Here is a 122,529-nt window from a genome sequence, read left to right as displayed (position 1 = left end):
TTATGAATTTGTTCTCCCAAAATAAAGGAAACGCTTGAGTAAATGAGGGATACAAAGTATATTGAAAGCAGGCGCTTCCACACAGGTGTGGTGCCTGGGTAATTAACATCTGGTCGTTTATAAATAAATAAAAAAGCTGGGTAGGCCATTGTTTTGGCTACGCCCCCATAGGATGACAATGAGGCAGTGGTTTGATGAAAATGTAAACCATATGCCATGGCTGTCTCAGTCACCAGATCTCAACCCAATTGAACAGTTATGGGAGATTCTGGATCGGTGCCTGAGACGGTGTTTTGTTGATGGTGGTGGAAAACGCTAAATTGGGGAAAAATGGTGCCCTTCAATAGAGTTCCAGACACTTGTAGAATCTATGCCGAGGTGCATTGAAGCTGTTCTGGCTCGTGCCGTATTAAGCCGTCGTTGGTTTTTCAGCAGTTACTTGTTTATAGCTGTGGCTATAAATCAAATAGCATTTTATTGGTCACATACACATGGTTAGCAGATGTTAATGCGAGTGTAGCGAAATGCTTGTGCTTCTAGTTCTAACCATGCAGTAATATCTAACAAGTAATCTAACAATTTCACAACTACCTTATACACACACACACGTGTAAAGAAATGAATAAGAATATGTACATATAAATATATGGGTGAGAGATGGCTGAACAGTAGAGTACAGTATATACATATGAGATGCGTAATGTAGGGTATGTAAACATTATATAAAGTGGCATTGTTTAAAGTGACTAGTGATACATTTATTACATCCAATTATTAATTATTAAAGTGGCTAGAGATTTGAGTCAGTATGTTGGCAGCAGCCACTCAATGTTAGTGATGGCTGTTTAACAGTCTGGTGGCCTTGAGATAGAAGCTGTTTTTCAGTCTCTCGGTCCCTGCTTTGATGCACCTGTACTGACCTCGCCTTCTGGATGTAAGCGGGGTGAACAGGCAGTGGTTCGGGTGGTTGTTGTCGAAGACCTTTTTGGCCTTCCTGTGACATCGGGTGGTGTAGGTGTCCTGGAGGCCAGGTAGTTTGCCCCCGGTGATGCGTTGTGCAGCATAGAGGGTATTGCGGAAAATTTTTATTTTTATGTAACCTTTATTTAACTAGGCAAATCAGTTAAGAACAAATTCTTATTTACAATGACGACCTACCCCAGCCAAACCCAGGCGACGCTGGGCCAATTGGGCGCCGCCCTATGGGACTCCCAATCATAGCCGGATGTGATGCAGCCTGGATTGTTGATGCTATGAAGAGTATAATAATGTAATGTATACAGCGTGTGTAATAATGCTACTGATAATGCTACTGCTTGTTTAATAGCGGTGGTGTTGTGGAGGGTAAACACAACTTCATTATTTTGCGATCGGGTTCAGCTGAAAAAATGGGAGCTTGACTTTATTCACTGCGAACGGTGATCAGAGTTTACTAAAAACATTTTAATCACTACATCACTGTAATAGTGAGTGTGGAGTACAAGATCACATTCCCACACTGCAATGTCCTCCTCCTCACCCAAGATTCAAAAGCCATTCTAAAATTCTAAAAGCAATTTGTCATGGACTACCCAGGAAGGGCAGATCTTCACAGCTCGTCTTGCTTGTTAAAATTTTCCAGCGTAGTCCATTCCCAAAGAAAGACGACGACGGAGCATGGACATCACGGTCTCGTTTGACAAAAGCAGGAAGAGGATGACACAATTCCCAACGAAGTGGTCAGACTGGCTTAGGATGTACAAGTCCATCTGGGCCAAGTCTGGCTTGAAGCTCACCACCTTCACCTGGGCACGGACAGAAACAACGATACACTGAATATAGCAGTATGCAAACAAAGCATGTTTACCAGCAGCGCAACACCTGTGTAAAATGGATGTACTGGGTATTTGTATTTATTTTTACTGACAAAGAACATCCAATCGATCACTCCAAGCTCACCTTATTGGAAGAACTTTTGGATCTCAGCGAGGTGGGACTGTGGCGATGTAAATAACGTGTAGAGCTTCTCTTGACCCAGAGCTTGAGGGCCGGGCGGATCTCAGCGAGGTGGGACTGTGGTGATGTAAACAGAACGGGTAGAGGTTCTCTTGACCCAGAGCTTGAGGGCCGGGCGGATCTCAGCGAGGTGGGACTGTGGTGATGTAAACAGAACGGGTAGAGGTTCTCTTGACCCAGAGCTTGAGGGCCGGGCGGATCTCAGCGAGGTGGGACTGTGGTGATGTAAACAGAATGGGTAGAGGTTCTCTTGACCCAGAGCTTGAGGTCCCGGCAGATCTCAACCAGATCCGGGAAGCACATGGTCATGGTGTTATAACCCATGGTCATGCTTTACCGACTGAGCCACACGGACCAAGTGTGTGTATTTGTGTGTTCCCAGCTCATCCAACCAGAGCCAATCCTCAGCTGTACGCCCACATATGGCCTGGGTAGCGATGTGGTTCCTCTTCCTGTCCCGCTCTCCTACACTACATACTGCTGCAGACCCAAATACTCCTGTATCACAGGGAACTGAGCTGGGGCACCAGGACAGAGCCAGGACAGGGCACCAGGACAGGGCCAGGACAGGGCGCTCTGATGGAGGGAACCTGCACATGGAGGACATGAAAAGGGGAAGCAAATTGGGACTGCAGTTAAAAATTAGCCAGCTGGCTAAAACGGGCACTTCTATAGTCATATTGAATAATGGGCACTATCCTTGTAAAAATACATTTCAATTAATACATTTCTTATGGTATTTATTATGTTATACCACCAGTAAGTTAAGCCTAAATCATGCTCATGTTTCACTAATAGGACAGCTATTTACTGTGTATCCAGTGAGGTAGGTGGTAGGAACTGAAGGACAAGCCACCAAACAAGACAGACCTGTCAGACTCCAATCCTACATGGTCACAAAATAGAAAGGATGTCCCATCCTGATAAATACAGACAGTGACGTTTCAGAAACCACCATGAGGGAGGCTTTACAAGACATTTATACCAGATCCAACTGTTTTCATCATGTGGTAAACATAAATATACTGAAATAGAAAACGCAACATGCAACAATTCTAATATTTTACTGAGTTACAGTTCATATAAAAAGGCAATCAATCAACTGAAATAAATTATTTTAGGTCCTAATCTATGGATTTCACATGACTGGGAATACAGATATGCATCAGTTGGACACAAATACCTTGAAAAGGGTTAGGGACGTGGATCATTAAACCAGTCAGTATCTGGTGTGACCACCATTTTCCTCATGCAGCGTGACATTACCTTCGCATTGAATTGATCAGACTGTTGATTGTGGCCTGTGAAATGTTGTCCTAATACTCTTCAATGGCTGTGTGAAGTTGCTGGATATTGGCGGGAACTGGAACACGCTGTCGTACATGTTTGGGATGCTCTGAATCAACATGCTCAAACGGTGACATGTCTGGTGAGTACGCAGGCCATGGAAGAACTGGGACATTTTCAGCATCCAGGAATTGTGTACAGATCCTTGCGACATGGGGCTGTGCAATATCATGGTGAAACATGAGGTGATGGCGGGCGAATGAATGGCACAACAATGGAACTCAGGATCTCATCAGAGTATCTCGGGACATTCAAATTGCCATAGATATAATGTAATTGTGTTCATTGTCCGTAGCTAAAACCTGTCCATACCTTAAACCTCACCGCCACCATGGGTCACTCTGTTCACAACGCTGACATCAGCAAACGACACCCTACACGTGGTCTGTGGTTGGGAGGCCGGTTGGACGTACTGCCAAACACCAGTCTCAACGTCAACAGTGAAGAGGCGACTCCGGCATGCTGGCCTTCTAGGCAGAGTTGCAAAGAAAAAGCCATATCTCAGATTGGCCAATGAAAAGAAAAGATTAACACAGAAGAACACAGACACTGGACAGAGGAACTCTGCCTAGAAGGCCAGCGCCCCGGAGTCGCCTCTTCACTGTTGATGTTGAGACAGGTGTTTTGCGGGTGCTATTTAATGAAGCTGCCAGTTGAGGACTTGTGAGGCGTCTGTTTCTCAAACTAGACTCTAATGTACTTGTCCTATTGCTCAGTTGTGCACCGGGGCCTCCCACTCCTCTTTCTATTCTGGTTAGAAACAGTTTGCGCTGTTCTGTGAAGGGAGTAGTACACAGCGCTGTACGAGATCTTCAGTTTCTTGGCAATTTCTCGCACGGAATAGCCTTCATTTCTCAGAACAAGAATAGACTGATGAGTTTCAGAAGAAAGGTATTTGTTTCTGGTTATTTTGAGCCTATAATTGAACCCACAAATGCTGATGCTCCAGATACTCAACTAGTCTAAAGGCCAGTTGTATTGCTTCTTTAAAATCATAACAGTTTTCAGCTGTGCTAGCACAATTGCAAAAGGGTTTTCTAATGATCAATTATCCTTTTCAAATGATAAACTTGGATTAGCTAACACAACGTGCCATTGGAACACAGGAGTGATGGTTGCTGATAATGGTTCTCTGTACACCTATGTAGATATTCCATTTATTTTTTTATCTGCCGTTTCCAGCTACAATAGTTATTTACAACATTAATGTCTAAACAAGGACATCTCCCCAAACTTTTGAACGGTAGTGTATGTAAACTAATTTGTGCACAAAATTTGAGAAATTTGTTTTTTTCTGCTTATGGAACATGTCTGGTATCTTTTATTTCAGCTCATGAAACATGGGACCAACACTTCCCATGTTCCAATGATATTTTTGTTAAGTATAGACGGCATGGGAGAGATGTGTAGGTAAATACAGTTATAGTAACAGTCCACCAGGGGGCCGTGTTTTACTGTGCCATGGCATTCTTTTCATTGGCATGAACAACACCAAAGCAATTAATTAGTTACAAGAAAGGAATTTAATTGATATAAAAAGACAGACTCTGTTCCATGGCCTAGCTTTCAAACAATCTCTGACCAGTTTCAAAGTATATTTCTTTGGTAACTAGGCTCAATACCTAAACAACAGTCCTCAGTAATCATCTCTGACACTACACATCAATCACAACACTCACCTTCATGGGGCAGGACTTCTTGTCTACACTCCTCTGGGCAGCTGAATCAGTAGGCTGCCCTTAGGCCAGAGTGTTGGGGCAAGCTGCTTCGAAGTTCTCTAGGCTTCCCACGCGGTGGTAGTGTGTCAGGGCCTCCAGCTGGAAGAACTCACTGTAGGGGACATGTACCTGTTAAAAGGGGGACACAGCTGTGAGCTTGAATCCTTCCTGCGTCTCATTTCTCCCAAAGTGTGCACTTGTTCACATCACTTCATGGATTTAAAAGGAAAGGACTGGTGAGATCAACATCAGGAAACGTGATTTCGAAACGTACATTTGAGTATGGAGACGCGTGGTGGCGGTACACCGCCATTGTGCAACTCAGCATTTTTGCGAAAGCCAAAGACCCCAGAAAGTAGTCGGCTTGGTTTACAAATCGACCTGAGGAACCAAATTGGTATTGGCAATTAATTATTTGAATTGGCTAGGCTATAGTTACTCCAAATTCAACTATGAAGTTAGCTGGTTTAATCACCATTTTTATTTGTAAAATAAAAAGCTAGATAGCAATAAATACATTAACCTGCATGAATAAATACAAGTTAAATAAACTTGACGGGGTAGGCCGTCACTGTAAATAACAATTTGTTCTTAATTAACTGACTTGCCTAGTTAAATAAATACAACCATAGCCTTCACATCACCAGATCATTATTCAAAACACACCGGAGTAGTTAATGTTTACAAGGAAAGTTGATACAATTATTACCCATGCAAGGCAAATAGAAAATGTAGTCACACGTTAACTCTGTAGCAAACGTTAGACTCATTTGTAGCAATATTGCTGTAAGGAAATAACAGACCACAAAAAAGTTGCAGATGATTCAGTTTCGCCGCCATTGTGTTTCATTCTACATCCCAGAATGCATTGGATACTGAAAAAAGTTTAACCCCCGAGGTGCTGATGTCCTTGTTCAGCTGCATCACTGAAACTTAAATTGATGTGGAATTGGACATTCATATGATCTTGGATGGTATATGGAATCTTTAGACACATGTGTGAAAGAGAGAGGGGGCTACAGACTTTGGTAAAGAGATTATCACAGGATTTGTATGTGTAAGGTAAAACCAACACTTACCCTTAGACTAGTAACACTTTGTTTGGGTGTGGCCTCAAACCACATTACGTAAACTCTTAGAAAAAACGGTTCCAAAAGGATTCTTCAGCTGTCCCAATAGAAGAACCCTTTTTGGTTATACGTAGAATCTTTTAAGGGTTTCACCTGGAACCAAAAAGGGTTCTTCAAAGGGTTCTCCTATGGGGACAGCTGAATAACCCTTTCAGATAGTACTTTTTCTAGGAGTGTAGTGCTGTGTGTGTGTGTTTAAGAGTTTCAGAGAGAAAGGGTCTGCCTGAATATTTGTGCATTGTATGGGGCATTAAAAGCCCTCCCTGTCAACACTGCTGTCAATGAAGACATATGGTCTAATTGGGTGGAAATCTAATCTTGTTTTATAATTATTGTAATTTAGAAGACAGCATAAGTTAATGAGGTGTCTTTTGCTTTAAATGTTATACTGAACAAAAATATAAACGCAACAATTTCAACTATTTTACTGAGTTACAGTTCATATAAGGAGATCAGTCAACTGAAATTAAGAAATTAGGCCCTAATCTATGGATTTCATATGATTGGGCAGGGGTGCAGCCATGGGTGGGCCTGGGAGGGCATAGGCCCACCCACAGCCAATCAAAATGAGTTTTTCCCCACAAAAGGGCTTTATTACAGACTGAAATACTCCTGTTTCATCAGCTGTCCGGGTGGTTGGTCACAGATGATCCTGCAGGTGAAGAAGACAGATGTGGAGGTCCTGGGCTGGCGTGGTTACACGTGATCTGTGGTTGTGAGGCCGGTTGGACCTACTGCCAAATTCTCTAAAACGATGTTGGACACTGCTTATGGTAGAGAAATGAACATTCAATGCTCTGGCAACAGCTCTGGTAGACATTCCTGCAGTCAGAATGCCAATTGCACACTCCCTCAACTTGAGACATCTGTGGCATTGTGTTATGTGACAAAACTGCACATTTTAGAGTGGCATTTTATTGTCCCCAGCACAAGGTGCACCTGTGCACTGATCATGATGTTTAATCAGCTTCTTGATATGCCACACCTGTCAGGTGGATGGATTATCTTGGCGAAGGAGAAATGCTCACTAACAGGTACTGTATGTAAACAAATTTCTGCACAAAATTTGAGAGAAATAAGCTTTTTGTGCATATGGAACATTTCAGGGATCTTTTATTTCAGCTCATGAAACATGGGACCAACACTTTACATGTTGTGTTTATATTTTTGTTCAGTATAATAGACAGACTAACCGTGAGCAGTTGATATGTTCATGGGTGAAATCTCCCATCCCCCTTCTTCCGCAACCATGTGCAGATATGCGTACTCATGCAGACCAATTACACACAGACATATGCAGATACAGACTTTTCCTCAAAATCCTTCTGCTGTTCTATATGTATGTGAACCTTTCTTACTCTGAATGTAGTTCACTCATAGAGGTCCATGACATGTATGTGACCGTGCAGAATACCAAATGAAATATGTGCTGTAATGAGCTCTGGTCAATTGCTACCAGGTTGTGGAACTTGATGGATTGACTGTTTGTCCCATAACTTGAGAGGAAACTGCTCAAAGCCCACTCTTACAGGTTCAAATTCAGTCATTGCAATTCAAGGTATTTTCTCAGTCTCTCTTTCATGTGTTTTCCTCTGTCTCTTCGCGGGCCTTTTTCCCTGTCTTTCTCTGCTCCACCCCCATCTCCTGAACACACACTGTTTTTCATTGTTAGAGATGACAGTGATGATACGAATGCAGAGAGACACAACTCCCCACCCTGGGACCTCCTTCAGATGGATAACTGAAATAGATTAACAGACGACGGGCGGTGTATGATTGTTATTTATATTTATGTCTCTGTCTCTTTTAGCCTCACTATTTCTCTCTTTTAGCTTCATAATGAGAGATGTACAAATGCTAGGCATGGGAACTTTAAGGCACAGTAAAGGTTGCAGAGCACCGATAAGACATATCCATAATCTGCAAACCTCTGTGTATCTATTTGCATAAACAACTACATTTTATGTGGATGTCTTTCCATCTGTTTCTATGCTTACTATTATCTTATCTACCCATCCCCCCCTCTCTCTACCTTGTCTCTATGAAGCCCCCTCTCTCTACCTTGTCTCTATGAAGGTCCCCTCTCTCTACCTTGTCTCTATGAAGCCCCCTCTCTCTACCTTGTCTCTATGAAGCCCCCTCTCTCTACCTTGTCTCTATGAAGCCCCCTCTCTCTACCTTGTCTCTATGAAGCCCCCTCTCTCTACCTTGTCTCTATGAAGCCCCCTCTCTCTACCTTGTCTCTATGAAGCCCCCTCTCTCTACCTTGTCTCTATGAAGCCCCCTCTCTCTACCTTGTCTCTATGAAGTCCCCCTCTCTCTACCTTGTCTCTATGAAGCCCCCTCTCTCTACCTTGTCTCTATGAAGCCCCCTCTCCCTACATTGTCTCTATGAAGCCCCTTCTCTCTACCTTGTCTCTATGAAGCCCCCTCTCTCTACCTTGTCTCTATGAAGCCCCCTCTCTCTACCTTGTCTCTATGAAGCCCCCTCTCTCTACCTTGTCTCTATGAAGCCCCCTATCTACCTTGTCTCTATGAAGCCCCTCTCTCTACCTTGTCTCTATGAAGCCCCCTCTCTCTACCTTGTCTCTATGAAGCCCCCTCTCTCTACCTTGTCTCTATGAAGCCCCCTCTCTCTACCTTGTCTCTATGAAGGTCCCCTCTCTCTACCTTGTCTCTATGAAGGTCCCCTCTCTCTACCTTGTCTCTATGAAGCCCCCTCTCTCTACCTTGTCTCTATGAAGCCCCCTCTCTCTACCTTGTCTCTATGAAGCCCCCTATCTACCTTGTCTCTATGAAGCCCCCTCTCTCTACCTTGTCTCTATGAAGCCCCCTATCTACCTTGTCTCTATGAAGCCCCTCTCTCTACCTTGTCTCTATGAAGCCCCCTATCTACCTTGTCTCTATGAAGCCCCCTATCTACCTTGTCTCTATGAAGCCCCCTATCTACCTTGTCTCTATGAAGCCCCCTATCTACCTTGTCTCTATGAAGCCCCCTATCTACCTTGTCTCTATGAAGCCCCTCTCTCTACCTTGTCTCTATGAAGCCCCCTATCTACCTTGTCTCTATGAAGCCCCCTATCTACCTTGTCTCTATGAAGCCCCCTATCTACCTTGTCTCTATGAAGCCCCCTCTCTCTACCTTGTCTCTATGAAGCCCCCTCTCTCTACCTTGTCTCTATGAAGCCCCCTCTCTCTATCTTGTCTTTATGAAGGTCCGCTCTCTCTACCTTGTCTCTATGAAGGTCCCCTCTCTCTACCTTGTCTCTATGAAGCCCCCTCTCTCTACCTTGTCTCTATGAAGTCCCCCTCTCTCTACCTTGTCTCTATGAAGCCCCCTCTCTCTACCTTGTCTCTATGAAGCCCCCTCTCTCTCCAACAGAGTCTTATGTCCTCCTGCCTATATGGAAGAGGTGGTTGACCTTTGACCTTTCCTCCTGTCGACTAGCAGTGATGTCACACCGTCCTTGCTTTACTAGTGCCTGTTGGTGTACACTCCCAGTGGACCAAAAATGACAGCGTATAGACTGAATACATTTTTAAAGCTATACTTGTGCTCAACACACAACACACTAGATTCCTAGCATGGAAAGTGACTGAGCGATAAGGAAACCGGGTAGATAAAAGGTATTTAAGAGAATCTTATTTCAGTGTTGTACTTTACTGACGTCAGCATTGGTTTCCCCTCTGGCAGCATGACAAGGTTATGATGTATTTCTGGTTTGACGGGCAAGACTGGGTCCACCCTTCTGCCTTATCAACCTACTGCAGACTGCTGGTGTAGACTGTCTCTTGATGATACCACACCTCATCAAAAGTACTCAGTCACTACTAACCTCTCTCACGATACCTCCCTACCTAGGTCATTACCAAGCCAACTCAACAAATGTAAGGGTATGTTTTCATTGTGAGTAACTATTACTTGTTACCATACTACCACTACGTTATTACATATTTATTCTGCGTTGTAATATAAAGTGTACACTTCCATATAAAGTAACATTCATTCAATCTAACATCAAAACAAGGTCTCAAACCCTGTTTAACAGTCACTCCTACAACAAGGTCTCAAACCCTGTTTAACAGTCACTCCTAAAACAAGGTCTCAACCCCTGTTTAACAGTCACTCCTAACACAAGGTCTCAAACCCTGTTTAACAGTCACTCCTACAACAAGGTCTCAAACCCTGTTTAACAGTCACTCCTAACACAAGGTCTCAAACCCTGTTTAACAGTCACTCCTAACACAAGGTCTCAAACCCTGTTTAACAGTCACTCCTAACACAAGGTCTCAAACCCTGTTTAACAGTCACTCCTACAACAAGGTCTCAACCCTGTTTAACAGTCACTCCTAACACAAGGTCTCAACCCTGTTTAAAAGTCACTTCTAAGGGGATTTAGTAAGTTATTTCGCCACCTCTACTGACTGTAACCAAATATGTTTTGTGAAGAGACCTGCAGCTGAACTGCTATAATTTCATTTGTGTCTCCGGTAGTGGTTTACAAAGTTTGTGGCGCTGTTGTATTGGTTGGTGTTACTCAAAAGGGCTTGTGTGTGTGTGTGTGTGTGTGTGTGTGTGTGTGTGTGTGTGTGTGTTTGAAGTCTGAATCCATACACAAGTAAAGTTGCTAGTGTTCCACTGCTGCTAATTTCAGCTTTAGCCTAACATGTGTGTCTGTTGAATATTGTTAACACTGAATTAAAGTGATTTTTTGGGGGGGGGACTGACACGTTCCCTATATAATCACAGCCAAGTGAGCCAACATGCTACTGTCCTGTCACTGGAAAACCATTGTCTAAACACAATTCTGGGAACCAGATACAGGTGATTGAGGGAGGGTTGGGAGAAAAGGGTGAGGGGAAAGAAATTGCATCATAATCTGTTTATTTTGCTCTTTCTGAAAGTGTAACACAATGTCTTCATTCTTACTGTACATGACGTAGTGTACATTATCTTACTGTACATGACGTAGTGTACATTATCTCACTGTACATGACGTAGTGTACATTATCTCACTGTACATGACGTAGTGTACATTATCTTACCGTACATGACCACAACCATGATTACCGAGCAATAAGAATTCTACGAAAACATAGCAATAAAACACATATGAATATGAGCTGAGGAAATACATTTCTCACATCCATTGAAGCATAAGCCGGGCTGGGAACACATTTACACAATATGTGAGATAGAACGACCAGGTTCAAATGACAGATCCTTCTTGCATTATACATGGACAGAGATTGAAACACTTTCCCTTCTCACAGTATCCTAACATCTCTGGCGGCTGGCAGGCTGCGATGGCTCTTTTGGTGGTTATAAGCGTCTAAGCTGTTTATCGCCGGTAACATAAACCACCCGTCTGTTTTAACACCAAACACATTTTAAAAAACGATATACTAATTTCCCACCAATCGGGCCACTCTGTGCCTAGACGAAGGGATGGCTGGGTATTCCACTGGTGAGGAAATACCCTCCAGATGGGTCCAGATCGTCCTTGTATTCATTGATGCCGCTTTGCCTGTTTTTCTGGCTTTTTATTCTGAGATGGCAAGGGGGCCTGGGAAGGGAAGTTTGGGATGTGGGTGATGTTAAGAAGGAAGCTCAAAGTAGAATGCGAGGAAGAGGTCAATTGGGATAACACTAGAAACAGTTTGGGATTAGACTACTACATGGCTTCTGATCCTTACAGTGTGGGATTAGACTACTGCATGGCTACTGATCCTTACAGTTTGGGATTAGACTACTGCATGGCTACTGATCCTTACAGTGTGGGATTAGACTACTGCATGGTTTATGAGCCTTATAGTTTGGGATTAGACTACTGCATGGCTTCTTATCCTTACAGTGTGGGATTAGACTACTGCATGGCTTCTTATCCTTACAGTGTGGGATTAGACTACTGCATGGCTTATTATCCTTACAGTGTGGGATTAGACTACTGCATGGCTTCTGAGCCTTATAGTTTGGGATTAGACTACTGCATGGCTTCTTATCCTTACAATGTGGGATTAGACTACTGCATGGTTTCTGAGCTTTATAGTGTGGGATTAGACTACTGCATGGCTTCTGATCCTTACAGTGTGGGATTAGACTACTGCATGGCTACTGATCCTTACAGTTTGGGATTAGACTACTGCATGGCTACTGATCCTTACAGTGTGGGATTAGACTACTGCATGGTTTATGAGCCTTATAGTTTGGGATTAGACTACTGCATGGCTTCTTCTCCTTACAGTGTGGGATTAGACCACTGCATGGCTACTGATCCTTACAGTGTGGGATTAGACTACTGCATGGTTTATGAGCCTTATAGTTTGGGATTAGACTACTGCATGGCTTCTTATCCTTACAGTGTGGGATTAGACTACTGCATGGCTTCTTATCCTTACAGTGTGGGATTAGACTACTGCATGGCTTCTGAGCCTTATAGTTTGGGATTAGACTACTGCATGGCTTCTTATCCTTACAATGTGGGATTAGACTACTGCATGGTTTCTGAGCTTTATAGTGTGGGATTAGACTACTGCATAGCTTCTGATCCTTACAGTGTGGGATTAGACTACTGCATGGCTACTGATCCTTACAGTGTGGGATTAGACTACTGCATGGTTTCTGAGCTTTATAGTGTGGGATTAGACTACTGCATGGCTACTGATCCTTACAGTGTGGGATTAGACTACTGCATGGCTACTGATCCTTACAGTGTGGGATTAGACTACTGCATGGCTTCTTATCCTTACAGTGTGGGATTAGACTACTGCATGGCTACTGATCCATAAACAGATCCATATGTTCTCGATGCCCCACAACTCTATTAGGTTTATGTAGGCAGGTCCCTTTCTTGTATCTTGTCATCATTGCATCTGAAAGCCCAAAATGCTGGCGTCCCAGACCCAAAATTGTATCAGAGTTAATTAGGTGTGTGGTATAGGCTGGGCTGAGACTGGGCTGAGACTGGGGAGTGCCTGCCCTGCTTTGAAACTCACTCTGCTCTTGTTGTTCATAGTGGTTTGTATGAGCAGTTTTGGGATGGAGAGAGTAGGGAAGAAGAGGAGCTAGCTACCACGGCAGGCACTATGTGGCGTTTCATAGGGTAATTTAAAATCGATCTACAACTCTAAATGACAGACCACCACTCAACAGCAATCAACCTGAATGTGGCCCAACCACACAGTAAGAAATAACCAGTCACATAATGAAAGCAGACAAGTTATGCTGGGAAATCGTTTCTCTCTTCCTCCTCTCTCCCCACACTCTCTCTCATGTATTCTTATAGGCTACACTTTCTATTTGGTATTTAGAGTCTTAAAGGGGAAAGTAGTACAAACATTACACAAGTAATGTGGGAACCTTTATGTAAAACAGCAGCAGCAGCGGATAAATTAGATAGATACACAAACAGAATTGTTTCTGTCTACACGCTTAGATATAAAAGAGTGCTATGTGGCACCACTTGTCCCTCTAGGAAGACCCCTGAACCCTTTTCGGGTCAGATAGAACCTGAGGTTCCAAATAGAACCTGAGGTTCTAGAACCTTTCCAGAGGATTTCCCTACATGGACAAGTGTTTTTTTCTTTATTTTCTGAGAGTGTAATGTGTGTGTGATACTTACTCCTCAACCTATCACCCACGTCCGTCTCTCAAAATCTTCCTGTCAAAAGTTGTGAAGCGGGATAGATTTATTATTGTCCTCTTCTTTAACTACAAGTATCAGAACATATTAACTGTTGAATCACTTTACTGGGATATTAATATCCTATATTCACATGTTTAAGTTACTGTAACATATGTTTAGCATAAAGTCATTTGTTTGTCACTATGGAATTTCTTATATTTATTTGAGAAGTTTAATTGTTTGAATTAGAAGAGTTTTGGAATCTAAAACCTCTCTTGGTGTGATTTAAAAAAAGATATACCCTTCCATGACTTTTTAAGGTTTAAAAGGCTGAAGGTAGGTTGTGAATTTCTTCATCCACACTGTAATCTCACTAGAAACTCCTCCATAATATAATATCATGTTGAAGTTGGTCAACTCCATTTTAAACATTGTATAAGAATAATTAATAGCCTATAGGTGTTTGATTACAAAATAAAATCCAAATTGATAATAAAGGGACCTCTCCAAATAAATTAAATATCAATACATAACTGAAATTAAACGGATTTTATTTGAGTTAAGTTATTATCAAAGTTATTATTTCATTATGATTTGTTGAATAAATTCAGTGAATGACAGGGAATCATAAATAGTTCCTGTATGGTACATCCCATGATTCCACGTTCCTGAAAACATTTAACTACAAAATTGTATCCAAACAGATTAACCTAGATTCAAACATTTTAGAGGTTAAGAATCCCAATATTTAATGGGAAACATGAACATCAGAGATATATATATCATATTAGTCCTGCAACGACTTTAATCACAGAGAAATAGATTCCACACCACAGTACTTCTGTCTTAAATCTTACCTTTAAAGAAAATCCTCAGCTCATTTGAAAACAAATGTTTTTTCTAACAGGTAACTTTGTACAAGACATACAGGAACAAATGACTGTAAAAACGTCATTTCTATAAAGCCATGAGAAGGTCTGAAGATCGTGTTGAACAATTCACATTCTACTTGTTGAAAGTATTATTTTGAAATGGTTATTAGTTGGGTTTGAGTTGGAAATAAGTATGAGCTATTTGTTGCAATTTTTTTTTTCTATCGATAACTTCAAAAATACATGTATATTTGCATAAATTATGAATTCGTTTAGGCTACAGTAGACCATTCATAATGCTGTGTATTTATCCAGATCTTCCACTAGTGTGGTTCATGACTACAAACTATACATTTTAGTTTTCAAAAGCTCATAAATACGCAAAAGTTAGTTAAAGGGATTTAAAGTTGTTTGACATAGTTCTTCCCGAACATTTCTACCAATTACAAGACATATCAACACCACCCTTTCAACACAAGCCTATTGCTCACAACAACGCCCGACTATTTGGTGTCCAACCGCCAGATGTTTCTATCAGTCCAAATTATGAATCGCTGTCTTGATACTTTTACTTTGCCTTTGGACAAAACATTGCAATGTATTATCTTATTATCCATATTAGTGAACACTGTTGCAACAGGTAGGCTAATATGGTTAGGAGGTATTTCCTTGGCTACCAACAAAAAAATGTGTTTTCCCCCACTCCATTGAACCAAAGGCTTATTGAAGACTTGCTCCCCCACCCCCTACTCTCTCTTATACACAAACACATCCATCCGCGGGTTGGAAGCGTATGGGGAGGGGGTTGGGGTGATGAGGAAACGGGTTGATATGCCCTGGAAGTAATTCTTTCGCCCCAAAACACAAGGTGAAATGGGACCACCAGAGCATCGCACGTGGGACCCGCGCTACACATTCCAGAGCTGATGGCATTTGAGTGAAGAGCTGAACTCCTCGCACTTCTCTGTGTGTGACCTCTGTGTGTGGTGTTATTTTTGTAGCAGTGAATTTAAGTCCCCTAAAATATGAAAAGTTGCTGGAGAAGAATAGATGTTTTGATGTGTTCATATGTTAAAAATATATATATATATCATAATTTAGCTACTCAATTTAGTATAATGTTTGACGGTGTGCATGCACAGTTAATTAATGAGTTACTTATGAAATGACATGAGACGAGATTTCATACCAGTTTAAACATTTTAATAAACTTCTTTTACAATTTTAAAACATCTATAGGCCACTTTAAATTATATTTCGAAGAGTTACTTATGAAATTACATGAATTATGAATAATTCCACAAACTTTAAACTCTATATATATATTTCGAAATGATTCGTTCAGTATTATAAAACTTAAACATAAACGAATAAACAGACCTAATATGAATAAAGCAATGAGTGAGATGACTTGCAAAGCACAGAAGTAGACTATTAGTTAGTCAAACATAGGCTACCTATAGGCCTGTAAACTTTCCTCTGAATATAATCAATGTGTAATGGTTGATTAAGCAATATTGTCCAAAATATTTCAGATTGGTGTTTTGACATAAAACATGTCTTTATTCAATACATATGTCTCACTTATCATATTCACCACAAACAATGCCAAATCAATAGGCTATAATAACGTTTAAATCGAAAATAACATTAATATTCTTCAAATATATAGGCCTGGTGATCAGAATAATATATAGACTATAATTATGATAAATGTGAAATTGTAATATAACTGCTTATTTATCTTGCTTTGTTTACACATTTATTTATTATCATTTTAAGTCTGTCTAAAGTTTAAATATCTCTGTTAGTTATGTACGCTGATAGGGTAGACTGCAGTTGAATCAATTATATATTGCCATAACAGTTATTGAAGAAAACCCAGTCAATTCAGCGACAAAAAGAGTCATCTGCATGTCCCTAGTAAAAAAGTTTGCGAAAGTGGCCTGACGTCACACTCCCACAATGCTCGCGCCCCTTAACTCTGCTGCAGCCTCAGAGCGAGACAGACATAGTCAGGCCCAGAATATATGAAAAATGATTGAAAAATTTTGAAAAAATAATAAAACAACAGATCGAGGGGAGAAAGACCGTGAAAGGTGGCGTGGGGTCTCCCACGGTAGGTTTGCGAAAAGTCGGTGATGGAATGTTACCGGGGTTCCATGAGAAATTGACTAATGCGGCGCTGGAAACTTTTTGGTGGGTAACTGCTCGTTTTTTTTGTAAGATCTCATAATGTAGCTGCACGTTCTGATGTGTGCATGTTTTGTTTAATAAGATTTAAGATTATTACAGCAACTTTCTTCAATGATAATCGATAGATTGATGTTCACGACATTTTAATTAACACGGATCTGTTGTAGATGTTCTGCAATCGGACATGTTTTAATTTAGCTTATTTTGTGGAAGTATGTAAGCGTCGGGGTATTTAATTTTTAATTACCCGATCGTCTCTTCGCTCGAAGCTGTGTCGATAAATGTGTTACAAATGAAAATCATTGAAGTTGTAAACATTATGCATTGTGTCAATGATGGCTTTGGCAATGATGATTGATGTTCGGTGCAAGTTTTCTGCGAATTGCAGAATTTTAAACAATTTCCGAATATTTATGATGGTGAGCACGCTACTGCAGAAGAGCGAGTGAGATAGAAGAGGGGACGTCCCTGTTGTATTTGAAAGAGTAAACAACTCTGGGGGGAAAAAAGTACCTACACATGTCACGTTCGATGTATCCTTATTCATGGTAGTTGTTGCTTGATTTCTAGGCGCTCAAAAGGCGTCACATTAAAGAAGTGAAGAACTATTTGAGTGTTTTCCTTCGACTGTTCGTCCATGCTGTAATGGCTTGTGTCATTTGTTTTGTCGCTGATCGGATGTTTCTGGCGGATTGAGGGGCTATGTGACTTTTGTGTGTCTCTTGCCTTGTATGTTCCTTGTAAGGGCAAAATAATAGCCCTTTGGAGGGGGGGCCAGGGTCATGTTATGGATGCAGGGGCTCAGCTCATTTCATTTCATATGCACACTAATACACTTGTGATTGTTTTGTTGTTCTGTTGTTGAACTTTTCTATTTCGTTTCAAACTGTTTTGTCAATCAACATTAGGCTCTAAGAAAAGACATTCTGAGAAGCAACATGAGGTTACTGTATGTTGTCTGCAGTGGATGATCTAATTGATTCGTTTGAATATTTTAGACATTAGGCCTAATTTTGTATTTGGAAGTGTTTTAGATGACTTTCGTGTTTTGATGTAGCCTACATTATACACGCAAACATAAGACTTCCTGTGATTTATTATGTCAAGGATCAACATATTAGTCTAATATTACGTGCGTTACATTGTAACAACAGAGAACGTTGTGTGCTGATAGATTCGCTGTATGATTCATTGTCATCAATTGGACCAACCCACGTTGCAATAACAGAATGGAGCCTGAAACATTGAGCAACATGTCCTCCTGTGACTTAGTGCCTGTTGGAGGCTCCAGTTTACTTTTAGTAGTTCCAGTAATTTGACGTTACTAAACTAGTCTACTTTATTATTAGGCTGCTAACTGCTTTTGGAATGTTCGACGACCGATACAAGCTATGCGTTCCGTGTGAAAGTAAGACTAACTTACTTGCTTTAAAGTAAGCCTTTCGATACAATGTTACTCCTTCTGGCAAGTCATTTGGCAACAGTGTTGCTTCATTTGGCAACATTGTATGCTAAATAAAAAAACATGCGTCCTTGAAAAATTAAACAGCCTACTGTAGGCAACATTTATGGTTAGTTAGCCCAATGTCTAGCCCAGGCTTCCTAATAATCACCACCAAGTCTTGGAGGCAACAAACAGCCTCCTCGCCGTCATGGCAGCTCTGACACGAGCATGCTCCCTCCATCAAGGCCTCACTTCCACTGCCTCGAGACACATAATAAGGAAATGGAAGTGAGAACGTCACGAGACAATGCTTTTGTTATTGACAATAACAGTACAAGTGCAAGTTGAGACGCATATGTAGTTTGTTGTTTTTTTACAACGTTATTTCTGTGTGAGTATACCCTCAAACAAAAGACCCGAATTCTTGACAGCAAGACTTAGATCAAACTAAAGTAACACAACAACGTGTTACCATGATGCACGTGTAGGCTACAAAGTCATATGGAATAAAAACATATATTGTGGGTATAGTCTACTTCTGCAAAAGTCTATTTGTAACTCCACAACAGATTAACCATGCCCCCCCCCCCCTCTCCCTAATAGTCAGCAGAACTGCTCAAAACAAACCATTGTGACAAGGACAATTTTAACAGAAATGTTTATGTAAACATTTCAAAGTTAACAGCTTTTAGAACCATATGTTCTCTGTGGTAAATACAGTTTATGACTTACAAATAACTTGGTAATATCATATTACACTTGACTTAATATATTGTTTTTTTCCTCACCCTTGTTTATGTAGATGAAGATAAGTACGTTTTCTTTAGCAGTAGGGACGTTTTCATGGATAAACATTTTGAAACACTATAGTCAAACATCTTCTTCTGATTACCTTACGCATGAATTTAGCCCGTGTGGTCGGAAGGCAACAATCTACATGTTTGCCTTGGTGATCGAGAAATGTGTTTGTGTGTGGTGGAGGGAGGGAGGTCTCCTCTCTTCCTCTGGAAATGTCCCACAATCCCCTTCACCTCTGTGGGTATGAGGCTGATTTCCATGAGAAAAGAGCATCATTTGGGTTAATGGGAAGGACAGCCCTCGGAGAGGACACATGGTAGTAACCAGAGAAGAACAGGAACAGCTCTGATACTATTCTTTGTATTTCTTCACCTTCTGGGGAGCACGGAGGAGTGGCGAGGCCGGAGGAGTGGCGAGGCCGGAGGAGTGGCGAGGCCGGAGGAGTGGCGAGGCCGGTGGGGACACTGGGTTCATGTGAGAATGGATGTTAGCACCAGGGCGGCAACAAGATTGTTCTATTTGTTCTTTTCTCAGCATGAGAAAAACAGTCAGATTGGGAGCCTGAGAACTGCTGTGGATCATGAGCATCAGTGGCAGTCTGTCTCTCAAAGTGTGCGCGCGTACGTTGTCAACCGAGAAGGGAAAGATGATTTATTTGTGTTATGCAACGTTTCACACACAGTAGCCGGGCTGACTGTTGAACCCTGTGGTTGTTTTGGTCACTCCAACTCAGCCCATGAAACTGGAAAAGGATGAGGAGGGTGAGGGAGATAACATCAAAGCCGTGTTCACAGGGCTAATATCACTCCCCAACAGATCCCCAGTGAGAGCTGCTGAACAGTCCACCACCATAGAGATAGATACCCATCTGTTTGGATCAAAACAGATAGCGATGGGCAACGTGATTCATCACACAAACAATTCTGTTGTGTTTATTTCATCAACGTAGTTATGGAATTTAATCTATTTCTAAGATTCAGTTAAGATGTGACATGTTTTCAATGTTTGGATATCATAGTTTTATTTTCCTAAAGCGTTTGTCACTCCCCTGATTTGTATGTCAGCTTTGTTTCTGATTCCAAGCTGTTCAATACCTGTTATTGTATCCTTTTAGTTATGGGTAAGCTATTGCCTGTTATTTAATTTTGGCGAAGACAAGAGTTGGTGAAACATGAGAACGTTCTCAGAATGAATGCTGTTGCTGCCCTCAGGACATGATCCAGACAGTTTTCCTTCAATTCTCAAAGAGGTTGTAGAACATTCTTTCATGGCATTGCTATGGCAGAGAGAAGAGTGAGGCTGTCTGTCTGGATTAAAGACTGACAGGAAGCAGAACTCCTGTATGCATATGAGAACACACGTGTATACAGGCGCCACGCTCACATGCTAGCACACACACACTCATATGCACGGACACGCGCCACGCAAGGACACACACACACACACACACTCATATGCACGGACACGCGCCACGCAAGTACACACACACACTCATATGCACGGACACACACACACGCACACTCATATGCACGGACACGTGCCCCGCAAGGACACACACACACACACTCATATGCACGGACACGCGCCACGCAAGGACACACACTCACACTCATATGTAAGCATGTGTGCTTACATACAGATCAGATCTGAATTTGAGCAAGTTTGCTACAGAAGGAAAATAATCCTGCAGCAACAGGATATAAGAATTATTATGTGAATTATAGTTAATGGACATTCTTGTAAGGGTTGATACATTTTTCGTCAGGGCAAATCAAGACTAACATTTTAAAGTGGAAATGACAAACTTTAGAAGTCTTTTTTAACCTGGAATACACTATAAGTTTGCATTTCCTGCTGTGCAGTAAAATTCTCAGCAACAAAAGAGTGATCAAATTAGGATCCTACATCTGTACACTCGTAAAAATATGACACACTCGGCCACACACACATTTACTCACATACAGTACATGCAGAGTGGTAGACGTTTCTTTGGGCCGTTGCACATTCTGATGGCCCTTGCAGTGTGCATGTCTGAAATAGTGAGAGGACGCTACATGCTTGAACCACATACTGCCACTTTTCCTTGTGGAACTTTTTCTGGGAAGAGCGGGGCAGCTGTGGCTTTTCAGGGCCTAGTTCCATCCATCATAAAGCACCCATGGTTTACACACACTTACACCCCTCCTTTCCCTCTGTCTCTCTCCCTCTCCATCCTCCTCCATCCATCTCACCCAAAGACTGGGGTTACACCCCTCCTTTCCCTCTGTCTCTCTCCCTCTCTCCGTCCTCCTCCATCCATCTCACCCAAAGACTGGGGTTACACCCCTCCTTTCCCTCTGTCTCTCTCCCTCTCTCCGTCCTCCTCCATCCATCTCACCCAAAGACTGGGGCTTACACCCCTCCTTTCCCTCTGTCTCTCTCCCTCTCTCCGTCCTCCTCCATCCATCTCATCCAAAGACTGGGGCTTACACCTCTCCTTTCCCTCTGTCTCTCTCCCTCTCTCCGTCCTCCTCCATCCATCTCACCCAAAGACTGGGGTTACACCCCTCCTTTCCCTCTGTCTCTCTCCCTCTCTCCGTCCTCCTCCATCCATCTCACCCAAAGACTGGGGTTACACCCCTCCTTTCCCTCTGTCTCTCTCCCTCTCTCCGTCCTCCTCCATCCATCTCATCCAAAGACTGGGGCTTACACCTCTCCTTTCCCTCTGTCTCTCTCCCTCTCTCCGTCCTCCTCCATCCATCTCATACAAAGACTGGGGCTTACACCCCTCCTTTCCCTCTGTCTCTCTCCCTCTCTCCGTCCTCCTCCATCTATCTCATCCAAAGACTGGGGCTTACACCCCTCCTTTCCCTCTGTCTCTCTCCCTCTCTCCGTCCTCCTCCATCTCATACAAAGACTGGGGCTTACACCTCTCCTTTCCCTCTGTCTCTCCCTCTCTCCGTCCATCTCATCCAAAGACTGGGGCTTACACCTCTCCTTTCCCTCTGTCTCTCTCCCTCTCTCCGTCTCTCCATCTCCGTCCTCCTCCATCCATCTCATACAAAGACTGGGGTTACACCCCTCCTTTCCCTCTGTCTCTCTCCCTCTCTCCGTCCTCCTCCATCCATCTCACCCAAAGACTGGGGTTACACCCCTCATTTCCCTCTGTCTCTCTCCCTCTCCGTCCTCCTCCATCCATCTCATCCAAAGACTGGGGCTTACACCCCTCCTTTCCCTCTGTCTCTCTCCCTCTCCGTCGTCCTCCATCCATCTCATCCAAAGACTGGGGCTTACACCTCTCAGGGCCACTTCCTCCATGGTGTCTACTCCAGATTTATTGCCTTTCTTTTCTCTCTGCAGTAAACACATTGTTGGTTTTAGGGGCTTCGCTGTAAGTCCATTGTTTGAATAAGAGTTTAAACCTCAAAACACACTGGAACGTCTCAAGGTTCTTTCCAAACATAATGATGATGAGATCAATTCATTTACAACTGGTATCTGAGGTTCCAAGTTGGTAATTGATTAAGCTGATGTACAGGAGAAACAAAGACTGGATGAATATATATATATTTATATATATATTGAATATATATATTTATATTATACAGTTCTAGTCAAAAGTTTGGACACACCTGCTCATTCAAGGGTTTTTCTTTATTTTTACTATTTTCTACATTGTAGAATAATAGTGAAGACACCAAAACTATGAAATAACATATATGGAATCCTGTAATAACCAAAAAAGTGTTATACAAATCAAAATATATTTGATATTCTTCAAAGTAGCCACCCTTTGTCTTGATGACAGCTTTGCACACTCTTGACATTCTCTCAACCAGCTTCACTTGGAATGCTTTTCCAACAGTCTTGAAGGAGTTCCCACATATGCTGAGCACTTGTGGTTAAGTATGGCTTGACAGTGTCACCAGCAAAGCACCATCACACCTCCATGCTTCATGGTGGGAACCATCCGTTCAACAACTCTGCGTCTCACAAGGACACGGCGGTTGGAACCAAAGATCTCAAATTTGGACTCATCAGACCAAAGGACAGATTTCCGCCGGTCTAATGTCCATTGCTCATGTTTCTCGGCCCAAGCAAGTCTCTTCTTCATATTGGTGTCCTTTAGTAGTCATTTCTTTGCAGCAATTTGACCACGAAGGCCTGATTCACACAGTCTCCTCTGAACAGTTGATGTTGAGATGTGTCTGTTACTTGAACTCTGTGAAGCATTTATTTGGGCTGCAATCTGAAGTGCAGTTAATTTGAGCTAACTTATCCTCTGCAGCAGAGGTAACTCTGGGTCTTCCTTTCCTGTGGCGGTCCTCATGAGAGCCAGTTTCATCATAGCGCTTGATGGTTTTTGCGACTGCAATTTTCCGTCTTGACTGACCTTCATGTCTTAAAGTAATGATGGACTGTCATTTCTCTTTCCTTATTTGAGCTGTTCTTGCCATAATATGGACTTGGTCTTATACCAAATAGGGCTATCTTCTGTATACCTCTCCTACCTTGTCACAACACAACAGATTGACTCAAACACATTAAGATGGAAAGAACTTCCACAAATTGACTTTTTACAAGGCACACCTGTTAATTGAAATGCGTTCCAGCATTCAAGCTGGCTGAGAGAAGGCCAAGAGTGTGCAAAGCTGTCATCAAGGCAAAGGGTGGCTATTTTGAAAAATCTCATATAAAATATATTTAGATTTGTTTAACACTTTTTTGGTTACTACATGATTCCATATGTGTTATTTCATAGTTTTGATGTCTTCACTATTATTCTACAATGAGGCCTGTCTCAGTGGACTAATCCATTGTAGAGTAATGTCTCAGTGGACTAAACCACTGCGGAGGCATGTCTCAGTGGACTAATCCACTGCGGAGGCCTGTCTCAGTGGCCTAATCCATTGCGGAGGCCTGTCTCAGTTGTCTATTCCATTGCGGAGGCATGTCTCAGTGGACTAATCCACTGCGGAGGCCTGTCTCAGTGGACTAATCCATTGCGGAGGCCTGTCTCAGTGGACTATTCCATTGCGGAGGCATGTCTCAGTGGACTATTCCATTGCGGAGGTCTGTCTCAGTGGACTATTCCATTGCGGAGGCCTGTCTCAGTGGACTAATCCATTGCGGAGGCCTGTCTCAGTGGACTATTCCATTGCGGAGGCCTGTCTCAGTGGACTATTCCATTGCGGAGGTCTGTCTCAGAGGACTATTCCATTGCGGAGGCCTGTCTCAGTGGACTATTCCATTGCGGAGGCCTGTCTCAGTGGACTAATCCATTGCGGAGGCCTGTCTCAGTGGACTAATCCATTGCGGAGTTCTGTCTCAGTGGACTAATCCATTGCGGAGGCCTGTCTCGGTGGACTATTCCATTGCGGAGGCCTGTCTCGGTGGACTATTCCATTGCGGAGGTCTGTCTCAGTGGACTATTCCATTGCGGAGGTCTGTCTCAGTGGACTAATCCATTGCGGAGGCCTGTCTCAGTGGACTATTCCATTGTGGAGGTCTGTCTCAGTGGACTAATCCATTGCGGAGGCCTGTCTCGGTGGACTATTCCATTGCGGAGGCCTGTCTGAGTGGACTATTCCATTGCGGAGGCCTGTCTCAGTGGACTATTCCATTGCGGAGGCCTGTCTCAGTGGACTATTCCATTGTGGAGGTCTGTCTCAGTGGACTAATCCATTGCGGAGGCCTGTCTCGGTGGACTATTCCATTGCGGAGGCCTGTCTCAGTGGACTATTCCATTGCGGAGGCCTGTCTCAGTGGACTATTCCGTTGCGGAGGCCTGTCTGAGTGGACTAATCCATTGCGGAGGCCTGTCTCAGTGGACTATTCCATTGGGGAGGTCGCGGGGATGGCACACCAGTATCACTAGTTGTACATTTAGTGTTAATTCCCATAATTCCTTTATCTACAATGTCTGTTTGGTTACTGTAAATACTGTTAATGCTTTCGATATGTTATTATTCCAGTCTTTTACAGTTCACATCGTAAGAGTGGACACGTTGTTTGTAAAGCGTACAACCTATTCTACACTTGTGAGAAACAAGTTTTGGTTTATTTCATTCCGTTTACGGCGTTGTCAATTTATTCATTGTGCTTTGTTTGGAGGGCTCCAAATGCTACCTGGCCTGCACACAAATGTAGGCTTATAAATGTGCCCAACTGATAGTATTTTCCTGTGGAAAAGTCATAAAATAGGCCTACCTGAGTACTTCTTATCCCTTGCGCAAATGGACTATAGCTGTGTCTGTCTGAAGCTCACTGGGGCAGGAAACTGAGGGTCTAAAATATTTTATACAATGTTGCAAGTGTAACCTTTATTTAACTAGGCAAGTCAGTTAAGAACAAATTCTTATTTACAATGACGGCATACACCGGTCATACTCGGACGACGCTGGGCCAATTGTACGCCGCCCTATGGGACCCAATCACGGCTGGTTGTGATACAGCCTGGATTCAAACCAGAGTGTCTGTAGTGACGCTTCTAATGCTGAGATGCAGTGCCTTAGACCCCTGCGCCACTCGGGAGCCCAAACGTGTGCTGGACCAAGTTGGTAGTTGATACAATGTTTCAAGTTCTTTGCAGACAGGCCATAGCCAAAGTTATTTATTTTTATCAGGATATTTTCTACCTGCAGGCTGCAATGTTTTTATATGTTGGCTTTATGTAGGCTATTCTTACAATGGCAATAGAAGTTACTTTTAGATTTGTATAATTTTCATTTAGATAGAATTTTGAATCACATGACAATGATTTAGAGATGGGAAGAATGTATTATAACTCTGTTCCATGAAATGGTACATATGAAAATCATTACCGGCACGCAGATCGGTAGAAATGGTAAGATAAATTGGCACTCCGAACGGAAAAGGTTGCCGACCCCTGGGGTAGCCTGTCACCGGTAACTACGGGGGCGTAACGGCAGAATCTGAGAACGCCAGCAGCAGTTCGGGAATTAGGATATCTGGATCTCTGGCTCCCGCTTGAGTCATTTGTGCGTCTTAATGATTTAATCACAGTGTATTTAAAGTATCAGATAAGCTCCGTACATATAGTTGATTTGATTAAAACACATAGGGCGTGTCTATATATGGAAAAATAAACGTTTAAAAATGTCGACCAGTCAATTGGTCGAAAGAACAGACGACTCTTGGTCGACCAAGATTTTTTTTAGTCGAGGACAGCCCTAATAGACACGTGTCAGAAACGTTTTTGCCCTGAAGTTAAATGTATTGATTCTGTTGTTTAGTACTGCTGTGATTTCCATGGCAACCACTCAGACAATAACCAAGTCAGAGGTAAGAGCCTAAGAACCAGGTTCAATTGCACACGCCAATGTTTATGCAATATCTTTGTTTTTTACGAACTACTGCCTGTGGACACGCTCACACTCTGAAAACGGATACCTGTGAGGTGAACCTACCTGGCAGTTGTATAATGTTTTACAGCACACAAAGGGATTCAGTGATTTAATATGACCGCGGGGAATAGATTTAGTGTGTAAGACCTACAAAGCAGGTTCAATTGTATTGAGCCCTAACCAGGACCCTCGCTCTGGAGGGTAGTTCAGACAGACGGGATCCTGAGCTTCACTATGCCAAACATACTATTCTCTATGATCCTTTCTTAAGATGCTACGTTTAGCTAAGTGGCAGGAGAACATGTAGCTTTGGATTAAAGGGGTTTTGAAATAATAAAACGTTAGTCAAATGCCTGACTAAGGAGGGAGTTATTTGTCTTAGCCTTGTAATACGTTAAATATGCTGCAGTTCAGTTACTCTATCTGATGAGTCGGTGAATCAGAGGAAACCTGAAGGGAGGAGCCAACGAGTAGAGCGGCAGTAGTGAGAGTAACTCCTGCTTCACACTCAGAGCAGAGTACTGTCAGACATCGGGTCTGGTGACACCTTCCTCTCAAGTCATTTTTAATAACCCCTCTACAACCCCGCCCTGCTCAACAATCCCAAATGCAAAAAAAATAAAATTATGCCAAATGAAAACATCCAACTCCTTTCTTAGACAAAAGACCAGAAAACGTCTCTCCCTAATTAGAAAGGTTTAGAAAAACATAGAGTTTTGGAGAAGTTTAGACCGTGTGAAATTAGGCCTTATTATTTGGTCACTTTCAAAGCTCACAACATTTGACCGTAAAGTCTGAGGAAGCGGAATGACGAAGGAAAGGATGCATACATTAAGATGAGGGATTATGAACATTGTCTGAACGTTGGATTAATAAATATGGAGAGAACTTCATCGAGACATCAGAGTTTATGAGAAGGGATAGTCCCATCAGGTTCCCGCAGCTTTGCTCTGTGTTTAGGTGAACATGTGCTCTGTTCATTCAAGCTCACGTTTGAGTACATTCAGTTTTTGATCTAAGTCTGTCTGAACATGTCTTAATTCTGAACTGCTATAAATGAACTTACTGAATGAGCCTACATTAATGAGTGGTTCATATTTACAACAGTTGTTCTATACCTGAGAGGGAAAGAGAAGAGGTGCTGCGTGCAGCGAAGCCACTAACAGCCTACCTCTCTTTTGGACTAGGCTTCCTAATTGGCTGCTCTCATCCTTTTTATTCTCTTCTCTATTCATCTCTCCTTTGTCAACTTCCTCTGATCTCATCCCACCATTCTCACCCTCTCTCTCCTACCAGTAGTGTTGCTCCTCCTATCGCAGCGCTAGCTGTGCCACTAGAGATTCTGGGTTCAAGTCCAGGCTCTGTCGCAGCCGGCCGCGACCGGGAGACCCATGGGGCGGTGCATAATTGGCCCAGCGTCGTTTGGGTTAGGGGAGGGTTTGGCCTGCAGGGATGTCCTTGTCCCATCCGGCAATAGCGACTCCTGTGGCGGGCTGTGCGCAGTGCACGCTGACACGGTCGCCATGATTGGTGCGGCTGGCTTCCGGGTTAAGTGGGCATTGTTTCAAGACGCAGTGTGGCTTGGTTGGGTTGTGTTTCGGAGGACGCATGGCTCTCGACCTTCGCCTCTCCCGAGTCCGTACTGGAGTTGCAGCGATGAGACAAGACTGTAACTACCAATTGGATACCACGAGATTGGGGAGAAAAAGGGGTAAAAGTAACAATGAAATAGTTGCTCATCCTCCTCCTCATCTATCCTCTCTCTCCTACCAGTGTTGCTCCTCCTCTCCTCTCCACCTGTCCTCTCTCTCTTTCTGTTCTCTCTCTCCACCTGTCCTCTCCTCATCCACCTGTCCTCTCCTCTCCACCTGTCCTCTCTCTCTTCCTGTCCTCTCTCTCCTCCTCTCCTCTCTTCCTGTCTTTGCTCTCTTCCTGTCCTCTCTCTCTTCCTGTCCTCTCTCTCCTCCTCTCCTCTCCACCTGTCCTCTCTCTCTTCTTGTCCTCTCTCTCCTCCTCTCCTCTCTTCCTGTCTTCGCTCTCTTCCTGTCCTCTCTCTCCTCCTCTCCTCTCCACCTGTCCTCTCTCTCTTCCTGTCCTCTCTCTCCTCCTCTCCTCTCTTCCTGTCCTCTCTCTCTTCCTGTCCTCTCTCTCCTCCTCTCCTCTCTTCCTGTCCTCTCTCTCCTCCTCTCCTCTCTTCCTGTCTTCGCTCTCTTCCTGTCCTCTCTCTCTTCCTCTCCTCTCTCTCCTCTCCTCTCCACCTGTCCTCTCCCTCTTCCTGTCCTCCCTCTCCACCTGTCCTCTCTCTCTTCCTGTCCTTTCTCTCCTCCTCTCCTCTGTCTGTTCATCCCATCTTGACGTCCTGCTGGTACATCCTTTTTCATCCCTCCTTCTCCTGACCATTTTCTTCTTTCCTTCTCTTCCCCCTCTCTCCTCAATTCTTCTTTCCTTCTCTTCCTCCTCTCCTCAATTATTCTTTCCTTCTCTTCTCCTCCCTCTTCAAGTGCTTCTCTTCCTCCTCTCTCCTCAATTTCGGATTCCCTCCCTGTCTCTTAATACTGCAATACTACCCCATTGACATACGTACCGTACACTTCATAAACACACACGTGGTTGACTGCATGTTGTACCGCCCAGATGCACATACCTCCCCTCTCTCTCTCTCCCTCTCACATTTCTTTATCTCTCACTCTCTCTCCATCTCACATTTCTTTATCTCTCTCTCTCTCTCCCTCTCACATTTCTTTATCTCTCACTCTCTCTCCATCTCACAGTTCTTTATCTCTCTCTCTCTCTCCCTCTCACATTTCTTTCTCTTTCTCTCTCGCTCTCCCTCAGATTTCTTTCTCTCTCTCTCTCTGTCAGTCTCAGATTTCTTTCTCTCTCTCTCTCTCTCCCGCTCAGATTTCTTTCTCTTTCTCTCCCTCTCACATTTCTTTCTCTCTCTCCCTCTCAGATTTCTTTCTCTTTCTCCCTCTCACATTTCTTTCTCTCTCTCCCTCTCAGATTTCTTTTTCTCTCTCTCTCCCTCTCAGATTTCTTTCTCTCTCTCTCTCCCTCTCAGATTTCTTTCTCTCTCTCTCTCTCCCTCTCAGATTTCTTTCTCTCTCTCTCTCTCTCCCTCTCAGATTTCTTTCTCTCTCTCTCTCTCCCTCTCAGATTTCTTTCTCTCTCTCTCTCCCTCTCAGATTTCTTTCTCTCTCTCTCTCTCTCTCTCCCTCTCACATTTCTTTCTCTCTCTCTCTCTCCCTCTTAGATTTCTTTCTCTCTCTCTCTCCCTCTCAGATTTCTTTCTCTCTCGCTCTCTCCCTCTCAGATTTCTTTCTCTCTCTCTCCCCCTCTCAGATTTCTTTCTCTCTCTCTCTGTCCCTCTCAGATTTCTTTCTCTCTCTCTCTGTCCCTCTCAGATTTCTTTCTCTCTCTCTCTCCCTCTCACATTTCTTTCTCTCTCTCTCTGTCCCTCTCACATTTCTTTCTCTCTCTCTGTCCCTCTCAAATTTCTTTCTCTTTCGCTCTATCCCTCTCAGATTTCTTTCTCTCTCTCTGTCCCTCTCAGATTTATTTTTCTCTCTCTCTCCCTCTCAGATTTCTTTCTCTCTGTCCCTCTCAGATTTCTTTCTCTCTCTCTCTCCCTCTCACATTTCTTTCTCTCTCTCTCTCTCTCTCCCTCTCACATTTCTTTCTCTCTCTCTCTGTCCCTCTCACATTTCTTTCTCTCTCTCTGTCCCTCTCACATTTCTTTCTCTTTCTCTCTATCCCTCTCAGATTTCTTTCTCTCTCTCTGTCCCCCTCAGATTTCTTTTTCTCTCTCTCTCCCTCTCAGATTTCTTTCTCTCTGTCCCTCTCAGATTTCTTTCTCTCTCTCTCTCCCTCTTCTCAAAGTCTTGGACAACAACAACATAATGTAAGTGGAGTGACGACTGTGAGTCCTTTTCTGTATCCCCTCCAGGGTCAGTGTGAAGTTTTCAGGACAACTGTGAGTCCTTTTCTGTGTCCCCTCCAGGGTCAGTGTGAAGTTTTCAGGACAACTGTGAGTCCTTTTCTGTGTCCCCTCCAGGGTCAGAGTGAAGTTTTCAGGACAACTGTGAGTCCTTTTCTGTGTCCCTTCCAGGGTCAGAGTGAAGTTTTCAGGACAACTGTGAGTCCTTTTCTGTGTCCCCTCCAGGGTCAGTGTGAAGTTTTCAGGACAACTGTGAGTCCTTTTCTGTGTCCCCTCCAGGGTCAGTGTGAAGTTTTCAGTTTGATTGAAGGTCCCTTTTCTCTGGTGTCTGGTGTGAAAGCTGTCCTAATTGAATGATAAAGTGCCCTGAGATGGAGTCCGGTGAATAGACAACAATGCCCAGCCTGTGTGTGGTAGAGGGATTTTGGTTCACATCCAGCCTTTGCCTCTCTACTCCGAGAGAGGGTCTATTATACAGCTCTCTGCTGGACTAGGTCACGTGACTGCCTCTCTACTCCGAGAGAGGGTCTATTATACAGCTCTCTGCTGGACTAGGTCACGTGACTGCCTCTCTACTCCGAGAGAGGGTCTATTATACAGCTCTCTGCTGGACTAGGTCACGTGACTGCCTCTCTCTCCCCTCCCCCTCCGTACTGTGCCCTCCCTTCCCCAGTGTGGGCTGACCAATCACGGGCCAGTGTGTCCTCTTCACACTGGCCATGTTGGTTGAATGGCCTCATTTTGCCAGCGAGTGACTTTCTGCACATATCTCTGTGCTCACTGCCTCAGCTGCCTGCTGGACGCCACAATGACAGGGGGGGAACAGATCTGTATCCAGGCATATTCAGCTCATAGAGATACAACCGCCAGAGAGTTTCTGCAAAACTCACCAGCTACAAATACCCTAAATTCACATCATACAGTTTTGTCTTTATCTACATTATTATCACAACAAAAAAAGGTGCTATCTAGAACCTAAAAGGGTTCTTCAGCTGTCCCCATAGGAGAACCCTTTGAGGAAACATTTTTGGTTCCAGGGAGAACCTCATTGGGTTCCATGTAGAACCCTTTCCCCAGAGGGTTCTACATGGAACCCAAAAGAGGGTTCTACCTGGAAACAAATAGGGATCTCCTATGGGGACATCTGAAGAACCCGTTTGGAACCCTTTTTTCTGAGTGTATAGTAGAATGTTCTACAGTGTAAATGGGGGAGGGGGGGGGGGGAAGACAGTTGAAATATTGTGTGTATCTAACGTTCATACGTTTATGCTTTATTTGAGTTGTGTTTTCTGGCTGCATCCCCTTAGCTACGGCTGGTTGTGTCCATTCTGTTTTGGTCTGTAAGCTGTTTTATGTACCAACAGAATTAGATTTGTTGTAGCTGTTTATTTTTATTATTATTTTTTTTGGTTTGTTGACATATTCACAAATCCAGGTGATACTTGAAGATAAATAGATGAAATAGACTTTGATCTTGTCTTAACACCATACTGAGACCAGAGCGAGTTGTTTATTTAGTGGGCTTCTATTTAGCACCTCTGTCCAACTATTGAAGTACAGTACTTGCCAGTTTAGTTTTTGTGCTAAGGAGATAGGTGGCCTGTTGATATCCCATAAGCCTCAGCTAGATGTTAGCACACTCACCACTGTGGTGGCGGAAGATTTCAAATAAATCATTGCTTCATTTTTTATTTGATATTTGGAAAGTGAAGTTTTCACTAATACCCTTTTCTAAATGTAATGAATAGTATGGAATGGGGATAAACAATGATTTATATGTGTCCAGTGTTTCCCCTACGATCTTTTTCAGTAGCGGTGGCAAAGTTACAAAAATGTTGTTTTTTTAAAGCTAATTTCCTACAATTCTACACATTATGCCATGGGGCTGATAGAACGTGTTACAGTTTCAAAGCAATTTCCTGCAATTCTACACATTTCTCCATGGGGCTGATAGAAAATCTGCAGTTTTAAAGCAAATTTCTTGCAATTATACACATTTCTCCATGGCTTATGCCTTGTTCTTATGCTATTTGAGTGACTCAAACATTATAACAAAATCAATGGGGGTCCCATTGATTTGGGGAATTTTCTATTCTCCCTGACTGTCTAGTTTTTATTTTGCCGATTGTTAGAAATTATAATTGCAGTGGTGGCCACAATTTAGCAGCGATAGTGCGCCACTGCTAAATACATATAGGAGAAACACTGTGTGTATAGGATGATATTTTCCTGGCATTTACTATGTGACGTTTTATGGTAATTACTGAAAAACATATATCTATGTTTAGGGGTCAGTGACGAAGAGATGTACTGTAGACAGAAGCTCATTTGGCATTGAGCAGGACCTCTGGTTAACTATTTTACCCCTCATCTGAAACCTAAACCTCCCTTTCCCTGAGCAGTGCAGGGCTCCAAGCATTCCCTCCATTCACGCACACACGCACACGCACACGCACGCACGCACGCACGCACGCACGCACGCACGCACACACACACACACACACACACACACACACACACACACACACACACACACACACACACACAACAGCAGTTGTACTTGCAGTGTGCTGGAGGCAGTGCGGTAGAAGGCCAGTTATTGTAATGAGAGTGTGTGTTTATCTCTGAGAAGATAGGAGGAGGAAAGTGTTACAATGTGTTAATGAAAATCTCCTGATCTGGGAGTCCCCCGGCCCTAATTCTCTCACTCTTTCTCTTTTTTCTTTCCCACACATGTTGCATTTCTCCCTCTTGCCAACTCTCTCATACATGCCGATCCTCTCATGACACTGAAGAGAAATGCACCTTTAGAGTTCGTCCCTTTGCCATCACTTGATCATGCAGGGGGATAGCCTGCCTCTGGTATTCCTTATGGAAGAATGGCTACTGCTCTGTAGAGTTGAGTTATCACCCTTCCTTCTCCCATATGTCTACAATCCTGAGCAGCTCACTTCTGATCTCCCCATGTCTACAACATGTGATCTGTTATCCAATGAGTGTAGCTCTGTGTCCTGTGACTGACCAGTGAGCCATATATATATATATACAAAATATGGCTATATATTATTTTGAATTTTATTAAATTTTATGTTATTAATATTACTAAAAACAACAGATTAAACTAATTTTGGCCAAGGTATCCGCGGAATAAGTTTAGAGGGTGTAATGCAATACAATGCAAAAAAATATAAATGCAACATTTTACAATATTTTACTGAGTTAAATTAATTATTTCTAATATTTTACTGAGTTTGAGTTAATTTAAGGAAATCAGTCAATTTAAATAAATTCATTAGGCTCTAGTCTATGGATTTCACATGACTGGGAATACAGATATGCATCTGTTGGTCACAGATACCTTAAAAAATAAAAAATAAAGTAGGGGCATGGATCAGAAAACCAGTCAGTATCTGGTGTAACCACCATTTGCCTCGCGCAGCGCAACACATCTCCTCCGCATAGAGCTGATCAGGCTGTTGATTGTGGCCTGTGGAATGTTCTCACGCTCCTCTTCAATAGCTGTTAGAAATGTCTGGATATTGGCGAGAACTGGATGATGCAATTGTACACGTCGATCCAGAGCATTCCAAACATGCTTAATGTGTGACACGTCTGCTATGTATGCAGGCCATGGAAGAACTGGGACATTTTCAGTTTCCAGGAATTGTGTACAGATCCTTGCAACATGGGGCTGTGCAATATTATGGTGGAACATGAGGTGATGGCGGCAGATGATGGGCCTCAGGATCATGTCACGGTATCTCTGTGCATTGAAATTGCCATCGATAAAATGCAACTGTGTTCGTTGTCCTTACCTTATGCCTGCCCATACCATAACCCCACGACCACCGTGGGTCACTCAGTAAGCCGCTCGCCCACATGACGCCATACACACTGTCTGCCATCTGCCTGGTACAGTTAAAACCCGGGATTCATCCGTGAAGAGCACACTTCTCTAGCATGCCAGTGGGGATCGAAGGTGTGCATTTGCCCACTGAAGTCGGTTACAACGCCAAACTGCAGTCAGGTCAAACCCTGGTGAGGGCGACGAGCATGCAGATGAGCTTCCCTGAGACGATTTCTGACAGTTTGTGCAAATATTCTTCGGTTGTACAAACCCGCAGTTTCAACAGCTGTCCAGGTGGCTGTTCCCAGACGATACCGCTGATGAAGAAGCCAGATGTGGAGGTCCTGGGCTGGCGTGGTTACACGTGGCCTATGGTTGTAAGACCTGTTGGACGTACTGCCAAATTCTGTAAAACAACATTGGAGGCGGCTTATGGTAGAGAAATTAACATTAAATTCTCTGGCAACAGCTCTGGCGGACATTCCTGCAGTTAGAATTCCAAAAAAATTCCATCAAAACTTGAGACATCTGTGGCATTGTGTTGTGTGACAAAACTGTACATTTTAGAGTGGACCTTTCTTATCCCCAGCACAAGGTGCACCTGTGAAATGATCCGCTTCTTGATATGGCACACCTGTCAGGTGGATGGATTACTTTGGCAATTAGAAAAATCTAACCGGGATGTAAACAAATTTGTGCACAGAATATGGAGAGAAATAAGCTTTTTGTGCGTATGGAACATTTCTGGGATCTTTTATTTCAGCTCATTGGAGAGAACTTTACACTGTTGCGTTTATATTTTTGTTCAGTATAATATTATGAATCTATGATTTATGTTCTTAACCCTGGGCAACCTGGGAGGCTCATTATCAGGGCACAAGGCGAGACCCAGATGCAGACACAGGAGGCAGATGGTTGGACTCTTAGATGTTTATTGATCCATAAAGGTGTAGGCAAGAGAATGGTCGTGGACAGGCAAACGGTCAAAACCAGTTCAGAACCCAGGAGGTACAGAGTGGCAGACAGGCTCGAGGTCAAGGCAGGTAGACTGGTCAGGCAGGTGGATACAGAGTCCAGAAACAGGCAAGGGTCAAAACCGGGTGGACTAGAAAAAGAGAATAGAGAAGGCAGGAGCACGGGGAAAACACACTGGTTGACTTGGACATGCAAGACAAACTGGCACAGAGTGACAGGAAACACAGGGATAAATACACTCGAATAGGGAGACAGGAAACACAGAGATAAATACACTGGTAGAGTGAGACAGGAAACACAGGGATAAATACACTGGCACAGAGAGACAGGAAACACAGGGATAAATACACTGGCACAGAGAGACAGGAAACACAGGGATAAATACACTGGCACAGAGAGACAGGAAACACAGGGATAAATACACTGGCACAGAGAGACAGGAAACACAGGGATAAATACACTGGCACAGAGAGACAGGAAACACAGGGATAAATACACTGGCACAGAGAGACAGGAAACACAGGGATAAATACACTGGCACAGAGAGACAGGAAACACAGGGATAAATACACTGGCACAGAGAGACAGGAAACACAGGGATAAATACACTGGCACAGAGAGACAGGAAACACAGGGATAAATACACTGGCACAGAGAGACAGGAAACACAGGGATAAATACACTGGGGAAAACAAGCGACACTTGGAGGGGGTGGAGACAATAACGAGGACAGGTGAAACAGATCAGGGTGTGACACTCATAGTGATATTGATATCCACAGTACTCCAACAATGATACATTCTTCAACTCAATAATTCTTGTATTCCCCAAAAAGGATAAAAAAAACATAAATGCACTGTAATTTAAGCTATGAAATTGCAACGTTTTCTCTCAGCCTCATGGCAAAATGTGTAGAATTGTAAGAAATGCACTTGAAAACTGCAAAAGGTATTTTCTCCGATGCCAAGAGATAGACCTTTTAAAATGTTCTTTCCCAGGGCCTGAGAGTTGGTTTGTTGGGCCATGCACTGCCAAAGTCATAGTACAACTCCTTGTATGCTATTTTTATTGCATCATTTCTGATATATCACATGCCTTTTGTTGTTCCTCTACTGCCATTAATTCCAATTACACTAGTTTGAATTTCTCCCTGACCAATATGTCTGCCATTTTCACCCTATTCTGGAACTTTGAGGGTTTATGACATAGCCACTCTAGTAATTTAATAGGAACTCCATTTCTCTGGTCTCTCTGGTCTCTCTGGTCTCTCTGGTCTCTCTGGTCTCTCTGGTCTCTCTGGTCTCTCTGGTCTCTCTCTCTCTCTCTCTCTCTCTCTCTCTCTCTCTCTCTCTCTCTCTCTCTCTCTCTCTCTCTCTCTCTCTCTCTCTCGCGCGCTCTCTCGCTCTCTCGCTCTCTCTCTCTTACCCAAATCAAAAACCGTGGATTGATAGCACCTTTTCGGGAAACCGAAGGAGAGATATGCTGCTTATAAACACTGCAAGGTGACCAGAGACAATTGTATGATTAAACAGTACAGATACGATCTATGCAGATCGATCAAGATGGCGAGACACAAGTATAGAGACGAAGTGGAGGAACATATTCAGCGGGTCGGACATGAGGCGTATGGAGACTTCTAATGATCAGGGATTACAAAAAGAAAGCCAGTCACGTCGTGGACACCTTTTTCTTATGCTTTGAGCGTAACGACTTTGAACTGTCGAGGAGAGCCCCTGAGGACAATGAGGGTTACATGCTTATGGGCTCCACGGAGGACTATGTAAGTCATTCAAGCGTGTTAACCCTTGCAAGGCTGCTGGCTCAGATGGCATCCCAAGCCGCGCCCTCAGAGCATGTGCAGATCAGCTAACTGTTGTGTTTTCCGACATTTTCAATCTCTCTCTAGCTCAGGCCGTTATCCCCACCTGTTTCAAGATGTCCACTATCAGCCGGCAGCCTTGCAATAACATGTTCTGTTATAATCTACACCCGGCACAGCCAGAAGAGGACTGGCCACCCCCCATAGCCTGGTTCCTCTCTAGGTTTCTTCCTAGGTTCCGGCCTTTCTAGGGAGTTTTTCCTAGCCACCGTGCTTCTACACCTGCATTGCTTGCTGTTTGGGGTTTTAGGCTGGGTTTCTGTACAGCACTTTGAGACGTCAGCTGATGTAAGAAGGGCTTTATAAATAAATTTGATTTATTGATTGATCACCGTGCCCAAGAAAGGGAATGTAACTGAACTGAATGACTACCGACCCGTAGAACTCACTTCCGTCATCATGAAGTGCTTCGAAAGGCTAGTCAAAGACGATACACTTGACCATCTCCCATTCGCATACCGTCCTGACAGATGCAGTCAGACTATGCAGTCGCCATGGCACTGCACACTGCTTTCACCCAGCTAGACTAAAGGAATGTGAGGATACCGTTCATCGACTACAGCTCAGTCTTCAATACTATAGTGCCCTCTAAGCTCACCATAAAACCCACGGCCCTGGGACTCAACTCTTTCCTCTGCAACTGGATCCTAGACTTCCTGACGGGAGGTCCCCAGGTGGTGAAGGTAGGCAGCGTTACCTCATCCACACTGATCCTCAACATGGGGGTCCCACAAGGGTGCGTCTTCAGTCCCCTCCTGTACTCCCTGTATACCCACAACTGCGTGGCCACTGACGACACGACAGTAGTAGGCCTGATAACCAACAATGACGAGACAGCTTACAGAGATATAGGCACTCTGACGTCGTGGTGACAGGTAAACAACCTCTCCTTCAACGTCAGCAAAACAAAGGAGCTGGTTGTGGACTTCAGGAGGAACCAGGCTGGGCACGCCCCCATCCTCATCAACGGGGGTGCTGTGGAGACAGTCAAAAACCTCACAGGAGCTGAAATGGTCAAACCACACGGACAGCGTGGATGTTGTGGAAGTAGGCACGACAGCGGCTCTTCTAGTTCAGGAGGCTGACAAAAATGATCGAGGGCATACTGTTGGGCGTTATCACAGCCTGGTACGGCAACTCAAAGTGTTCTATAGGACTGCCATCGAGGGCATACTGTCGGGCTGCATCACAGCCTGGTACGGCAACTCCACCGCCACTAACCGCAAGGCTAAGCAGAAGGTGGTACGCTCAGCCGAACACACCATTGGGTGAACACTGCCTGTCCTCCAGGACACCTACAACACCAGGTGTCACAGGAAGGCCAAGAAAATCATCATGGATCTCAGCCACCCGAGCCATGGCCTGTTCTACCTATAGTCTGGGTAGAAGCTATTGGCCAGTCTTCCAGTTTTTGCCATGATGCTCCTGTACTGCCCCCGTCTGAGTGATGGAAGTGGGGAGAATAGGCCGTGGCTCGGGTGGTTGAGGTTGTTGATGATCTTCTCGGCCTTCCTGCGACACCTGGTGTTCTATAGACACCACTAGGTAGCTACCTGCCCCCCCCTGTCAAGCTCCTGCCCCCCTGGACCTCCTCTCTGTCATATCTCTGGCTGAGCCTGCAGCCTCTGGTTCAAAAAATTCTAAGAATGCAAGCTGCCCAGTGCCCATTTTCAAGGTCCTGTTTATACAAGAATCCCCCCCCCCCCTGCACATCCTTTAAAAGCAGAAGGAAACCATGGGAGTGTATTTTCAAACAGCTAACGAAAAATGAGGGAAATTAGAATTTGATTGACAGGAGCAAGGAAAAAGCTCTCCATTGAAACCTGTAGATTTCTGTAAACAAAACCTGGTGAACAATGCCTGTTGTTTTTAAGCTCAGCTGACGTTGCCAAACTTAGAGATTGTTTGTTGCTGACCCCGTATGAAAAAGAGAGTGCGAGTGGCGGGGAAACAAAAGTGTGAAAGTCCCTGCGCCCGGCGGCCTGTTGCCGTGGTTGTGGATATGTTAGCTCTCAGACAAAAACACACAATCCTGTTTCCTGTGGGATAGTTTCCTCATCATTCACTGCACACATTCACAATTCATTGTTTCAAATGAAGAAATGTGTGTGTTTGTTAGTAATACCATTTATGTATAGATTGTAAGTAACCTAATGAATTAGCTTTGGACTACCAGTGGCACCAACTTTTTTTTCTTCCAGAGAGTTACATTTCCCCAGAACAGGTTGGTGGCACCTTAATTGTGGAGGACAGGCTTGTGGTAATGGCTGGAGCGGAATAAGCAGAATGGTATCACATACATCAAACACATAGTTTCCATGGTTTCCATTTGTTTGATGCCATTCCATTTGCTCCATTCCAGCCATTATAATGAGCCGTCCTCCCCTCAGCAGCCTCCACTGCCCCAGAACAATAGAGATGATCATTAGAAATCACAACATCATCATCGGGTTGCTTGGATTGACCAATCAGCACACCCGCCAGAAAAAGATAGACTGCTATTGTCTTAGGAAAGCGGCTGAATAAACACTGCCTTTATTATTGTCTGTGATCAGAGGCTTTATGCCCCTGTCCAAGTACATCCTATCATCTTAAAAAAGAGTCTATTGTATATGCCGACCAAAACCATTTGTTGATTTGTACCTTTCATCCTTTGAATCCTTTAAAATGTGAAATTTAAATGGTAATCTAGTACCTGGACAAGCAATAAAACAATGTCAATGATAATAAAATAAAGTAATAATTTAAACGGTTTGCAGTTTATAGATAATGTATGAGTATTCATAAACCCAATATGGACCGATTATTAATCCCTACTGACCACTCATTTTATAAACTGATACAAATGGTCAATTTCTAAACCTGAAAAATGTAGAGATAATATGTTCTTGACCTACAGTAATGTGTAGATCTACCGTTCTGAGATGCCTGTCAGTTAGAACAACAGTAATCGGCAGGTCTACCTGAGATGAATCTCTGAATTTCTGAGGGGATTTGTGTTTGTAAATAATATTTCAGCATACTCCATGTGTTAAGGGAACACACCAGTGTGGAGGAAAGGAGAGAGAACAGGGGGGAGAGAGAGAGAGGGCGGGGGACCGCTGGCGTGGCGCCCGCTGGCAGTATGCCCACTGCTTCGGCTGGAGCGCTATGTCACGGCCAGGCCTCCCTGCCAAAAGGGGTTTCCCCAGACTCACGTCCACACACACACACGTGCGGATGCACACACACCCAAATACACATGCACGGGAAGAACATACATGCACACGTACGCAAACACTTTTCCCATCTCAGCATTTCGATAGTTCCTCAAAACCTATAGTCAACTTCTTGCAAATAGGGGATTCTTATTGCGTGCCAATAAACACAATTTGATGAAGTGTCGCTTACTGACACATCATCCGGGTCAAGCAAAGAATATTCAATAATAACAAAAAATGTGTCCATCTTCATGAGAGTAAGATTGCGATACAGGCAGCTATACACCCCCCAAACAACAGTCTACTCCTATCAAACACTTTCCTGTTGGTGTGACTGAAAGCGCTGAGGTTGGTAGAGAGATACTGAGCAGAGGAAGACACCCCCTCTCCCTCCCTCCCTCGTCCTTCACTATTGTTCCCCACAGATGAGTGTTAGTGCAGGAAGAAGGGGGCTGGGAGGGAGGGACGGAGGGAGAGAGGAGGAGGGAGGGAGGGAGGGGAGTCCTGTTTAATTCGTCTTTGTTTGTGGAGCCTGTTAATTTTCTAATTAGTGCTGTTTCATCCCGTGCCATCGTTAAGAGGACGCCTTGTGTCGTCCAGATGTCTCTACCCAGTGTGTTCTCAGTAGACTACAGTACATTGAGAGTTCTCAGTAGAATATACAGCACATTGAGAGTTCTCAGCAGACTATACAGCACATTGAGAGTTCTCAGTAGACTATACAGCACATTATACAGCACATTGAGAGTTCTCAGTAGACTATACAGCACATTGAGAGTTCTCAGTAGACTACAGCACATTGAGAGTTCTCAGCAGACTATACAGCACATTGAGAGTTCTCAGCAGACTATACAGCACATTGAGAGTTCTCAGTAGACTATACAGCACATTGAGAGTTCTCAGTAGAATATACAGTACATTGAGAGTTCTCGGTAGAATATACAGTGTATTGAGAGTTCTCAGTAGACTACAGCACATTAAAAGTTCTCAGTAGACTATACAGCACATTGAGAGTTCTCAGTAGACTACAGCACATTAAAAGTTCTCAGTAGACTATACAGCACATTGAGAGTTCTCAGTAGACTATACAGTGTATTGAGAGTTCTCAGTAGACTACAGCACATTAAAAGTTCTCAGTAGAATATACAGCACATTAAAAGTTCTCAGTAGACTATACAGCACATTGAGAGTTCTCAGTAGACTATACTGTACATTGAGAGTTCTCAGCAGACTATACAGCACATTGAGAGTTCTCAGTAGACTACAGCACATTGAGAGTTCTCAGTAGACTATACAGCACATTGAGAGTTCTCAGTAGACTATACAGCACATTGAGAGTTCTCAGTAGACTACAGCACATTGAGAGTTCTCAGCAGACTACAGCACATTGAGAGTTCTCAGTAGACTATACAGCACATTGAGAGTTCTCAGCAGACTACAGCACATTGAGAGTTCTCAGTAGACTATACAGCACATTGAGAGTTCTCAGTAGACTATACAGCACATTGAGAGTTCTCAGTAGACTACAGCACATTGAGAGTTCTCAGCAGACTACAGCACATTGAGAGTTCTCAGTAGACTATACAGCACATTGAGAGTTCTCAGCAGACTACACAGCACATTGAGAGTTCTCAGTAGACTACAGCACATTGAGAGTTCTCAGTAGACTATACAGCACATTGAGAGTTCTCAGTAGACTATACAGCACATTGAGAGTTCTCAGTAGAATATACAGTACATTGAGAGTTCTCAGTAGACTACAGCACATTGAGAGTTCTCAGTAGACTACAGCACATTGAGAGTTCTCAGTAGACTACAGCACATTGAGAGTTCTCAGTAGACTATACAGCACATTGAGAGTTCTCAGTAGACTATACAGCACATTGAGAGTTCTCAGTAGACTATACAGCACATTGAGAGTTCTCAGTAGACTACAGCACATTGAGAGTTCTCAGTAGAATATACAGTACATTGAGAGTTCTCAGTAGACTATACAGCACATTGAGAGTTCTCAGCAGACTATACAGCACATTGAGAGTTCTCAGTAGAATATACAGCACATTGAGAGTTCTCAGTAGACTATACAGCACATTGAGAGTTCTCAGTAGACTATACAGCACATTGAGAGTTCTCAGTAGACTATACAGCACATTGAGAGTTCTCAGTAGACTATACAGCACATTGAGAGTTCTCAGTAGACTACAGCACATTGAGAGTTCTCAGTAGAATATACAGCACATTGAGAGTTCTCAGTAGAATATACAGTACATTGAGAGTTCTCAGTAGAATATACAGTACATTGAGAGTTCTCGGTAGGCTATACTGTACATTGAGAGTTCTCAGTAGACTATACAGCACATTGAGAGTTCTCAGTAGACTATACAGCACATTGAGAGTTCTCAGTAGACTACAGCACATTGAGAGTTCTCAGCAGACTACAGCACATTGAGAGTTCTCAGCAGACTATACAGCACATTGAGAGTTCTCAGTAGACTATACAGCACATTGAGAGTTCTCAGTAGACTACAGCACATTGAGAGTTCTCAGTAGACTACAGCACATTGAGAGTTCTCAGTAGACTATACAGCACATTGAGAGTTCTCAGTAGACTACAGCACATTGAGAGTTCTCAGTAGACTATACAGCACATTGAGAGTTCTCAGTAGACTACAGCACATTGAGAGTTCTCAGTAGACTACAGCACATTGAGAGTTCTCAGTAGACTACAGCACATTGAGAGTTCTCAGTAGACTACAGCACATTGAGAGTTCTCAGTAGACTACAGCACATTGAGAGTTCTCAGTAGACTACAGCACATTGAGAGTTCTCAGTAGACTATACAGCACATTGAGAGTTCTCAGTAGACTACAGCACATTGAGAGTTCTCAGTAGACTACAGCACATTGAGAGTTCTCAGTAGACTACAGCACATTGAGAGTTCTCAGTAGACTACAGTACATTGAGAGTTCTCAGTAGACTATACAGTACATTGAGAGTTCTCAGCAGACTACAGCACATTGAGAGTTCTCAGTAGACTACAGTACATTGAGAGTTCTCAGCAGACTACAGCACATTGAGAGTTCTCAGTAGACTATAGTACAGTGAGAGTTCTCAGTAGACTACAGCACATTGAGAGTTCTCAGTAGAATATACAGCACATTGAGAGTTCTGAGTAGACTACAGTACAGTGAGAGTTCTCAGTAGACTATACAGCACATTGAGAGTTCTCAGTAGACTATACAGCACATTGAGAGTTCTCAGTAGACTATACAGTACAGTGAGAGTTCTCAGTAGACTATACAGCACATTGAGAGTTCTCAGTAGACTATACAGCACATTGAGAGTTCTCAGTAGACTATACAGTACAGTGAGAGTTCTCAGTAGAATATACAGTACATTGAGAGTTCTCGGTAGGCTATACTGTACATTGAGAGTTATCAGTAGAATATACAGTACATTGAGAGTTCTTTGTAGGCTATACAGTACATTGAGAGTTCTCTGTAGGCTATACAGTACATTGAGAGTTCTGAGTAGACTACAGTACATTGAGAGTTCTCTGTAGACTACACAGTACATCAAGAGTTCTCAGTAGATTATACTGTACATTGAGAGTTCTGAGTAGACCTTAAGGTACATTGAGAGTTCTCGGTAGACTATACAGTACATTGATAGTTCTGAGTCGACTACAGAACATTGAGAGTTCTGAGTCAACTATACAGTACATTGAGAGTTCTGAGTAGTGTCATGACTCTCCATGAGAATCCAAATAGGTCAGATCAGGTTTGCAATGAAAAACTTCAATCAGACCCCCTCTCACCCGTAGAGGGGGAAGGAAAGATCTAGTGGGGATTAACAACTCACGTCCTGTTATAAATCAACGGAGAAGATCCAGGCGTGCACTCTCAAATTTTACCAAAGGAATGTGGATTTTCTCAACAGACCTTTTCCCTCTGAAACTCTTAACACGTTCAAAAGCTGAATACTAGAACAATATTTCTAATGTAGAATGTGGGGAATGGTCAGAGGCAATCATTTTGTTTGTTGTTTTGTGATGTCATTAAAATGTTATAAAGGAAATACTGTAACTTGGAAAGTATGCCCACTACATGGATGAAGTTTCCATACTATGGGTTATGCATGTAATATGGAAAATGATGAAAGTGTTTTGTTAAGAAAGGGATGTGATTTTGAGAGATAATTGTTTTACATAACTTTGCACAGTGAGTAATCACTGTCCCGGAGTGAGGTCAGGGAGCATGCCAGCCTGCCGGAACCACCCCTTTCGAGCAAAAAATATAAATGATGGGTTAAGAAAAAAAACACATTGAACCTGAAAAAGCGTGAAGCGGCAGCTACATGTTTAAAATGGTTTGAACTTTGAATCTCAACACGAGGTGGAGACGATAAACTCACCTCCCAGACAACCCCTGGTATGGATGATTAGCTGTGCTAAGTAAAGTATCTTCGAAAGCGAATTTAAGTAGGACCATCCTGCTCAAACCACCGTATTAAGCTACTCTCATCACCCCACTGGGGAACCATCGATACGGCTGGCTAGCCCATCTTCAAATAAGCATCTTCAAGAGCGAATGGAAGGAAAATCAACTCTGTAGTTCTGTTCAGGACAACACGACAAGTCACCGGATAACGGACATCTACGAAGAAGGACAACAGTAGAAGAGTTGTTGGAACCATTTTGGACAATCAGAGCCTTACAAGCGTCCCGTGAAAAGGCCCAACACCCTTTCCAAGGCTGCCCCGTTCACCAAGAGAACCCAGGCATTTCCCATAAATACATTCATGATTCCTTGCTTAACAAGCATCCATGTTGTTGTCATTCCGCTAGGGACCTGTTTTAAGCGTATTACATCTCCAGTCAATAACCAGTGCAGAGTGTCTATGTTTATTCCTGTGTTCCCATTTAATACAGTACATTGAGAGTTCTCAGTAGGCTATACAGTACATTGACAGTACAGTTTAATAAAAGACAGAATCGTTTTTAGATGTCTTTAGGGTATACAGTTGAAGTCGGAAATTTACATACACCTTAGCCAAATACATTTAAACTCAGTTTTTTAAATTCCTGACATTTAATTCTAGTAAAAATTTCCTGTCTTAGGTCAGTTAGGATCACCACTTTATTTAAAGAATGTGAAATGTCAGAATAATAGTAGAGAGAATTATTTATTTTAGCTTTATTTCTTTCATCACATTCCCAGTGGGTCAGGAGGTTTGTAGGTCTCCTTGCTCGCACACGCTTTTTCAGTTCTGCCCACACATTTTCTATGGGATTGAGGTCAGGGCTTTGTGATGACCACTCCAATACCTTGACTTTGTTGTCCTTAAGCCATTTTGCCACAACTTTGGAAGTATGCTTGGGGTCATTGTTCATTTGGAAGACCCATTTGCGACCAAGCTTTAACTTCCTGACTGATGTCTTGAGATGTTGCTTCAATATATCTACATAATTTTCCTGACTCATGATGCCATCGATCTTGTGAAGTGAACCAGTCCCTGCTGCAGCAAAGCACCCCCACAACATGATGCTGCCACCCCCGTGCTTCACGGTTGGGATGGTGTTCTTCGTCTTGCAAGCATCCCCCTTTTCCCTCCAAACATAACGATGGTCATTATGGCCAAACAGTTCCATTTTTGTTTCATCAGACCAGATGACATTTCTCAAAAAAGTATGATCTTTGACTGTAGTCTATCTTTTTTATGGCGGTTTTGGAGCAGTGGCTTATTCCTTGCTGAGCAGCCTTTCAGGTTATGTCGATATAGGACTTGTTTTATTGTGGATATAGATACTTTTGTACCTGTTTCCTCCAGCATCTTCACAAGGTCCTTTGCTGTTGTTCTGGGATTGATTTGCACTTTTCGCACCAAAGTACATTCATCTCTAGGAGACAGAACGTGTCTCCTTCCTGAGCGGAATGACGGCTGCGTGGTCCCATGGTGTTTATACTTGCGTACTATTGTTTGTACAGATGAACGTGGTACCGTCAGGCGTTTGGAAATTGCTCCCAAGGATGAACCAGACTTGTGGAGGTCTACAATGTTTTTTTCTGAGGTCTTGGCTGATTTCTTTTGATTTCCCCATGATGTCAAGCAATGATGCACTGAGTTTGAAGGTAGGCCTTGAAATACATCGACAGGTACACCTCCAATTGACTCAAATGATGTCAATTAGCCTATCAGAAGCTTCTAAAGCCATGACATCATTTTCTGGAATGTAAACTTCTGACCGACTGGATTTGTGATACAGTGAATGATAAGTGAAATAATCTGTCTGTAAACAATTGTTGGAAAAATTACCTGTGCCATGCACGAAGTAGATGTCCTAACCGACTTGCCAAAACTATAGTTTGTTAACAAAACATTTGTGGAGTGGTTGAAAAATGAGTTTTAATGACTCCAACCTAAGTGTATGTAAACTTCCGACATCAACTGTATCTCTGATGGATAGGTCAATGATAAACCAATGCCAATCAGAGCGTGAACACAGAATAGGGTGACCACAACAGTGCCCCTAAAACACATCCAGCCCAATCACAACAGATGACGGGACAGAGAATAAACAGGGAGTGTTCTTAATGAGCCCACACTGATTTGTGGCTTTTTGGGTTGTCATGGTGATAGTAGTAGGAGAAGAGGGGCAGGGTGGGGTCTCTATTCCTCTCCCTTAATGAGAGGCTGGCTGGCTGTGTAGCTGGCTGGGTGGGTGGGTAGCTGGCTGTGTGGCTGGGTGGTGGGATGGGTAGATGGCTGGGTGGCCAGGTAGCTGGCTGGGTAGATGGCTGGGTGGCTAGGTAGCTGGCTGGGTAGATGGCTGGATGGCTAGGTAGCTGGCTGGGTAGATGGCTGGATGGCTAGGTAGCTGGCTGGGTGGGTGGCTGGGTGGGTGGGTGGCTGGGTGGGTGGCTGGCTAGCTGAGTGGCTGGCTGGGCGGGTGGGTAGCTGGCTGGGTGGCCAGGTTGCTGGCTGGGTAGATGGCTGGGTGGCTAGGTAGCTGGCTGGGAAGATGGCTGGATGGCTAGGTAGCTGGCTGGGTAGATGGCTGGCTGGCTAGGTAGCTGGCTGGGTAGATGGCTGGGTGGCTAGGTAGCTGGCTGGGTGGCTTGCTGAGTGGCTGACTGAGTAGCTGGATGGCTGGCTGGCTGAGTGGTTGGATGGCTGTCTAGCTGAGTAGCTGGATGGATGGCTGGGTGGCTGAGTGACTGACTGACTGGCTGGCTGAGTGAGTGACTGGGTGGCTGGCTGAGTGAGTGACTGGGTGGCTGGCTGGCTGACTGACTGACTGGATGGCTGAGTGGCTTGGCGGCTGGGTGTCTGTCTGTATGGTTGTCTGGCTGGCTGGCTGGGTATCTGGTTGTCTGGCTGGCTGGTTGGCTGGCTGGCTGGTTGGCTGGTTGGCTGGGTGGGAATAAAATGCAGCTCCAAATGAAAAAACATCTAAAAGCCAGAAAAGCCAAGTCTCAAGACCAAACTACTATTTATACACTGTAAACTCTCAGTATGGCACCTCTTTGACTTACTCCATTCTCAAGCCTTCCGTGATAAAATAGAGTTGGTGTGTGTTCTCTGTACGTGTGTGTGTGTGTGTGTTAGAGAAAAGCACATGACCACCTCAGCGAGTCTCTGTGGTCTGAGACACATTCTCAGTGTGAAGGAAGCAGCCTGGACTCAGACTAACCCCAACAGCCCAGGTGACCTCCCTCTATCATCACTGTTGCAGGATGTACACAGACACACACAGTAGTAAATACAACACAGAGAGTAATCAGAGGCAGAGAGTATACCCATTGCAAATCTTTTTGGTTACTTCAGATTTGTCAATGAGAGTTATTGTTATTGAAAAGGTTAATTACTGTTTAGTGTGAAAATAAATATGTCTATGCTGGATTAACAAGAGTCTAGACAAAAATGGTTAAAGATCACTTGGGAGATCACCATTGAGCAGTGAAAAGTGAACTGAGAGAGAGAGCACTCATGGAGGTGTTCCTCTGTAACTGTCAGATGAGCCCCCACAACCACAGGGGCTATCTTTAGCCCAGGCAGAGCACAGAGTTGTTTGGTCACATCCCGACCCCGCTGCCTGGCCATGCCCACTGACTTTAACTGCCGGGAAGGTGAGGGTTTGGCACAGAGTTGTCTTCAGGGTGTGTGTGTGTGTGTGTGTGTGTGTGTGTGTGTGTGTGTGTGTGTGTGTGTGTGTGTGTGTGTGTGTGTGACACTTTCAGAACTTGTTGTTCACTGCATGGGTCATTGTTGCTGGTCACTGCATGGGTCATTGTTGCTGGTCACTGCTGTTAGTCACTGCTGTTGGTCATTGTTGTTGGTCACTGCATGGGTCATTGTTGCTGGTCACTGCTGTTAGTCACTGCTGTTAGTCACTGCTGTTGGTCATTGTTGTTGGTCACTGCATGGGTCATTGTTGCTGGTCACTGCTGTTAGTCACTGCTGTTAGTCACTGCTGTTGGTCATTGTTGTTGGTCACTGCATGGGTCATTGTTGCTGGTCACTGCTGTTAGTCACTGCTGTTGGTCATTGTTGCTGGTCACTGCATGGGTCATTGTTGCTGGTCACTGCTGTTAGTCACTGCTGTTGGTCATTGTTGTTGGTCACTGCATGGGTCATTGTTGCTGGTCACTGCTGTTAGTCACTGCTGTTAGTCACTGCTGTTGGTCATTGTTGTTGGTCACTGCATGGGTCATTGTTGCTGGTCACTGCTGTTAGTCACTGCTGTTAGTCACTGCTGTTGGTCATTGTTGTTGGTCACTGCATGGGTCATTGTTGCTGGTCACTGCTGTTAGTCACTGCTGTTAGTCACTGCTGTTGGTCATTGTTGTTGGTCACTGCATGGGTCATTGTTGCTGGTCACTGCTGTTAGTCACTGCTGATGGTCATTGTTGTTGGTCACTGCATGGGTCATTGTTGTTGGTCACCATACTTTCTCTTTACAGTTGGCTATGTGAGGAGCTCTGCTATTCCATGGAACACCTCCCCTTTCTACTCTCCTATTTGGACCTGCCTGTAGGAGTGTCTCCCCTTCCTCCCCTGTCACTCCTGGTCAATGTGGTTAGTAAAGCATGACTTGCCAATCTCCACTTTGGAGTCACTTGACTATCGCTAAGGGCGAGTTCCACTAATGCAAGTGACTCCCTCCCTCCCTCCCTGACCCCCCCGCCAGCCTGCCTCCCTCCCCGCCCCCCCCCCCCCCGCGAGAGGCGTCACTACAGTTCCCGGTTCGATTCCAGGCTGTATCACATCTGGCCGTGATTGATAGTCCCATAGGGCAGCACACAATTGGCCCAGCATCGTCCAGGCTTGGCCGGGGTAGGCCGTCATTGTAAATAATAATTTATTCTTAAATAAAGGTTACATTTAAAAAAAATACCCGGGGCAGGTTGGTGGGGCAGGTGGGGTATTTTTTTAAATGTAACCTTTATTTAAGAATAAATTAAGAATCAATTATTACTCACTCACTCTTACGCTATCTATCTGTCTAATTTCCTCTGAAACCTCCCACTGTGACACTCCCTCTTGTACTTTCCATCTAGTCAGACATGCCATACTGGCGTGAACTTTCATAATATTCTCTGATGATGCAAAAGGAAGTTACAATTTGAAAAGGTGAATAAATACTAATGGCTAAATATTCACACAAAGTGACACTGATATAACTAGCAAGAAATATGAGGGTTTGTTTGTGTATTTATGTATCTGTCACAATATTTGTGTAATCAGTGTTTTGGCAACCCCTCCTCCTCTCTCTTGGCGAGCGAGGCTCAGGACGCTGAACTCCGTTTCTATATTCTATATTTATCTCAGTGGTTTAGTTGAACAGGTTCTATAGCCTCAGGCCCTCTGCTCTCTCTGCTCTCAGGCCTAGTGTTGCCGAGCGCCCCACATTTCACCGGCGGTAGCAACTCTCGTGACTGTACTCTGGGGTGGAGGTGGGGGAGTGAGAGGGTTAAAATCACTCCACACACAGGAGACACAAGCAGTGTACAAGATGACCCCTGACCCCGCAGGAAGGGAATGTGGAAGCGCGTTCACCTCAGGTGGACAGTTGGAAAGTGGAAGATCATTTCTGTTCTAGGTTTAGATTAGAGAGTTACAACGTGAAATTGTTTACTCAGAGTCTTGTTAAATGACATGCTGCCATCCATGTAGTAATCTGTCAGGGGGTTTTGGGCACATATACGATGACCTGTTATGTACTAGACTCACCATGCACATTTGCAATCTCAGTAGATTCGATTTTTTTGTCTGCACTGTAAACACTCAGCACTGACAATTGTCAGCATGGACTGTAGTTTACTGTGCCCCTGGGTAGGCTATGCTACCACATGATGAAATCATTATCCATGGGCTTATTATTTCTAGACGTTCCCAGTGATTATACAGTACCATTTCGGAAATGGTTACCATGTCCATTCTCTGGGACGTAAAGCATTGAGTGCGGCGTCTCACTCTGCTTTGCTATGGCTATGTTGACTACTATACTGTCTACTATACTGACTACTATACTGACTACTATACTGTCTACTATGTTGACGACTATACTGACTACTATACTGACTACTATGTTGACTACTATACTGACTACTATGTTGACTACTATGTTGACTACTATACTGACTACTATGTTGACTACTATACTGACTACTATACTGACTACTATACTGACTACTATGTTGACTACTATACTGACTACTATGTTGACTACTATACTGACTACTATACTGACTACTATACTGACTACTATACTGACTACTATACTGACTACTATACTGTCTACTATGTTGACTACTATGTTGACTACTATGTTGACTACTATACTGACTACTATGTTGACTACTATACTGACTACTATACTGACTACTATGTTGACTACTATGTTGACTACTATGTTGACTACTATACTGACTACTATGTTGACTACTATACTGACTACTATACTGACTACTATGTTGACTACTATGTTGACTACTATACTGACTACTATACTGACTACTATGTTGACTACTATGTTGACTACTATACTGACTACAATGTTGACTACTATACTGACTACTATGTTGACTACTATACTGACTACTATGTTGACTACTATACTGACTACTATACTAACTACTATACTGACTACTATGTTGACTACTGTACTGTCTACTATGTTGACTACTATACTGTCTACTATACTGACTACTATACTGACTACTATACTGACTACTATACTGACTACTATACTAACTACTATACTGTCTACTATGTTGACTACTGTACTGTCTACTATGTTGACTACTATACTGACTACTATACTAACTACTATACTAACTACTATACTGTCTACTATACTGACTACTATACTGACTACTATACTAACTACTATACTGACTACTATGTTGACTACTGTACTGTCTACTATGTTGACTACTATACTGACTACTATACTGACTACTATACTAACTACTATACTGACTACTATACTAACTACTATACTGTCTACTATGTTGACTACTATGTTGACTACTATACTGACTACTATACTGACTACTATACTGACTACTATGCTGACTACTGTACTGTCTACTATGTTGACTACTATACTGTCTACTATACTGACTACTATACTGACTACTATACTGACTACTATACTGACTACTACACTGACTACTATGTTGACTACTATGTTGACTACTATACTGACTACTAAGTTGACTACTATACTGACTACTATGTTGACTACTATACTGACTACTATACTGACTACTATGTTGACTACTATGTTGACTACTATACTGACTACTATACTGACTACTATGTTGACTACTATACTGACTACTATACTGACTACTATACTGACTACTATACTGACTACTATGTTGACTACTATGTTGACTACTATACTGACTACTATACTGACTACTATACTGACTACTATACTGACTACTATGTTGACTACTATGTTGACTACTATACTGACTACTATGTTGACTACTATGTTGACTACTATACTGACTACTATACTGACTACTATGTTGACTACTATGTTGACTACTATACTGACTACTATACTGACTACTATACTGACTACTATGTTGACTACTATGTTGACTACTATGTTGACTACTATACTGACTACTATACTAACTACTATACTGACTACTATGTTGACTACTGTACTGTCTACTATGTTGACTACTATACTGTCTACTATACTGACTACTATACTGACTACTATACTGACTACTATACTGACTACTATACTAACTACTATACTGTCTACTATGTTGACTACTGTACTGTCTACTATGTTGACTACTATACTGACTACTATACTGACTACTATACTAACTACTATACTGACTACTATGTTGACTACTGTACTGTCTACTATGTTGACTACTATACTGTCTACTATACTGACTACTATACTAACTACTATACTGACTACTATACTAACTACTATACTGTCTACTATGTTGACTACTATGTTGACTACTATACTGACTACTATACTGACTACTATACTGACTACTATGCTGACTACTGTACTGTCTACTATGTTGACTACTATACTGTCTACTATACTGACTACTATACTGACTACTATACTGACTACTATACTGACTACTATACTGACTACTATGTTGACTACTATGTTGACTACTAAGTTGACTACTATACTGACTACTATGTTGACTACTATACTAACTACTATACTGACTACTATACTGACTACTATACTAACTACTATACTGACTACTATGTTGACTACTGTACTGTCTACTATGTTGACTACTATACTGTCTACTATACTGACTACTATACTAACTACTATACTGACTACTATACTAACTACTATACTGTCTACTATGTTGACTACTATGTTGACTACTATACTGACTACTATACTGACTACTATACTGACTACTATGCTGACTACTGTACTGTCTACTATGTTGACTACTATACTGTCTACTATACTGACTACTATACTGACTACTATACTGACTACTATACTGACTACTATACTGACTACTATGTTGACTACTATGTTGACTACTATACTGACTACTAAGTTGACTACTATACTGACTACTATGTTTACATTTACATTTACATTTAAGTCATTTAGCAGACGCTCTTATCCAGAGCGACTTACAAGTACATACATTCATACTTTTTCTTTTTTTTTTTTTTTTTTGTACTGGCCCCCCGTGGGAATCGAACCCACAACCCTGGCGTTGCAAGCGCCATGCTCTACCAACTGAGCCACACGGGGCCCCCCGTGTGGGGGTGAAGACCACCCTCCCACTCTGTCTGCCAAATTCTTTCTCTTTGCTCTTGTTTTCCTTAATAGGATGTCCGTGGGAGCCGGGAGGGTTGTCAGCGAAATGGGACACACCTGGGCTCGGGTGTGTCCCGGGATAAATATACCCCTTCCCCATTCATTGAGACTCCCTCCATGCAGACACACTGTTAGAGTTTGGTTATGGCAGTTTTATTTGGCACCTTTCAACAACCCTCATTATCACATTTATGCGTGCAATCACTCAATCACTTACACACAATTGTTAATTGTATTTAGTTTACGTCAGTTAATAAATATCTCCATGTTGTCTCCCTTTTTGTTACGAACTTTGAGCCGGTTTGTGACATTGATGAATCGACACCATTTAAAATAATTGTGTATATGACTGAGTTTCCTTCGCCTTGTACTCACCACTTGAGTAAGCCTCTGAGCGACTGGGTCATAGGACTGTGGTTGATCTGCTGCCACAGGTCTCTGGACATCAGAACCAGGAGCATTAGACTGTTCTCTTCTCAGCAGAGCTGCTACCTGCTGGTAGGACTGATAAGAAGAGTCTCTTATCTTTGCTCTATGTTGACTACTATACTGACTACTATACTGACTACTATGTTGACTACTATGTTGACTACTATACTGACTACTATACTGACTACTATGTTGACTACTATACTGACTACTATACTGACTACTATACTGACTACTATACTGACTACTATGTTGACTACTATGTTGACTACTATACTGACTACTATACTGACTACTATACTGACTACTATACTGACTACTATGTTGACTACTATGTTGACTACTATACTGACTACTATGTTGACTACTATGTTGACTACTATACTGACTACTATACTGACTACTATGTTGACTACTATGTTGACTACTATACTGACTACTATACTGACTACTATACTGACTACTATGTTGACTACTATGTTGACTACTATGTTGACTACTATGTTGACTACTATGTTGACTACTATACTGACTACTATGTTGACTACTATGTTGACTACTATACTGACAACTATGTTGACTACTATGTTGACTACTATACTGACTACTATACTGACTACAATGTTGTCTACTATACTGACTACTATACTGACTACTATGTTGACTACTATACTGACTACTATACTGACTACTATGTTGACTACTATACTGACTACTAAGTTGACTACTATGTTGACTACTATACTGACTACTAAGTTGACTACTAAGTTGACTACTATGTTGACTACTATACTGACTACTATGTTGACTACTATACTGACTACTATACTGACTACTATACTGACTACTATACTGACTACTATACTGACTACTATACTGTCTACTATGTTGACTACTATGTTGACTACTATACTGACTACTATACTGACTACTATACTGACTACTATACTGACTACTATACTGACTACTATGTTGACTACTATGTTGACTACTTGGAAGGTTAAGTGGTTGAGAGACCGGAGCCATTTTGATGCTTGGAGTGCTTGAACATGAATATTCCATCCAGGGGGCATCTGGTGTCCATACCCTTGTCCCTGGTCCCTGCCGGGGCGGGCGAGGCACTGAGCATGATGGGGAATGGAGAATGGGGGAATGGGGGGACAAAGACAAAGAACAAAGACCAAGAAAGGACATTAAAGCTGGACTCTGTAGTTGGTGAAACTGCCACGTCCATTTGGAACATTACAATAACAAAGAAGAAGCATCATAAAGGCATCAGAGGAATATAGCGTGTGTAGCCCAAACACAATACACGTCGCAAAGGCCAGTAGGCCACACAGTATAAAGCTATTAGTTGATAAATGACGGAAAACAATCTGTATGGTTTTACTGCAAATACTCTGCTACTGTGTGGGCAGGTTTTTAGAATGGGGAAATGTATATCAATGTAAGGAAATGGAATGAAGGGGTGGAGCTAGTCACGGCAGAGATGGAGAGAATGGTACTGTAGAGAATGGTACTGTAGAGAATGGTACTGTAGAGAATGGTACTGTAGAGAACGGTACTGTAGAGAACGGTACTGTAGAGAACGGTACTGTAGAGAACGGTACTGTAGAGAATGGTACTGTAGAGAATGGTACTGTAGAGAATGGTACTGTAGAGAATGGTACTGTAGAGAACGGTACTGTTCATGGTGCTGATATTGGAGCTAGTCACGGCAGAGATGGAGAGAGTATGGGGATGCTGAGTAGAAAGATGATCTGCTGGGTTTCAGGAGGTTATCATAGATGGCGGTTAGTTTCAGGAGGTTATCATGTTAGATGGTGGGGTGGTTAGTTTCAGGAGGTTATCATGTTAGATGGTGGTTAGTTTCAGGAGGTTATCATGTTAGATGGTGGTTAGTTTCAGGAGGTTATCATGTTAGATGGTGGTTAGTTTCAGGAGGTTATCATGTTAGATGGTGGTTAGTTTCAGGAGGTTATCATGTTAAATGTTGGTTCGTTTCAGGAGGTTATCATGTTAGATGGTGGTTAGTTTCAGGAGGTTACTATGTTAGATGGTGGGGTGGTTAGTTTCAGGAGGTTATCATGTTAGATGGTGGGGTGGTTAGTTTCAGGAGGTTATCATGTTAGATGGTGGTTAGTTTCAGGAGGTTATCATGTTAGATGGTGGTTAGTTTCAGGAGGTTATCATGTTAGATGGTGGTTAGTTTCAGGAGGTTATCATGTTAGATGGTGGTTAGTTTCAGGAGGTTATCATGTTAAATGTTGGTTCGTTTCAGGAGGTTATCATGTTAAATGGTGGTTAGTTTCAGGAGGTTACTATGTTAGATGGTGGGGTGGTTAGTTTCAGGAGGTTATCATGTTAGATGGTGGTTAGTTTCAGGAGGTTACTATGTTAGATGGTGGGGTGGTTAGTTTCAGGAGGTTATCATGTCAGATGGTGGGGTGGTTCTAAGTCGGGATTGATGGAAGTGTTGGTTACTGCTACACAGTTTTTGGGCCGATGAAGAGGTCCCATGTGAAGCTCAGTTGTGTGTTGACGGTGGTGCCTTATTAGTCTTGAAAGGTTTCTAATGTAACGGCACAGCAGAAGCTAGTCTTGTTGTTGAGTATTGAGGGGGGGGGGGCTGGTCCTGGTGTAGGTGTGTGATGTAGGAGGCGTTAGTTATTGGATGCTAGGCATGTAATGCCTCAGACCGGCGGGGCGAGGGGTCATGGTGTGAGTGTAGTGTACGGCGTGTGATGTAGTTATTGGATGCTAGGCATGTAATGCCTCAGACCGGCGGGGCGAGGGGTCATGGTGTGAGTGTAGTGTACGGCGTGTGATGTAGTTATTGGATGCTAGGCATGTAATGCCTCAGACCGGCGGGGCGAGGGGTCATGGTGTGAGTGTAGTGTACGGCGTGTGATGTAGTTATTGGATGCTAGGCATGTAATGCCTCAGACCGGCGGGGCGAGGGGTCATGGTGTGAGTGTAGTGTACGGCGTGTGATGCCGGCCAGGAATGTGCCTTGTGGTGCAGCTACACAATAGACCAGGACTCCCTGGGGCTGGTCAGTGGGAGGAGTCACCCCCCTGCACCCATCCTGCTGTGTGATGAGCTGTCAGCTCCTCTTAACCACATCTATACACACAATGGCTCACACACACTCTCTCTCTCTGTTTGTCTCTCTCTCTCTCTCTCCTGTCTTTTCTCTCTCTCTCTGTCTCTCTCTCTCTCTCTCTCTCTCTCTCTCTCTCTCTCTCTCTCTCTCTCTCTCTCTCTCTCACAAACCTCCACACACCATTCAGACCTGTATTTTCCTAATAACTAATTTACCCTCTCAGTCTATCACAGAAAAGCACAGTGCACCTATCAACAGAGCGGAAGCAGTGGGAACTGTGTTAGTGTGTGTGTATGTCGTCTGTGAGTGTATGCACACACACTCGTGTGTGTGTTTGTTGTTGCGCACATGTCTGTGTGAGTGTGTGTACATTCTTAGGTCATGCGACTAAAGCACAGCCAGGTGACAGTGTGGTTAGTAGGATCCAGGGTGACCTTGGACTTGACCATGTGACTTAGCTGTGTGGGAGGAGAGGGGTCATAAAGGCCGAAGAGGTGACTGAAAGACATGGTGCAACAGTGCTACTTCTGTGGTGTGAGAAATGTATGCTTGACTTGACTGTAAGTTGCTTAGGATAAAAGCTTCTGCTTAATGGCATTTATTATGATTAATGTTATTATCATTATGTTATTATTATTATTATTGTTATTATTATTATTACCATTGTTGTTATTATTGTCATTATTATTATTGTTATTATTATTGTTAATTATTGTTATTATCATTATTATTATTGTTGTTATTGTCATTATTGTCATTATTGTTATTTTTGTTATTGTTATTATTATTGTTAATTAGTATTATTGTTATTATCATTATTATTGTTGTTATTATCATTGTTGTTATTATTGTTAGTATTATTGTTATTATTATTATTGTTGTTATTATTGTCATTATTGTCATTATTATTATTGTTAATTATTATTATTGTTATCATTATTATTGTTGTTATTGTTGTTATTATCATTGTTGGTATTATTGTTAGTATTATTGTTATTATTATTATTGTTGTTATTATTGTTATTGTTATCATTGTTATTATTATCGTCATTATTGTTATTATTATTATTATTATTGTTGTTATTGTTGTTATTGTTATCATTGTTATTATTATTGTTATTATTATTATTTATTATCGTAATTATTGTTATTATTATTGTTATTATTGGTATTATTATTATTGTTATTATTATTATTGTTGTTATTGTTGTTATTATTATTGTTATTATTATCGTCATTATTATTATTATTAATAATAATAATAATGCATAGTCACTTCGCCCCCACCTACATGTACAGATTACCTCAACTAGCCTGTACCCCCGCACACTGACTCGGTACCGGTGCCCCCTGTATATATCCTCGTTATTCTTATTGTGTTACTTTTTACCATCACTTTTTATTTGAGTCTACTTGGTAAATATTTTCTTCTTCTTGACCTGCACTGTTGGTTAAGGGCTCATAAGTAAGCATTTCACGGTAAAGTCTACACTTGTTGTATTCGGTGCATGTGACAAATACACTTTGATTATTATTATTATTATTATTGTTATATAGCACTCAAACTTCATCCAGAAATATAACTACAGTAGTTTAATATCCCCCACAAACAGATTTCCATTTTAAACTGAACAAATTAGACCAGTGTTGTTCTCATCTAAAGTCAGGACTTTTACAGTAGTTTGAGGACTCTGTTGAATTATGCAGCTGCCAGGTACCGAAGCAGCAGGTTTTAGGAAGCGCTCGTTAATGACGTAAACACCTTGAGGGCTTTAGTGTGAATCACTGTTTTCTGTAGGATTATGTGAGCCTTTTATCCTGTTTCATAACATGTACATGCATGTACACACACACACGCACGCACGCACACACACACACACACACACACACACACAATGCCTGCTTTGTACACCCTACATTTATTTTTTTGGTTTAAGCCACCCAACATGATAAGGACATGTAAAGTATATTATATAGATGATGATGTGGCAAATGCTCAGTGGATAAGACATACATAGATGAATACTGTGACGAGTGGGATGACTGAATGACTCAACTACTGGAAATGAACAGTATTTTAACAGACATTCCTATTAGTCACTTTGCAGTTGTGTACCACTATGTCACATTGTCCTTTACTGCCCCCTAGTGTCCAACTGGTGTTTGTGTTTGTACTGGAACTCTGTAACCATCAAAAAGTCACAAGTCAAGTTTTCATAGCAGAAAACCGATATCAGTCAATAGGCTCAGATTTGGGCCTGGATTCAATCCGTATCACAAAAGTATTGCGGAAGATTTGTGTTATAGCTAGAATGAAATTAAAATGAAATGTTCCCGTGTTCACGGAGACTGCATTCAGGGTAAAGGCTGAATATGTCGGCTCAATTGGACATTTATTTGTTTACTCTAATCTTCTGCGATATTTCCACGATAATTCTGCGATACGGATTGAATCCAGTCTCTGGTCAGGAATATTCTTTATTGGCTCATTAGCTAAAATGTGTGTATTTGTGGCAAAATTCATGAATACAATAAGAAAAACAGGATTTACTAATGTCTCACTTTTATTTTCTTTACAGGGGAATAAAGATGCAGAGAAGCATTTCCTACTCACCTCCAACCATAGCCGTTGGGACTGGGTGAGAGAAAGAGAGAGAGGGAGAGAGAAAGAGCGAGAGAGCGGGATAGGGAGAGAGAGAGAGAGAAAGAGAGAGAGAGGGATAGGGAGAGAGAAAGAGAGATAGAGAGAGAGAGAGAGAGAGAGAGGGAGAAAAAGAAAGGGAGAGAGAAAGAGAGAGAGGGATAGGGAGAGAGAAAGAGAGAAAGAGAGAGAGAGAGAAAGAGAGGGAGAGAGAGAGAGAGAGAGAGAGAGGGAGAAATAGGGAGAGAGTGAAAAAAGGAGCTCCACAGACAGAAGGACCAGTTCTCACATAGTAATAAACAAGTACACAAATACTTGTGTTTTTCAGCAGACATTGACAACAACAGCACTATCTAGACCGTAGCCCCCCCCCCCCCCCCCCCCCCCCCCACGGCCTACCCGGCCCCGCCTGGAGCCACGCCCTTCACTGCACCCCACCACTGCCGACGTAGAGCCTGGAAGGCAGGGGAGCCACGGCCGGGATTTCATGGCAACAGCACCCTAGGGCTGCCATGGCAGCTGCTGCCGCCGATGCCCCACGCCATATTACCGCACTGACGCCGGAGGACGAGGAAGGAAGAGCCGCTGCCAAGCTGTACGGAGGCACTACCCTGCCACGGACAGAGAGAGAGAGAGAAGGAGAGAGGGAAGAGCGAGCCAGTGGGACTTTGTTTGGTTCCCAGGATAAACTTCGGCTTCACGCTTTCTGTCACACGGGAGAGAAACCCTTCCACTGCTCCCAGCCACACTGCACGAAGGCCTTCAGCTCCAAATATAAACTGTTCAGGTAAAACATCACCAAAAGTTTTTAAACTTTTAATGTTTCCTCTAAAACACTTTCACAGACTAACTTGTATCTCTCTCTCTCTCTCTCTCTCGCTCTCTTTCTTTTTCTCTCTCTCTCTCTCTCTCTCTCTCTCGCTTTCTTTCTTTTTCTCTCTCTCTTTCTCGCTCTCTCGCTCTTTCTCTTTCTCTTTCTCTCGCTCTTTCTCTTTCTCTCTCTCTCTCTCTCTCTCTCTCTTTCTCTCTCTCTCTCTCTCTCTCTCTCTTTCTCTTTCTCTCTCTTTCTCTCTCTTTCTCTCTCTCTCTCTTTCTCTCTCTTTTTCTCTCTCTTTCTTTCTGTCTCTCTCTCTCTCTCTTTCTCTTCGTTATCCAGGCATATGGCCACACACTCTCCGCAGAAAACTCACCAGTGCTCGTTCTGCGAGAAAATGTTTCACCGCAAAGATCACCTGAAGAACCACCTGCAGACCCATGACCCCAACAAAGAGGCCTTCAAGTGTGAGGAATGTGGCAAGCACTACAACACCAAGCTGGGCTACAAGCGTCATGTGGCCATGCATTCAGCCACGGCTGGGGACCTCACCTGTAAGGTGTGCCTGCAGAGCTACGAGACTACCCCTGCACTGCTGGAGCATCTCAAGAGCCACTCGGGCAAGTCCTCCGGAGGTGCCAAGGAGAAGAAGCACCCGTGTGACCACTGTGACCGCCGCTTCTACACACGGAAGGACGTGCGTCGCCACATGGTGGTCCACACCGGCAGAAAGGACTTCCTGTGTCAGTACTGCGCCCAGCGCTTCGGCAGGAAGGACCACCTGACGCGGCATGTGAAGAAGAGCCACTCTCAGGAGCTGCTGAAGATAAAGACGGAGCCTCCGGACATGCTAGGCATGCTGGGCTCTGGCTCCTCCCCCTGCACTGTCAAAGAGGAGCTCAGCCCCATGATGTGCAGCATGGGTTCCAACAAAGACCCCACGCTGGCCAAGCCGTTCCCCAGCGGCACCTCCTTCCCCATGGGCATGTACAACCCCCACCACCTCCAGGCCATGTCCAACCCTGGGGTGGGCCACCACCACTCTCTGATGCCTGGCTCCTTGTCCACTGCCATGGGGATGGGCTGCCACATGGAGCCCCCCCTCCACCACCCCCATCACCCGCACCACCACCACCACCACCACTACCATCACCACCACATCCAACACTCTCCCCCGCTGCCCCACCTGCAGCAGCCCCAACAGCACCAGCAGCAACAGCACGCCCAGCCGCCGCCCAAGTACCAGCTGGGATCTACCTCATACCTGCTGGACAAGCCTCTCAAAGTGGAGATGGAGAGCTTTCTCATGGATCTGCAGAGTGGGCTGCCGGGCCACCACTCAGGCGATCATCATCATGCTGCTTCCTCGCCCCCCAAGGAGGGACTAGAGCACCCCTCAGGCCTGACAGACGAGCTGTGTGGGGACCCCCTCCTGTCCAAGAACCCTGCTGTCATCGCTGAGGCTCTGTGCGCTGCTAACATGGACTTCTCTCACCTGCTGGGCTTCCTGCCCCTCAACCTGCCCCCCAACCTGCCCCCATACAACGCCCCCATGAGCACAGCAGGGCTTGTCATGAGCTACACCTCGTCTACCCCTGCCTCCTCCTCTTCCTCCTCTTCGTCATCCTCATCCTTGCATGCTGCCGAGCCCCACACCGTTGCCACAGCTGCAGCCGCACCTCTTACCTCTTTGCAACCTCAACCTCCGGAGCAGCAGGGTTCCAGCGGGTGCCTGGGTCTAGGGCCCCTGCACACTCTCCCGCCAGTGTTTAGCTCCAGCCTCAGCACGACCACCCTGCCTCGCTTTCACCAGGCCTTCCAATGAGGGGCCACCAGGCCTGGCCCGGTCCCTACCCCTTCATCCTCAGCTCACTGCCTGGGCGCCCAAGGTCCATGGGCCTGCTGGCCGCAAGGACGGTGATAAAAACACATGAACACTTAGAAGCCTTAATTGAATCACACAAAAGCTTTTGATTAGAGAAAACAGAACCCTTTATTGAAACAAAAGGGAAAAGATGAGACATTTTAAAACAAAACTTTCTTTCTATCTTTTAGTTATAACCTCTCCCACCAACCTATCTCCCTGATCCATGATCCCCTCTCCCACCAACCTATCTCCCTGATCCATGATCCCCTCTCCCACCAACCTATCTCCCTGATCCATGATCCCCTCTCCCACCAACCTATCTCCCTGATCCATGATCCCCTCTCCCACCAACCTATCTCCCTGATCCATGATCCCCTCTCCCACCAACCTATCTCCCTGATCCATGATCCCCTCTCCCACCAACCTATCTCCCTGATCCATGATCCCCTCTCCCACCAACCTATCTCCCTGATCCATGATCCCCTCTCCCACCAACCTATCTCCCTGATCCATGATCCCCTCTCCCATCAACATATCTCCCTGATCCATGATCCCCTCTCCCTTTATTATGTAACTAGTAGGCAGCATCAGTAGGCCTGAAGGCATGGTACTGCTACTTTATAAAGTAATAATATTAGGAAAAAAATCAAAGATTAATTTTAGAGAAGATGTTTTGAAGTGGATGAAATATAATTTTCTTGCTTTTCCAAATGTGACTGAACTTGCTAGATTATCTCACCTATGAGTGTAAAGGTCTGAACCACCTGCCCAGAAACACACCCTGTCTGTCATCATCACCGTCAGGGGGAAAATATACCCTGTCTGTCATCATCACCGTCAGGGGGAAAACACACCCTGTCTGTCATCATCACCGTCAGGGGGAAAACACACCCTGTCTGTCATCATCACCGTCAGGGGGAAAATATACCCTGTCTGTCATCATCACCGTCAGGGGGAAAACACACCCTGTCTGTCATCATCACCGTCAGGGGGAAAATATACCCTGTCTGTCATCATCACCGTCAGGGGGAAAACACACCCTGTCTGTCATCATCACCGTCAGGGGGAAAATATACCCTGTCTGTCATCATCACCGTCAGGGGGAAAACACACCCTGTCTGTCATCATCACCGTCAGGGTGAAAACATACCCTGTCTGTCATCATCACCGTCAGGGGGAAAACACACCCTGTCTGTCATCATCACCGTCAGGGGGAAAACACACCCTGTCTGTCATCATCACCGTCAGGGGGAAAATATACCCTGTCTGTCATCATCACCGTCAGGGGGAAAACACACCCTGTCTGTCATCATCACCGTCAGGGGGAAAATACACCCTGTCTGTCATCATCACCGTCAGGGGGAAAATATACCCTGTCTGTCATCATCACCGTCAGGGGGAAAACACACCCTGTCTGTCATCATCACCGTCAGTGGGAAAATACACCCTGTCTGTCATCATCACCGTCAGGGGGAAAACACACCCTGTCTGTCATCATCACCGTCAGGGGGAAAACACACCCTGTCTGTCATCATCACCGTCAGGGGGAAAACACACCCTGTCTGTCATCATCCCCGTCAGGGGAAAGATTAATGAAGGAATGAAGTGATAATTCCCCGCCAACATTGCCCTATAGGCCAGCATTGCCCTCCTCCAATAGGCCAGCATTGCCCTCCTCCAATAGGCCAGCATTGCCCTCCTCCAATAGGCCAGCATTGCCCTCCTCCAATAGGCCAACATTGCCCTCCTCCAATAGGCCAGCATTGCCCTCCTCCAATAGGCCAGCATTGCCCTCCTCCAATAGGCCAGCATTGCCCTCCTCCAATAGGCCAGCATTGCCCTCCTCCAATAGGCCAGCATTGCCCTCCTCCAATAGGCCAACATTGCCCTCCTCCAATAGGCCAACATTGCCCTCCTCCAATAGGCCAACATTGCCCTCCTCCAATAGGCCAACATTGCCCTCCTCCAATAGGCTACAACCACACTAAAAATATCTCAGAGAAAGACTCGAACAACTGATTAATGTTATGACTCATAGAGGCAGATCAGTTGTCCAGAAAGTATAAAACAGAGTTGATTAACATTGATAACCAACGCTGCCAAACACAGCGACCAGTGGCGCCCACATATTTAATGACAAAGATATGTGAAAACATCTGAGTCGTTAGAAAACATGCCAAGTCATGCTGGTTTTATCTTGTTTTTCTAGAGAAGCATTTTTTTTTTTTGCAGAAGGCTCTTCACCTTTCAGAATCTCTTTGGCTAACCCTCAGTGATGATGACCCTGTTTGGTTAAAAAACAAACTGTAAAAGCTGCTCTTGAAAACAGGTCATTACCAGTATTTGACTCATGATGATTTTCCTTCCTTAAACTGTCTTCCTTCCAGTATTTGTTTTAAGAAGTCTCCATGGTAACAATATGCCACACATTACTGATATGTATTTTTCGGGGGGAAGAAAACAAATATATTTTCTCTCTGTTAGAGATGCATGGTAATAACCACCCTGACATATGTGAATAGCAAACAAAGATGACAACGATGACATTGAGGAAAACGTCTAAAAGAATGTTATTGCAGTGTACAACATATCTCATCAAAAATGAATATTATAATTGCTTTTATCTCAGTAAGGTGTATTTAGGAAGACATGTTAAAACAAAGTGATGATGTTTTTTTAATGTCTGGCAGGTTTATTGTATCTGGCATTTTATTGCTCAAAAAAGGATGAAGTATTAGCTTTGCTCTTTAGCTTTTCTCCGCTGTATTCATTCTTCAACCTTTACCTTTATCTCTATCTTTATCTTTATCTCTACCTTTACCTTTATCCTTATCTTTACCTTTATCTTTACCTTTATCTCTACCTTTACCTTTATCTTTACCTTTATCCTTATCTTTACCTTTACCTTTATCTCTACCTTTATCTTTATCTTTATCTCTACCTTTATCTTTACATTTATCTCTACCTTTACCTTTATCTCTGCCTTTATCTGTATCCTTATCTCTACCTTTATCTTTATCCTTACCTTTATCTTTACCTTTATCTCTACCTTTATCTTTATCCTTACTTTTATCTCTATCTTTACCTTTATCTTTACCTTTATCTTTACCTTTACCTTTGTCTTTATCTTTATCTTTATCTTTACCTTTATCTCTACCTTTATCTTTATCCTTACCTTTATCTCTATCTTTACCTTTATCTTTACCTTTATCTTTACCTTTACCTTTGTCTTTATCTTTATCTTTATCTTTACCTTTATCTTTACCTTTACCTTTGTCTTTACCTTTATCTTTATCTACTTGAGTTAGTAGCAGAAAGTTGGATTGTGGATTTGATGTTTTATTAGGCTGTTAGTGGAATAGTAATGAATTAGCAGTCGACATAGATAACATTAATAGACTCTCCAGTTTCATTCTCTACTTTCTCAGTATGAAACCCAACCCGACCCTAAGTAAACGAAGCGATACCATTTTACATGCCTTTTTCTTCATATTCACCAGCTTTTTGAAAACTTAAGCCCAAAGTTCTAAAACTATAACAGGTGCTCTTATGTGTGTCCCGTGAGTTATGTTTGTAGGATGGACAACGTTAAAAGATAGATAGATTCTGCCTGGAGAGTACAAGGACTAAACATTATGGTATGAATATCATCCTCTTGGTTTGCAACTTGTCTCAAACCTCTTGACTTTGTCTGTTTGAGTACTGAGCCCAGTCCACAGGCATCTATTAGTGAATACGTAGTTTCAAGTATAAGTCAAGTAGACATTTTTTTTAAAGAAATACAAACGTAAGGAAAATAAAACACACGGCTGCTTTTAGCTATGGTTGCCCAGCGACTGTAAGGCACAAGAACATTTCAGTAGTTCCGTTTTGAAGTGTTTCCCTTCCTCTCCTCTACTCATCCTCACTCAGCTGCTTCCTAGATTCAAGAGAAAAGAGTCTATCTAAAAAAGAAAAAGGAGAATATCCAGAACAGACAAGTCACCAGCCTGCTCTTTGACATTCAAAGCATGGGACGCCTGACTGGGATATTTCTTAATCGTTTTTGTTGTTGTTGTCATATGCTATATTACTTTCTGTTTGTTATAACAGGACCTCGAAACAACACAACACATCACCTCATTTTGTTATTTTGTTTTTCTTACCAAAACCCGGAGAGAGGAAACTAAATCTTGCACAATTGCTCATTAAAATCCATGTTGTATTATTATTTGGATTTAAGTTCATGTTTGTTTGGCTGTTACAAATAGTGCCACTGCCAACCAATGCTTGTGAGGTAATAAGTGCAGGTATGTTCAAGTTGACACCTACCAGTCTATCCCTGGAAAATCATCCTCTAGGCTGATACATTGTCTAAACTATGAACATTTAATGATTGATCATGATACATGCGATTCTTACATTTTAAAGAGTTTGACTGTTTCTTACAGAGGAAATTGGATATAAATATTGACATAAAATGTTTAAAAAAAAGGAAAGGTTCTGCCTAAAACATAGCCTTTTTCTATCAAGTATACATTTTAAAAGAGCATGGCTATGTTCAATTCCAGACCAAATTGTAGGATTCAATTGTAGCATTTATCTTTTTATTAATTTATTGATAAAACAAATTAAAAGTAATTAGCATTGACTTTGTCCTCTCTGGGTTTCTGTGAGCTAATCTGAATTCTAGCACTTTCAACCTTTTAAAAAAAAATAGTTTTTATTTTCTTTTAACATTTCATCTTATACGTTGATATGTTTCTTTCATTTGTATTTGATCCTGTATATGTATGTGCCATTAGTTTGATGTGTAGATTTGATCAACCTTTGTGTATTTTTCTCCAAAAGAATAACAGTATTTTTTGATAAGACTTTTCACTAATACCTTCTTTCATGTGTCCCCACTCCCTTCCTCAGCCCGTTGGGTAACCAGCGTGGCCTTCTCTAGTGAAATTGTATCTAACCCAACCACAAATATATTCTACAACTGAGTATCTGTAACAGAGAGCATGGTGAACGGTATACATCGTTGTCCCTAGGACATCGCATTCATCATCTGGAGCAGAAGGACTACCAGATCCACCTCTTCTTCAAGGTAAAACAAGAGCAGGTCCTGTTCTCCGACAGATGTGACATAGTTCCATTTAACAGCACATTATCTGGGGAACCCAGTTTTAAAGCACTTTTTTATTTAGCACGCATGTTCATAACAACTGACTGACGCGTGACTGAAAAGGGTTGTACTACTGCCTAGTAGCTAGAAAACACTTGTCGCTTCTAGACAGATTCAGGCAGTCTTGAAATTAATATTGTACAACACTCTGTATTGATCATGCTGTGCCAAGACAGGGCTTGCTATAGAGAAGGCACGTAAGTCTCCATCTGCCCCAGTTTACAGTAGACTTCACCCCACACATAACAGTTTACAGTAGACTTCACCTCACACATAACAGTTTACAGTAGACTTCACCCCACACATAACAGTTTACAGTAGACTTCACCCCACACATAACAGTTTACAGTAGACTTCACCCCACACATAACAGTTTACAGTAGACTTCACCCCACACATAACAGTTTACAGTAGACTTCACCCCACACGTAACAGTTTACAGTAGACCTCACCCCACACATAACAGTTTACAGTAGACTTCACCCCACACATAACAGTTTACAGTAGACTTCACCCCACACATAACAGTTTACAGTAGACCTCACCCCACACGTACCAGTTTACAGTAGACTTCACCTCACACATAACAGTTTACAGTAGACTTCACCTCACACATAACAGTTTACAGTAGACCTCACCCACACATAACAGTTTACAGTAGACTTCACCCCACACATAACAGTTTACAGTAGACCTCACCCCACACGTAACAGTTTACAGTAGACTTCACCCCACACATAACAGTTTACAGTAGACTTCACCCCACACGTAACAGTTTACAGTAGACTTCACCCCACACGTAACAGTTTACAGTAGACTTCACCCCACACGTAACAGTTTACAGTAGACCTCACCCCACACGTAACAGTTTACAGTAGACTTCACCCCACACGTAACAGTTTACAGTAGACTTCACCCCACACATAACAGTTTACAGTAGACTTCACCCCACACGTAACAGTTTACAGTAGACTTCACCCCACACGTAACAGTTTACAGTAGACTTCACCCCACACGTAACAGTTTACAGTAGACTTCACCCCACACGTAACAGTTTACAGTAGAGGTGATAGAAATGCTAATAATTCATTGGTGGAAGAAAACTAAAGTACTTGTTGGAGGCAGCAGTAAATGCTACATTTTGCAGAGCTAACCTTGGGAAGTGGCCTTTTCAGGAGTATTTTAGCAGTACCTCAGTATCCTTAGGATGACCTAATCATGAGTCCATCCCACTCGTTTTTGGAGAGATACCTCTGCTCTACCCCTGAGAGGGCCTACCTCTGACAGTGGTGTTATGATTCAACGCATCAGGTCATTGGTTAATGAACGGCTGTGGAAGTAATGTCTGGCCTTCAGTTTTGACAGAGTGCGGAGCGGATGGTTTCGCTACAGCGCCTCGTTGGTTCATTGCCTAGCCTGTTCATTGCCTCGTTGGTTCATTGCCTCGCCTGTTCATTTCCTCGCCTGTTCATTGCCTCGCCTGCACCTACCAGAGATGCACTTGTCCTCACCGTTCCTCTGTTAGTAGGTGAACAACACAGAATTTAAGGGAATTATTTGATACATTTTAAGTCAGAAAACCAATTGGATTTCATGAATGCTTTTTTTTTCTAGTGAGAAACTGGGTACTGTCTGGTGAAGACAAAATCCACATGTAGTTTTATATATATTTTAGCTTAATGTAAGTCTTGCATTCTAAGCTTTTTGTGTATCTGTTTAGTGACATAGACATTTATTTTTTAGTACTTGCTTATTACAACCAACTCTGGAAAAAAAGGTGAACAAAACAAAAATGGAATATTTGCATTCATCCTTACACTATTTTATATAGCATGGAGTTTATCAACTACAGGGGGAATTGTATACAAATATTCTTCAGAGAAAAACGTAGCTTTTTTTTTGTTTGTTACATATCTCACATGCAATCAGTTGCTGCAATGTAAAGTGATAGATTTGTCTATTGTCTGATCCAAAGAGACGACATAACAGCAAACCTCTTTACTTATTGTACAGTACATTGTACCTTTGACTTGTCATGTGTTATGTTGAAATTATTAAAAGACAAATTCACGGTTTCATGCGTTTTTTTACTCCTTTGTCTTTTGAAAGGAGGATGGTTAGAACACAGAACAGTTGGAGGACGGTTAGAACACAGAACAGTTGGAGGACGGTTAGAACACAGAACAGTTGGAGGACGGTTAGAACACAGAACAGTTGGAGGACGGTTAGAACACAGAACAGTTGGAGGATGGTTAGAACACAGAACAGTTGGAGGATGGTTAGAACACAGAACAGTTGGAGGATGGTTAGAACACAGAACAGTTGGAGGATGGTTAGAACACAGAACAGTTGGAGGATGGTTAGAACACAGAACAGTTGGAGGATGGTTAGAACACAGAACAGTTGGAGGATGGTTAGAACACAGAACAGTTGGAGGATGGTTAGAACACAGGTTGGACTAAACAGACTCATGCTGAAAAAGGCAGTGTCACAGTGCCTTCAGAATGTATTCAGACCCCTGGACTTTTTCCACGTTGTTGCGTTACAACCTGAATTTAAAATAGACGTTATGTGACTGATCTACACATAATAACCCCATAATGTCAAAGTGGAATTATACACTGCTGAAAAAAATAAAGGGAACACTTAAACAACACAATGTAACTCCAAGTCAATCACACTTCTGTGAAATCAAACTGTCCACTTAGGAAGCAACACTGATTGACAATAAATTTCACATGCTGTTGTGCAAATGGAATAGACAAAAGGTGGAAATTATAGGCAATTAGTAAGACACCCCCAATTAAGGAATGGTTCTGCAGGTGGTGACCACAGACCACTTTTCAGTTCCTATGCTTCCTGGCTGATGTTTTGGTCACTTTTGAATGCTGGCGGTGCTTTCACTCTAGTGGTAGCATGAGACGGAGTCTACAACCCACACAAGTGGCTCAGGTAGTGCAGTTCATCCAGGATGGCACATCAATGCGAGCTGTGGCAAAAAGGTTTGCTGTGTCTGTCAGCGTAGTGTCCAGAGCATGGAGGCGCTACCAGGACACAGGCCAGTACATCAGGAGACGTGGAGGAGGCCGTAGGAGGGCAACAACCCAGCAGCAGGACCGTTACCTCCGCCTTTGTGCAAGGAGGAGCACTGCCCGAGCCCTGCAAAATGACCTCCAGCACATGTAACAACACCTGCACAGGATCGGTACTTCCGAACATCACACCTGCGGGACAGGTACAGGATGGCAACAACAAATGCCCGAGTTACACCAGGAACGCACAATCCCTCCATCAGTACTCAGACTGTCTGCAATAGGCTGAGAGAGGCTGGACTGAGGGCTTGTAGGCCTGTGTAAGGCAGGTCCTCACCAAACATCACCGGCAACAATGTCGCCTATGGGCACAAACCCATCATCGCTGGACCAGACAGGACTTGCAAAAAGTGCTCTCACTGACGAGTCGCGGTTTCGTCTCACCGGGGGTGATGGTCGGATTCACGTTTATCGTTGAAGGAATGAACGTTACACCGAGGCCTGTACTGCGGAGCGGGATCGAATTGGAGGTGGAGGGTCCGTCATGGTCTGGAGCGGTGTGTCACAGCATCATCAGACTGAGCTTGTTGTCATTGCAGGCAATCTCAACGCTGTGCGTTACAGGGAAGACAACCTCCTCCCACATGTGGTACCCTTCCTGCAGGCTCATCCTGACATGACAATGCCACCAGCCATACTGCTCGTTCCGTGTGTGATTTCCTGCTAGACAGGAATGTCAGTGTTCTGCCATGGCCAGCGAAGACCCCGGATCTCAATCCCATTGAGCATGTCTGGGACCTGTTGGATCAGAGGGTGAGGGCTAGGGCCATTCCCCCAAGAAATGTCAGGGAACTTGCAGGTGCCTTGGTGGAAGAGTGGGGTAACATCTCACAGCAAGAACTGACAAATCTGGTGCAGTCCATGAGGAGGAGATGCACTACAGTACTTAATGCAGCTGGTGGCCACACCAGATACTGACTGTTACTTTTGATTTTGACCCCCCCTTGGTTCAGGGACACATTATTCCATTTCTGGAAGTGACATGTCTGTGGAACTTGTTCAGTTTATGTCTCAGTGGTTGAATCTTATGTTCATACAAATATTTACACGTGTTAAGTTTGCTGAAAATAAACCGCAGTCGACAGTGAGACGTTTCTTTTTTGTTGTTGCAGAGTTTATGTATACCTACACTAAGAGAAACACTCTCTATTACATTTACAGGATACAGACTGTGCTATAGATACAAAAAATAGAAATGAAACTCCAAAATGGTTTTGATACACAATGTGTAATCTGATACCAACCCTCAAGACACACAGCATAGACAACACCACAATGGCACTTCAGCTTTACTCTGGCTTTATCTAGTGAATGTAAAATGAACACGCACAAAATCCCAGCAGACAACCATTCATGGCATAAATGAATACATAAAAAGGAGACTTATTCAAATTCCAACGAATCAGCACTTTAATTGTTTCATACATTATATAACTGGACATTCTGTAAAGAAAACAGGAGGAAATAAGTTTCTTAAAAACCATAGTTTTGGCTAAAACAATGACATGATCTTTATACATACAGTCAAGAGCCACACAACAGGGGGAAAAAAAACCAATACGTGTTGCATTTACATACATAGTAGACAGTCATTCACACACATTCACAGCTCATGTCAATCAAAAGCACATCTGTAGAAAATCTCTCCTGGAATTTTGTTTGTTGGGCCCAGGTTAAGAAGTCTGTCTGTGGATCAGGAACACTTTCAGACACTAGCAGAGGGGAGGAAAAGGCTGCTAATGTGGAGGTGAATGTGAGAGAGATGCAGAGAGAACCTGTTCAAGGGAGAGTAGAGACAGGGTCAGAGAGAATTCATTCAGTGGTTCACTGTATTATCATTCACCCAGAACGGAGTAATTCCCTCTCAGCACCGGTTCCCTCGCCGTTCTCTTCCAGTGCAGTTCTATCCCAAAAACCCTCTGCTGTGCGAGATCGCACCTCTACCAGACTGTCTGTTTCTATGCTCTTTAATCAACAACAAAAACTGGTGATAATCTAGTGGGGTAGTAATGTTGACCTGAAGGTTATGTTCTTGAAAGCTCAGCTCTCAAATTTATTTAAACATTTTCCTGGACTTATAAAGGTCCATGGATCATCATTTTTGGTGCAGGACTAGGCTTAATCTGGGCCTGGGAAACTGGCACTTAGAATGACGTTTTATAGCCTTCGTTTACACAGGCTTTACACAATTCGGACATTTTTCTCTCTCACTTTCTCGTTTGACCAACCAGATCTTAGATAAAAATAAAATAAAAATTGGGCTGCTGGTGTAATCAGATCCATAGAGTAAAATATGTCCAAGATAGAAAGGTCTTTAATGTTTTTAGTCCCCAACACCCTAATGGAACATTCTATCTGTTGTGTCGGGCCAGTGTTTCAACATGCAGGATCTTCAGCATCAGTCTCAACCTTCAGAGGAACTGCAGCTACAAGAGGGTGTGAACCCTCGGTGAGAAAGTCCAACTCTGGGTAATAGAGCCGGTGTTTACACAGGCAGGCCAATTCAGCTCTTTTGCCAATAATCGGCATTTTGACCAATCAGATGAGCTCTTTTGCCAATAATTGTGGAAAATATCAGAAGTGGGCTCCGTGTGTAAAGACAGCCAGATAGAGTAAACCCAGTGAAGGACCAGCTGATTCCTATCCACTGAATCTAAAACACATTGGCAATCTTGTACAGCACTGATTGGGCCTGTTGTTTATGGGAAACACAACAGTCCTTCATTTAGAGGATGTTTATGGGAAACAACTGTACTCCATTTTAGAGGTTGTTTATGGGAAACTGTACTCCATTCAGACGCTCATTGACAGAACCCTGTGTTGCCAAGGCGATCCTAGTAGAGACATTGATGCTCAGGGATCACCGACACCGATAGATAACATCTGTTAGAATAGCAGGTGCGTCTCACTGAACTAGGTGTTAAAATCAAAACAAAAGATCGTTATGAAACCAAAGATCAATCTCATCCTTTTCCCCCCAAAAACAACTGCATAGTTCAGTGAGACCATGTAGCTGTTTACATTGACTCGTAATGTAATGGTGTCCAACCATTTTAAAACAAGTCGTTTTTCCCCAGGCTAAAGCTCATAAACTAGAAAGGTGATTTGAAGATGAGAAATACTACTTTTCCATCAACATTTACTTTTGTTCCATAACATGTAATATTTCAACCACCTTAAGCCAACTCGACTTCCCTAGCACAGCAGATTAATTGATCATGGAAGTAGTATTTGCAGAGGAGAATTTCATTTTACACTTCTACACAATCGCTTACCTCAATGTGAGAGATTTTTTCTCTCCAGGAAAAAACCATTTTGATTCTGATTTTAGTTGTGGTTGAAATGGTCACGTCAGGACACAGAAACCACAAGGGGAAGAAACTGAATATTGTAATATCCTTGTTCCAATGTTAGATTTCCATTTCCCAGCTAAACAAAATTATTCTTAGTGCCATTACCACCGGGTGACCTCCCAACCATCTGCAATAAAGATTATAAACTCAAATAAACTAACCTTACTAACTAACACACTGAGACAGAGAAACACACAGAGAGCGACAGACACAGAAAGACAGAAAGAGCGAGAAAGAGAAACAGAGACAAAGGTCAGACTAAAACATCTTACAGAGAAACTGATTTTAAAACAAAGTGAAGTTCTGAACCAATGCACTTCGTTGATTGTCGAACTCCAACAGCAGACACTAAAACATACAGACACTTTCAATTGACATGCTTTGGCCCATGTGTCCAGGGTGAAACACAGAAAAACATGGACTGTCCCAGAGGAACTCTGTCTCTGTGGACACCAATAACGGAGGGAGAGGGGAGCGTTGAGCTAGCAGGCAGCGTCATCTTGCTGTTCTCTCCCTATGCCTGTGGGTGGCACTGTTCCACAAAACCCACCTCATGCTTCCTTCCTTCCATACACAGAAGTCAGTGTTTGCTGGACATGAAGAATACAAAAATTAAAAAACGGAACAAGAAAATGTGGCAACAAAAAAAAACAGCAGCAGAAACAAAGTCAGTCGATTTTGACGGCAGCGTAGATCTTCCGTATGAACATGTATGCTGCGTAAAAGCCGATTGTCCCCGTGAGGAGCCAGAAGGACAGGACCATGAGAGCCGTGTAGCCAAAGTACAACAGGGAAGGAATAAACTCCACAATGTCCAGCTGGAAGAGAGAAACACACAACGTCAACTTGTTGTTAAGACAGCGACCAGCCAATCTAAGCACTCAAAACTTCATCTCAATACGTCTTCCACGGTTACCTTGTTGACAAAGTAGAAGATGGCGTAAACAAGGACGTAGAAGGCTGAGCCCCCTGATACCAGGAAGGTCCTCCACCACCACCGGTAGTCCTGCAGGAGACAGACAAGACAGTTGGTAACTCTGTGACGTCACAACTAGTGGAGCGACCCACTCATCATACTACTATACCACCTGCCTTCCCTATCCAGTTCCGCTGAGAACTGAATGTCTCTGAACTTCTCTACACACACACACACGCACACACAATGCTTTTACTGTGCAAAAGCCCCATCTATACACCCACACAGCAGCCACACAGCAGGGCCCCGTCTCACCTCTGCACAGAGCTGGAAGTAGACCATGACGATACTAATCTGGGAGCAGGACACCACCAGGATGATGAACACCAGGAAGAGGAAACCAAACAAGTAGTAGAACTGGTTCTCCCAGATGGCCTGCAGAGGGAGAACAGCTTACAGTCAGACAAACACCTTGTAGACCAGGGCCACATACAGCAGACAACATGGGTTAGACCAGGACCACGTACAGCAGAAACAACATGGGTTAGACCAGGACCACGTACAGCAGAGACAACATGGGTTAGACCAGGACCACGTACAGCGGATCAAACCCACGTACCATATGCAAACGTAGAAATACCATGTATAGATCTGATTTGTTATGCTTCTGCTGCGGCCCATCAATGTGGATGGCGGTGTTTCCTGTGGTCCACGATCCAACGCCTTGGTTTTTCTTGCCTAAAGGAGAGGTTGTTGTCCTGGCACCACACTGCCAAGTCTCCAACCTCCCCCCTGTAGAATGTCTCATCACCGTTGGTGATCAGCTCTACCACTGCAGTGTCGTCAGCAAACTTGGGAGTTGTAGTGGTGCTTGGCCACACAGGGAGGAGGGGGCTAAGCACAAACCGCTGAAGGGCCCCCGTGTTGAGGGTCAGCGTGGCGGAAGTGTTGTTGCCTACTTTCACCACCTGGGGTCGGCCCATGACGAAGTCCAGGATCCAGTTGTAGAGGGAGGTGTTCAGTCCCAGAGTCCTGAGCTTAGTGATGAACTTGAGAAGGCACTATGGTGTTGAACGCTGAGCTGTAGTCAATGAACAGCATTCTCACATAGGTGTTCCTCTTGTCCAGGTAGTAGAGCGCAGTGGAGGGCAATTGAGATGGCATCATCTGTTGGGTCTAGGGTGCCATAACCAGCCTCTCAAAGCACTTCATGATTACAGAGGAGTGCTACAGGGCGCTAGTCATTGTGGCAGGAAGCCTTTGAGTTCTTGGGGACAGGAATGATGGTGGTCAACTTGTGGGGAATCAGACTGGAACAAGGAGAGGTTGAAAATGACTGAAGATGCCTGCCAGCTGGTCTGAGCATGCTCTGAGAACGCACCCTGGAATACCATCCGGTCCCGTGGTCTTGAGAGTGTTGACCAGATACATTTTTTTAAAATAAGAATTTAGCAGACAATGTCATCCAGAGGGATTTACAGCAGCAATTAGGGTTAAGTGCCTTGCTCAAGGGCACAGACAGATTTTTCACCTAGTTGGCTCAGAGATTCGACCCAGCAATCTTTCGGTTACTGGCCCAATGCTCTTAACCGCTAGGCTACCTACCGAGTCATGATCTGATTTGCAGAAGGGGGAACGAGGGAGGCCCTTGGATGCCTGTTTGCGGGTTGAGTAACAGTGGGCTAGGACTTTATAGCCCTTACTGGTGAAAGAGACGTGTTGATACAGTGCCTTCGGAAAGTATTCAGACCCCTGGACTTTTCCCACGTTTTGTTACGTTACAGCCTTATTCTAAAATATATCAAATAAAAATATCCTCAATCTACACACAATACCCCATATTGACAAAGAGAAAACGGGTTTTTAGACATTTTTGCTAAAAAATAATAAAAAAAATACCTTATATACATAACTATTCAATGCAACTCGAAATTGAGCTAAGGTGCATCCTGTTTCCATTAATCATCCTTGGGATGTTTCTACAACTTGATTGGAGTTCACCTGTGGTAAATTCTATTGATTGGACATGATTTGGAAAGGCACACACCTGTCTATATAAGGTCCCACAGTTGACCGTGCATGTCAGAGTAAAAACCAAGTCATGAGGTGGAAGGACTTGTCCGTAGAGCTCCGAGACAGGATTGTGTCGAGGCACAGATCTGGGGAAGGTACCAAAACATTTCTGCAGCATTGAAGGTTCCAGCGGCCTCCATCATTCTTAAATGGAATACGTTTGGAACCACCAAGATTCTTCCTGGAGCTGGCCGCCCGGCCAAATTGAGCAATTGGGGGAGAAGGGCCTTGGTCAGAGATGTGACCAAGAACCCGATGGTCACTCTGACAGAGCTCCAGAGTTCCTCTGTGGAGATGGGAGAACCTTCCAGAAGGACAACCATCTCTGCAGCACTCCACCAATCAGGCCTTTATGGTAGAGTGGCCAGACAGAAGCCACTCCTCAGTGAAAGGCACACGACAGCCCCTTGGAGTTTGCCAAAAGGCACCTAAAGTACTCTCAGACCATGAGAAACAAGATTCTCTAGTCTGATGAAACCAAGATTGAACTCTTTGGTCTGAATGCCAAGCGTCATTTCTTGAGGAAACCTGGCACTATCCCCACGGTGAAGCAGGGTGGTGGCAGCATCATGCTGTGTGGATGTTTTTAAGCGACAGGGACTGGGAGACTAGTCAGGATCGAGGGAAAGCTGAACGGAGCGAAGTACAGAGAGATCCTTGATGAAAACCAGCTCCAGAGTGCTCAGGACCTCAGACTGGGGGGGGGGGGGCGAAGGTTGAACCCGATCGAACATCTCTGGAGAGGCGTGAAAATAGCAGTGACTCTCCCCATCCATCCTGACAGAGCTTGAGAGGATTTGCAGAGAAGAATGGGAGAAACTCCCCAAATACAGGTGTGCCAAGCTTGTAGCGTCACACCCAAGAAGACTCGAGGCTATAATCGCTGCCAAAGGTGCTTCAACAAAGTACTGAAAAGGATCTGAATACTTATTTAAATGTGATTTCAGTTTTTGCTTTGTCATTATGGGGTATTGTGATGTCATTACGGGGTATTGTGTGTACCGGTACATTTTTTTCCCCTCAATCTATTTAAACAATTTTAGAATAAGGCTTTAATGTAACAAAACATGGAAAAAGTCAAGGGGTCTGAATACTTTCCGAATGCACTGTAGAAGTTGGGCATGAAGTGTTTTAGTGAGGTGGAATTAAAATCACTGGCACAGAGAAAAAAGCAGCCTCCGGGCACATGCTTTCCTGCTTGTTTATAGCATCGTACAGTTTGTTAAGTGGCAGCTTGTTGTTGTTGTCCTGAGGTGTAATACATACAGCTGTCACGATAACAGATTAAAACTCTCTCGGGAGGTAGAAGGGTCGGCAATACATACAGCAGTCACGATAACAGATGAAAACTCTCTCGGGAGGTAGAAGGGTCGGCATTTGACAATCAGATAGGTTGAGACTTCCACTGCACACAAATCAAATCTTAAACGTCACATGCTTCACAAACAGGTGTAGACTAACAGTGAAATGCTTACTTGTTTTTGAAAGAAAAGCACATTTTTTTTGTCCAGTAAAATAACATCAAATTGATCCGAAATACAGTGTAGACATTGTTAATGTTGTAAATGACTTTTGTAGCTGGAAACGGCTGATTTTTTTAATGGAATATCTACATAGGCTTACAGAGGCTCATTATCAGCAACCATCACTCCTGTGTTCCAATGGCACGTTGTGTTAGCTAATCCAAGTTTATCATTTTAAAAGACTAATTGATCATTAGAAAACACTTTTTGCAATTATGCTAGCACAGCTGAAAACTTGTCCTGATTAAGGAAGCAATAAAACTGGCCTTCTTTAGACTAGTTGAGCATCTGGAGCATCAGCATTTACCTTTCTTCTGAAACTCGTCAGTCTATTCTTGTTCTGAGAAATGAAGGCGAGAAATTGCCAAGAAACTGAAGATGTCGTACAACGCTGTGTACTACTCCCTTCACAGAACAGAGCAAACTGTCTTTATCCAGAATAGAAAGAGGAGTGGGAGGCCCCGGTGCACAACTGAGCAATAGGACAAGTACATTCGAGTGTCTAGTTTGAGAAACAGACGCCTCACAAGTCCTCAACTGGCAGCTTCATTAAATAGTTCCCGCTAAACACCAGTCTCAACGTCAACAGAGAAGATGCGACTCCGGGATGCAGAGTTCCTCTGTCCAGTGTCTGTGTTCTTTTGCCCATCTTAATCTTTTCTTTTTATTGGCCAGTTTGAGATATGGCTTTTTCTCTGCAACTCTGCCTAGAAGGCCAGTCTGACAATTTTTAGGGCCTTCCTCGTACACCGCCTGGTACAGAGGTCCTGGATGGCAGGGAACCCAGCCCCAGTGATGTACTGCGCCGTACGCACTACCCTCTGTAGCGCCTTGCAGACAGACGCCAAGCAGTTGCCGTACCAAGCGGTGATGCAGCCAGTCAAGATGCTGTCAATGGTGCAGCTGTAGAACACACCATTTGTTGTTGAAGAGACTTCCTCTCTGGATTTCCCGGAATCCAATCTCCTGTCTTGGATCTCGACTTGGATACCCCCCCCCCCCCCCCCATGACCATCTTCAGAAAAACATATTGCTGTTATGGGAGTCCTGTTGTTAGCAAATCCACGATCAGAGGTCGTCCATTTTATTATCAAGTGACTGAACACAGCGGTGGCCTGTTTGCCTTCGCCTCAACAGGACACCGCTCTCCTGCCTTTTCCCCACCCATTTCTCCTCTTGGGTGGCCCAAAGATTGGGCCAGCGGTACACAAAGAACCCAGGGCGGATGAATCAAAGTCGAAGCCGGAATTGAAGTTAGTAACTCCCGCCGTGATGTTCAAAAGTTCTTGTCGGTCTTAAGAAATGATAGCAGATACATTTTGTTTCTACAGCTAAACGGCTCGGAGCCCATTCACCATCTTCACCATCTTTATATAATAACATGATAAACCGGATTGATTTCTGATCGACTCTCTCGTTTGTTCACCTGGAAATTCCTATTCCAACAGGCTAATAGGAGAGGACTTCTACTCACACTGAAAATGAAGAAGAGTTCAATGAACATGGCACCAAACGGTAGAATCCCAGCCATCAGAATTCTTCGGGAAGGGAAGAGAGAAAATGTGTTAGAAAACCCCCCACCGTTCATCCAAACGACTGTGTTTAATGAACTTCTACGACTGAATACGAGAGGACGTTCGACACGAAAAGACGAATATACATGGAATGCTACAGATCAAGTAGGCATGCTTGACGGGACACTCACCCCACAAACTTGTTCATGTACCAGCGCTGCTCGGGCACCTGGCGAGGGATCTGATTGGTGCGGACGGGGTTATCGTACGGCTGCTTGCGGAAGCCAAAATAGTAGCCCAAGTAGACCAGCGGCATGGAGATCCCGAACCACATGCAGAGCAGAGCCAGCATGGTGGTGAAGGGGACCTGAGGAGGGAAGAAGACGCCACAGGTTGATATAGTCCAACACCAACAACCCGTCCTTGTTCTGAGGGAGATACACTGAATGTGTTGCTGTACAGTGGGCCTATAGACAGTGAATGTGTTGCTGTACAGTGGTCCTATAGACAGTGAATGTGTTGCTGTACAGTGGTCCTATAGACAGTGAATGTGTTGATAGACAGTGGTCCTATAGACAGTGAATGTGTTGCTGTACAGTGGGCCTATAGACAGTGAATGTGTTGATAGACAGTGGTCCTATAGACAGTGAATGTGTTGATAGACAGTGGTCCTATAGACAGTGAATGTGTTGATAGACAGTGGTCCTATAGACAGTGAATGTGTTGCTGTACAGTGGGCCTATAGACAGTGAATGTGTTGCTGTACAGTGGTCCTATAGACAGTGAATGTGTTGCTGTACAGTGGGCCTATAGACAGTGAATGTGTTGCTGTACAGTGGGCCTATAGACAGTGAATGTGTTGCTGTACAGTGGTCCTATAGACAGTGAATGTGTTGCTGTACAGTGGGCCTATAGACAGTGGTCCTATAGACAGTGAATGTGTTGATAGACAGTGGGCCTATAGACAGTGAATGTGTTGCTGTACAGTGGGCCTATAGACAGTGAATGTGTTGCTGTACAGTGGTCCTATAGACAGTGAATGTGTTGATAGACAGTGGTCCTATAGACAGTGAATGTGTTGCTGTACAGTGGTCCTATAGACAGTGAATGTGTTGCTGTACAGTGGGCCTATAGACAGTGAATGTGTTGCTGTACAGTGGGCCTATAGACAGTGAATGTGTTGCTGTACAGTGGGCCTATAGACAGTGAATGTGTTGCTGTACAGTGGGCCTATAGACAGTGAATGTGTTGCTGTACAGTGGGCCTATAGACAGTGAATGTGTTGCTGTACAGTGGTCCTATAGACAGTGAATGTGTTGATAGACAGTGGTCCTATAGACAGTGAATGTGTTGCTGTACAGTGGTCCTATAGACAGTGAATGTGTTGCTGTACAGTGGGCCTATAGACAGTGAATGTGTTGCTGTACAGTGGGCCTATAGACAGTGAATGTGTTGCTGTACAGTGGGCCTATAGACAGTGAATGTGTTGCTGTACAGTGGGCCTATAGACAGTGAATGTGTTGCTGTACAGTGGTCCTATAGACAGTCAATGTGTTGCTGTACAGTGGGCCTATAGACAGTGAATGTGTTGCTGTACAGTGGTCCTATAGACAGTGAATGTGTTGATAGACAGTGGTCCTATAGACAGTGAATGTGTTGCTGTACAGTGGTCCTATAGACAGTGAATGTGTTGCTGTACAGTGGGCCTATAGACAGTGAAAGTGTTGCTGTACAGTGGGCCTATAGACAGTGAATGTGTTAATAGACAGTGGTCCTATAGACAGTGAATGTGTTGATAGACAGTGGTCCTATAGACAGTGAATGTGTTGCTGTACAGTGGTCCTATAGACAGTGAATGTGTTGCTGTACAGTGGTCCTATAGACAGTGAATGTGTTGATAGACAGTGGTCCTATAGACAGTGAATGTGTTGATAGACAGTGGTCCTATAGACAGTGAATGTGTTGCTGTACAGTGGTCCTATAGACAGTGAATGTGTTGATAGACAGTGGTCCTATAGACAGTGAATGTGTTGCTGTACAGTGGTCCTATAGACAGTGAATATGTTGATAGACAGTGGTCCTATAGACAGTGAATGTGTTGCTGTACAGTGGGCCTATAGACAGTGAATGTGTTGATAGACAGTGGTCCTATAGACAGTGAATATGTTGATAGACAGTGGTCCTATAGACAGTGAATGTGTTGATAGACAGTGGTCCTATAGACAGTGAATGTGTTGATAGACAGTGGTCCTATAGACAGTGAATGTGTTGATAGACAGTGGTCCTATAGACAGTGAATGTGTTGATAGACAGTGGTCCTATAGACAGTGAATGTGTTGATAGACAGTGGTCCTATAGACAGTGAATGTGTTGCTGTACAGTGGTCCTATAGACAGTGAATATGTTGATAGACAGTGGTCCTATAGACAGTGAATGTGTTGCTGTACAGTGGGCCTATAGACAGTGAATGTGCTGATAGACAGTGGTCCTATAGACAGTGAATGTGTTGATAGACAGTGGTCCTATAGACAGTGAATGTGTTGATAGACAGTGGTCCTATAGACAGTGAATGTGTTGATAGACAGTGGTCCTATAGACAGTGAATGTGTTGATAGACAGTGGTCCTATAGACAGTGAATGTGTTGATAGACAGTGGTCCTATAGACAGTGAATGTGTTGCTGTACAGTGGTCCTATAGACAGTGAATGTGTTGCTGTACAGTGGTCCTATAGACAGTGAATGTGTTGATAGACAGTGGTCCTATAGACAGTGAATGTGTTGATAGACAGTGGTCCTATAGACAGTGAATGTGTTGCTGTACAGTGGTCCTATAGACAGTGAATGTGTTGCTGTACAGTGGTCCTATAGACAGTGAATGTGTTGCTGTACAGTGGTCCTATAGACAGTGAATGTGTTGATAGACAGTGGGCCTATAGACAGTGAATGTGTTGATAGACAGTGGGCCTATAGACAGTGAATGTGTTGATAGACAGTGGTCCTATAGACAGTGAATGTGTTGATAGACAGTGGTCCTATAGACAGTGAATGTGTTGCTGTACAGTGGTCCTATAGACAGTGAATGTGTTGCTGTACAGTGGTCCTATAGACAGTGAATGTGTTGCTGTACAGTGGGCCTATAGACAGTGGGCCTATAGACAGTGGGCCTATAGACAGTGAATGTGTTGCTGTACAGTGGTCCTATAGACAGTGAATGTGTTGCTGTACAGTGGTCCTATAGACAGTAAATGTGTTGATAGACAGTGGGCCTATAGACAGTGAATGTGTTGATAGACAGTGGTCCTATAGACAGTGAATGTGTTGCTGTACAGTGGTCCTATAGACAGTGAATGTGTTGCTGTACAGTGGTCCTATCGACAGTGAATGTGTTGCTGTACAGTGGTCCTATAGACAGTGAATGTGTTGCTGTACAGTGGGCCTATAGACAGTGAATGTGTTGCTGTACAGTGGTCCTATAGACAGTGAATGTGTTGCTGTACAGTGGTCCTATAGACAGTGAATGTGTTGCTGTACAGTGGGCCTATAGACAGTGGGCCTATAGACAGTGGGCCTATAGACAGTGAATGTGTTGCTGTACAGTGGTCCTATAGACAGTGAATGTGTTGCTGTACAGTGGTCCTATAGACAGTGGGCCTATAGACAGGGAATGTGTTGCTGTACAGTGGTCCTATAGACAGTGAATGTGTTGATAGACAGTAGTCCTATAGACAGTGAATGTGTTGATAGACAGTGGTCCTATAGACAGTGAATGTGTTGCTGTACAGTGGTCCTATAGACAGTGAATGTGTTGCTGTACAGTGGTCCTATAGACAGTGGGCCTATAGACAGTGAATGTGTTGCTGTACAGTGGTCCTATAGACAGTGAATGTGTTGATAGACAGTGGTCCTATAGACAGTGAATGTGTTGCTGTACAGTGGTCCTATAGACAGTGAATATGTTGATAGACAGTGGTCCTATAGACAGTGAATGTGTTGATAGACAGTGGTCCTATAGACAGTGAATGTGTTGATAGACAGTGGTCCTATAGACAGTGAATGTGTTGCTGTACAGTGGTCCTATAGACAGTGAATATGTTGATAGACAGTGGTCCTATAGACAGTGAATGTGTTGCTGTACAGTGGGCCTATAGACAGTGAATGTGCTGATAGACAGTGGTCCTATAGACAGTGAATGTGTTGATAGACAGTGGTCCTATAGACAGTGAATGTGTTGATAGACAGTGGTCCTATAGACAGTGAATGTGTTGCTGTACAGTGGTCCTATAGACAGTGAATATGTTGATAGACAGTGGTCCTATAGACAGTGAATGTGTTGCTGTACAGTGGGCCTATAGACAGTGAATGTGCTGATAGACAGTGGTCCTATAGACAGTGAATGTGTTGATAGACAGTGGTCCTATAGACAGTGAATGTGTTGATAGACAGTGGTCCTATAGACAGTGAATGTGTTGCTGTACAGTGGTCCTATAGACAGTGAATGTGTTGATAGACAGTGGTCCTATAGACAGTGAATGTGTTGATAGACAGTGGTCCTATAGACAGTGAATGTGTTGATAGACAGTGGTCCTATAGACAGTGAATGTGTTGATAGACAGTGGTCCTATAGACAGTGAATGTGTTGATAGACAGTGGTCCTATAGACAGTGAATGTGTTGCTGTACAGTGGTCCTATAGACAGTGAATGTGTTGCTGTACAGTGGTCCTATAGACAGTGAATGTGTTGATAGACAGTGGTCCTATAGACAGTGAATGTGTTGATAGACAGTGGTCCTATAGACAGTGAATGTGTTGCTGTACAGTGGTCCTATAGACAGTGAATGTGTTGCTGTACAGTGGTCCTATAGACAGTGAATGTGTTGCTGTACAGTGGTCCTATAGACAGTGAATGTGTTGCTGTACAGTGGGCCTATAGACAGTGGGCCTATAGACAGTGGGCCTATAGACAGTGAATGTGTTGCTGTACAGTGGTCCTATAGACAGTGAATGTGTTGCTGTACAGTGGTCCTATAGACAGTGAATGTGTTGATAGACAGTGGGCCTATAGACAGTGAATGTGTTGATAGACAGTGGTCCTATAGACAGTGAATGTGTTGCTGTACAGTGGTCCTATAGACAGTGAATGTGTTGCTGTACAGTGGTCCTATAGACAGTGAATGTGTTGCTGTACAGTGGTCCTATAGACAGTGAATGTGTTGCTGTACAGTGGGCCTATAGACAGTGGGCCTATAGACAGTGGGCCTATAGACAGTGAATGTGTTGCTGTACAGTGGTCCTATAGACAGTGAATGTGTTGCTGTACAGTGGTCCTATAGACAGTGGGCCTATAGACAGTGAATGTGTTGCTGTACAGTGGTCCTATAGACAGTGAATGTGTTGATAGACAGTGGTCCTATAGACAGTGAATGTGTTGCTGTACAGTGGTCCTATAGACAGTGAATGTGTTGCTGTACAGTGGTCCTATAGACAGTGGGCCTATAGACAGTGAATGTGTTGCTGTACAGTGGTCCTATAGACAGTGAATGTGTTGATAGACAGTGGTCCTATAGACAGTGAATGTGTTGCTGTACAGTGGTCCTATAGACAGTGAATGTGTCGATAGACAGTGGTCCTATAGACAGTGAATGTGTCGATAGACAGTGGTCCTATAGACAGTGAATGTGTTGATAGACAGTGGTCCTATAGACAGTGAATGTGTTGATAGACAGTGGTCCTATAGACAGTGAATGTGTTGCTGTACAGTGGTCCTATAGACAGTGAATGTGTTGATAGACAGTGGTCCTATAGACAGTGAATGTGTTGATAGACAGTGGTCCTATAGACAGTGAATGTGTTGCTGTACAGTGGTCCTATAGACAGTGAATGTGTTGATAGACAGTGGTCCTATAGACAGTGAATGTGTCGATAGACAGTGGTCCTATAGACAGTGAATGTGTTGATAGACAGTGGTCCTATAGACAGTGAATGTGTTGATAGACAGTGGTCCTATAGACAGTGAATGTGTTGCTGTACAGTGGTCCTATAGACAGTGAATGTGTTGATAGACAGTGGTCCTATAGACAGTGAATGTGTTGATAGACAGTGGTCCTATAGACAGTGAATGTGTTGCTGTACAGTGGTCCTATAGACAGTGAATGTGTTGCTGTACAGTGGTCCTATAGACAGTGAATGTGTTGCTGTACAGTGGTCCTATAGACAGTGAATGTGTTGCTGTACAGTGGGCCTATAGACAGTGGGCCTATAGACAGTGGGCCTATAGACAGTGGGCCTATAGACAGTGAATGTGTTGATAGACAGTGGTCCTATAGACAGTGAATGTGTTGCTGTACAGTGGTCCTATAGACAGTGAATGTGTTGATAGACAGTGGTCCTATAGACAGTGAATGTGTTGCTGTACAGTGGTCCTATAGACAGTGAATGTGTTGATAGACAGTAGTCCTATAGACAGTGAATGTGTTGATAGACAGTGGTCCTATAGACAGTGAATGTGTTGCTGTACAGTGGTCCTATAGACAGTGAATGTGTTGATAGACAGTGGTCCTATAGACAGTGAATGTGTTGATAGACAGTGGTCCTATAGACAGTGAATGTGTTGATAGACAGTGGTCCTATAGACAGTGAATGTGTTGATAGACAGTGGTCCTATAGACAGTGAATGTGTTGCTGTACAGTGGTCCTATAGACAGTGAATGTGTTGCTGTACAGTGGTCCTATATACAGTGAATGTGTTGCTGTACAGTGGTCCTATAGACAGTGAATGTGTTGCTGTACAGTGGTCCTATAGACAGTGAATGTGTTGCTGTACAGTGGGCCTATAGACAGTGGGCCTATAGACAGTGGGCCTATAGACAGTGAATGTGTTGCTGTACAGTGGTCCTATAGACAGTGAATGTGTTGCTGTACAGTGGTCCTATAGACAGTGAATGTGTTGATAGACAGTAGTCCTATAGACAGTGAATGTGTTGATAGACAGTGGTCCTATAGACAGTGAATGTGTTGCTGTACAGTGGTCCTATAGACAGTGAATGTGTTGATAGACAGTGGTCCTATAGACAGTGAATGTGTCGATAGACAGTGGTCCTATAGACAGTGAATGTGTTGATAGACAGTGGTCCTATAGACAGTGAATGTGTTGATAGACAGTGGTCCTATAGACAGTGAATGTGTTGCTGTACAGTGGTCCTATAGACAGTGAATGTGTTGATAGACAGTGGTCCTATAGACAGTGAATGTGTTGATAGACAGTGGTATTATAGACAGTGAATGTGTTGCTGTACAGTGGTCCTATAGACAGTGAATGTGTTGATAGACAGTGGTCCTATAGACAGTGAATGTGTCGATAGACAGTGGTCCTATAGACAGTGAATGTGTTGATAGACAGTGGTCCTATAGACAGTGAATGTGTTGATAGACAGTGGTCCTATAGACAGTGAATGTGTTGCTGTACAGTGGTCCTATAGACAGTGAATGTGTTGATAGACAGTGGTCCTATAGACAGTGAATGTGTTGCTGTACAGTGGTCCTATAGACAGTGAATGTGTTGCTGTACAGTGGTCCTATAGACAGTGAATGTGTTGCTGTACAGTGGTCCTATAGACAGTGAATGTGTTGCTGTACAGTGGTCCTATAGACAGTGAATGTGTTGCTGTACAGTGGTCCTATAGACAGTGAATGTGTTGATAGACAGTGGTCCTATAGACAGTGAATGTGTTGCTGTACAGTGGTCCTATAGACAGTGAATGTGTTGATAGACAGTGAATGTGTTGATAGACAGTGGTCCTATAGACAGTGAATGTGTTGATAGACAGTGGTCCTATAGACAGTGAATGTGTTGATAGACAGTGGTCCTATAGACAGTGAATGTGTTGATAGACAGTGGTCCTATAGACAGTGAATGTGTTGATAGACAGTGGTCCTATAGACAGTGAATGTGTTGCTGTACAGTGGTCCTATAGACAGTGAATGTGTTGATAGACAGTGAATGTGTTGATAGACAGTGGTCCTATTGACAGTGAATGTGTTGATAGACAGTGGTCCTATAGACAGTGAATGTGTTGCTGTACAGTGGTCCTATAGACAGTGAATGTGTTGCTGTACAGTGGGCCTATAGACAGTGAATGTGTTGATAGACAGTGGTCCTATAGACAGTGAATGTGTTGATAGACAGTGGTCCTATAGACAGTGAATGTGTTGATAGACAGTGGTCCTATAGACAGTGAATGTGTTGATAGACAGTGGTCCTATAGACAGTGAATGTGTTGATAGACAGTGGTCCTATAGACAGTGAATGTGTTGATAGACAGTGGTCCTATAGACAGTGAATGTGTTGATAGACAGTGGTCCTATAGACAGTGAATGTGTTGATAGACAGTGGTCCTATAGACAGTGAATGTGTTGATAGACAGTGGTCCTATAGACATTGAATGTGTTGATAGACAGTAGTCCTATAGACAGTGAATATGTTGATAGACAGTGGTCCTATAGACAGTGAATGTGTTGCTGTACAGTGGGCCTATAGACAGTGAATGTGTTGCTGTACAGTGGTCCTATAGACAGTGAATGTGTTGCTGTACAGTGGTCCTATAGACAGTGAATGTGTTGATAGACAGTGGTCCTATAGACAGTGAATGTGTTGATAGACAGTGGTCCTATAGACAGTGGTCCTATAGACAGTGAATGTGTTGATAGACGGGGTCCTATAGACAGTGAATGTGTTGCTGTACAGTGGTCCTATAGACAGTGAATGTGTTGATAGACAGTGGTCCTATAGACAGTGAATGTGTTGATAGACAGTGGTCCTATAGACAGTGAATGTGTTGATAGACAGTGGTCCTATAGACAGTGAATGTGTTGCTGTACAGTGGTCCTATAGACAGTGAATGTGTTGATAGACAGTGGTCCTATAGACAATGAATGTGTTGATAGACAGTGGTCCTATAGACAGTGAATGTGTTGCTGTACAGTGGTCCTATAGACAGTGAATGTGTTGCTGTACAGTGGTCCTATAGACAGTGAATGTGTTGCTGTACAGTGGTCCTATAGACAGTGGGCCTATAGACAGTGAATGTGTTGCTGTACAGTGGTCCTATAGACAGTGAATGTGTTGCTGTACAGTGGTCCTATAGACAGTGGGCCTATAGACAGTGAATGTGTTGCTGTACAGTGGTCCTATAGACAGTGAATGTGTTGCTGTACAGTGGTCCTATAGACAGTGAATGTGTTGATAGACAGTGGTCCTATAGACAGTGAATGTGTTGCTGTACAGTGGTCCTATAGACAGTGAATGTGTTGCTGTACAGTGGTCCTATAGACAGTGAATGTGTTGATAGACAGTGGTCCTATAGACAGTGAATGTGTTGATAGACAGTGGTCCTATAGACAGTGAATGTGTTGATAGACAGTGGTCCTATAGACAGTGAATGTGTTGATAGACAGTGGTCCTATAGACAGTGAATGTGTTGCTGTACAGTGGTCCTATAGACAGTGAATGTGTTGATAGACAGTGGTCCTATAGACAGTGAATGTGTTGATAGACAGTGGTCCTATAGACAGTGAATGTGTTGCTGTACAGTGGTCCTATAGACAGTGAATGTGTTGATAGACAGTGGTCCTATAGACAGTGAATGTGTTGCTGTACAGTGGTCCTATAGACAGTGAATGTGTTGATAGACAGTGGTCCTATAGACAGTGAATGTGTTGATAGACAGTGGTCCTATAGACAGTGAATGTGTTGCTGTACAGTGGTCCTATAGACAGTGAATGTGTTGATAGACAGTGGTCCTATAGACAGTGAATGTGTTGATAGACAGTGAATGTGTTGATAGACAGTGGTCCTATAGACAGTGAATGTGTTGCTGTACAGTGGGCCTATAGACAGTGAATGTGTTGATAGACAGTGGTCCTATAGACAGTGAATGTGTTGATAGACAGTGGTCCTATAGACAGTGAATGTGTTGATAGACAGTGGTCCTATAGACAGTGAATGTGTTGATAGACAGTGGTCCTATAGACAGTGAATGTGTTGATAGACAGTGGTCCTATAGACAGTGAATGTGTTGCTGTACAGTGGTCCTATAGACAGTGAATGTGTTGCTGTACAGTGGTTCTATAGACAGTGAATGTGTTGCTGTACAGTGGTCCTATAGACAGTGAATGTGTTGCTGTACAGTGGTCCTATAGACAGTGAATGTGTTGATAGACAGTGGTCCTATAGACAGTGAATGTGTTGATAGACAGTGGTCCTATAGACAGTGAATGTGTTGCTGTACAGTGGTCCTATAGTCAGTGAATGTGTTGCTGTACAGTGGTCCTATAGACAGTGAATGTGTTGATAGACAGTGGTCCTATAGACAGTGAATGTGTTGATAGACAGTGGTCCTATAGACAGTGAATGTGTTGATAGACAGTGGTCCTATAGACAGTGAATGTGTTGCTGTACAGTGGTCCTATAGACAGTGAATGTGTTGCTGTACAGTGGTCCTATAGACAGTGAATGTGTTGATAGACAGTGGTCCTATAGACAGTGAATATGTTGATAGACAGTGGTCCTATAGACAGTGAATGTGTTGATAGACAGTGGTCCTATAGACAGTGAATGTGTTGCTGTACAGTGGTCCTATAGACAGTGAATGTGTTGCTGTACAGTGGGCCTATAGACAGTGAATGTGCTGATAGACAGTGGTCCTATAGACAGTGAATGTGTTGCTGTACAGTGGTCCTATAGACAGTGAATGTGTTGCTGTACAGTGGTCCTATAGACAGTGAATGTGTTGCTGTACAGTGGTCCTATAGACAGTGAATGTGTTGATAGACAGTGGTCCTATAGACAGTGAATATGTTGATAGACAGTGGTCCTATAGACAGTGAATGTGTTGATAGACAGTGGTCCTATAGACAGTGAATGTGTTGCTGTACAGTGGTCCTATAGACAGTGAATGTGTTGCTGTACAGTGGTCCTATAGACAGTGAATGTGTTGCTGTACAGTGGTCCTATAGACAGTGAATGTGTTGCTGTACAGTGGTCCTATAGACAGTGAATGTGTTGCTGTACAGTGGTCCTATAGACAGTGGTCCTATAGACAGTGAATGTGTTGATAGACAGTGGTCCTATAGACAGTGAATGTGTTGATAGACAGTGGTCCTATAGACAGTGAATGTGTTGCTGTACAGTGGTCCTATAGACAGTGAATGTGTTGATAGACAGTGGTCCTATAGACAGTGAATGTGTTGCTGTACAGTGGTCCTATAGACAGTGAATGTGTTGATAGACAGTGGGCCTATAGACAGTGAATGTGTTGCTGTACAGTGGGCCTATAGACAGTGAATGTGTTGCTGTACAGTGGTCCTATAGACAGTGAATGTGTTGCTGTACAGTGGTCCTATAGACAGTGAATGTGTTGCTGTACAGTGGTCCTATAGACAGTGAATGTGTTGCTGTACAGTGGGCCTGTATGTAGGAGACTAGCTCGCTCACGGCTCCAGACGAGTGCTCTCCCCAGATGAAACAGTTGAGGACGAAGCAGATGCAGAAGACCACAGCCGGGTACAGAGTGGCCGTCTGCAGGCAGAGCAACACCACGCAGTAACACATGAATAGTAGTGCAACCGGACACTAAGTTTCGTTAGAAATAATATGTCATTAGTCATTGATAGTGTTCATTTGAAATACTCACACAGAAAGCACCCTTCTTCCAGCGATGACCTTTCAGCGTGCGGTAGAGTCTGCCGGCAAAGTATCCACCGAACACACTGGAAGGGAAAACAGTCATATTGATGCCTCTCCCAGTGTATAGACGGCACACAGAGCACAGCCAGAGGCCCAATCCCGAACCTCTAGGCCCTGTTACCTTGTGGAGATCTGGGAGGATGTGTTGGGCGTAAGCAATACGGTCAATCGCTCAACCATGCCGCATCTCTGATAGGCTAGGTGGAAGTTTCACCGTATCGCTTATACCAATCAAATCCTCTCAAATCTTCACAAGTGAATAGGGGTCCATTTTGGATTGGGCCTGAGACATAAGGAGGGTGACTCTCTCGCATTTTACCCCATGAACATGAACAGGAAGCAGGAAGTGGTCATCAGGGCCCCTCTACTGGAAGGAGACAGCATCCCCAACATGGCCACGACTACAGGACAGATAAAACACAACAGCTCCACGTCACAGAGACACACAGGCGGCCACGCTCTCCATCTCCAGGTGTGGTGGATGGAGCATATCCAGAGATTACAATTGCTTGATGAAAACGGCAGTTGGTAGATAAGAGTGCTTTTGAAACGAGGTTCTAGAAGTCTGTTTTACATCACACTCACAGATGACGATGAGAATCATGCAGAAGAGCTGTATGCCTGAGCCCAGCAGAGAGCTGAGGATCATGGGATACTGTGGAGGTCTGAACACGTCACCATGGACGTTCTTCCAGCCCGACTCCTCCATGGTGTCCTCCTAGCGAAGATAGGCATTGGTCAAGATATTTTAGTGACACACTACCCACATTAATTCACACAACAGGAAGTAAACACTCGTCTTCAGAGGGTGGACATAATGGCACATTTTAAATCCTAATCTCTTCAGTCTCACAATTATTTAACCGAGACTCTCCCTGCAGCTGCAGCCACACGCACACAAAGTGCTGTCAAATGCCAAAGCCATGTCATGTTTAGCAGAGTAAGTGGGGTCTCTTACTATGTCATCCTCTCTGTTGTAGTTGGCGATGTCCTTCCTCAGGGTCCTGATGATGATCATACTGAGGATCCCAGAGAGGAAGAAGACCACCACCACGGAGTTGACGATGGAGAACCAGTGGATCTGCACGTCACTCATGGTCAGGTAGGTGTCCCAGCGAGATGCCCACTTCACCTGGCTCTCCTACAGGGAGGGAGACAGAGGGTCAAGTCAGGCCATTGATATTTCTTTAGGCAGAGTCCCCAATGAGACCAAGGTATCTTTGTCTAGAGAACCTTTCATTAGAAGACAAGCAATTACACAAATCAAGGCAGAAGCCTAGAAAACACAAAGAACCATTATAAATAAGCACATTACTCAGTGAAGAGGTTCTCCACCAACAATGTAGCTAGCCAAGTCAAGTCCCATTTTACTTCAAGTGTATCCCAACGTCTCAACACTTTACAGATAGCAATTCGAAATCTTTACTGTTGCTCAGACTCTGGGACCTAAAGATTGGACATAAAAGAGAAGGACCGTACCACTTACCTCCCAGCGGACGGAGTAGGTGAAGAGAACCTCATTCTCCTTGGAGGGGTCAATCTCCTGAGGAGCTGAGTTAGTGGCCTCAGGCAGGGTACACAGCCCCTTATCAGCCTTCAGGTCTGCAGAAGGATCCAGACAGAGACAATTAACAAATAGGAGGGGAAGGATAGAAACACAGGCGGTATTATCTAACGCTTGTCACTGTGTTTATTGGGCTGGAATAAACCGTTCGTACCTCAGACAGGACAGGGTGCTGTGTCACTTCACCATGACACTGTGGAAAACCAGCTCAACTTACCCTCCACCTTGACACTCTGGGGAACCACCTCAAAACGTACAACTCTGTAGTTGTGCTCTTCCCCCTCCTCCAGCTTCTCCTTGTGGTAGTAGATGATGAAGGACAGGTGGTTGTGTAGGTAGAACTATAGCAGAGAGACAACATACTGTAGGACAGGTGGTTGTGTAGGTAGAACTATAGCAGAGAGACAACATACTGTAGGACAGGTGGTTGTGTAGGTAGAACTATAGCAGAGAGACAACATACTGTAGGACAGGTGGTTGTGTAGGTAGAACTATAGCAGAGAGACAACATACTGTAGGACAGGTGGTTGTGTAGGTAGAACTATAGCAGAGAGACAACATACTGTAGGACAGGTGGTTGTGTAGGTAGAACTATAGCAGAGAGACAACATACTGTAGGACAGGTGGTTGTGTAGGTAGAACTATAGCAGAGACAACATACTGTAGGACAGGTGGGTGTGTAGGTAGAACTATAGCAGAGAGACAACATACTGTAGGACAGGTGTTGTGTAGGTAGAACTATAGCAGAGACAACATACTGTAGGACAGGTGGTTGTGTAGGTAGAACTATAGTAGAGAGACAACATACTGTAGGACAGGTGGGTGTGTAGGTAGAACTATAGCAGAGACAACATACTGTAGGACAGGTGGTTGTGTAGGTAGAACTATAGTAGAGACAACATACTGTAGGACAGGTGGTTGTGTAGGTAGAACTATAGTAGAGACAACATACTGTAGGACAGGTGGTTGTGTAGGTAGAACTATAGCAGAGACACCATACTGTAGGACAGGTGGGTGTGTAGGTAGAACTATAGTAGAGAGACAACATACTGTAGGACAGGTAGTTGTGTAGGTAGAACTATAGCAGAGAGACAACATACTGTAGGACAGGTGGTTGTGTAGGTAGAACTATAGCAGAGACAACATACTGTAGGACAGGTAGTTGTGTAGGTAGAACTATAGCAGAGACACCATACTGTAGGACAGGTGGTTGTGTAGGTAGAACTATAGCAGAGACAACATACTGTAGGACAGGTGGGTGTGTAGGTAGAACTATAGTAGAGAGACAACAGAATGTAGGACAGGTGGGTGTGTAGGTAGAACTATAGCAGAGACAACATACTGTAGGACAGGTGGTTGTGTAGGTAGAACTATAGCAGAGACAACATACTGTAGGACAGGTGGTTGTGTAGGTAGAACTATAGTAGAGAGACAACATACTGTAGGACAGGTGGTTGTGTAGGTAGAACTATAGCAGAGACAACATACTGTAGGACAGGTGGTTGTGTAGGTAGAACTATAGCAGAGACAACATACTGTAGGACAGGTGGTTGTGTAGGTAGAACTATAGTAGAGAGACAACATACTGTAGGACAGGTGGTTGTGTAGGTAGAACTATAGCAGAGAGACAACATAATGTAGGACAGGTGGTTGTGTAGGTAGAACTATAGTAGAGAGACAACATACTGTAGGACAGGTGGTTGTGTAGGTAGAACTATAGCAGAGACAACATACTGTAGGACAGGTGGTTGTGTAGGTAGAACTATAGTAGAGACAACATACTGTAGGACAGGTAGTTGTGTAGGTAGAACTATAGCAGAGAGACAACATACTGTAGGACAGGTGGGTGTGTAGGTAGAACTATAGTAGAGAGACAACATACTGTAGGACAGGTGGGTGTGTAGGTAGAACTATAGCAGAGACACCATACTGTAGGACAGGTGGTTGTGTAGGTAGAACTATAGTAGAGAGACAACAGAATGTAGGACAGGTGGTTGTGTAGGTAGAACTATAGTAGAGAGACAACATACTGTAGGACAGGTGGTTGTGTAGGTAGAACTATAGTAGAGACAACATACTGTAGGACAGGTGGTTGTGTAGGTAGAACTATAGCAGAGACACCATACTGTAGGACAGGTGGTTGTGTAGGTAGAACTATAGCAGAGACAACATACTGTAGGACAGGTGGTTGTGTAGGTAGAACTATAGCAGAGACAACATACTGTAGGACAGGTGGTTGTGTAGGTAGAACTATAGTAGAGACAACATACTGTAGGACAGGTGGTTGTGTAGGTAGAACTATAGCAGAGACAACATACTGTAGGACAGGTGGTTGTGTAGGTAGAACTATAGCAGAGACAACATACTGTAGGACAGGTGGTTGTGTAGGTAGAACTATAGTAGAGAGACAACATACTGTAGGACAGGTGGTTGTGTAGGTAGAACTATAGCAGAGACAACATACTGTAGGACAGGTGGTTGTGTAGGTAGAACTATAGCAGAGACAACATACTGTAGGACAGGTGGTTGTGTAGGTAGAACTATAGTAGAGACAACATACTGTAGGACAGGTGGTTGTGTAGGTAGAACTATAGTAGAGACAACATACTGTAGGACAGGTGGTTGTGTAGGTAGAACTATAGCAGAGACACCATACTGTAGGACAGGTGGGTGTGTAGGTAGAACTATAGTAGAGAGACAACATACTGTAGGACAGGTAGTTGTGTAGGTAGAACTATAGCAGAGAGACAACATACTGTAGGACAGGTGGTTGTGTAGGTAGAACTATAGCAGAGACAACATACTGTAGGACAGGTGGTTGTGTAGGTAGAACTATAGTAGAGAGACAACATACTGTAGGACAGGTGGGTGTGTAGGTAGAACTATAGCAGAGACAACATACTGTAGGACAGGTGGTTGTGTAGGTAGAACTATAGTAGAGACAACATACTGTAGGACAGGTGGTTGTGTAGGTAGAACTATAGTAGAGACAACATACTGTAGGACAGGTGGTTGTGTAGGTAGAACTATAGCAGAGACACCATACTGTAGGACAGGTGGGTGTGTAGGTAGAACTATAGTAGAGAGACAACATACTGTAGGACAGGTAGTTGTGTAGGTAGAACTATAGCAGAGAGACAACATACTGTAGGACAGGTGGTTGTGTAGGTAGAACTATAGCAGAGACAACATACTGTAGGACAGGTGGGTGTGTAGGTAGAACTATAGTAGAGAGACAACAGAATGTAGGACAGGTGGGTGTGTAGGTAGAACTATAGCAGAGACAACATACTGTAGGACAGGTGGTTGTGTAGGTAGAACTATAGCAGAGACAACATACTGTAGGACAGGTGGGTGTGTAGGTAGAACTATAGTAGAGAGACAACAGAATGTAGGACAGGTGGGTGTGTAGGTAGAACTATAGTAGAGACAACATACTGTAGGACAGGTGGTTGTGTAGGTAGAACTATAGCAGAGACAACATACTGTAGGACAGGTGGTTGTGTAGGTAGAACTATAGTAGAGAGACAACATACTGTAGGACAGGTGGTTGTGTAGGTAGAACTATAGCAGAGACACCATACTGTAGGACAGGTGGTTGTGTAGGTAGAACTATAGCAGAGAGACAACATAATGTAGGACAGGTGGTTGTGTAGGTAGAACTATAGTAGAGAGACAACATACTGTAGGACAGGTGGTTGTGTAGGTAGAACTATAGCAGAGACAACATACTGTAGGACAGGTGGTTGTGTAGGTAGAACTATAGCAGAGACAACATACTGTAGGACAGGTGGTTGTGTAGGTAGAACTATAGCAGAGACAACATACTGTAGGACAGGTAGTTGTGTAGGTAGAACTATAGCAGAGAGACAACATACTGTAGGACAGGTGGGTGTGTAGGTAGAACTATAGTAGAGAGACAACATACTGTAGGACAGGTGGGTGTGTAGGTAGAACTATAGCAGAGACACCATACTGTAGGACAGGTGGTTGTGTAGGTAGAACTATAGTAGAGAGACAACAGAATGTAGGACAGGATGTTGTGTAGGTAGAACTATAGTAGAGAGACAACATACTGTAGGACAGGTGGTTGTGTAGGTAGAACTATAGTAGAGAGACAACATACTGTAGGACAGGTGGTTGTGTAGGTAGAACTATAGCAGAGACAACATACTGTAGGACAGGTATATGTGTAGGTAGAACTATAGTAGAGACAACATACTGTAGGACAGGTGGTTGTGTAGGTAGAACTATAGCAGAGACAACATACTGTAGGACAGGTGGTTGTGTAGGTAGAACTATAGCAGAGACAACATACTGTAGGACAGGTGGTTGTGTAGGTAGAACTATAGTAGAGAGACAACATACTGTAGGACAGGTGGTTGTGTAGGTAGAACTATAGCAGAGACAACATACTGTAGGACAGGTGGTTGTGTAGGTAGAACTATAGCAGAGACAACATACTGTAGGACAGGTGGTTGTGTAGGTAGAACTATAGTAGAGAGACAACATACTGTAGGACAGGTGGTTGTGTAGGTAGAACTATAGCAGAGACAACATACTGTAGGACAGGTGGTTGTGTAGGTAGAACTATAGCAGAGACAACATACTGTAGGACAGGTGGTTGTGTAGGTAGAACTATAGCAGAGACAACATACTGTAGGACAGGTGGTTGTGTAGGTAGAACTATAGCAGAGACAACATACTGTAGGACAGGTGGTTGTGTAGGTAGAACTATAGTAGAGAGACAACATACTGTAGGACAGGTGGTTGTGTAGGTAGAACTATAGCAGAGACAACATACTGTAGGACAGGTGGTTGTGTAGGTAGAACTATAGCAGAGAGACAACATACTGTAGGACAGGTGGTTGTGTAGGTAGAACTATAGCAGAGAGACAACATACTGTAGGACAGGTGGTTGTGTAGGTAGAACTATAGCAGAGAGACAACATACTGTAGGACAGGTGGTTGTGTAGGTAGAACTATAGCAGAGAGACAACACAGAATGTAGGACAGGTAGTTACAGTTGAAGTGGGAAGTTTACATACACCTTAGCCAAATACATTTAAACTCAGTTTCACAATTCCTGACATTTAATCCTAATAAAAATTCCCTGTCTTAGGTCAATTGGGATCACCATTTTATTTTAAGAATGTGAAATGTCAGAATAATAGTGGAGAGAATGATTTATTTAAGCTTTTATTTCTTTCATCACATTCCCAGTGGGTCAGAAGTTTAAATACACTCAATTAGTATTTGGTAGCATTGTGTTTAAATTGTTTAACTTGGGTCAAATGTTTTGGGTAGCCTTCCACAAGCTTCCCACAATAAGTCAGGTGAATCTTGGCCCATTCCTCCTGACAGAGTTGGTGTACCTGAGTCAGGTTTGTAGGCCTACTTGCTCGCACATGCTTTTTCAGTTCTACCCACAAATTTTCTATGGGATTGAGGTCAGGGCTTTGTGATGGCCACTCCAATACCTTGACTTTGTTGTCCTTAAGCTATTTTGCCACAACTTTGGAAGTATGCTTGGGGTCATTGTCCATTTGGAAGACCCATTTGCGACCAAGCTTTAACTTCCTGACTGATGTCTTGAGATGTTGCTTCAATATATCCATAATTTTCCTACCTCATGATGCCATCTATTTTGTGAATTGCACCAGTCCCTCATGCAGCAAAGCACCCCCACAACATGATGCTGCCACCCCGTGCTTCACGGATGGGATGGTGTTCTTCGTCTTGCAAGCATCCCCCTTTTTCCTCCAAACATAACGATGGTCATTATGGCAAACAGTTCCATTTTTGTTTCATCAGACCAGAGGACATTTCTCCATAAAAATATGATCTTTGTCCCCATGTGCAGCTGCAAACCATAGTATGGCTTTTTATGGCGGTTTTGGAGCAGTGGCTTATTCCATGCTGAGCGGCCTTTCAGGTTATGTCGATATAGGACTCGTTTTACTGTGGAAATAGATACTTTTGTACCTGTTTCCTCCAGCATCTTCACAAGGTCATTTCCTGTTGTTCTGGGATTGATCTGGACTTTTCACACCACAGTACGTTCATCTCTAGGAGACAGAACGCGTCTCCTTCCTGAGCGGTATGACGGCTGCGTGGTCCCATGGTGTTTATACTTGCGTACTATTGTTTGTACAGATGAACGTGGTACCTTCAGGGGTTTGGAAATTGCTCCCAAGGATGAACCAGACTTGTGGAGGTCTACAATTTTTTTTCTGAGGTCTTGGTTGATTTCTTTTGATTTTCCCACGATGTCAAGCAAAGAGGCACTGAGTTTGAAGGTAGGCCTTGAAATACATCCACAGGTACACTTCCAATTGACTCAAATGTCAATTAGTCTATCAGAAGCTTCTAAAGCCATGACATCATTTTCTGGAATTTTCCAAGCAGTTTAAAGGCTCAGTCAAGTTAGTGTATGTAAACCTGACCCACTGGAATTGTGATACAGTGAATTATAAGTGAAATAATCTGTCTGTAAACAATTGTTGGAAAAATGACTTCCGTCATGCACGAAGTTGATGTCCTAACTGACTTGCCAAACTAGAGTTTGTTAACAAGAAATTTGTGGAGTGGTTGAAAAACAAGTTTTAATGACTCAAACCTAAGTGTATGTAAACTTCCGACTTCAACTGTATGTAGGTAGAACTATAGTAGAGAGACTACAGAATGTAAAGGTTCATACACGAAAGACAACTCTACTGCACAACAAGGGCTTTTCTGTAATAGAAAAGCAAAATTCTGAGTTCCCCACTCCCCTAATCTCATACGGATGTGTCCCTACTCTCTCTCCATGCTTTAACTAGGCCCTGGCAAGGAGCTTCTGTACCTTGCTGTTCTCAGTGAAGCCCAGTCTGTAGCCGTGTTCAAACTGAACATCCTTCACCACATCCTTCTCCTCCTCTGCCTCTTTGTTGGGGTAGAATTCCAGTCGTGTGGCCACTGGGAGGTTGTCTGCAATGCTGAGTTTATAGACAGGATTAACACGGAGCCTACAGCAGCATCTTACTTACACAGTCACCTGATTACCGGACAGAGTAATGAGGAAGGAAGGGTACTCACAGGTGAACATAGTACTCTTCCTGGATGCGCTCAGCCACCAGCTTGCTCTGCTGCACGTTGAGTTTCATCTTGGCACAAACAACCTTACACTTCCTGTCCTGGGTCATGAGTACCGAGTAGGGGGTGTTCACAATACGATCCCCGCGTAACACCTCCCCTGCACACGCGCGCACACACACACACACACACACACACACACACACACACACACACACACACACACACACACACACTGTTAGTAGGAGTTCATGGTGTGAGGCTTTATGTGCAACAGATGATTATGAATCCCATACAAAGACAACACAAATCAATGCTTTTAGAACACTGTACACAAGGATACACAGAAAACCATCCAGACAACAACAAGACACAGAGAACAACACTTCTACACGTGAGGAGAACAGAGAGAGCTGCTTACTTACCCAGGTTCTCTGCTTTGTAGACCACTTTATCAGGCTGACAGAAGGGCAGGGAGTAGTATTCATAGGGAAGCTGAGTCCGGGAGCTGGTCAGCTTCACGGCCTGGGGGGGGGTCAATGTGCCCATTCAATTGAGTGACTGACTGCCTGACCTGCCAAACGCATGCCAATAGGCTACACAACCAATACTAGTATCCACCTCAGTCTGCCTTGGAAAGCCTTGGAACTAACATGCTTAAGTCCATCTATCAAGCTTAGACAATAACACAGTTCATCATACACAGAAAACAAAAAAAAACTATGCTAACTAACTTAGTGAAACCACAACAAGCCAAGGCAGAATAGAGTACTATATACCCGAGGAAGCATAAAAGGGCTAGACCTAGGCTAAAAAATGTTTGGTTGTTTAACTTACCTTAATCTCTACAACACTGTTCTGGTGGAAGTTCATTGGAGCAACTCCAGGCACGTAAAAAGGCTGGACCCCTCCAGGCAACATGGACAACAGCAGCAGGGCCAACCACGTCTCCTTCAACACAACAAACAGTCAATGGACTAGTTGGCCAATCTATACGGAAGACCCTTTTGATTAGAACTAAAATGTTTGCCCCTGAGCAGGAGGTCAGAAGGGGACTTTTTTGGACCTGAATACCAAAACACTCAGTAGATAGAGTTGAAATCATTTGAATTGATATTGAATGACCCTGTTGCCACATAGCTGCTTTAGACATTAAGAAATCAATGGAATGGAGATGCCTTTGGGATATGTAAAGGTGGGACTAATGTTTCAACCTGAGAGAGAGAGAGAGGCCATGATGTTAATCAAATCCAAATTGACCAGCCTTCTGGGCACATATACAGTACAGTACAATCCACAATGGCTTGATGACTTGGACAAAACTTTGAGACTGTACTTTACATAGGACTCCATCTAACCAGTCACAAATGAAAGACTATGTCTACACATCCCAATGATTGTATAGGAACACCCCTAATGTTTGAACAGGATCTTCTGGAATACTTACTGTATGCTTAAGGGTGTTACCTTAACACAACTGCATGTCAAATATTAGTACAGAGTGAAGGATGGACATCACCCTTTCACTTACAGAGAATACAACATTTAGCAGGCCCTTACACTAAACTAATGTCACACCAGTCAAGCCTGATTTCCCTTTCCTGTGTGGAGTGATTGTATACACAACCACTAGCCATGAATGTATGACCAAAACCATACATATTGCACTGGTCTGGGAAGGGTGAGGATGAGCATTATGTGATACACAGTGAAAAAGTAAATGTAGATGTTTTTTTAATGTAACTTTTATTTAACTAGACAAGTCAGTTAAGAACAAATTATTATTTACAATGACTGCCTACAACGGCCGAACCGGGACGACGCTGGGCCAATTGTGGACTCCCAACCACAACCGGGTGTGATACAGCCTGGATTCGAACTAGGGTGTCTGTATAGTGACGCCTCTTAATTTTTATTTATTTAACTAGGCAAGTCAGTTAAGAACAAATTCTTATTTACAATGACGGCCTAGGAACAGGAACTGCCTTGTCCAGGGGCAGAAAAACAGATTTTTTTTTTAACCTTGTCACCTCGGGGATTCGATCTGGCAACCTTTTGGTTACTCGTCCAACGCTCTAACCACTAGGCTACATGCCGCCTAACACAGATGCAGTGCCATAGACCGCTGCGCCACTCGGGAGCCCGAGTTGATGATGACAACAATAACAAAACAAACTTAGAAAAACAAATGCATATCAATCTCGTCTCAAATGAATAATGAGTTATCTACCTCTGTATACGAATGAGTGCATGAAAACATCCACACTGATAATAGCTAGCAGTTATATAAACTATATGGTTGAGACATATCGAATAAGCAACAGCAGCTAGATAGTTACTCTAAGAAAGGATATAATCTTTGGTTAAGCTTATAGAATACATAAATCAACCCGGAAATGCATAGCTAGCTAGTTGCCAGCCACTTACTAGTTAGCGAGCCTTAGCTAACATTAACCATCTAGCTAACGTTACCTAGTTAAACTGCCCCCTTTTGTCTGGGCTCTGGTCCTCGAACTAGCTATCCGCCACATTAAAAACTAACTAGCAAGCTACCTATGCTTCGCATTTCCAGTACAACTTTTAGTAAGCGTATACGTAGCTAGGCAAGTTAGAGAACGATAGTTGTGTTGTTGGCAAAGCCAGCTAACGTTAGCCTAGCTACGCCAAAGGGCTACTACGCTGTCACAATAAGATAGCTTAATTAATTAACTGTCTAACTGCAATTGAAATACATGTCATGTTTGATCCATATACAGAGTACGAACTAGGTAACTAGCTAGTTAGGTACATTTCATTTTTTTGGCTAAGCTGACATCTAACTAGTTAGCAGTAGCTGACAAGTGGTCTTGGCTGGCTAGCGTCGTCAACATCCCCTGCTTGCTGCACCATTGACAAACCAATGTAGAAAGACAGCTCATATAAATGTCGTTAAATCATGACTCTAAATTTCACGTGGTAGAATCGTATATCAACACAACCACATGCTTCTATTTGAAGGTAGATAGCGGACAGATGTTGGAAGAATAATATATATTTTTTCCTGTCCACTTACCATCGCCGCGGCCGCCATCTTGAATACACGTGTCATTCGTGACGTCACGTGAACAAAAATTGTACCCCCATCAGCAGCAAAATGTGTTGATAGTGCTAGCTAGTCAGCTAGTGTCATCTAATGACAGCAATTTAAACTGAACAAAATATTGACGCAGCATACAACAATTTCAAATATTTTACCGAGTTACAGTTCATATAAGGAAATAAGTCAATTGAAATACATTTATTAGGCCCTAATCTATGTGTTTCACATGACTGGGAATACAGATATGCATCTGTTGGTCACAGATACTTTTATTTAAAAAAAAGTAGGGGTGTTGATCAGAAAACCAGTAAGAATCTGGTGAGACCACCATTTGCCTCATGCAGCATGACACATCTCCTTCGCATTGAGTAGATCAGGCTGTGGCCTGTGGAATGTTGTCCCACTCCTTTTCAATGACTGTGAAAAGTTGCTGGATATTGGCTGGAAGTGGAACACGCTGTCATACGTGTTGATCCAGAGCATCCCAAACATGCTCAATGGGTGACATGTCTGGTGAATATGCAGGCCATGGAAAAACTAGGACATGTTTAGCTTCCAGGAAATGTGTACGGATCCTTGCATTATCATGGTGGAACATGAGGTTATGGTGGCAGATGAATGGCATGACAATTTTTATTTTATTTATTTAACTAGGCAAGTCAGTTAAGAACAAATTCTTATGTACAATGTCAGCCTAGGAACAGTGGGTTAACTGCCTTGTTCAGGGGCAGAACAACAGATTTTTACCTTGTCAGCTCAGGGATTCAATCTACCAACCTTTCGGTTACTGGCCAAATGCTCTAACCATTAGGCTACCTGCCACCTCTAACCAATTGGCTACAACGGGCCTCAGGAGCTCGTCACAGTATCTCTGTGTATTCAAAATGCCATTGTTAAAATGTAATTGTGTTCGTTTTCTGTAGTTTATGCCTGCCCATACCATTATATTGGCAAAGGAGAAATGCTCACTAACAAGGATGTAAACACATTTTTTTAAATTGAGAGAAATAAGCTTTTTGTGCATATGGAACATTTCAGGGATCTTTAATTTCAGCTCATGAAACATGGGACCAACACTTTATATGTTGTGTTTATATTTTTGTTCAGTGTACATCTGTTCAAAATGTGTTTGTATGTCGAGTTATTTATTAAGTTATTTATTTTTATTTATTTCTTAAATTAAGTCATGCTTGTTTGACTTCAAGCAGGTTGTTAAAAAAACAGATGCAATCTTTTTCATATCGTCATGCATACAGTGAAAAATCTGATCAAATCTGTTTCATATCATCATTCATACATTGAAAAACCTGACAGATTTTGTCTTTACTTTTACAAAAAAATTGCAGATCATCATGTTAAATTTGACATAGGCTAGAATGACAATATGATTTTATTCAGTCCTTTTATTCAACACAACCTTTAAGTCATTGCACTTACAAGCATCTATAAGAAAATATCAAAAAGCATTTGGTTAAGAAATGCATTATTCATATGAAAACATATATCCCGTATTCAACAATTCAATGTCTGTGCAGTCAATTGTTTCCTCAATGCACAAATTCTTCAGCCATTTTAGACATGATGATAACAGTGGCCTACATAGAAAAAACCCACAACAAAAAACATGCAAGCAACAACATCTAATTGTACTTGTGTAAAAATGTCACATCACATCACTCCCTTGTGTTGCCTACATATAGATATAGTATAGAGGATTGACAACCAAGTAGGCTACTCTCCGACAAAATAAATTAAGACCGTTACCACATAGGCAAAAATAGTTTTATAAGTGAATTATTCTAGATTATACTGTTGCACTCCAGTGCTTATTCAGTGAATTATAGTTTCAATGGTCTATGGCAGAATATAAATGGCCTTTTCCAATATATGAACTGGGCATATACATAGGAAATTCATAATAAAAAAGGCTAAAATGTGGCTCGTTTTTTTTTCTTTTCTGGCCACTCATATATTTAAATCAAGTACAATTCTGAAACCCGTCACAGTCAGCCATGTCATGAATCGCTGTAATTCATTTGTTAGGTCATCATTCATAAAGCTACAGTAAATGCCATATATCATAAGGAAACCATCTACAAACCTGTTTTTTTCTCTCTTGGTTTGTCTGTAGGCGACTCTATTCAGGTACATGAGAGGATGCTATGTATCTGCCTGGATCTTTCTGTCTGGCTCAAGGCTGCTGCTGGTACTGGCTCTCCGTTGCAGTGTAGAAATCCTCCAGGACACTCTGAAGATACTCAAAGGTTGGACGGTCCTCAGGCTTGTTCTTCCAGCACTCCAACATGACATCATAGAGCTCCTTAGGACAGCTGTCGGTGCGCTGCATGCGGTAGCCTCTCTCCAGGGAGCGGATTACTTCTGGGTTCGTCATCCCTAGACGACAGAGCCAGCACAGAAGCGCATCATTATAGGGTGAATTTGACACTTTATTCATTTCGTTCATCATTCAATGAACATACAGTACAGTACAAGTACAGCACAGGGCATGTTCTCATTCAGGTCCTCAGACCTGGATATGGTGTGCGTCCATAGCTGATGATCTCTGTCAGTAGGATGCCAAAGGACCAGACGTCTGATTTGATTGTGAAGGAGCCGTAGTTGATTGCCTCTGGGGCCGTCCACTTGATGGGGAACTTTGCTCCTGTTAGGGAACAACAGTAGTGCTTTCTTACTGTATGTCTGCTGCACCCTGCTGTCACTGAAAAGATATTACAGCAGCTTGTCTCAACATAGTGTTTTCTATTTAAACCATGTCACTCATTCACACTTCCCTCTGACACAATGATATCTCTTCCTCTGATACAGTATCTCACAGTTCCTTGTTCCAACTCTGACTTCCCTCGTTCTCTAATTCTAATTCCAAACCACTGTACTCTAACGTACTATTATTGGTTAACTCAGCTGTCATGTCACAGTCAGTTGAATCCCCTTATGTGACACAGATACATATCCCCCAAGTGGATACTGCTAGATGCTGATCTTACCCTCCCTGGCTGTGTACTCATTGTCCTCAATGATTCGGGCGAGGCCAAAGTCAGCGATCTTGCACACCAGAGCCTTGGACACCAGTATGTTGGCGGCTCGCAGGTCCCGGTGGATATAGTTCCTCTGCTCAATGTAGGCCATACCTTCTGCAATCTATGGACAAAGACATGGTTGGATGTCCACAGACAACAGGAAAGGCAGAACACCAGAAGCAGTTGCATGGGTGCTTCTATGAATTCATGTCCCAAGTGCTCTCAATGATTTATTGTGCAATATATCTATTGTTTTCAAGTATAGTTTCTAAAGCCTCCTCTAAGGTTCTGCTACGGGATAATAAAATAATCAGTCATTAAAATTTAAAATAATGATAGCTATAGTAATAAAGATAAAGTACTTTCAATTTGCCAATCGTGTCATTTACGACCACTGATTACTCTGATACCAACTCAACTGGGACAATATTTCCCTTCCATTCTGGGACCATCTCTCTCTCTCTCTCTCTCTCTCTCTCTCTCTCTCTCTCTCTCTCTCTCTCTCTCTCTCTCTCTCTCTCTCTCTCTCTCTCTCTCTCTCTCTGCCTCTCTCTCTCTCTCTCTCTCTCTCTCTCTCTCTCTCTCTCTCTCTGCCTCTCTCTCTCTCTCTCTCTCTCTCTCTCTCTCTCTCTCACTCTCTCTCTCTCTCTCTCTCTCTCTCTCTCTCTCTCTCTCTCTCTCTCTCTCTCTCTCTCTCTCTCTCTCTCTCTCTCTCTCTCTCTGCCTCTCTCTCTCTCTCTCTCTCTCTCTCTCTCACTCCTTCGGTCGTTCTTTCTCTTTTCCATCTCTCTCACACATGTATTTAGACACAAACTGACTGACGTATTCAATCCACATCGCTAAAGTTCAAAGCTATATATATAAAGCTATTGAAATTTAAAGGCAATGTTCCGGCATTCATGGAGACTGCATTCACGGTAAAGACTGGACATATGTCAGGTCAATCTCAAATGACCTTTAAATTTCTATTGCAACTAGATAAGCCTTATCTGTGTACCAATCTCAGTGGAATAATTGAACACAACTAAATCTATCATAGGAGATTTCAATCTGAACAGACCAATCTGGCTTCCTATTCCCTTCTCTTTCAATGATCCTTTCTCTCTCTTTTTGTAAATCGACTCCTCGTATTCCATTTCAATATCTTTCCATTTTGTTTTATTCTCACACCTCACCTCACTACATACAACAGATGGCATAAACATACACATGCGTTCATAAGTTCCTCATCGCCTCCCGATATGTGTAGCAACAGCCTCCCGATATGTGTAGCAACAGGTGTACACATGGAAACACTGTATGATCAGGATTCAAAACTGAAATGTTGGATTGTGTTGCGTCTAATACTGTCAAAAATAGTTTCACATCACAATATTGTAGAACAGCAAACATTGGCATGAAGAATTTGGTTTACAAACACATTCTGCCACACACCTTCTTCTGCCAAGCTAAAGACAGGATTTGAATATTGAAATTCTGCACACAATAGGAAAAACGTGTCCTCTAGAACAAAGGCATGAAACAGAAGAGTATTCAAATGAGTGGCTTGATATTGTCAGTAACTGGGTATAACAAGATCAAAGCATCCTCCCTTTTCTTTGGTTCTCTTTTCCCTTCTACCACAGTAGAAGACTGGAAGAATATAAAACCATACAATTAGAAAAAAAATCCAGACTGACAGTTTAATTTTGACATAACTGAATCTCACCTGCGCTGAGAAATCAATGAGTTTGGGGAGCTGAACACGATTCCCTTCATCACTCTTCAAGAAGTCCAGCAAACTGCCTAAACACACACACACGCGCGCACACACACAAGCACAAACAAACACACACACACACACACACAAACAAACACAGAAATGCACACACACAGAAAAACAGTCAGTGACAGAAATACACTGACGTGCGGTTATGTAAATGTAAACAAAATGTCAAACTGTGGTGTACACACACCCTTTTCCATGTATTCTGTGATGATGTAGATGGGTTCCTCTTTAGTTACCACGGCGTTCAGACGGACCAGCTTGTCGTGCTGCAGGGCCTTCATCAGGTTGGCCTCGTCCAGGAAGGCCTCCACCGACATGGTGCCAGGCTTCATGGTCTTCACTGCCACCTTGGTGTGCTTGTTGTATGTAGCTACAGCACAAACCACATTACCTATGTTACCTCAGTTCAATGCTCCACAAAGACAAACCACATTACCTATGTTACCTCAGTTCAATGCTCCACAAAGACAAACCACATTACCTATGTTACCTCAGTTCAATGCGCCACAAAGACAAACCACATTACCTATGTTACCTCAGTTCAATGCTCCACAAAGACAAACCACATTACCTATGTTACCTCAGTTCAATGCTCCACAAAGACAAACCACATTACCTATGTTACCTCAGTTCAATGCTCCACAAAGACAAACCACATTACCTATGTTACCTCAGTTCAATGCTCCACAAAGACAAACCACATTACCTATGTTACCTCAGTTCAATGCTCCACAAAGACAAACCACATTACCTATGTTACCTCAGTTCAATGCTCCACAAAGACAAACCACATTACCTAATGTTACCTCAGTTCAATGCTCCACAAAGCAAGAATGTTTTCAGAATACATATAAAACTCCTGAATGGTGCAGCGGTCTAAGGCACTGCATCTCCGTGCAAGAGGTGTCACTACAGTCCCTGGTTTGAATCCAGGCTGTATCACATCCGGCTGTGATTGGGAGTCCCAAAGGGCGGCGCACAATTGGCCCAGTGTTGTCCGGGGTAGGCCGTCATTGTAAATAAGAATTTGTTCTTAACTGACTTGCCTAGTTAAATAAAGGTTAAATAAACAACATAAAAACTCATACTGATCTCCCAGTATTGGTCCAAACATAACCTTGTCAGAATGACAGAATAGAAGCTTTAAATGACATGGAGCTCACCCATCCAGACTTCTCCGAACTGGCCAGCCCCGAGCCTCCTGTCCATTTTGAGGGACTCCCGAGGAATCTCCCAGGCATCCTTCTCCCAGGGCTTCTGGGGCTTGGGACTGAGGCAGGGGCTGGTCAAGGCCTGGCACAGACCGTCTCCCAGCTCTGTAGTGAAAACAAACACATCCAGTATGACATCCACACACAAAGCTCTGAATCATACAGGACATGAAATACCATTAGCTGAATGTATCATTGAACTGTACATAACACACATAAATAAACCTATAGGAAGTCAGTACTGCTGGAGGCTAAATACACAATGTGTCCGTATTCAGAACAGGCAGCCAGCAGAGGGAGCTGTTATCTCCAACATCCACTATCAACTTTAGCAGCAGTTGGCACTAATGCTTTCAAATTCAAGTCTGGACCTCAGAGCAAGTTTCACTCTTCTGCCTCTAATCGGAGACTGATTTAGACCTGGGACACCAGGTGGGTGCAAGTAATGATCATGTAGAACAGAAAACCAGCAGTACTCTGGACCTCGTAGGGCAGTGTTTATTCATCCTGGTCCTGGGGACCTCAAGGGGTGAACCCTTTGGAGTTTTTCCCTAGCATTACACGCCTGATTTAAATAATCAAAGCTTGATAATTTGTTGATTATTTGAATCAGCTGTGTAGCGCTAGGGCAAAAAACTAAAATGTGCACACCTTGGGGTCCCCAGGACCAGGATTGGGAAACACTGTCTCAGGTTAATAAGATTGAAATAGCCCTTCTCTAGTGTTTTGTGGAAGGCCGTGCTGTTGGCACTCACTTTTATAATGGCTGACCAGTTCCTGCAGAGTGGTGAAGGTGATGCGTGGGGAGATGTAGAAACCACCGTTGTCCAGCGTACGGATCTTGTAATGCTTGACTGTTTCTCCTGATTGGGAATCACTGTCCCTCACGGATAGTGAGTAACTGCCTGTAGCAGGAAGGAGACACGGCTTGCTATAGTCTAAAAGTGCGCTTGTATAATGTGTATAATGTATAAGAGCTTTTTGAACTTGCTCACCCTTGGTGGTCTCACTGTCACGGATCATAAACGATCCCATTTTGTTTCCTGATGCCAGCAGCTGCCTCTCTGCATCTTTCCTGCTCACTCCTTTAAAGAACCACCTGAAGGAGGGGAAAGTTATATTAGACTGATTCCTTTGAGCAGCTCTACTCACAAATGACTCACACAGTACACTGGAGAACGTTTTATGTGTCCCCTACCGATTGTGTTTTTTTGTTTGTTTATTTGCGTTGTTTGTAACAATTTTTTGTTTATTTATTATTATTTTTTTTTTAATTTTACCCTCTTTTTCTCCCCAATTTCATGGTATCCAATTGTTAGTAGTTACTATCTTGTCTCATCTCTACAACTCCCGTAAGGTCTCGGGAGAGACGAAGGTCGAGAGCCATGCGTCCTCCGAAACACAACCCAACCAAGCCGCACTGCTTCTTAACACAGCGCGCCTCCAACCCGGAAGCCAGCCGCACCATTGTGTCGGAGAAAACACTGTGTACCTCGTGACCTGGTCAGCATGCACTACGCCCAGCCCACCACAAGAGTCGCTAGTGCGCGATGAGACAAGGATATCCCTACTGGCCAAACATTCCCTAACCACTCTAGGCCAATTGTGCGTCGCCCCATGGACCTCCCGGTCACGGACGGCTGCGACAGAGCCTGGGCTCGAACCCAGAGTCTCTGGTGGCACAGCTAGCACTGCGATGCAGTGCCTTAGACGACTGCGCTACTCGGGAGGCCCTGTAACTTATTTTTTTACTTATTTTTTACATAATGTTGCCGCTACCGTCTCTTATGACCGAAAATAACTTCTGGACATCAGGACTGCGATTACTCTCCACGGACTAGCAGAATACTTTTTTTCCTTTAGCGAGTCTGACGAGGAAGACCCGAACGATATACTGCTTTCTCAGGAACAGGCCCAGATCCCCGTGATTTGCGTGAAGAGGAGGTGGAGAAAAAGGGGCCAGAGGGCGGGCTGCCTTCTGAGAATTTGTTTGCGATCGAATAAACCTCCACTTCCTTCCATTCTGCTAGCAAACTTGCAGTCTTTGGATAATAAAATAGATGACCTACACAGAAGATTAAACTACCAACGGGACAGTCAAAACTGTAGTATCTTATGCTTCACGGAGTCGTGGCTGAACGACGACACTATCAACATACAGCTGGCTGGTTATACGCTGCACCGGCAAGATAGAACAGCGACGTCTGGTAAGACAAGGGGCGGCGGACTATGTATTTTTGTAAATAACAGCTGGTGCACGATATCTAAGGAAGTCTTGAGCTATTGCTCGCCTGAGGTAGAATATCTCATGATAAACTGTAGACCACACTACCTACCTAGAGAGTTTTCATCTGTATTTTTCGTAGCTCTTTACATACCACCACAGTCAGAGGCTGGCACTAAGACAGCATTTTGAATGAGCTGTATTCCGCCAAAAGCAAACAAGAAAACGTTCACCTAGAGGCGGCGCTCCTAGTAACCGGGGACTTTAATGCAGGGAAACTTAAATCTGTTTTACCAAATTTCCATCAGCATGTTAAATGTGCAACCAGAGGAAAAAAAACTCTAGACCACCTTTACTCCACACACAGAGATGCATACAAAGTTCTCCCTCGCCCTCCATTTGGCAAATCTGACCATAATTGTATCCTCCCGATTCCTGCTTACAAGCAAAAATTAAAGCAGGAAGCACCAGTGACTAGATCAATAAAAAAGTGGTCAGATGAAGCAGATGCTAAGCTACAGGACTGTTTTGCTAGCACAGGAATATGTTCCGGGATTCCTCTGATGGCATTGAGGAGTACACCACATCAGTCATTGGCTTCATCAATAAGTGCATCGATGACATCGTCTCCACAGTGACCGTAAGTACATATCCCAACCAGAAGCCATGGATAACAGGAAACATCCGCACTAAAGGAGCTGGACTCTAACCCGGAAGCTTATAAGAAATCCCGCTATGCCCTCCGACGAACCATCAAACAGGCAAAGCGTCAATACAGGACTAAGATCAAATCTTACTACACCGGCTCTGACGCTCGTCGGATGTGGCAGGGCTTACAAACCATTACAGAATACAAAGGGAAGCACAGCCGAGAGCTGCCCAGTGACACAAGCCTACCAGACGAGCTAAACTACTTCTATGCTCGCTTCGAGGCAAATAACACTGAAACATGCATGAGAGCACCAGCTGTTCTGGAAGACTGCGTGATCACGCTCTCTGCAGCTGATGTGAGTAAGACCTTTAAACAGGTCAACATTCACAAGGACACAGGGCCAGACGGATAACCAGGACGTGTACTGCGAGCATGCGCTGACCAACTGGCAAATGTCTTCACTGACATTTTCAACCTCTCCCTGTCCGAGTCTGTAATACCAACATTTTTTAAGCAGACCACCATAGTGCCTGTGCCCATGAACACTAAGGTAACCTGCCTAAATGACTACCGACAAGTAGCACTCACGTCTGTAGCCATGAAGGCTTCGAAAGGCTGGTCATGGCTCACATCAACACCATTATCCCAGAAACCGCCCCAACAGATCCACCGATGATGCAATCTTTATTGCACTCTATTGCTCACCCTTTCCCACCTGGACAAAAGGAACACTTATGTGAGAATGTTATTCATTGACTACAGCTCAGAGTTCAACACAATAGTGCCCTTAAAGCTCATCAATAAGCTTAGGACCCTGGGACTAAACACCTCCCTGTGCAACTGGATCCTGGACTTCCTGACGTGCCGCCCCAGTTGGTAAGAGTAGGTAACAACACATCCGCCACACTGATCCTCAACACAGGGGCCCCTCAGGGGTGCGTGCTCAGTACCCTCTTGTACTCCCTGTTCACTCATGACTGCACGGCCAGGCATGACTCCAACACCATCATTAAGTTTGCCGATGAGACAACAGTGGTAGGCCTGATCACCGACAACGATGAGACAGCCTATAGGGAGGAGGTCAGAGACCTGGTCGTGTGGTGCCAGGACAACAATCTCTCCCTCAACGTGATCAAGATAAAGGAGATGATTGTGGACTACAGGAAATAGAGGACCGAGTACGCCCCCATTCTTATCGATGGAGCTGCAGTGGAGCAGGTTGAGAGCTTCAAGTTCCTTGGTGTCCACATCACCAACAAACTAACATGGTCCAAGCACACCAAGACAGTTGTGAAGAGGGCACGACAAAACCTATTCCCCCTCAGGAGACTGAAAAGTTTTGGCATGGGTCCTCAGATCCTCAAAAAGTTCTACAGCTGCACCATCGAGAGCATCCTGACTGGTTGCATCACTGCCTGGTATGGCAACTGTTCGGCCTCCAACCGCAAGGCACTACAGAGGGTAGTGCGAACGGCCCAGTACATCACTGGGGCCAAGCTTCCTGCCGTTCAGGACCTCTATACCAGGCGATGTCAGAGGAAGGCCCTAAAAATTGTCAAATACTCCAGCCACCCTAGTCATAGAATGTTCTCTCTGCTACCGCACGGTAAGTAGTACCGGAGCACCAAGTCTAGGCCCAAGAGGCTTCTAAACAGCTTCTACCCCCAAGCCATAAGACTCCTGAACACCTTGTTAAATGGTTACCCAGACTATTTGCGTTACCCCCCCCCCCTCTCTTTTACACCGCTACTACTCTCTGTTGTTATCATCATCTGCATAGTCACTTTAATAGCTCTACCTACATGTACATATTATCTCAACTAACTGGTGCCACCGCACATTGACTCTGTATATATAGTCTCGCTATTGTTATTTTACTGCTGCTCTTTACTTTTATTTCTTATTCTTATCCGTGTTTTTTTTTTTAACTGCAGTGTTGGTTAAGGGGCTCGTAACTAAGCATTTCACTGTAAGGTCTACACCTGCTGTATTCGGCGCATTGTGACTAATACAGTTTGATTTGATTTGCTTGACTTGAACATCCTTACTCTTCGGTTTCAAGGCTGTCTATGGCTACATAGTTACTGGGGATGAAGCCTTCCTGGCCTGTGCTGATTGACTGGGCTCTCCACCATTCTCCAGACCTACAGAGAGAGAGAGACGGACAGAGAGAGAGAGACGGACGGACGGACAGACAGACAGACAGACAGACAGACAGACAGACAGACAGACAGACACCGATTGTGAGAGGTTGGGGGAATAGGTATTATAGGTATTGTACACAGTGCTCTGTATGGGGTATGAATGCGTCATGTTTATGTATAATTGTCAGAGACACTCACTCCTGTAAGATTTTAAGCTTGTCTCCCTTCTTGAAGCCCAGGTCTCCATCATTTATACCCTCATAGTCATACAGAGCAATAGCAATGCTCTCAGGACCTGGAGGGGGAGGGGCAGAGAATGTAAGCGGGTGTATGTGTACGCGTGTGTGTGTGTATCAAAATAAATCAAATGCATGCACACATATGACAAAGAGAGAGACTTTGTGTTTGTGGGTGACATCACGTGCAATTCTTACATATTTAGAAACAACAATAGGGCTTTGCCTAGGTCAGTTCCTGTCTGGCTGCTTTATTGGTATAGCAGTGGAGAGATCATCTGTGGTGGGGGCTATCTCAACCTACACGCTCTCGCCCCTCTTTCACTTTCATATGTGACCTCAGCCATAGTCTATAACTACATGACAACGAAACGTTTGCTAGTTGACACTGACAGTATGTAGTGTCGCTGCTAGAAATACAGCTGAGCACTGTGATAGTTCCTACATCACAAATTCAAGTGAGCAACTGTAACTTTTCTGTGTCATACTCACCATCAGAGGGGACTGAAGGGCCAGAGGAGATGGTTCTATTCTGTGAAAGACAGAAAGAGATTGAAGTCGAGGAGAACCATAGGAAATGTAGTATAGAAGCTGGGAGAAAGTGAACACAAACAGAGAAGAAAATGACTGGTCAAATGACAGATGAAGTAAAAGTGAGATAGACGGATAGAAAATAGGAATGTAGAAACAGAAAGAGAGGAGAGACACCTTCCCTCGAAAATATTCAAATCATTTTTTTTTTTTTTAACAACCTCCTTGCCTTTGTTGCACTAATGCACACACTTGTCTTTTCTCTTTTCTCACTAGCACTGACTTTTCTGGAGAGCTGCTTTATTGAGGAAAACATTTCCTTACTATGACTGTGATATGTGGTTGTCCTCACCTAGCTATGGACGCATTAACTGTAAGTCACTCTGGATGAGAGCGACTGCAAAATGACTGAAATGTACATGCAAATTCAATGTCTGTTCAAACAATGATCACAAAATGAATTTCTGCATTCATTGGATGTTACTTCCCCTTCCTCATTCAGAATGTCAGCGCTTACAGTTACTTTACTGTAAACACACAGGAAGTATTGACCACCCCAGAGACACTCAAGGAAACCGACTTACAGATTAGTCACTTACTGTGCATTTGGCAACAGAGGAGAGTCTAGCAGTTATGCAAAGCAACAACTAGTTAGAACATTACTTATTTGGGTAATGTACCTCAAATATCAATACTCTGTGCATAGTCATAGTGTAGGGAGCCTAACACGTTACTTTTCACTTTGTTGTCTCAGTGACAATGACAAATATAACTCATTAGAATTTCCCTTTCAATGACCATGTCCCCTACTGATCTTTTTTCAATTTCTCATCACCATCATCACCATCCTCATCATCCCCATCATCACCATATCACCATCATCATCACCATCATCACCATCACCATCATCATCATCATCATCATCATCATCATCATCATCATCATCATCACCATCATCACGCCCAGGTTTTCACTCACAGCCTTGGTCCCAGTGGTGGGGTCTTTGACATAGTGGGCTGGCTGAGTCCGGCTCAGAGTGTCATCATTCACTCCTTTGCTGCTGGGATCCTGCTGCTCCTTGGACCCCACGCAGCCCATGGTGGAAGAACCTAAAAATGTGTTATTTCAAAAAATATCAGTCAGAATACAATGTAATTTACTGTAAGCTACTGTTTGGGTTTACTTTCATTACATCTTAAGAGCAACGGTTTCCCACACAGGTCTACATGTTACACAGCTTTTTGGAAGCAAACAATTCTAGAAGTCTTCCTAATCACCAGAGCGACACCAAACCAGCGACACCCAGCCACGCCTTTGGGACAGCAGAGGTGGCATGAAGAACTCTTTGTTTTTCAAATAAAACAACAACTTAGTAGCGTTGTAGGTGGAGTCATATGATCTGTGGGTGGAGTCAATATGGTCTGTGGGTGGAGTCATATGATCTGTGGGTGGAGTCAATATGGTATGTGGGTGGAGTCATATGATCTGTGGGTGGAGTCAATATGGTCTGTGGGTGGAGTCATATGATCTGTGGGTGGAGTCAATATGGTCTGTAGGTGGAGTCATATGATCTGTGGGTGGAGTCAATATGGTCTGTAGGTGGAGTCATATGATCTGTGGGTGGAGTCAATATGGTCTGTAGGTGGAGTCATATGATCTGTGGGTGGAGTCATATGGTCTATGGGTGGAGTCAATATGGTCTGTAGGTGGAGTCATATGATCTGTGGGTGGAGTCAATATGGTCTGTAGGTGGAGTCATATGATCTGTGGGTGGAGTCAATATGGTCTGTGGGTGGAGTCATATGATCTGTGGGTGGAGTCATATGGTCTATGGGTGGAGTCAATATGATCTGTGGGTGGAGTCAATATGGTATGTGTAAAATATTTAAAAAAGGGACATTAGAGAAAGGGGGAATTCTTCTGATTGAACAGAGCTTTGTCTGTGTGACAGAGACAGGACTGTCATTTTCTGGTTCATCTGTGCTAACATAAACAGAGGAACTGGACTATTCAAAGAGTGAGAGTAGGAGAGAGATAGAGAGACCTTTAAGTTACAGTGGGATTAGACCTTCACCACAGCCTGAGTGTAACCGGTGTGAAAAGGCTAGCTACTGTAGTTAGTGGTGGGCGCTAGTAGCGTTTCAATCCGTGACGTCAATCGCCCCAAGACCTTGAAGTAGCTTGTGGCTTTCGTGGAGCGATAGATAATGATGCTAAGTGGGAGGCAGTTATTGATGTGTTTAGAGGGTTGCTGGTTTGATCCCAGGTTGGGGCAAGGAGAGGGATGGGAACAACACTGTTATATTAGCATGGATGAGTCAGTGTATGTCGTTGACACCTTATAGGATAAATCTGGCATGAATTACTGTGACTAAGGCAAACTACTAACACCACTGTTCATAGAACACTTTCAAAATTCTACTTTTAAAACTGAGAGAAGGAAGTGATGTTTATCAGAGAGCGACAGAGACAGAGAGAGAGCGAGCGAGCGAGAGCGAGCGTGAGAGACAAAGCATCTGAGAGCTATTACTGTAACCTAACAGAAGAAAATGTGACTGAAGTCATCATAGAGGTTAGCTTCTCGCAGAGAGCTGATCTAGTATCATATTTCCCCGTGTCCATATAATCATGTTCATTATAATCTAAAAGGGAAAACTGACCCTAGGTCAGTACTCTGAGACACTTTGTGAATATGGGCCCTGAACACATTTTACTGCACTCAGTCTTTTAGGATGTTGAGGAGTGCTGCTGGATTACAGCCATATATCTCATGACATAGTCATGGAGAATATTTCACTTTAAACAGTTACGCAAAGCTACAAATTGGCTAATTCAGGCGCCTCTCCTCTCCCTTGGTAACTATTCCTCAGGGCGTTGGCTGTAAATGAGCATGTGTTCTCAGTCAACTTAACTGGTCAAAACAAAATGGCTATATCTATCTGCAGACAACCACTTGATGAAAAATAATGGTGTAAATATTCACTTCCCTTTTCCATTTCAATGGTGTTCCTCTTCGCTTGATCTGTCAGCTTTTACAGGAAGATCAGTTTAAGTTTAAGACCTGTTTATGCTTACACAGTTTTCATTTCCACAGTTCACAGGCAGATAATGCACACCCCCAAAAAACTGATTAGTGAAGATGCTGGAGGCAAAATGAAAACTGATTTCCTATACTCAAAAATGTTTCACTTATATAGTACACTCAAACACCACCACAATTTTATTTTATTTTAAATAAAACACAAGAATGTGTATGGTTATTGTGAATGTGAACCAACACAAGAATGTGTATGGTTATTGTGAATGTGAACCAACATAAGAATGTGTATGGTTATTGTGAATGTGAACCAACATAAGAATGTGTATGGTTATTGTGAATGTGAACCAACATAAGAATGTGTATGGTTATTGTGAATGTGAACCAACACAAGAATGTGTATGGTTATTGTGAATGTGAACCAACATAAGAATGTGTATGGTTATTGTGAATGTGAACCAACACAAGAATGTGTATGGTTATTGTGAATGTGAACCAACACAAGAATGTGTATGGTTATTGTGAATGTGAACCAACATAAGAATGTGTATGGTTATTGTGAATGGAAAAGGTTCAGTTTATCATTATGTCAGTTCTCCCAAATTACAGGTAGCCTATAGGAAGCCACACCCCTGAATCTCAGGAGAAGACATTTCTTCTTGCCTATCAATGCTGCATCATGATAAAGTGTCAGCCCGCCATGTAGTCCAAAGATTCTCATCCGTTTACAAACCTCCTCAGACTCATATCGATCACTTCATCCTCCATGAATCTAATAAAGCCATGACACACATGGCATGCACTTCCTGTACAGAGGAAGCTAACTGGAGGTGAAGCCCAGACCATACACTCTTATCCTTGTCCTCTCCATCCATCTCTCCTGCAGTCTCTTGAACAAATCAACCCCTAATACCCCCTTCAACCATCCTCCTCAGGTCTCTGGGAGTGTCTGTCTGTCTGCCTGTCTGTCTCCAACACACCCATATTGCCCACAGATGTAAATCTAGTGAGCTGTGGAAGCCCTGCATCATGTGTGCCTCTGGCCCTAACTGCTATCATGGCATCTGACGCAGGGCAGGGCGGCGGGCGGCTGAAACTGGGACTGGACACCATGTGAAAAGGAAAAACTGCACTGCTAAACCTCCCCTGCTCACCTCACACGCACACACACTGCAATGTCATGTCCCCAAGCACCATACACACAAGACTCTTTGCATTGGGAGGATTTGTCTCTGCAATTAGGAGAGTGGCAGTATGGCATGAGGTTCTCTGATAGGCTTCTCCAACATTAAGTATTGACTTCCTGTTTCCTGAAGTAGAAACTAGAGATACACTGATAAAACTATAGGAACTATTGTCAGCGTAAATGTGAGGAAATGTGAGGCTTTCCAGCACAAGTTGATGCAATCATAATGTGCTATGAAGCAAATTGTGTCTTAAATATTGAGTAGATTGACTCATCAGATATCCATGCCAGATTAGCATTGATAAAAAATAGTAGGTTAATCAATTATTATGGTGTTTACTTTAAAAAAACAAAATGCACCATTACTACACTCTTAGAAAAAATATCCTGAAGGAGTTATTCCGCTGTCCCCATAGGAGAACCCTTTGAGGAACCCTTTTTGGTTCCAAGTAAAACCGTTTTGTTTCCAGGTAGAACCTTTTTGAAGTTCCATGTAGAACCCTTTACACAAAGGGTTCTACATGGAAACAAAAAGAGTTCTACCTGGAACCAAAAAGGGTTCTCCTATGGGGGACAGCCGAATAACCCGTTTTCAAACCCATTTTTTTCTAAGATTGTGTTTTCCCTCAATAAATAGATTACAAGCCATGAATAGGTAGGTGTTGCACCTGTGAATACACAATGTGAATATCGTATGCGGTGTTGAATCAGTAGGATAAGCAGTAACTTTTGGTTCTTCTTTACATTAGCCTAGGCAAAAAGAAGCGAGAGACAGAGGGCTCAGCAAAATGGAAAAGAAATAGGCTATGTCTCAACATTTCGGAGCTAAAATGGACAGACAGTAAAGACATACATATATATTTGTAAAATTAAGAAACAGTTAAAATACATTTCACCTTTACCACCATTTATGTGAACATTATAATTCTGTGGTTTCTCAACTATCATCAGCGTAGGGATTACATACATAAACCAATAGCAAACACCGTAATATAGTCTACATAATAATACGGTCATAAATCCCTTTAATGCGCAATTTTCATAATACCACTGAATGACCCAGATGGGAACCGTTTAAGAAAACATCCATCTGTTCGTCCTTTTATTTTATTCTTTAAGAAATGCATATTGTTTATGAATATCAGTGAGTTATACATATTCACCTTCGTGGTCTAGAAGAAAAAAATGAGAGGGAATTACCTCGTTCCAACCAGCTGTATAATCCTTGGCCGCTATATGGCTATCTGGTCTTCTAACCCTGAATTATTTGTAATCTTTAGAAAATCACTTTTAATGTACTTTATTTTATGTCCGCTCCTCCATCCCGACTCGTGATAACAATTCCGATAGAAAGTCCTGTTTTAGTTGTATACGAGGAAGTTAGTGCGTCGGCTCGCATCTAACTGTAGATGAGGAACTTTCTCTCTGACTGTGTCACTGGCACTGTCACATCAATGAAGACGCGGATATCTTTGAGGGCAGATGTTTTTTTTTTTTTGTACTCTTCCGGAAAGTAGCGGAGTAAGTAAGTCTCGAGATGGTCTGAATATGGTCCGTTAAAAATACACATAAGAAACAAAAATACACGCTATCTTTCTTGAAAATAAATTCAATTTAAAATATACTGTAGCCTATAGCTTATCTCTGTCTATTAAACTATTTTTGTGCTTTGAATTGGAAAAGTTGTCTTGATTATTAAAGTGACTCTACATTTCTACAGCTTGTTTTGTTACCTGCTGTAAGAAATGGCACTTAACTGCTGTATCAATTCTCAATAACCTTAATCTTTCTAATAAAAAAAATGGGATATATGCTGAAATGAGATCCCGAATGACATGTGGACAGCGTTTTATTAGCCTTTAGCCCTAACAGCATGCTCAACGAGTCTCACAGACAACATCCCACAGTCACCGAGGACATGGATGGAGCAGGGTGGTGTGGGCGTATCGGGCTAGGTCAGGACATTCAAAAAAAAAATCCCCCGGCTCTTGAACTAATCCTTAATCAAATGTCAGGATTAAAGACCAATGTCCTCTGAGCCACAGCTTGAAAAAGAGAGGGAAAAGGAGGGTCTTAGATGGGGCAAGGCTCTGGACTCAGAAATGTATGAGTGAATGCCCATACTCAGCAGATCATCTCCATCAACACTTCCTGCAATCTCAAATCTATCAGATCTGCTTCAACTCCCCGATCACACACCATCCCTTCCACTCCCTTTAATGTACAGATTGGTTGTTCTTTATACTTTATACAATAGAACAGCTTTATACAGCTTTTAGCTGACGTATACAAAATACAACTAAACCTTAACCAAATGTTGGGATTGCTAGGGGTCTGGACAGGTTTTTCTGCTTGAGTTAGTCTTGTCAATGTTTAAACGATATCCCTTTCTAACCTGACAAAGATCTACACTACTAACTGTTCTCGCTTCACTTTTAATCTCATCTATCTTTCACTCAAATCAAATGTTATTTGTCACATGCGCCGAATTCAACAGGTGTAGACCTTACCGTGAAATGCTGAATACAACAGGTGTAGACCTTACCGTGAAATGCTGAATACAACAGGTGTAGACCTTACAGTGAAATGCTGAATACAACAGGTGTAGACCTTACCGTGAAATGCTGAATACAACAGGTGTAGACCTTACCGTGAAATGCTGAATACAACAGGTGTAGACCTTACCGTGAAATGCTGAATACAACAGGTGTAGACCTTACTGTGAAATGCTTACTTACAAGCCCTTAAACAACAATGCAGTTCAAGAAATAGAGTTAAGAAAATATTTACTAAATAAACTAAGGTAAAAAATCAAATAAAAGTAACACAACAAAATAACAATAACAAGGCTATATACAGGGGGTACCGGTACCCAATCAATGTGCGGGGGTACAGG

At 43.3% G+C, this 122,529-nt stretch overlaps 3 protein-coding genes and 1 non-coding gene across 4 annotated transcripts; 1 reads left to right on the top strand and 3 right to left on the bottom strand.

Annotated features, from left to right (window-relative positions):
* Positions 1 to 53,526: 53,526 nt before the first annotated feature.
* trnaa-ugc (transfer RNA alanine (anticodon UGC)) lies at positions 53,527 to 53,602 on the bottom strand. The gene has a single exon. It is a non-coding gene; the product is annotated as a tRNA-Ala (tRNA).
* Positions 53,603 to 60,248: 6,646 nt separating this feature from the next.
* Positions 60,249 to 65,564, top strand: LOC129861283 (zinc finger protein PLAGL2-like). The gene is made up of 2 exons (XM_055932563.1): positions 60,249 to 60,629; positions 60,999 to 65,564. The coding sequence occupies exons 1-2, from the start codon at positions 60,355 to 60,357 to the stop codon at positions 62,479 to 62,481; spliced, it is 1,758 nt and encodes a 585-aa protein (XP_055788538.1). The 5' UTR covers positions 60,249 to 60,354; the 3' UTR covers positions 62,482 to 65,564.
* A 6,598-nt stretch (positions 65,565 to 72,162) lies between these two features.
* On the bottom strand, positions 72,163 to 103,659 carry LOC129861282 (transmembrane 9 superfamily member 4-like). Its single transcript, XM_055932562.1, has 17 exons — positions 103,580 to 103,659; positions 101,365 to 101,478; positions 100,953 to 101,052; positions 100,531 to 100,687; positions 100,298 to 100,430; positions 93,671 to 93,794; positions 93,376 to 93,491; positions 92,848 to 93,030; positions 92,475 to 92,607; positions 92,209 to 92,290; positions 91,837 to 91,912; positions 91,638 to 91,721; positions 80,341 to 80,516; positions 80,110 to 80,173; positions 75,355 to 75,474; positions 75,040 to 75,129; positions 72,163 to 74,941 (listed from the first exon to the last, which is right to left on the bottom strand). The coding sequence occupies exons 1-17, from the start codon at positions 103,613 to 103,615 to the stop codon at positions 74,792 to 74,794; spliced, it is 1,938 nt and encodes a 645-aa protein (XP_055788537.1). The 5' UTR covers positions 103,616 to 103,659; the 3' UTR covers positions 72,163 to 74,791.
* Positions 103,660 to 104,991: 1,332 nt separating this feature from the next.
* Positions 104,992 to 121,090, bottom strand: LOC129861281 (tyrosine-protein kinase HCK-like). The gene is made up of 13 exons (XM_055932561.1): positions 120,834 to 121,090; positions 116,389 to 116,519; positions 115,372 to 115,411; positions 114,842 to 114,938; positions 114,548 to 114,643; positions 110,619 to 110,722; positions 110,379 to 110,528; positions 109,576 to 109,728; positions 108,600 to 108,782; positions 108,353 to 108,429; positions 106,612 to 106,765; positions 106,137 to 106,268; positions 104,992 to 106,000 (listed from the first exon to the last, which is right to left on the bottom strand). The coding sequence occupies exons 2-13, from the start codon at positions 116,506 to 116,508 to the stop codon at positions 105,798 to 105,800; spliced, it is 1,509 nt and encodes a 502-aa protein (XP_055788536.1). The 5' UTR covers positions 116,509 to 116,519; positions 120,834 to 121,090; the 3' UTR covers positions 104,992 to 105,797.
* Between the last annotated feature and the right edge of the window lie 1,439 nt (positions 121,091 to 122,529).

This window comes from Salvelinus fontinalis, chromosome 8 (genome assembly GCF_029448725.1).
Source record: "Salvelinus fontinalis isolate EN_2023a chromosome 8, ASM2944872v1, whole genome shotgun sequence".
Classification (NCBI taxonomy): Eukaryota; Metazoa; Chordata; class Actinopteri; order Salmoniformes; family Salmonidae; genus Salvelinus; species Salvelinus fontinalis.
Note: the sequence above shows the minus strand (reverse complement) of the source record. Positions and strands in the feature narration are given on the sequence as shown.

Excerpts from the sequence above, each read along its gene's own strand:
- LOC129861281 (XM_055932561.1), bottom strand. The coding sequence starts at position 116,508 with ATGGGCTGCGTGGGGTCCAAGGAGCAGCAGGATCCCAGCAGCAAAGGA. Across the intron at positions 110,723-114,547 it reads GACAGCCTTGAAACCGAAGA|GTGGTTCTTTAAAGGAGTGA; the intron begins GTAAGGATGTTC and ends CCCCTCCTTCAG. Across the intron at positions 106,001-106,136 it reads TGGACGCACACCATATCCAG|GGATGACGAACCCAGAAGTA; the intron begins GTCTGAGGACCT and ends TCTGTCGTCTAG.
- LOC129861283 (XM_055932563.1), top strand. The coding sequence starts at position 60,355 with ATGGCAGCTGCTGCCGCCGATGCCCCACGCCATATTACCGCACTGACG. Across the intron at positions 60,630-60,998 it reads TCCAAATATAAACTGTTCAG|GCATATGGCCACACACTCTC; the intron begins GTAAAACATCAC and ends TTCGTTATCCAG.
- LOC129861282 (XM_055932562.1), bottom strand. The coding sequence starts at position 103,615 with ATGACACGTGTATTCAAGATGGCGGCCGCGGCGATG. Across the intron at positions 92,608-92,847 it reads ACAACAGAGAGGATGACATA|GAGGACACCATGGAGGAGTC; the intron begins GTAAGAGACCCC and ends TATCTTCGCTAG. Across the intron at positions 91,722-91,836 it reads GGAAGAAGGGTGCTTTCTGT|ACGGCCACTCTGTACCCGGC; the intron begins GTGAGTATTTCA and ends CTCTGCCTGCAG.